General features: G+C 46.4%; 2 protein-coding genes across 2 annotated transcripts; one reads left to right on the top strand and one right to left on the bottom strand.

Annotated features, from left to right (window-relative positions):
• Nucleotides 1-15,060: 15,060 nt before the first annotated feature.
• On the bottom strand, nucleotides 15,061-95,832 carry TRIM71 (tripartite motif containing 71). The gene is made up of 4 exons (XM_023214891.3): nucleotides 94,813-95,832; nucleotides 38,715-38,882; nucleotides 27,349-27,483; nucleotides 15,061-22,534 (listed from the first exon to the last, which is right to left on the bottom strand). The coding sequence occupies exons 1-4, from the start codon at nucleotides 95,662-95,664 to the stop codon at nucleotides 21,083-21,085; spliced, it is 2,607 nt and encodes an 868-aa protein (XP_023070659.1). The 5' UTR covers nucleotides 95,665-95,832; the 3' UTR covers nucleotides 15,061-21,082.
• A 779-nt stretch (nucleotides 95,833-96,611) lies between these two features.
• Nucleotides 96,612-97,121, top strand: LOC111544362. Its single transcript, XM_023214890.2, has one exon. It carries the CDS (start codon nucleotides 96,612-96,614, stop codon nucleotides 97,119-97,121), a length of 510 nt encoding a protein of 169 aa, XP_023070658.2.
• The last annotated feature ends 5,161 nt before the right edge of the window (nucleotides 97,122-102,282 follow it).

Below are 102,282 nucleotides of genomic sequence, written 5' to 3'. Positions count from 1 at the left end.
CCCGTCTCTGCCTCCCAAAGTGCTGGGATTACAGGCTTGAGCCACCGCGCCCGGCCTAATTTTTGTATTTTTAGTAGAGACGGGGTTTCTCCGTGTTGGCCAGGGTGGTCTTGAACTCCTGACCTCAAGCAATCCACCTGCCTCAGCCTCCCAAAGTGCTGGGATTACAGGCATGAGCCACTGCACCTGGCCCGTCTTTAGCCTTTTATTTATTTTTAGCAAGAATAGCACTTACTACCAGGAACAGAAACTGGATATTGTATATTAAAGCCATTTCTTTTTTTTTTTTTTTTTTTTGAGACGGAGCTTTGCTCTTATTACCCAGGTTGGAGTACAGTGGCATAATCTCAGCTTGCTGCAACCTCTGCTTCCCTGGTTCAAGCAATTCTCCTGCCTCAGCCTCCTGAGTAGCCGGGATTACAGGCATTTGCCACCACGACTGGCTAATTTTGTATTTTTAGTAGAGACAGGATTTCTCCACGTTGGTCAGGCTGGTCTCAAACTCCTGACCTCAGGTGATCCATCCGCCGCGGCCTCCCAAAGTGCTGGGATTACAGGCGTGAGCCACCGTGCCCGGCCTCATTTTTTAAATTTAAAAATTGTTTTGGCCAGGCACGGTGGCTCACACCTGTAATCCCAGCACTTCAGGAGGCCGAGACAGGCGGATCATGAGGTCAGGAGTTTGAGACCAGCCTGGCCAGTATGGTGAAACCCTTTTCTACTAAAAGTACAAAAATTAGATGGGTGCGGTGGCGCATGCCTGTAGTCCCAGTTACTCGGGCAGCTGACACAGGAGAACTGTTTGAACCTGGGAGGCAGAGGTTGCAGTGATCCAAGATCGATTCACTGTACTCCAGACTGGGTGACAGAGCCAGATTCCATCTCAAAAAAAAAAAAAATTGCTTTTAAATTTTTTATAAGCAGGATCTCACTCTGTCACCCAGCTGGAGTACAGTGGCACTATCACAGCTCACTGTATCCTTGACTTCCTGGCACAGGCAATCTTCCCATCTCAGCTCCCTGAGTAGCTAGAATTAGAGGCTTGTTCCACCACACCCAGCTAATTTTTTCATTTATTTGAAGAGATGGGGTCTTGCTATGCTACCCATGCTGGTCTCAAAATCCTGGCCTCAAGCAATGCTCCCACCTTAGCCTCCCAAAGTGCTGAGATTATATGCATGAGCCACCACACCTTGCCTGAAACCCATTTTAAAACATACTGAGAATGCCTGACCATAAAAGTTGTCAAGATTAGCCTCCATCACTAAAATAAAAGTTGGCATCTTTTGAGAAAAACACCAGGAAATTACTCCACCCAAGAAAACAAAGTTGTTTTTGAGCCACCTGTTTTAGCAGGCCCCAAGGGGTTGGTTCAGCAGAAAATACATTCACATCACAAAACTCAACAGGCAAAAAGCATGTGACTACCCAGTCAAAGCATGTGTCTGTATGACTTTTGACTAAAAAGGTCATAGTCACATTTGTGAATATTGCAGAAAGTATCAGGTTCCAAACCCAGCCCCAAACTCCACTCCATGTCTTCTTCCTCCCTACAAAAGAGTTCCTTTTCCAACCTCCTTACTTCTTCCAGGAGAGCCTTCATTTCTGTCACTAGGCTAAGTATAGAGAATCAAGAATAAATATAAGCCATAACCCTGCTTTCAAAAAACAAAACTGCTGGACATGATGGCTCGTGCCTGTGATTTCAGCACTTTGGGAGGCTAAGGCAGGAGGATTACTTGAGGCCAGGAGTTCAAGACCAGCCTGGGCAAACATAGCAAGACCCTGTACCTAGAAAAATTTTAAAAAGAGTGCTTACCTTGGCAGCATATATACAAAAATTTAAAAAAGAAATTGTTTGGGCATAGTGGCACATGCCTGTAGTCCCAGCTACTTGGGAGGCTGAGGTCGGAGGATTGCTTGAGCTCAGGAGGCCAAGGCTGCAGTTGAGCCATGATTGTGCCACTGCACTCCAGCCTGGGCAACCGAGTAAGACCCCGTCTCAAAAAAAAAGAAAGAAAGAAAGAAAAGAAAAGAGAAAAGAAAAGAAAAAAGGCTGGGTGCGGTGGGTCACACTTGTAATCTTAGCACTTTGGGAGGCTGAGGTAGGAAAATTGCTTGAGGTCGAGAGGTTGAGACCAGCCTGGGCAACATAGCAAGACCGTGTTTCATCCTTTCTTTAAGGTATAAAAATGCTAAACAAACAAACAAACAAACAAACAAACAAAAAGTCTTGTTGAGAGAAAAATAAAGATACACTGGAAATGGTAAGTTAACTGAGAAGACAGTAATTTGCTTTAAATTGTCAGAAAGACGGCCGGGCGTGGTGGCTCAAGCCTGTAATCCCAGCACTTTGGGAGTTTGAGACGGGCGGATCACGAGGTCAGGAGATCGAGACCATCCTGACTAACATGGTGAAACCCCATCTCTACTAAAAATACAAAAAATTAGCCAGGCGTGGTGGTGGGCACCTGTAGTCCCAGCTATCAGGAGGCTGAGCAGGAGAATGGCATGAACCCGAGAGGTAGAGCTTGCAGTGAGCCAAGATTGTGCCCCTGCACTCCAGCATGGACAAGAGCAAGACTCCATACCAAAACTAAATAAATAAATAAAAAATACAAAATTAGCTGGGCATGGTGGCACACGCCTGTAACCCCAGCTACTCAGTAAGTTGAGGCAAGAGAATTGCTTGAATCCAGGAGGCAGAGGTTGCAGTGAGCCAAGATCACACCACTGCACTCCAGCCTGGGCAACAAGAGCGAAACTCCATCTCAAAAAACAAAAACAAACAAACAAAAAAAACACTTTATTTATTAGTATTTTATTTTTGTAGAGATGGGGTCTCACTTTGTTGTCCAGGCTGCTGGTGAACTCCTTACCTCAAGTGATCCTCCCACGTTGGCCTCCCAAAGTATTGGGATTACAGACAGGAGCCACCATGCTCGGCATTAAAACACTTTAAATGCATAATCGTGTCTCCAAATTTCTATTTCTCTTTTTTTTTTTTTCCGAGACAGAGTTTCGCTCTTGTTGCCCAGGCTGGAGTACAATGGCGCGATCTTGGCTCACTGGAACCTCCGTCTCTTGGGCTCAAGCAATTCTCCTGCTACAGCCTCCCGAGTAATTGGGATTATAGGCATGCACCACCACACCTGGCTAATCTTGTATTTTTAGTAAAGACAGTGTTTCACCATGTTGTTTGGGCTGGTCTTGAACTCCTGACTTCGTGATCTGCCCACCTCAGCCTCCCAAAGTGCTGCGATTACAGGCATGAGCCACCACGCCTGGCCTCCATTTGTCTTAAGTTTCATCTTATAGGATATAAGTGCCTTCATGGCTTAGGGAACATTAAGTTTACACACAAGACCGTTAAGGTTGCCTATAATGTAACATTCCACTTATTGATACTTGTAGAGCAAAACAAGGAATTTCACTGAAAAAAAATTTAAGCAGCTCCAAAAATGTTTCTAAAAAATAGGTAAGGCAGGATTCCCTTACTAAAAATGTATTTGGTAGAGCCACTTCAAAAATTTACACTAAATAAATGGTTGATGAAATTATTCCTTTAAGTTGCACAGGAAGGAAGTTCAGGAGCCACAGATAATCCTTAAACAGATGTTTTTCTTTTTTCTTTAATTTTATTTACTGATTGATTTTTTGAGACTCTATCACCCAGGCTGGAGAGCAGTGGCATGATCTTGGCTCACTGCAGCCTCAACCTCCTGGGCTCAGGTGATCCTCCCACCTCAGCTTCCCAAGTAGCTGGGACTTCAGGCACACACCACCATACCTGCTAATTTTTTTTTTTTTTTTTCTGAGATGAAGTTTTGCTCTTGTTGCCCAGGCTGGAGTGCACTGGCATGATCTCAGCTCACTGCAACCTTCACCTCCCAGGTTTAAGCGATTCTCCTGCCTCAGCCTCCTGAGTAGCTGGGATTACAGGCATGCGCCACCATGCCCGGCTAATTTTGTATTTTTAGTAGGGATGGAGTTTCTCCATGTTGGTCACGCTGGTCTTGAACTCCTGACCTCCAGTGATCCACCCACCTCAGCCTCCCAAAGTGCCGGGATTACAGGTGTGAGCCACCACGCCCGGCCATGTTAGCCACAGTCAATAGCCTATGCTCCTGGAATGGAGGGCTGGTGCTTGGTGCATGCAGAGGTCACGCTACCCGCACTGGATGTCCAGGAGCTCATATAGACCTCTCTTTGTTTCTTTTTCATGAACTTTAATTTTTTTCTCTACTTTTTTTCCCCCCAGTGGAAAAAGTGACAATCTTCTTAGTGAGAACAACTAAAAAAGCTGAAAAAATACTGAAAACATCCCACTGAAGGCCTCAGAGAGTTAACTAACTACTGAAGAATTATTAGAACTTAGAAAAAACAGGAATCCAGAAGTTTAACTCAGCTCTTTGGGAGCGTTGTCAATTATTCAAGAAGTAGCCAACAGGCTCTTTGCACTTTTGAGTAGCTGTAGGGCTAAAGGGACAAAAGTCCGAGTCCGGGGCCTCCAGAGGAAGGTATGCCTGGTAAACACCCTTAACTTCGAGTTTGCACTCTGAAGAGCTGCCCTGTAGCATTACAGCAGACCAGGCCTCATGGATCTGAAGCCAGCTCCAAATCATCTCAAGCCCCAAAACCTGGTGATTCCCAGTGTTAGTGCCCAAGGCGTCTGGTGAGACTTTCTGACTCTCTAGCCTAGTCTAGATAAAGATGACACTATTCTAGGATTCAAACAATACCCCCCAATAGGTTTTGAAATGCAGTATCTAACACAATCAAAGTGACCAAGCACACAATGAAATAGGGTCAGCACAGTGGCTCACACGTGTAATCCCAGCACTTTGGGAGGCCAAGGCAGGTGGATTACTTGAGGTCAGGAGTTCAAGATCAGCCTGGCCAACATGGAGAAATCCGGTCTCTACTAAAAATACAAAAATTAGCCAGGTGTGGTGGTGCACACCTGTAGTCCCAGCTACTTGGGAGGCTGAGGCACAAGAATGGCTTGAACCCAGGAGGTGGAGGTTGCAGTGAGCCAAGATCACGCCTCTGCACTCCAGCCTGGGTGACAGAGTGAAACTGTGCCTCAAAAAAAAAAAAAAAAGTGACCATGCACACAAAGAAGACAAGAAAGAGAACACCGTCAGCATCAACAATAATAACAATAACAATAACAATTATTGGGCCGGCACGATGGCTCAGTCCTGTAATCTCAGCAATTTGGGAGGCCAAGGTGGGCAGATCACAAGGTCAGAAGTTTGAGACCAGCCTGGCCAACATGGTGAAACCCCATCTCTACTAAAAATACAAAAATTAGCCGGTCGCAGTGGCAGATGCCTGTCGTCCCAGCTACTCTGGAGGCTGAGAGGCAGAAGAATCACTTGAACCCGGGAGGCAGACATTGCAGTGAGCCGAGATCGCACCAGCCTTGGTGACAGAGCAAGACTCCATCTCAAAAACAAAAACAAACAGACAACAAAATTATCAAACACTTTTACATAACTACACCTAATACATTTAAAGAGATCAGAGGTACAATTTAGAATTTCAGAGAACTTGAACCTGTAAGACGATATTACAGATTAAACTTCCTTATTTATTTATTTATTTTTATTCTTTTCTTTGCAACAAAAGCCACATTCAATAGACTAAACTTTCAATAACTGAAAAATATAAAAATCAAAATTAAAAACTGAATGGGGCTGGGCGCAGTGGCTCACACCTATAATCCCAGCACTTTGGGAGGCCGAGGCGGGCGGATCACGAGGTCAGGAGATTGAGACCATAATGGCTGACGCGGTGAAACCCCGTCTCTACTTAAAATACAAAAAATTAGCCGGGCGTGGTGGTGGGCACCTGTAGTCCCAGCTACTCAGGAGGCTGAGGCAGTAGTGAACCCGGGAGGTGGAGTCTGCAGTGAGCCGAGATTGTGCCACTGCACTCCAGCCTGGGCAGTAGAGGGAGACTCTGTACCAAAAAAAAAAAAAAAAAAAAAAAAAAAAAAACTGAATGGATGGGTTTAACAGCAGATTAGACACAAATGAAGAGAGATTTTTGTGAACTGGAACAGGTTTAAAAAATCCAAGAAGCCAGGTGTGGTGGCTCACCCTGTAATCCCAGCACTCTGGAAGGCCAAGGCAGGTAGATCACTTGAGGCCAAGAGTTTGAGACCAGCCTGGGCAACATGGCAAAACCTCTTCTCTACAAAAAAATACAGTAATTACCTGGGCGTTGTGGCACAAGCCTGTAGTCCCAGCTACTCGGGAGACTGAAAGGTGGGAGGATCACCTGAGACCGGCAGGTTGAGCAATGCTTGTGACCCTGCACTCCAGCCTGGGCAATAGAATGAGATCCTGTCTCAAAGAAAAAAAAATCCAAGAATAAAGCTCAGAAAAAATAAAAAATGTGGAAAATTCAAAAGTACATTTTGGGCTGGGAATGGTACCTCACGCCTGTAATTCCAGTACTTTGAGAAGCTTAGGTGGGAGGATCCCTTGAGCCCAGGAGTTCAACACCAACCTGGACAATACAGCAAGACCCCATCTCTAGCAACAAATTTAAAAATTAGTAGGGCATGGTGGCATGTGCATATAGTCCCCGCTATTCTGGAGAGGCTGAGGCAGGAGTATTGCTTGAGCTCAGAAGGTTGAGGCTGCAGTGAGCTATGATCATGTCCCTGCATTCCAGGCCAGATGATGGAGCAAGACTGACTCAAAAACGTAGATTTTGGAAAAGATGGAAAATTCAGTGAGACAAAAATGATTTATGAGAAAGTCCAGTATATATCTAATAGAAGTCCCAAAGATAGAAGTGAAAATAAGAGGCTGGGTGCGGTGGCTCACATCTGTAATCCCAGCACTTTGGAAGGCCGAGGTGGGCAGATCACCTGTGGTTAGGGGTTTGAAACCAGCCTGGCCAACATGATGAAACCCGTCGCTACTAAAAATACAAAAATTAGATGGGTGTGGTGGCGGGTGCCTGTAATCCCAGCTACTTGGGAGGCTGAGGCAGGAGAATCGTTTGAACCTGGGAGTTGGAGGTTGCAGTGAACCGAGATCAAGCCACTGCACTCCAGCCTGGATGACAGAGTGAGACTCCATCACAAAAAACAAAAAGAAAAAGAAAATAAGGTAGAAGAAACATTTGAAAAGAAACTGACCAAAACTTTCCAAAACTGATGAAATATGTCAAGTCAAATTAAACAATACTAAGAATCCAAAGCAGGATAAATAAAAATAAATCAACAAGTAAGCCCATCTGAAAACAGAGAAGATCAGAAGGCCGGGTGCGGAGGCTTGTGCCTGTAATCCCAGCACTTTGAGAGGCTGAGGTCGGAGGATCCTCTGAGTTCAGGAGTTCGAGACCAGCCTGGCCAGCCTGGCAAACATGGTGAAACCCCATCTCTAATAAAAATACAAAAAAAATTAGCCAGGTTTGGTGGCAGGTCCCTGTAATCCCAGCTACTCGGGAGGCCAAGGCAGGAGAATCGCTTGAACCTGGGAGGTGGAGGTTGCAGTGAGCTGAGATCGCGCCACTGTACTCCAGCCTGAGCAACAAGAGCAAAACTCTGTCTCCAAAACAAAAACAAAAACAAAGATCATAAAAGGGACAGACCCATTACAAAAAGACAAATTACACTCAAAGGGGCCATACTGAAGTTAACAACAGACTTCTCGACAGAAACAACAGAAGCCTGAAGAAAATCTATTTTCAAAATGCTGAAAGATTGTGGCGATGGTTGCACGACATTGCAAATCTGCTTAATGTCACTAAATTAATTGTACGTGTTAAAATGGCTAAAACGGTAAGTTTATTTTATATATATATTTATTTATTTATTTATAATTATTATTTTTGAGATGGAGTCTTGCTCTTGTTGCCCAGGCTGGAGTGCAGTGGCACCAACTCGGCTCACCACAACCTCCACCTCCCAGGTTCAGGCGATTCTCCTGCCTCAGCCTCACGAGTAGCTGGGATTACATGCGTGCGCCACCACGCCTGGCTAATTTTGTAGTTTTAGTAGAGATGGGGTTTCTTCATATTGGTCAGGCTGGTCTCCAACTCCTGACCTCAGGTGATCCGCCTGCCTCAGCCTCCCAAAGTGCTGAGATTAGAGGCGTGAGTCACCATGCCCAGCCTATTATGTATATTTTACCACAATAAAAATTCAATTTTTTTTTTGAGATGGAGTCTCACTCTGTTGCACAGGCTGGAGTACAGTGGTGCGATTTCAGCTCACTGCAACCTCTGCCTCCCTGGTTCAAGCGATTCTCCTGTCTCAGCTTCCTGAGTAGCTGGGATTACAGGAGCACACCACCACACCCGGCTAAGTTCTGTATTTTTAGTAGAGATGGAGTTTCGCCATGTTGGCCAGGCTGGTCTCAAACTCCTGACCTCAGGTGATCCATGAGCCTTGGCCTCCTAAAGCGTTGGGATTACCGGCATGAGCCACCAAGCCTGGCCGAAAATTTAATTTTAAAAAAGGCTGAAAGAAAATAAATTTCAACCTAGAATTATATTTCCAGCTAAAATGTCTACAAAATTAAAGGTGAAATACAGGCATTTTCAGACATGGAAAAATGAGAGAATTCATCATCAGTGGACCCTTGCTAAAGAAAATAACGAACAGTATTCTTCAGGCAGAGGGAAATGATCCCAAAAGGCAGCTCAAAGTTGCAGGAAGCCATGAAGAAAAAAGAATGAGGTAAATATGTGGGTTGATCTAAATGGATAGTGACTGTATAAAACAATTGTAATGTTCTGTGAGTTCTAAGAACATAGAGAATATTAAAATACAGTCAACAAAGATATCTAAGTCAAAGAAGGCTGATTAATGGTGTTAGTGTTTTAAGGAACTGGCACTGATGAGAAGGGTATGTAAGTAAGTACCATTTAGGGCCGGGCGTGGTGGCTCACATGTACAATCCCAGCACTTTGGGAGGCTGAGGCAGGCGGATCACCTGAGGTCAGTTTGAAACCAGCCTGGCCAACATGGTGAAACCCTGTCTCTACTAAAAAAAGAAATTAGAAAAACTAGCCAGGCATGGTGGCAGGTGCTAGGCAGGAAAATGGCTTCAACCCAGGAGGCAGAGGTTGCAGTGAGCGGAGATCACGCCACTACACTCCAGCCTGAGAAACAAGAGCAAAACTCTGTCTCCAAAAAAAAAAATCCATAAAAAATTTTTTAAAAAGTACCAGTTAGCATTAAACTTTCTTTGTAAAAAAGGTTTATTAGGCTGGGCTGGTGGCTCATACCTGTAATCCCAGCACTTTGGGAGGCCGAGGGCAGTGGATCACGAGGTCAGGAGTTTGAGACCAGCCTGGCCAACATGGTGAAACCCAGTCTCTACTAAATATACAAAAATTAGCTGGGCGTGGTGGTGGGCGCCTTTAATCCCAGCTACTTGGGAGGCTGAGGCAGGAGAATCACTTGAACCTGGGAGGTGGAGGTTGCAGTGAGCAGAGATCATGCCACTGCACTCCAGCCTGAGCAACAGAGCAAGACTCCGTCTCAAGAAAAAAAAAAAAAAAAAAAGATTGATTTTAAAATAATTTAAAAATTATAGATTTGCAGAAATAGTATAATTTCAATATTCCACTCATCCAGATTTACCAGTTTTTAACATTTTGCTATACTTGCTTTATCACTGTCTTCTTTTCTCTCTTCCTGTGCATCTATATACTCTTTCTTTCTTCCTGTGCATCTATATACTCTTCATTTGAGAGGATGCATTCATCATGCTCTTTTAAATCTTCATAAAAAGGTATCTTACATAACCATTAAATACATCAAATTTAGGAAATTTAATATCAACAGAACACATATCTAATCTACTGATCATTTTCCAGTTTGCAAATTATTCTTATAGCAAGATCATGTATAGTATTGCACTAGTTGCCATGTCTCTTTGGTCTTTTTTTTTCTCTTTCTTTCGCCCAGGTTGGAGTGCAGTGGCTGGATCTCAGCTCACTGCAAGCTCCGCCTCCCGGGTTTACGCCATTCTCCTGCCTCAGCCTCCAGAGTAGCTGGGACTACAGGCGCCCGACACCTCGCCCGGCTAGTTTTTTGTATTTTTTAGTAGAGACGGGGTTTCACCGTGTTAGCCAGGATGGTCTTGATCTCCTGACCTCGTGATCCGCCCGTCTCGGCCTCCCAAAGTGCTGGGATTACAGGCGTGAGCCACCGCGCCCGGCATTCTTTATCTTCTTAAATCTGGAACACTTTCTTTGTCTTATTGACAATGACAGTTGAACAATAAAGACCAATTATTTTATAAAAATGTTAACATTTTGACAGGTTAAGCATGTATTACAATCTCATGGATAATGACCATGAAACTAATGAGACATTCGTTTCTGTCTCTTTTAGGAAGCCAAGTTGGCTTTTCTGCCCTGGTGGTGCTTGCTGTGTTGGTTATGTGATTGTGTTTTTGTTAAAATTTACAGAACCGTGTTCTAAAATGTGTGAAATATATTGTATGTAAAGTAGACCTAAACCATAAAAATGCTAGTCTCTAAAAGTTGAATTCTGTCTGAATATTCTACCAAATTATATGCTCCAAGTGTTTTATTCTGGTGCTCATCAATTAAATTTTTAAAACTTGGATTGTCGCTTGGGAGACATGAAATTTTGTATTTTTTTGCGACGTTGTCTCACTCTGTCGCCTAGGCTGGAGTACGGTGGCATGATCTCAGCTCACTGCAACCTCCGCCTCCTGTACTCAAGGAATTCTCCTGCCTCGGCCTCCTGAATAGCTGGGATTACAGGCATGTGCCACCACACCCAGGTAATTTTTTGTATTTTTAGTAGAGACAGGGTTTCACCATGTGGGCCAAGCTGGTCTTGAACTCCTGACCTCCGGTGATCCACCCACCTCGGTCTCCCAAAGTGCTGGGATTACAGGTGTGAGCCACCGCGCCCGGCCAGATTCCCAGCCTGAAATGCATTTTTTAAGTCTATTGCTATATACTTAGGGACAAATATTGTTGTTGAAGGTAGAGAAAACAACATGTTTTGAAGAAAAGGAAGTATTGGTGGGGGTTAGGTGGGGGCAGTTGCTTGTCTGTCCTGGAAAGGCAATTTCTTACTGCTTCATACCCTGGTATATACCCATTTTATACCCATTCCATTCTTTCTAGAAACTCCGATTTCTGTCCTCATTGTTTTTATATTTCTGTCTCCTATTGTCATGTTTTATGAGCAAGTCGTAAAGGGAGGAAGAGGGAAAACAAAGTTCTGAGGCTTTCTTAATCTACTTGCTCAACCTCCATTTTTAGTAACCATAAAGAAACTGGTTCTTTTTTTTACAGCTTCCTCTTCTAGCAAGAAGTCCCCCCACACGCCATCCATCTAGCCGCTTAATGCTCGCCGAACAAGTCAAATCTATAGCAAATATGTAGTCTTGTTTTGTATTTTCAAACGTTATGTAAAAGGTATACTGTAAAATCTCACTAGAACTTCTTTCACTCAATACGATTTTTAGATGTTCCTACACACATGTAGCGACCCATTCACTTTAACTTGCACTGAATAAACATATCAAAGGTACTCTTCTATTTCCCCACTGATAAGATACTTGGCATTACCTATTCTAGACGACCAGGCAGCGACTGTTTTAAGTCTTCTTACGCTGTTGTTTGTGTTAGAATTTCTCCACAGAGTATTTTGTAGGTGAAATTACTGGATCCATGTGTATGTCTCCATCTTCAGCTTTACTACACATGGACAAATTCCCCTGCAAAGAGGTTGTACTCCTTTTCCCTCCCACCAGCTGTGCAGGACAGTTCCCATTTCTCACCAACAGTTGCTATAATTAGACTTTGGTATTTCTATCAAAAGGATGAGTATAACATTGTATCTTATTAGTGCTTTGGTTTGTATTTCCCTGAGTTCTAGGGCAGTTGAGCTCAGTAAAGAACGTAACCCCCTCCTTTGCCTCGTTGTTTGTAATTGGGGTATAACGTTTTCCTTATTGTAGTTCTTTAAATCTTCTGGATGGCAATCCTTTATTAGTTATACCTTTATATTCTCCCATTCTGAGGCTTATGCTTTGGCTTCTTTAATATTGTTCATTAGTTTTTCAAGTTTCATTTTTTGTAATTTAAAAATTGATATACAGTAGTTGGACATATTTTGGGGGTCCATGAGTTATGAAACTTGTAAAACGTGTGATTATTAAATCAGGGTACTTGGGGTATCCATCACCGCAAACATTTTTGTGCTAGGAACAATACAAATCTATTTTGAAATTTACGATACATTATTGATAATTTCCCTACTATACTTCATTGAACTGATTTTTAAAACATAAAACCACAACCAGAGTATGTATTTTTATTACATGTGCATTCCTGGTTGCCTGGCATGCTGCTGTGTCAGCCTCTCCCAGATCCAGGGTGATGACACTTCCTGCCACCAGAAAATACTAGAATACTGCCTGTGGTCATGGGAGGTGAAGAGAGATCTAACAGTTCACTTGGATGCAATGAAATACAGCCATCCCTCAGCACCATGGGAGATTGCTTTCAAGACCGCCCACAGCTACCAAAAACGGCGCGTGCTCCATTCGGCCACTCTGTGGAACCTGCATATACTCCATGCAGCCACTCTGTGGAACACAGGTATTCCATATGGTCTGCAGGACCCGTGGATACAAATTCAGCCCTCCACACAAGTCAGTTTCACATCCCACAAACGTTTTCCGTCCCTGTTTGTTTGCAGATGCGGAACCCATGTTGTTCAAGGGTCAACTGCACTGCTGCTCACACTAGCTGCATGGAGGTCAGAAAAGACAATCAAACCTCTTCACTTAACAGAAGTTTTTTGCTTTTTTTGTTTTTCCCCGAGACAGTCTTGCTCTGTTGCCCAGGTTGGGGTGCAGTGGCGTGATCTCGGCTCACTGCAACCTCCGCCTCCGGGTTGAAGCAATTCTCCTTCAAAACGGATTGCAGCTGGGATTACAGGTGCCCACCACCACGCCTGGCTCGTTTTTGTATTTTTAGTAGAGACAGGGTTTCACCATGTTGGCCAGGCTGGTCTTTCAACTCCTGACCTCGTGATCTGCCTGCCTTGGCCTCCCAAAGTGCCGGGGTTACAGGCGTAAGCCACCGCACCTGGTCGAACAGAAGTTTTTAATGCAGTCAGATATAAATTTGATTTGTTGCTGTGCCTTCTCATAATCTATATACCATAAAATGCACTTTACATTTAATATGTAAAGTTCAGTAATCTCCAGTATTTTCACCAGTTGTGAAACGACAACCACTATCCAATTCCAAAGCATTTTCATCACCCATGGCTGCCATGGAGTTTCACAAAGAAAACTGCCAATTCCTCCCAACCTCCAAGGCCCTGGCAACCACAAATCTATTTGTACCTATTTGCCTATTCTGGACATTTCACATATGTGAAATCAGTTATATGCCTGACTTCTTTCCCTTAGCACTTCAAGGTTCACCCACGTTATAACATGCATTAGTACCTCACGGCTGAATAATATTCCCCCTGAAAGGACATACTGCTGTTTGTCCAGTTTTCAGTTGAGGGAAATTTGGCTTGCTTACATTTTGGGCTATTACGAATCATGTCGCTATGAACATTCATGTACTAGTTTTTGTGTGGACATGCCATCAATCCTCTTGGATATGTGCTTAAGACTGACATTGCTGGGTTCTATGTCTAACACTATGATGAACAGTCAAGAAGTGTTCAACCAGTGTCTGTACCGTTTTACAATCCCACCAGCCATATACGAGGGCTCCAATTACTCCACATTCTTGCCAATACTCACTACTGTATTATTATTGGCTGTTAACCTTTAAGAAAGGCAGCCTAATGGCCTGCTACAAAAAGATATAGGCATTCTTAGAAAGTTTAAGCCCTTTCAAGGCTCATCTCACCCTGTCGAAGAGGCTGTGAAATCAGGGAGGCTGAAGATCCGGTGTTCTTTGTATACTTCCTTTCCCTGCACTTCCTTCAGAAATGGGTCCTGCTTCACTGTATTAGCTTCTCTTAGGTCTTTAACAGATTAAAGAGAAAAGACTCCTTATTTAAAAGACAAAGTGCATCCACCCAACTTTTATATTCAACAAAAAACACTTCCCTTGTGTCCAGCTCCCAGCTGGGGTATAGAAGATGGTATAATGGAGACAAGAATCCGAAGTCCATTAAGTTCCACTTCAGGGTCTTTTTGCAACTGCTCAGGATGTATTAATTTTGAAGCTGAAGGTATCAACACCAACATGGGAACGAGTGAAGGAAAGAGCAGCGGTTCCCAAGCCAGGTACTGAGGCTCTGCACTTTTAGGAGGGTGTTTCCTGTACTGTAGTGTAAGACCCAGCACCGTTAGAACCTGTGTAAACATCTCACAGCAAGAAAGGAACACAGGACAGGAAAAAAAAAAAACAAAAAAATCAAGAAAAGCTGAACCTAGGGTGCTGGTTTCTCTAGTTTGTCAGATACTGCATTCAAAAGTCAAGCCTGAGGCTGTATGACTCGAAAGAAAATAGGTGAGCAAAGTTGGGAAAATGAAGTCCAATGAAAAATTAAATCCCCAAATAAATTCTGAACACATTAAGCTCATCAGAACAGTCTTTACCCACCTAGCATCTACAGTATACCCCCAACTCAGGGAGAAGCCAGTTGGACGAGTTGCTCACATCTCCTGGGGCCACAGTTTAGACCCCAAATGGCTCTCTTGTACCCCTACTCAGGCAGAGGTGATAAGGCCAAGACCTTCCAGAAAAGGGGGGACAGGGCGCTGGCAGTTGGGAATCACGTACTTGCCTCTAGGGGGACATCTGCTCCTCAGCTCCTTGGGAGAAGATACACACTGGACTTCCAGGTCTGAAATTTCGTGACAATCCAGAACTTTTAGGTTCTTTAATAGTTCCTCTATTTTAAAATGCTCCCACCACCATTTTTTGAAGGCACTGCACCAATCTGGCCCAGCAGTCACAGTGCAGCCCCTGAACTGTCCACCTCAGAGACTCCCTTTCCATCCAGTACAGTGCATACACCCTTATTTACTATGGATTAAAGGACCACACAGACACACTGTAGCCATGGAAAAACCCTCTTGTTTATTTGATTAAACAAAAATAAAATAAGCTGCATAGGAACAATTTTAAAGTCCAAAGAGACACCAACTTTGTTTTAAGGCTGTAGTAGCTGATACAGCATCTCCTTGCTACTTTCTCCAGCCTTCTCTGTGGACCACAGCGATACATTCAGAAGCCTGTTAGCTCACACAGAAGTTTCTGAATACTTTTCCATTGGTTCTTCACCTGCTCATTGCCTGTCATGCCTGCGGCCTGCAACAGTAACATTTAAGATTTAAAATGTGAAAGCCAAGGGGGGGGGGGGAACCCAAAACCAACCAAAAACTTACTTTTGCCTAAAGATTTGGGGGGAAATCTTCATTTCCCCACCCATCTACTGAATTGATGGCATTCACATTACCACGGCAATGCCCATTTCAAAGCGGCAAACGGCAGTCAGCACCCCACCCCGGACAGGCTTGCAGTGTGGTTTCTGCAGCCAGGGGAGTTACTACGGTAGTGCATATTCCTTATATCATGTCTGCCTTGGACAAATACAAATTAAGAGGTTTAACTTAGTCATTCTAACATAGGGCTACATGCCCAGGCTAATTCCCCCAATTCTGTGTTTACTTAAAAAAAAAAAAAAAAAAAAAAGACAAAAAGACTCAACTGAGTCATATGTTCTATAGTTAAAAATTAAAGCATTTTGCTGACCCGGCATGAGAGCTAATGGACAGTATTAAGCAAGATTCAGTTTCACAACCCTCCCGCCCACCCAAGTATAACTAACATGCTAGTTAAAAAAACAACACCCCTTACCCACCCACCCTCACCTGCATCGATTTTAGGAGAAAGGGGGAAAAAAGAAAGGAATCTTACCACCCTAAAAGCAAGAAAATCCCAGAAATGTGAAAAATCTTCCTCTGAAGAAAGACAACTACACAGACGGCTAGAAACACAAAGAACTTACAGAGTTACAGAGCTGGTTATTTAAAGAAAGTAAACACTTTGCTACACACATCAACATTCAGTCAGTGTGCTCTGAGATAGAGTCTTAAGAAAAATACTACCTGAGCTTGTAAGTTAATACAATCATTAAAAGGAGGTCTACGACCATGTGGATACACAAAACTTTTAGAACCATTATTGGTTAAATGATGATGGAAAACATCCCACCAGGCTGGCTTGTTAACCCGTAAGATCAGTTTTAAAAATAGACATCATTGAGGTATTTCTTCACCATGACATTTATAAGCCCCTCATGATAATGACAGTGGTCTTAGGACCCTCCTCGCTTCCAACCAACCAAAAATTAGGGCAGAAGAGAGGTGGGAAGGTCAATACAGTATATCCTGGTAATGTGCTTCTCAACTTTATCAAGTATTTAATAAACAAGGAAAAAAAAAACCCGTCAACATGTTACCTTTGGTAGAAAAAAATCAAAACACAAAACAAAAGAGCAATACACACTTCAATAGTCACTGCTCAGCCAAAACAGTGACTGCTGCAACATCATGGTGATGAATGTCCTGCTGGGTCCAGAGAGCTACAAATACAATCATGAAGTCAAGAGGATTCTCATTCCCTTCAAATATTTGATGTTTCCAAGAACTAGACCTTTAGAATTGCTCCTAAAGTGTATTATTTGCAGACATTTGAAATACAGATAAAATATTTTTCTCTTGAAGAGAAAGAGACCTAAAGGTCTTTATTTGTAGTTAAGTCCTCCAATAGGCCAGATTAACCAGTAGTTTCATAATACTGAACAATAGTAACGGTATGCGTAATTCTTTTGGAGGGGGAAAAGCCAGATTGCGAAGAACTACTTGGATTTATGACTACATTTGCCTGACATTTCTCTTTCAAGGTAAATAGAACATTTCTCCTGGGAGAAATCAGTTGTAGATTTATGGAAACATTTCTTTTAGAGGTAGCTTCTCACTCCCACCCACTCCCCACTGGATTAATACTATTCTTTTTGAGACCTGTCAGATGCTAACATGAGGTAGATGACTTGCCACAAGTGAGGTAGAAACTCAGCAAAAGCAGTGTGGTCTGGAATGCTGTGTCCTATGCCCTTGGCCCTACAGAAAGCCAGAGAAAGCCGTAGAGCTCTGGAGGCCTGGCCCTGTGACACCATCACCTACAAGTACAAGAGTGTGACTTTTATACAGCCCCAGACTGTTGGAAACTCATTCAGAGTGATGTTTTAAATATACCTTAAATAGACCCTAAATACTTTTTGGCACCACTGGATTAAAAAATAAAATAAAACCAGAAAAACGAGCCTAAAACTTTGGCATATCTTTCACCACCTACCAGAACAGAGTAATCTTAGAATCTTCCAATGAGGAACGCAACATATATATAAACAGTATTTTGCTGCTTCAAGCCTAAGAGACTTTCCTCCTCAAATAATTAAGCTTTGGCTTAACTAGAATAAATCCGACTGAGCCGATCTCAAGCTATTCTCTTGCAACTCCATCACAAAGTGCCTCAATTCTGGCAACATTTTTGGCCCAACATGTAATGTGGATTCGGTTTATGGTACCCTTTGTTACGTGTTTTCCCAAGTAAGTTAGACTTAAAAGGGCATTGAGGAGTTAGTGCACTTGGGGCACAGCCCAGGTCACTGTGTTCTAGTCAACTTGAGTGCCACTTGCAGCCACAACAGGGCACACGTTCTGAGATAGCATTAGATCTCGGGACCAAAAATAGCACTTTTGAAATGTTAAGTGTCAAGCAAAAGTAGTTTTTACCTGTGGGTTAGATTTCCTTTAAACACCTCAATACCCAAACCTATATATCCAAACCCAATGGGCATCTCCAAACAGAAACTGAGCTTACCTCATACCCCACCCAACCCTTGCCACCTGACCAGATCAGACCTCCATGGGAACTACTGTCTAATTGTCACATTTACTCCCCAGAAACCTTTTTATTCTCCTAACACCCAGGACCTTATTTTTTCCATCAGGCTGAAGACTCCCTTCTTTGACCCAACTCCTGGCTACCCTGGCATTACCTCATCACGGGCAGGAGATTAAGTATTTAAACACGGGTACTTTTCACAGTTTCACACTAGGGACTGCCAAATGTTGGCTTCTATCACCTTCCTTTGATTTGGAACACTTCACATCATACAACGAACTCTCCAAAGTGCTTCGCACCACTCCCTATGGGTCAGGACTCAATCGTGGGCAGCCAAAAACGGCCAATGTTTTAAAAACAAAAGCTTTCCAAGTGTGACCATGTTTCTCAAATACCAGTCATGCACCCTTTTGGATACAGAAAGGTAAGGAGATATACCACCACTGAGGACAAAGGTAGTAGTATCTCTGACCTACACACATATTTCAGGGGATAGTTTCTAGTTGCTCTAAGCCTGCAAATTTTTAAGTCTGTAAATTAAGACCTGATCATTTCAGCCATGGAGCGAGAAAATCTTGGCTTTTGAATCACATTCATAGTAAAATGTCAAATAAGGAGCTCTAGTTACTGTTACGCACCAAGAACATTTCTCATTCAGGTCCCCAAATTTTCCTACATCTGGGGAAATTAGAAAGAAAAGGAGTGGAATGAAAATGACTATGAAAGGATTTTAATCAAGATCCATCTCCTCAATAAAAATTTTTTTCAAGCATTTAAAACCAGTTGTCTTTGGTATTTAAAGGGTGGTTTGTTGGGCGGCTGCGGTGAGGGAAGATCAGCACCAAGTTACTCCAAAATAGAAAACAGCAAAAATGCTTAATTATATTAACTCTTTACCAAAGAACCTAGAGCTTCATGGCCAAAAGGCAACTGAATAGGCAATGGGGAAGGATTTGCTATTAAATTCTACAGTAAAAGGAGCTTCTAACAAACAAGATTTCTTAACACCTTCCCACCCTGTAACAGCAGCTGGGAGCCAGCAGCAGTTTGAAGTTACTTTCTAACTTTTGAATCTTTTATTGCATGCAGTTCTCTTCTGTGAAATGAGGTTTCTTTTTTTTTCCCTTCCCATTTTGGTCACTCAGAAACCCTAGAATTAAAGCAATGGGAAGAGACAGCGTAGCTTGTAGTAGTAGTAAATCAAATGTCCAAAAGAGGTATACGGGAAAAGCAACTTGATTGACTTGTCACATTGTCCCCATTATCTCCTTTTCTATTGGGATAACAGAAACAAATTGCTCCATTTGTTAATCTGTTTTGTTCATTTAAAACTATACCCATTTTGCAATAGAAATTTCTCTTAGAGAACAGAAGTTGATCCCTAAGTATTTTTAAACAAGAGGTCTCCCTTGTAAGTCACTGGCGTTTGTTTGCGAGTCCCTCTTTTCCCTGAGGAGGGCTCCTCCAGAATTTGGTTCTTATTTCAGTATTTGGGGCAATGCAGGAACCCACTGGATTCTGACAAGCAGGGTATCAGCTACATCTGCTTTGCACTTGAGAGACAGACAATGCCCAGAAGCACAAGTTTTGTACCCAAGTCCAGCTTACAACCAACCAGTCCTGTAAAGTGACACAGATTCTACCCCACAGTTCTGCAGTGGGAGGCGTAAATTTTCATTCTTTGGTACCGAGTTACAGGTTTAAGAAAAGACATTACATCCGACATTGCAGGTTTGGACAATTTGGTTTCTAGATCCTTTATATTTAAAGGCCTTGAGGGGAGGGGGGCGGGGGGATTCATGTTAACCACGAGGTCCTAAAGCATGGCCTGGGTGCAAACAATCCTATAAAAAGTGACCCAAGCGGAGGGTGCGGGACTGGGCTGTTGGTATTATTTTGACTTTCAAACATTCTATTTCCCTGAACTTTCAAAGCAGGAAAAAAACTGTGCTTGTAAAATGAAAGTTCTTTCCTTTGCCTACTCTTCTTAGGAAAAGAAGCTCCAAGGACTACAGAACAACACGCGCTCTCGGGTCAGGACGCACCCTGCCCTTTCTGTGGAGTTCCTATAGTTTGGGGGTGCCTTGTTCTTTAATGTGCTCCCTGACTGGCTCAGCACACACATGTCCACCCACATTCATGTCCACATCAGCCCATGCCTGAAAACCCTCTCTCTGAGAATGCGGTTAATTTCCTTCTTTCTTCCATTTAACCCTTTATAACCTAACAGCAAAATAAGAAAGCTTAACTTCTGAGAATACGTTTCATCAAAAATCCTGAGCTACCATCTATATATTTTTTTAAGAAACCAAAGTGTGAAAAGGAGAGGTTCTTTGGGAGGCAGTGTGCCATTTTCAGCTACTTGGGTGCAAGATGGCTTTGAAACAAACACACACACACCCTCCCTTAAAAGAAACAAAGATTATATACCCTAAAACATGAAGGGTCTGCTTTTCTTGGCTAGCAAGCCACAGCCACAACATCTAAGATTAAGAAAAGATGCGGAAGAGGATGTTAAACACACTGAGGTATGAACGGAGAACAGAGGAAATTTCTCTGTTGCAGCATTTAAAAAAAGAGAAGATTTTCCAAAAAGATCAAAACGACACAACATAATCTAACCCCATATAAACACAGTATTCTCAAGAACACAGAAACTCTATAATTATGCATTTCAAATCCTATTTTTTCCATGTTTTATAGTTTTTTGTTTTTTTACTTAGTAGTTTTTTTTGTGTTTCCTTGGCTCAATCTACAGAATACACCCCACCACACACATCCAGTGCCCTCCCAGCCATACAGATGCCAGGCTTGTGCATATCATGCCCCACGCAGGGGAAGAGGGAAATGCAAACTCCACTGAGGAGGGAAGAGGGCCTGTTGCAGAAGGAAATGTAAAGATTTATGAGGTAGATAGAAATTATCACTTCACAGGCTCAATCCCTGCAGAAAAGATAAGTACATTCATCTGTAAAAAAATAAAGATGAGGTAGGACTTAAGCAATGTTGTACTTTTCTTGTTCTCTTTTAAAAAAAAAAGAAAAAAGAAATTTCCCTGAGACTGTTTCTTCTTTGAAATTCAAAAAGAGAGAGAAAGAGAGAGAGAGAGAGAGAAAGAGAGAGAGAGAGACCCACACACACCCCAAACACAGAAACCTAGGAAATGCAATTAGAAGACTAGGATTCGATTGTTGCCAAAGTCCACCACCACGATCATTCCATCGGGGGTGATGGCGATGCCAGAAGGGCGGTCCATCTGCCCAAAGCCGCTGCCTTGAGCGCCAAACTTGCACAGGAAGCTGCCGTTGGATTCAAACATCTGCACCCGATGGTTCCTGGAATCTGCCACAATGATGCGCCCTTCCTGGTCCACGGCTACGCCTTGTGGGCGCAAGAACTGCCCATTGCCCGTGCCCTCCGAGCCCAGAAAGCGTGCCGACTGGCAGTCAGGGTGAATAACCAGGAGCCGGTGGTTGTTGAAGTCGGTGACCACCAAGTGGCCCTCATGGTTGAAGGCCACACCCCGCGGGGAGTCAAAGTGCTTCCAGAGAGCCCCCTCGAAGCCATACTTATTTAGGAAGACACCATCAGGCCCAAACAGCTGGATCCGGTGGTTCCTCGTGTCTGAGACCAGGATCTTGCCCTCAGAATTCACCGCCACATCCCAAGGATAGTTGAACTGCCCGTTCTTGGTTCCTTTCTCACCAAACTTGAGGAGGAACTGGCCCTCGAAGGTGAAGATCTGGATGCGATGATTGTCCTTGTCAGCCACCACGATCCTGCGTGAGGCGTCACAGGCCACCCCGGCTGGTCGGTCGAACTGCCCAGGCCGGGAGCCCAGGGTGCCGAATTTGTGATGGAAGGCGCCACAGGGCTTGAATACCTGGATGCGGTTGTTGCTGCGGTCGGCCACAATGATGTAGCCCTCCTTGTCTACACTCACGCCCCAAGGGCGGCACAGCTTGCCATCGCTGTCACCCTCACTGCCGAAGCTCAGGCCCGGGAGCCCAATGCCCACGTAGCTGCGGCCTGACTTGACCACCACCTTGAAAGGGCTGTTCTCAATGTGCTGGTTGCACAGTGTCACAGATACCAGGTGCTCACCCTCCAGCTGGGGCCGGTAACTCACCACGTATGTCCCATTCTGCTGATCGCTCACCTCTGCACCAAACAGGTTGCCATCAGGGCCCAGGACCACAGCTGACATCAGGTCACCTCCTGAGAGACGGGGCTCACCATCGTGGTCATAACCAATGACTGTGAAGGAGGCCACCTTACCCTGGAGGGCGCGCTTGAGGCCGTCGCCCGTGGCCTTGGTGAGTGGTGCAAAGGCCCCGCTGCTAACAAAGCCAAAAGACTTGATGGCAAGGTACAGTGCCTGATCAGGGGGTGTGAACATGACTCGGTCATCTTCCTGGGGCTGCAGGAGGCTCCGCACGGTCTTCAGCTCCTGCACCTGGGCCAGCATCCGGTCTCGGGCCAGCAGGATGTCTAGCGCTCTACCCTCCTCCAGGACCTGCTGCACGGCACTGATGGTGCTCTCAAGCTTGTTGAGGTTTTGCCGCAGCTTCTCCACCTGCAGGTACAGAGACTTGGCTTTCACCTGGCGGATCTTTTCTACCTGGAGGGAAAAGCAAGAGTGGAGAAAGACACAGAGGCTTAGAGCCAAGCACAGAAAATACCACATAAGCCACAACTAATCACTAATCACAAGGAAGCATCAGACAAACACATATTGGGGGATGGTCTACAGAAGACACCGGGCTTTCTTCAAAGGCAGCAAAAGCAAAATGGACCAAAAAAAACCCTGAACTGTTCTGGGTTACAGAAGATAATTACTAGAAACAGAACAACTATGCAATCAGTGGCCCTGGACTAGCGGGAATGGCTGGGGCTGGGGGAGCACTGTTGGGACAATTGTGGAACCTTGATTATGGACTGATGAATAGATGCTAGTACTGTATCAAAATCAAATTTCCTGATTTCTTTTTTTTTTTTTTTTTTTTGAGACGGAGTCTCGCTCTGTCGCCCAGGCTGGAGTGCAGTGGCCGGATCTCAGCTCACTGCAAGCTCCGCCTCACGGGTTTACGCCATTCTCCTGCCTCAGCCTCCCGAGTAGCTGGGACTACAGGCGCCCGCCACCTCGCCCAGCTAGTTTTTTGTATTTTTTTTAGTAGAGACGGGGTTTCACCGTGTTAGCCAGGATAGTCTCGATCTCCTGACCTCGTGATCCGCCCGTCTCGGCCTCCCAAAGTGCTGGGATTACAGGCTTGAGCCACCGCGCCCGGCCAGATTTCCTGATTTCTGTAACTGCAATGTGATTAGGGGTAAAAGCGCTATGTGAAATTTCAATATGCCAACTCACTCTCAGATCACAAACATATATACATATACATACAGACACACACACAAGACGCACATGCACACGCACACCTCATGCCTGTAATCCCAGCACTTTGGGAGGACGAAGCAGGCAGGTCATCTGAGGTCAGGAGTTCGAGACCAGCCTGGCCAACACGGCAAAACCCTGTCTCTACTAAAAATAACAAAAGTTAGCTAATTATGGTGACGGGCACCTGTAATCCCAGCTACTTGGGAGGGTGATGTGGGGAGAATCCCTTGAACCTGGGAGGCGGAAGTTGCAGTGAGCAGAGATCACGCCATTGCACTCCAACCTGGGCAACAGGGCGAGACTCCATCTCAAAAAACAGTAATAATAATAATTGGAACAAAACATACATAATCAGTAAATCTGGATAAGGAATATATGGAGGTACTATAATTACTGCAACTTTTCTGTAAGCTAGAAATTAAAGAAAAATAAAAGTTAAAAACAGCCATCTACAGCTGGGCACAATGGGGTGCACCTGTAGTCCCAGCTACTTGGGAAGATGAGGTGGAAGAATCACTTGAACCTAGGAGGCTGAGTCTGTAGTGTGCCATGACTGTACTTGTAAATAACCACTGCACTCCAGCCTGGGCAATAAAGCAAGATCCCACCACCAAAACCAAAAACAGCCATCTGACAAAGGAGTTTACTGAGCACCTACACTTTGCTAGGCATTGGAGGTACTGCCGTAATCCACAGAAAACATAAAATATGGTCCCTGCTTGCACAGAGTTGTAGTTTAGAAAAGGAGTATTCGAAAGCAAACAAAGAAATAAGGGTCATGTCCAATAGTGATAGCCGTTAAAAAGCAGAAAAAGGGGCCGGGCGCAGTGGCTCACGTCTGTAATCCCAGCATTTTGGGAGGCTGAGGCGGGCGGATCATGAGGTCAGGAGTTCCAGACCATCCTGGCTAACATGGTGAAATCCCGTCTCTACTAAAAACACAAAAAATTAGCCGGGTGTGGCGGCGGGCGCCTGTACTCCCAGGTACTTGGGAGGCTGAGGCAGGAGAATGGCGGGAACCCGGGAGGCGGAGCTTGCAGTGTCACTGCACTCCAGCCGGGGAGACAGAGCTGGACTCCGTCTCAAAAAAAAAAAAAAAAAAAAAAAAGGTAGGAAAACGATGTGGAAGACAGTGTCTAGGGGCCCTGATACAGACAGAGTGCTGAGGGACAGTGCCTTTCACAAGTTCAGACCTAAAGGCTGAGAGACAAAAGGCCAAAGGGAGAGCTATCTCAGCAAAGGAAACAGCCAGCACAAAGGTCCTGGCGTGGGTACAGGCTCAGCATTTCAAAACCACAGCTTTCAGTAGGGGAATGACACAACAGATTCATATTCTTAAAGAATTAGTTTGGGGCCGGGCACCGTGGCTCATGCTTGTAATCCCAGCACTTTGGGAGGCCAAGGTGGGTGGATCACCTGAGGTCAGGAGTTCAAAACCAGCCTGGCCAACATCGTGAGACCCTGTCTCCACTACAAATACAAAATAAGCCGGGCGTGGTGGTGCCTGTAATCCCAGCTACTTGAGAGGCTGAGGCAGGAGAATCGCTTGAACCCAGGAGACGAAGGTTGCAGTGAGCTGAGATCATGCCATTATACTCCAGCCTGGGCAACAAGAGCGAAATTCCGTCTCAAAACAACAACAACAACAACAAAAAACCACAAAAGGATTAGTTTGGGAAATGTTTATTAAAGGGGAACAAATGAGGGAACAGAGACCAGAGATCACCCAGCTATGGGTTGGTGGTGGTTTAGCCAACAGAAGTAGCTGTGAAAGTGGAGAGAGTGACAGAGAGGCTACCAGAGGCAAAACCAGGCAGGACTTCACGGCTAGTCTTACCCCGCAAGAAGCCTGAAGCCTCTTATAGAACACACACACACGTGTGGGTGCGGTGGCTCACCACGCCTGTAATCCCAGCACTTTGAGAGGCCGAGGCAGGCGGATCACTTGAAGTCAAGAGACTGAGACCATCCTGGCTAACATGCTGAAACCCCGTCTCCACCAAAAATACGAAAATTAGCCAGGCTTAACCTGCCGAAATAATTCCTGCTTGAGGTTCTCAAACCATGCTATTTAGAAATACGGGATTTAGTTTTGCCAGTGAAACATTAGTTTCTCTATTCTTTAAAAGTTCTCTAATTCTAAGCAATTTTCCCCTGTGAAGGGAATGAACTTAGCCAAACAGTTTTCACAGAGGATCATGACTTGAGTTGTTCTACAGATCTGAAAGCCATAGAAGGCTATTTCAGAATAAGCGTCCACTGTTGAAAGAGCTGGATTTCAACCTGACCTTCCCTTTAGAGTGGGAGGTGTGATTATATGATTTTGACTCATTCCTGCTTTTTCATGTGCTCAGTGAACCAGGATACACGTGTACGGAGAGGCCCACGTGGGGACAGATTAAAGAAGCTTTGCCGATTGAGCCAAACCTCCACCTTCGGTTCTTACCCATGAACTATATATGCAGCTAACCCCATGAGGTAGCCAAGTCCACTGGAAATACATAAGGCCCAAGAACGAAGAGAGGCATCTGGATATTTACAACAGGGTTGTCTTAATCCTTGCACTTAAATATCTTAAAGTGAAGTAACCAGAGACGCAGGAAAACAAAACTTGTAACAAAGAGATGCCCAGACACAGACAGGCAAGGCAATCAGTAATTAGTCAGAGAGGGACCCCCACAGGATTCGCAGCAAGGTTCTATAGCGAAAGTGTCCAAACCAAGGAAGCTTCTTTTGGAATGCTCTGAGGATGAATTTTTGGGCACGCACTAACTGCTTACTACAATGAAGAAGGGACTGACTCTTCTTTCAACAGGCTTCTCCCAAGAGTAAAAACTTGCTACTTCTTCTGAAACAGAACTGCCTTTAGAGAGGACAGTGGGTCAGCCTCACAGGAGGGAGGGTAACTAAGGTGAAAGCTGCAGAAACCCCCACACACAAAGGCGTTTTTCATCAGGAAATCCAGAAGAGCGAGTTTGTGGCAGAGTTCACTACAAAGCTCTCAGATTCCAAGAAGTGGGCCCCTCCGTTATAATTAACATTCGTGGGTGGCATAACACTGGCAGACCCACGGGGACATCTGAGTGTCTGAAAACGATGTCATGCCCACAAAGGTGCTCAAAAAATGTGATGAATTAAAAACCCTGGACTAACACCTCCAAAGTCTCTTCTTGTCAGAAAGCAATTGAGCCATATTCCTTCAGAGGTCAGAAGAGGCAGAAAGCATCCCGTTGTGAAGTTAACTAAATGGAAAGTGCAATGCAAATCCAGGGATGCCTTGCAGAACAGTGTAGGGCACCGTAGTTAGCAAAGGTCACTTGCAGAAACTGAGGCCCGTCCCCACCATCATCATATTGTTTGGAGACGGAAACAGGCATGCTCCACAAGGATACCCTTATAAGTCAGCTCTAGTCTCTTTCATGTGTTCGGAGGACGTAATTACAGTTGAAGAACTGGCATGGAGTACCGGTCCTTTCACAGACATAACTCTCCTCCTTTCTGAGTGGGGACATAAAATCAGAAAAGGAACAGCTGGAATGCTGGCCTGGGTGGGGCGAGTAGTCCTTCCAGCTGATTTTTATCTAAACAGCACACTAGTGTGCTCGGCACTCCTTCCTGCTCCAACAGGAAGAAAGGAGACACATGCACTGCCTCCGAAGAGGAAAACTGGTTCTCCACAAGAGGTCAGGAAGTGCAACCAGCCAGGTCACCGAAAATAGGGATGTTTCCTACCAGCCTGCTTTTCTGAACAACAGTTTTGACTACGCTCCCTTCTTTAGCCTCCCTTTGAGTGAATGCAATATAAAACTGGAGACCGCTTCATCGCTTCCAGTCGTGGTTACCCACGTACTTCTGAAAAGCCTTCTTGTTGTTTTACCGCAAACAGCACCCACAATGTTCCAGGGACCCCCTGCATCTTTCTGCCAACTGACTTTCTGGAAAATTATCAAATGGCTCCCGGATCTGAAAAGAGTCCTGTAGAGCGCTGCTGGGGTTCATGGAAGCCGAGTGGGCACAGCGTGGGTGGGGGAGTGCTCTGTTACCTTCCACAGCAGCTCGCACTCGCGCTCCTCCAGGGCTTTCTTATGCCTCGCAGTCACCGCTTTGACCTCCGACTGCACAACCTTCGCCTTCATCTCCACCTGTTCCGCCACCGTCTGGGCCTGCTCGATGCTTAGCTGCAAAACCAAAAAGAAAAAACAACTTCAAGGCATTAGAAGGACTGTCATTCCTTATACAAAACATTTGAATCTGCTCTGTCAGACTTGAAAAGCTGACACCCTGGGTTCCCAGACCACTTGATTCACTCCCTTGGAAGGAAAACAGGCACTTACGGAGAGACTGGCATGTCTCTGACGTGTAACTAAAGGAGTTGCTGGCAAGAGCTGGATTTCTTTGCATGAGAAATGGCACCTACACAGTGAATGTCAGAACTATTAAGAGATACTCTAACACAGTGAAACCAGTGTAGCTGGGTGACAGCCGAAAACGGGGAATGAGGATCAGATGTAAAATGTGCAACTCCAGCCACATAAGTGGCTTCCCCAGACTTCCCTGCCTCACTTTCTGCCTGGGCAAAACCCCATAGGCCAGGCCCATCCCTCACGTGAGGGTGTGCGATGGGCTAGTGACTAATCCATCCTGTTTTTGTCAAGGGACTGGCAACACAGCTCATCCCAGCCAGAACGAACGCCAAGTGCACACTGGGAATATCCCCCGATCTACCTAAGAAGCTGTGCCCCGTGGTCAGAGACCATCTACACGTCACCACACACGTCACCCCGTACCAGTCCTAGTAAATCAGCCAGTTTAATCAGACGTATTATTGTTCATAAAAAATTAATCCAGACAGAAGGCATGGTGTTTTCATTAATATTACATGCTGTGTCTTGAAAAGCCACCAGGATTTCTTTGAGATACCGAGGTATTAAATCAGGGATTCCAAAGTGATTGCTCTTGGTGCAACAGGTTTCAGGGCAGGTGATCCAATCAGGAGGGTGTCAGGGAAGCACAAAGGGTTTGGAGCCTGGTATGGGCTTAGGAATCAGAGTGATCAATCACCCAGTTTGCTCTGGACTGGGGTTTCTAGGATGTGGAACTTTCAGTGCTAAAACTGGGACAGTCCTGGGCAAACCAGGCTAGTCAGTCATCCCTGGAGTCAGGGAACCCAGGTTCCCATCCTGGGTTAGTTTAGGGCCTCCTACTAGTTGCAAGGCCTCGGACAAGCTCCTGGTCCTCTGCAACCTTGGTAAAGGGTAGATGTGAGGGAAATGCAGAGCAATGCATGGGTTGAGCTGAGCTCAGCACCTGGCACAGAGTAAAACACTGTTATTAGTTCTCATCTGATAAACACCTGGGACAGGTGTTCAGCCATTGTGTCTCGTCAGGCCACTTAGCTCCTATCATAAGATTTACCATTAGTCACATTTAGTATGTGCAGTGTTGTGTAATCATCACCACTACCTAGCTTCAGAACATTTTCATCACCCAAAAAGCAAAGGCCATAACCATTAAGGAGTCATTTGCACTTTCCTCCTTCTCCCCCATGGCGATCACTAATCTACTGTGTCTCTACATATCTGTCTGTTCTGGGCATTTCTCCCTCCCTCCCCCCGCCCCTTCCTTCCTTTCTTTTTTAACAGAGATGGGGGAATCTTGTCATGTTACCTAGGCTGGTCTCGAACTCGTGGGCTCAAGTGATCTGCCCACCTAGGCCTCCCAATGTGCTGGCATTACAGGCACGAGCCACTGTGCCTGGCCTGTTCTGGGTATTTCATATAGATGGCATCATCATACAATACACAATCTACCTTATTTTTATGAGTATTCTTCCTGCCCAACAGTTTGACTCAGTCTGGATGAGAGCTGACACATTCATGGCATACAAGACACGCTCAAAGGTGCAGCCCCAAAAACACCCATGGTGGCTGGGCACAGTGGCTCACGCCTGTAAACCCAGCACTTTGGGAGGCCGAGGCAGGCGAATCACTTGAGCTCAGGAGTTTGAGATCAGCCTGGCCAACATGGTGAAACCTGGTCTCTATTTAAAACAAAACAAAACAAAAACAAAAAGTATACCACCCACGACTCCAGTGGTTAGTGGCCACACTGCATTCCCTGCCTAAGAGGATCCTGTGTTTCCTAAGGATCCACTGAACTGATTCACAGGGGAACGAGGTAGATCCAGGGGGCTCACAGGCTGTCCACAGCCTGGAATGCTTCACCCTAAATTTCCAAACCCAGTTCTGATGCCACTTCCCTTCTGAAGCTGGAAGGGAACAGCATATTTCTATAACCTTTCTGCTCCACCTTTACAATCCTGTCTCAAGTACCATTACATATCAATCAGAGGAGGAGCTAAGTACAAAGCCCATGATACTTAAGGCACCTGGGATTTAGCAGAACAATTAGCAGAACGATCTATAAATTTTATATTTGCACATCTCTAGCCATAATCGTTTACCAAAGCACTAGGTAGCTGCGTCGGGTTAAATATTGTCCCTCCAAACTTTGGGCTCAACTAAATGGGGGCCAGGATGTGACCTTATGTGGAAATAGGGTCTTTGTAGATATAATTAGCTAAGATGAGGTTATAGTAGATTAAGTTGAATCTTGCCGGGCGCGGTGGCTCAAGCCTGTAATCCCAGCACTTTGGGAGGCCGAGACGGGCGGATCACGAGGTCAGGAGATCGAGACCATCCTGGCTAACACGGTGAAACCCTGTCTCTACTAAAGAAATACAAAAAACTAGCCGGGCGAGGTGGCGGGCGCCTGTAGTCCCAGCTACTCGGGAGGCTGAGGCAGGAGAATGGCATGAACCCGAGAGGAGGAGCTTGCAGTGAGCTGAGATCCGGCCACTGCACTCCAGCCCGGGTGACAGAGCAAGACTCCATCTCAAAAAAAAAAAAAAAAAAAAAAAAAAAGTTGAATCTTAAATCCCAAAACTGATGTCCAGAGAGGGTCATGTGCAGGCACAGACACACAGAGAACAAAGCCATGTGAAGACCAAAGCAGAAATGGAAACTGATGCAGGTACAAGCCAAGGATGCTGGCAACTGCCAAAAGCCCGGATGAGGAAAGCAATGAGTCTTCCTGAGGGCCTTCAGAGGGAGCATGGTCCTGACACCTTGATCTTGGACTTCCGGCCTGCTGTTTTTAAGTAATCCAGTTTATGGTAAATTGTTACAACAGACCTGATAAACTAATACAGAAGCCAATAAAGTGAAGCAGACAGATACTACATCCACATTACCTAGAAGTTAAAAAATTAGAACGGCCAATCAAATGAGCATGCACATAAGCAGGTATCATAACAGCACTGATACATTTGTAGTATCTCAGGCTGTCAGGATTCATCCAGGGAAAAAGAGAGAAAGCGAGAGACAGCAAGAGAGCTCCCGGACATTTAAACAGAATTTAGCGTAGGGAAATGGTTAAACAGGTATGGGCGAATTGCTGGGACAAAGAGTACACGGAGGCAGACAGTACCTGCAGAAGCAGCATCTTCTGCTTTGTCTGAGAGAACAAAGGAAAGAAAACTGTGGTTAAAAGAACACAGAATAAGGTGGCGAGGTTACGTCCAGCTAATTCTGGTAGTGGCAAGATCTGAAATTGAAACCAACTTCTGCTGTTGGAGTGAAAAAGAAGTGCTATTAAGAATTGGGGCCGGGTACAGTGGCTCACACCTGTAATCCCAGCACTTTGGGAGGCAGAGGCAGGAGGATAGCTTAAGCCCAGGAGTTTGAGATCAGCCTGAGCGGCAGTGGGGGGCCGAGGGCCCCGACCCCTGCTCTGCTGCGCCGGGTTTTTTTTTTTTTCTTCCATTAGTCTCTACAAAAAAATAAATAAATAAATCAGCCAGGCATGGTGGTGCTTGCCTATAGTCCCATCTACTTGGGAGGCTGAGCTGGAAGGACTGCTTGCGTCCTGGGAGATCGAGGCTGCAGCAAGCTGTGACTGTACCAATGCACCCCAGCCTGGGTGACAGAGCAAGACTCTGTCTCTAAACAAATACATAATATGATAATAATATAATTAATATGAATTGGAAGAAAAAGGGAAGAAGTCCTTTTCCCATACATGTAGTTTAAAGAGTCACAGCCCTAGTATCACATGGCAAAAGTGTGACAGGGTTAGAGCCTGAAGAGTAGAACTTAGTAACTGGCACCCTCTATATTTTTAGATGCGTTGGTTATTAATTAGCACAACTGGTGTCCAAGCTAGTATTTGACCAAGGCAACCAAACCTATGTCTGTAACATTTCTTAATCATTCCTCAATAGAAAGCAGAGGTGGCAAACTGCTCTCTGTTAATATTAATGTCATACTACTTGCCAAACTGATTTTTTTTTTACATCTACCTTCTATCAGATGTTAAAAAAAAAAAAAAAAAAGGCCCAGCCTGGGCAACAAGAACAAAACTCTGTCTCACAAAACAAAAACAAAACCAAACAAACAAAAAACCACTCCCTCTGCACAGGAATGGGTGTACTACCCTCCTCACCTCTTCCTCTAGCCTCCTAGCCAGGCTTATCCCTCATGTTTGGAACTCACATTTTATGATAAAAACTGTTCCTTCCATTTTTCAAACAGGTTCAGGGGATTCAAAGCTTTTGTTGCAATTTTAATAATCAGCAAGCATGCAAAGATACTCCTTGGGCTGAGAGTCACAAAAGCCCTACCCAAGGCATAGTAGAAAAAGAGGTGTTTCCCTTCCAAACTATGCAGTACCCAGCCAAGCACCGCATTCCAAGATGTGCAGACCCGGACTTACTGAAATACTTCCCAACCTCTAACAGCAGGGCATTTGAAGGATGCATAAGGCAGATGGGTTGGGGGAAATGACAATGTAGAAAGGCTGGGTAAACTTCCAAAAACAGATAAATACACTTCACACTAAGGAAAGAGAAATCACCCAACAAGCATGATGCTTGAGAGAAAATTTAACCATCTTTGAGATGTTAACAGATCGAATCAAACATTTCAAATTTGAGGGTCTCCATTTGGACTGATGCATCAGTGCACTTGTGCACTTTCCAGTGCACTTCCTCACTCAGTATGGAGGAGACTCGAGCCAAATCTGGCTTTGAAGAGAAAGAATACAGATATCGATCAGTGATGCCAACTGTGGAGAACAGTGGTGGCATAATGACCGGTATTTAAAGAAACCAATGGTCAGAAGGTAAGAGAATGCAAACATCACCCATACACTTGCAGGTGACCATACCAGGTATGGGGAGCTACTGTGGTCCACTCTAAAATGTAATTCTTGGCCAGGCGCCGCGGCTCACACCTGTAATCCCAACACTTTGGGAGGCTGAGGCGGGTGGACTGCCTGAACTTAGGAGTTCAAGACTAGCCTGGCCAACATGGTGAAACCCCATCTCTACTAAAAACGCAAAAATTAGCCAGACGTGGTGGTACATGCCTGTAATCCCAGCTCCTCGCCTGAACCCGGGAGGCAGAGGTTGCAGTGAGCCAAGATCTGTCACTGCGTTCCAGCCTGGGCAACACAGCGAGACTGTCTCAAAAAATATAATAATAAAAAATATAATCACAAACTATAGCCATACCTCATTTTATTGTACTTCATAGATAGAAAAGAAAAACCCACATTTTCTTTTTTGAGACAGTATCGCTGTGTTGCCCAGTCTCGCTATGTTCTTTTTTGGGCTCTGTCGCCCAGGCTGGAGTGCAGTGGTGCAATCTTGGCTCACTGCAACCTCAACCTCCAGGCCTCAAGCAATCCTCCCGAGTAGCTGGGACTACAGACGCTCAACACCAGGCCCGGCTAACCTTCTTGATTTTTTGTAGAGACAAGGTCTCACTATGTTGCCCAGGCTGGACTAGAATTCCTGAGCTCAAGTGATCTTCCTGCCTCAGCTTCCCAAAGTGCTGATGTTACAGTTGTGAGCTACAATACCCAGTCAGTTATTTTTTTTTTTTTCAATTGAAGATTTGTGGCAATACTGCATCAACCAAATCTATTGGTGTCATTTTCCCAAAAGCCCGTACTGTCTGTGTCACACTTCGATAATTTTTGTATATTTCAAGTTTTTCTTTATTGCTTTATCTGGTGTGCTGATCGGTGACAAGTGATCTTTGGTGTTTATCAGGCCACTTAGTAATCCTACAACGGCCTCTAAGTATTCAAGTGAAAGAAAAGGTCCCACAATTCTAAAATGATTAAGCTTAGTAAAGAAAGTAAGTAGAAAGCTACAGGCAGGCTGAAAGCTAGGCCTCTCACACCAAACAGTTAAAGCTCTGATTGCAAAAGAAAGTTCTTGAAAGAAATTAGAAGTTCACTCCAGTGAACACTCAAACAGTAATAAGGCAAAACAGCCTTATTGCTGATATGAAGAAAGTTTAATGATCTGGAGAAAAGATCAAACCAGCCATAACATCTCCTTAAGCCAAAGTCTAATCCTTCCTGAGCAGGGCCCTAACTCTTCAATGCTATGAAGGGTGAGAGATGAGGAAGCTGCAGAAGTTTGAAGCTAAGAGGCTGGCTGATACGGTTTAAGAAAACAAGCTATCTCCAAAACATGTATGTGTAAGGGGACACACAGCAATTGCTGATATAGAAGCGGTAGCAAGTTACCCAGAAGAACAACCTAAGGTAATTGATGAAGACAGCTAAATAACAGACTTAAGACATTTTTTTTGGAAGGAGACTTTTATTGGAAGGACACAGCCTGATATTGGAAAGAGACGGTCTTATATTGGAAGAAGATGCCATTTAGGACTTCCACAGCTTCAGAAGTCAAAGCCTGGCTTCAAAGCTTCAATGGACGGGCTGACTCTCCTGGTAGGGACTAATGTAGCAGGTGACTAAGGGGAAGCCAACAGCCATTGTCCATCCGGACAATCCTAGGCCCCGTAAGCATTATGCTAAATCTACTGTGCCTGCGCTCTACAAATGGAACAACAAAGCCTGGATGACAGCATGTCTGTCTGCAGCATGGTTTATGGGATTTTTTAAATTTTTATTTATTTGTTTTTTTTTTGAGACGGGGTTTCACTCTTGTTGCCCAGGCTGGAGTGCAATGGTGCAAACTTGGCTCACTGCAACCTCTGCCTCCCGGGTTCAAGCAATTCTCCTGCTTCAGCCTCCCAAGTAGCTGGGATGACAGGCATGAGCCACCATGCCCGGCTAATTTTTTGTATTTAGCAGAGAAGGGGTTTCTCTATGTTAGTCAGGCTGGTCTCGAACTCCTGACCCCAGGTGATCTACCCGCCTTGGGCTCCCAAAGTGCTGGGTTTATAGGCTTGTACCACCGTGCCTGGCCGGTTTGTGGAATATTTTAAACCCACTGTTCAGACCTACCACTGAGAAAAAAAGATTCCTTTCGAAATATTACCACTGACTGACCATGCGCCTGGTCACCCAGAAGACTCCTCACCCAGGAGACTCTGCCAGAGATGCACAAGGACGTGAAAGTTGTTTTCACGTCTGGTAACACAACATCCACTCTACAGCCCACGGATCAAGAAGTAGTTTCAACTTTATTTGTTAAATAATAAGACTTGAAAGGCTATAGCTACTACAGATAGTGATTCTACAGATAGTGATACAGATAGTGATTCCTCTGATGGGTCTGGACAAACTCATTTGTAATCCTTCTGCAAAGAATTTACCATTCCAGGTGCCATTAAGAACATGCGTGGTGCTCACTTCGGCAGCACATAGACTAAAACTGGATATACTATAAAAGAGCGTTCGTGATTCATGGGTAGAGGTCAAAATATCAACATTAATAGAATGTTTGAAGAAGCTGATCCCAACCCTAATGGATGACGTTGAGTCTTGAACTTGGGATCAACTTCTTGTAGCAGAAAGAAGTAGTGGAGGAAGTCACTGCAAATGTGGTGAAAATACAAAGAGAACTAGAATTAGAAGTGGAGTCTGAAGATGTGACTGAATTGTTGCAATCTCATGAGAAAAATGAAGGGATGAAGACTTGTGTTACATTTTAAGAAATTGTCAGGCTGGGCAAGGTAGCTGAGGCCTTTAATCTCAGAGCCTTGGGAGGCCAAAGCGCAAGATCGCTTGAAGCCAGGAATTTGAGATCAGCCTAGACAACAAAGTGAGCCCCATCTTTACAAAAAATACAAAAATTAGCTGGGCATGGTGGAGCATACCTGTAGTCCTAGCTATGTGGGAGGCCAAAGAAAGAGGATCGATCGCCTAAAAGCCCAGGAGTTTGAGGCTGCAGTGAGCTATGATGGCACCACTGCACTCTAGCTGAGTGACAGAGAGAGATCTTGTCTCTTAATAAAAATAAAAATAATAATAATAATAATAATGGCCAGGCGCAGTGGTTCACACCTGATATCCCAACACTTTGGGAGGCCGAGGCAGGTGGATCACCTGAGGTCAGGAGTTCAAGACCAGCCTGGCCAACAACATGGTAAAACTCCGTCTCTTACTAAAAATACAAAAATTAGCCGGGAGTGGTGGCAGGTGAATCACCTGAAACTGGGAGGCGGAGGTTGCAGTGCGCTGAGATTGCACCATTGTACTCCAACCTGGGCGACAGAACAAGACTTAAGGATGCTAAACACACACAAGTTATGGTTAAACAAAAACCTTCTAGGAAATCACAATCTATGTAGTGTACCTGGCTGTGGCCTTATAGATTAACAGATCTAAAATGCCTCTACCCAAAATCCCCATGATCTAGAATTCAGATTAATGTTGGGCACACACTTTCAACTAACATGTAAATCATACCTCTAGGATTTATGCCTAGGTTCTCGCCACTTATACAGCTGACTCTATTTTCCCCACACTCTTTTCTCTCCACAGAAAGTCTGAATTTCCATTTCTCTGAGATTTCACCATGTTAACCACTCATGATTTGTTGGGTGCCCTCCTTAAGTCTCCAGCAAATTGTTACAAGTCATTTTTCTCCCCCACAGTGGCTTTTCCCACTAAGCACAGAGAGTACCAGCATTCTCTCAATAATTCTCCAAATGTTTTCGATCTCCTAAGACAGTAAGAGCATAATAAAATCACAACACAATCTAGGAGTTCAGACCTAGACACCAGTGGCTCTTTTTGTTTGCTGTTTGTTTGTTTTTTTGAGATGGAGTCTCATTCAGTCACCCAGGCTGGAGTGCAGTTGCACCATCTCGGCTCACTGCAACCTCTGCCTCCTGCGCTCAAGCAATTCTCCTCCCTCAGCCTCCTGAGTAGATGCCACTACAGGCGCCCGCCACCACGCCTGGCTAATTAGTGTATTTTTAGTACAGACAGGGTTTCACCATGTTGGCCAGGTTGGTCTCAAACTCCTTGACCTCAGATGATCCACTCACCTCGGCTTCCCAAAGTGCTGGGATTACAGGTATGAGCCACAGTGAAGGCTGGGCACCGGTGCTGAGGAGACACCAGCAGGGTAAGGCATTTGTTTGTCAAGGTCCTAACTGCCGTGGCATAAAATGAAAGACACAAACCACCTCATCCGCAGGGACAGATGCACTGATCCACAACAGAATGACGCACAGGTGAAGACACTGACAAAGGAGAAGAGCAACACAGAGACACTCAAGGCATTTTAAAGACGACGAACAATACTGGTGTAACAATGACAGGATGAGTCATTCCAGAAAGTCTCTCAAACTTCCAGTTTTATAATCTAAACATCATAAAATCTGACTCATCAGAAAAGACTGTTTCAGTATCATGCATGGGAATGTGATAGCGGCTGAGAAACTTATTAAATCAAATCCTCCCTCTTCTGTAAGACACATGATCTCAATTCTTTAGCACTTTCAAAACAGGGTTTTTTTCTTTTCTTTTCTTTTCTTTTTCGAGACAGGCTCTTAACTGTTGCCCAGGCTGGAGTGCACTGGCGTAATCTTGGCGCACTGCAACCTCCACCTTTGGGGCTCAAGCGACCCTTCCACCTCAGTCCCACAAGTAGCTGGGATTACAGGCGAGTGTCACACCACGCCCGGCTAATTTTTGTACTTTTTGTAGGGTTTCCCCATGTTGCCCAGGCTGGTCTCGAACTCTTGAGCTCAAGTGATCCACCCACTTCGGCCTCCCAAAGTGCTAGGATTATAGGCGTGAGCCACTGCACCTGGCCAGAATCTTACTTTTAAAACAATTCACTTATATAAATATTCTAAAATAGTTCCTATGTTATTTCTCCTAGAGGGTGAACAACTTTTCTTGACTTTCAAAGTATCCTACAACCTGAATCAGACAAGATTTAACAGCAATTCAGGCACACTATCACCTAACTATGTAAGAGAACCCTGCCAATTCTCAGTTACACATGCCCCTCCCTAGCTGTTGACAGGAATTCAACAGAAACAACAGTTTCAATTACGGGGGATTTACCATCCAGGAAAGGACCGTAGACACTGAACCTCACACAACATTCTCCTGCTCACTAATTTCTCACATACAGATAAGTAAATCTGTATCATAAAGGTCTCTGTCTAAAAAGCATTAGGCCGGGCATGGTGGCTCACGTCTGTAATCCCAGCACTTTGGGAGGCCGGGGCGGGTGGATCACCTGAGGTCAGGACGAGTTCAAGACCAACCTGGCCAGCATGGTGGAACCCCGACTCTACTAAAAATAGAAAAATTAACGGAAGTGGCAGCGGGCACCTGTAATCCCAGCTACCTGGGAGGCTGAGGCGGCAGAATCACTTGAACCTGAGAAGCAGAGGTTGCAGTGAGCTGATATCCCGCCACTACACTCCAGCCTGGGTGACAGAGTGAGACTCTGTTCCAAAATCAAAAATAAATAAAAGGCATTGGCTGGGCTCAGTAGCTCTCGGTACTTTGGAGGCCGAGGCAGGTGGATCACCTGAGGTCAGGAGTTCAAGACCAGCCTGGTCACTGTGGTGAAACCCAATTTCTACTAAAAATACAAAAATTAGCCAGATGCAGTGGTACATGCCTGTAATCCCAGCTACCCGAGAGGCTGAGGCAGGAGAATCACTTGAATCCGGGAGGTGGAGGTTGTGGTAAGCCGAGATTGTACAACTACGCTCCAGCCTGGGTGACAGAGCAAGACTCCATCTCAAAAAATATAACAATAATAATAATAATAATAATAAGCATTAAGCACCCAGCCTTTCCGCGGTCCTGGCTGGGAGTGCCAATGTCCACTCTGATTTCGGGAGGCAGCTGGGTGGCACACGTGCAGGTGGTATGCTAGGACCCAGGCTAGGTGCTTAGAAATCTGACCAGTAACTTTGGACATGTCCTTGACATCTTCACAAGACTGCCAGAACCCCTAAAGGGATCGCTGCTGCAGGGATGTCACCTGAGCTCATCTGGGTCACTATTCCACCCCCGACACTGGAATCTGCCCCAAATGTCTGTCCATGCCACCTGACAGAAAGGGAGACCCGATTCACATGGGAACTGCGGAAGCGTAGGGAAGGCTCACCTGGATTGCCTGTCGTCCCTGCTGGGCATCTGCCAGCAGCTGGATGGTGAGTGCCCGTGAGTCCTGCAGCGCCTCCTGGAGGTAGACGAAGCTGTGACCCCCGTGCCGGCCCATTGTGCACTCGCGACAGATGGGCACAGAGCAAGTGTCACAGTACAGGTGCAGCACCTGGTGACCAGAGAGAGGACAGGCATAAATAGAGATACAGGACGCGAGGAGGAGGGAAGACAGCAACTGGAGGGCCCTGGATCCCACAACCGAACCACCAGCTTCCAAATGAGCAAGCACACCCCATAGGGAGGGACAGCAGCGGAGTAACTGCAAACATAACTAAACTATCTGCTTCCCTTTTTCTCCCACTCTCTCTGCCCCAAATCAAGGGGGAATGGAGGGGGGAACACAACTGAATGCCACATCCCACTCTAGTCTCACTCAGAACTGTAACAGAGACACTTCAAAGGCAGAAACCAAACCAAACAAAAACCTCCCGGCACGAGAGTTTCCCCTGAATCTTAGCTTCATTATCCAGAAAAGTTGTTAAGTTGTGTTGGTGGCCTGGATGCAAGAATATACCAGAAGAGTTTCCTTTGCTGCTCTAGCCTGGATATGTAAAGCAAGGTTAAGAGCCAGTAACAACCATCCTCACACCGTAGCTTGTAATGCAAAGTGCAAAGTGCAAAGTATGGTTCTCCCAGGCACTCAAGCAAGCTCACAGGCTTAAGTTTCTGGAACGAAGGCAAAAAGCTAGTGGTAAGGTCAGCCAGCTCCTTGCCTTTCTTCTTCATGCCAAGTTATTCCAAGGAGTTGAACCTGGGAGGCAGCCAGTGCTGACAGAACTGCTTTATGTAATGTTCTACATTTCCCTGGGGCCCAGCACGCTGGGAGGGAGTGAGGGAGTGAGAGAGAGACAGAGAGAGAGAGAGAGAGAGACAGAGAAAGGGTTGGCACAACCTTTACCTGCTAAGAAACAAGGAGCTCTCAAGAGAGAAAACTCCTTGGCACAGAAACTGGGCCAGTCTCATTACTGTGTATCTCTCCACAGAGCAGGGCACTTAGCACCATTCTGTAAATGTTTGCTGGATTGCTTTCAAGAGCAGAGTTTAAATCTGCCTCTGGTACACCTGGGCATGAGGGGAAGCTAGCCAACATGCAACAGGCAGGGAAGCAGTATGCAGGGGGAATTCTTCCACAAATACACCACCACACTTCATCTCCAGGGGAAGACAAGAGTTGGGGGGGGCTCAAGGCCACAGTGTTAGCAAAGACATAGCAGGGAAGCCAACATGAGCCTGTGGCAAAGCTGGGTCCAACACAGGTGACACTGGCTCTCTCATCCCCAGTACAAAGCACCTTGCTAGGTATGGTGGAGATCCAGGATGCCAGATTCCAGGCGATTCCACGCAGACTGAATAGAAGCTCATTCTGGTGAGAAGCAGGGCAGAAGTGTTGTGGGAGACACAGATGGGGAGAAGGCTTGGAAGCAGCCCAGAAAGTTTTCTTAGGTGGAGAGCTCCAAACAGAGAGGGCTGGGGGCAAACAGAGGGAGACTGCTGCTTCTTTCCTTCTCCAAGATGCTTATTAATAACCAAAATCTTTGCATAAAATGTGTCCACTAGAAAAATGCTCCCCCTAACTGGTTCAGTCAAGCACACAGAGTTACTCCACTCAGGGCTAACTGATTTAGCATGGGTTAAACTGGTTCTCCAGAAACTTTACAATTCAGAAACAGGAAAAAGGAAAGATTTAGGATATTGTGTTTTTACTTTTGTAAAGAAACAGTTCTGCTATAACCATCAGGTTTTATGGATCCTATTTTATTTGTTTGTTTGTTTTGAGATGGAGTCTCACTCTGTTACCCAGGCTGGAGTGCAGTGGCGTGATCTCCGCTCACTGCAAGCTCCGCCTCCCGGGTTCACGCCATTCTCTTACCTCAGCCCCTCGAGTAGCTGGGAATACAGGCACCCACCACCAGGCCCGGCTAATTTTTTTGTATTTTCAGTAGAGACGGGGTTTCACTGTGTTAGCCAGGATGGTCTGCATCTCCTGACCTCGTGATCCACCCACCTCGGCTTCCCAAAGTGCTGGGATTACAGGCGTGAGCCACCACACCTGGCCCAGATCCTACTTTATACAAGGGAAATGTGGTACGGTTTGCAACTTTCCTGCCAGTTTTGATCACTGCAGTGCTTTGCCAGCAATAGTGGCAGACTGAAACCAAGCAACAGCAACTTGCCTCCTTTCAGTCAGTCGCTTTTTAAGCTGATTCATCCTTTAGAGATTATCTAATCCTAATAATCTTTTAAATCTAAAATTCTCAAGTATAAATACTAACCAAAAGATGCTGAGCTGGATAAATTCAGGAAAAATTCCTGGCCGATCCCTTTTTACGACATGGTGCTAAAGCAATTCTACCAGCTTGAACTACATTCCTTTCCTTTGCTCTCTCCATTTGTCAAGGGAATGAAGGGATCACTCCTATGCTGATGTGAAGTGTGAAAACCTTGCATCAGAAAAGTCTCTTTTACATGTGAATAAAACATGCCACTAAACCTCCGGGTGGCCTCCCTGCTTCTACCCGCGAAGCAACCTTGAGAACACATCCCTTGTCTTTCCCTCAAGACAGCTGTGTGGACTGAATGGCACTCTCCTGCTTCTTTCGGATAAGAGGCTCTTGCAAATTATAACTACCTACATTGCTCTCATCTCCATGGCTAGTGAGTAGAAAAGAACCTCAGGCTGTAAACTTGAGCCTGGCACAACCTGGCTATGGAACCCTCTGTCCAGTCATTTCTCTTGACCTGTCTGGGCTTCAGTCTCATCTGTGAAACAAAAGGGTCCTGACTAGGTATCTCCGGAGACCCCTTCCACCCCAGAAAGCCTATCTATAGAGGCTTGACAACAGAAATTAAAGAGCTTCAAAATTAAGTTCTAGTAGCTGGACATGGCAGCTCATGCCTGTAGTCCAAGCTCCTCGAGAAGCCGAGGCTAGAGGAGCGCTTGGCCCAAACTACAAAAATTAGCTGGGCGTGGTGGCTCATTCCTGTTCTCGGGAGGCTGAGGTGGGAGGATCCCTTGAGCCCAAGAAGTCGAGGCTGCCGTGAGCCGTGACCATGGCAACGAACTTAGCCTAGGCAACACGGGCTAAGAGTGCAAACAAACAGCAACAACAAAACAAAACAAGTTCTGAGCTGAGCCAGGGTGGCCACTCCAGACTCCAACTGTGCAACTATAAAGAATTAAGATGATTTTTCTTAGGTTTGGATCAACCTTAAAACACAGAACCTGGATGGTGCTGGACATTTGCAATGCCCCCATGAATGGTAGGTTTTAAAAGATTCTGCAGATGCAGTGTCCAGAAAAAAAAATCCTGGTCAGAACAGGTAGTGGGCAGTGATGGCAGCAAAAGGCAGGGTGCCCTTAGCCGACACCAGAGCCCTCCTATGACCAGCCTTGAGAGCCCAGGTATACAAATGAAAGGGGTCTCTGGATGCAATCCCTGCCTGGTATCATTTTATACAGGATCGATGCAGTTCTAAGTACCCAGAACACACTGTGCTTTCAGAAGAGCCAGTGCTTTCACAGCTCCAGGCTGCCTGCAACAGAGAAGGGGGCGGGGAGCACCCAAACAGTTGATAATAAAAAGCTACCAGTGAGTAAAAGAATGGCCTCAATGTGCTCGTAATTAATAAACAATGAATTTTTAAAAGAATGCATTGTCCAAAAACTATAAATGAAATCCACTTTTATAAACCTTCCAGCTAAAAGTTGGAGCAAAACTTTGGTAAGATTTCATGCTTCATTTAGAAGCTCCACGTTTCATCTAACCACAATTTCTGAGATTGAAAAACCACAATTTTCGAGCTGTTAAAACAATCGATAGGTAAGGATGTGCATGAGTGCAATTATCTCTGAAACAGGTGTAAAATTATTTTTAAGGGAATAAACTGGAACTGTGTGGAGGGTCCTATAGCCAGAAATGTGGGAGTAGCCATGAACAGTGGCTCCTGGGAAAGGGGGGAAGGGACTGGGAAGAACAGGTCGTCTAGCAGCAGGAATTCCAGGGCCTGTTTGGGGCTTCCCGGGCAGATGCACAGACACGCCCCCTCGGGCCTGGCGACAATCCGGCTGCCCCAGCTAAATGGAGGAGGCTTGACCTCTGACCCTGCAAGTGACCACCCTCTTCCCTGCCCCCAGCTTCCAGAACGTCCCACCCATTGCCTTCCTCTCCCAAAATTTCTAAAATACCAGGCAGAGACAAAGACCTAGGAATGTGAGCCCAGCAGGAAAGGAACGGGCGGGGGACTGGGAGGGGGGTGGGGGGGGATGGGGGAGGGAGGCTAAAGGAAAAATAAATAAAAATACAAAATACGCATGTTTGTATCTTAGGGGGTGTTTAAATAAAATGCTTTGTTAATGAACGTGTGTGCACGCACGTGTGCACATGCAAATGCACACGCACCCAGGCCTCTGGAATCTAGATTTTGCACTCACTCTCTGTGGCCCAACAAGAACACACACACCAAGGGACTTCTGTTGGAGTCCCGCACATCTCAAAGAATGAGCTTGAGGTTTAAAATACAACTACCCGTATCAGTGAAGAATGTAAGCTGAAAGGATAGAGGAAGGCCCAGATCGCCATTTAAGTTCATCAAAATGTCTACCTGCTGTACACTTTTTAAAGATTAGTTTAATATCCCTTAAAATGACTGAGGACATTTACTTGGCCTCCCACAAACCAAGGCTGAACCGTGACGCCTGGCTCGATCTCCACCCACCCCAGAGGGTTTCTGACTTTCCCACTACAGAAGTAAAGTGGAGGCAACAACCAGAAGCAAATGAGGCCCACAAGAAGCCTTACCTGTGTGTGTTACTCTGCAGGTTCTCAGGTGGGACAACAGAGGATTCGTTTTAAAAATGGTAAGCCAAGTTCAAGGGGGTAAAGTCTAGCCATGAAACAAGTCTATTAAGTAATATTAAAACGAAGCTTTACTTGACTTACACAGACTGAGTGCTTGTGCTCAAACCCTCAGTCCAAACCCTCGGCAGAAGCCCCTCCTGTAGCTCTGGCCACGTGCTGCCCCACAACAGTGGCCTGGACAAATAGGAGAAAGGAATAGGGACCCAGTTCATACACAGTGCTCACCAGTTAAAGACAAGAGAGCCCCCCGCTGCAGACAAATTAACCTTACTTTTAGTGGGGGTATGGGGAAGGAGTGTTTCCAAAACATTTTTTATTTGGCTAGGTAACAAGTATTTGTTCAAATGCAGAAAGTAATACAAGCAGTTTTTTAAAAAATATCCCTAATGTCTTGCTCAATTGTCTCCACTTTAACCATGAAAAAAAAAAGCTATATTCTAGACATGATTGAATTTTTTAAGACAAAAAAAAGTTTCTCTTAACTATATTAACCCGTTCTGAATGTTCTGGGTCACTCCATGCAGAGATGCCTGGCTTTCTGAATGGTTGCATGGTATGTTGCTATATGAATGTCAGCATATACTAATAAAATTTTAAAACTGTTTCCTGATTTTTGAAAAATCACAAGCAATGCCACAGTTAACATCCTTGTTCTTTACAGAAACCCTAGTTTTCAATTTGGTAATATATTCAATTGTTACATCATTTGATATAATGGTTATTGGGGGAAACCTACTTGCAAGCTTGGATAGTAAGAATTACTGAATTCTTTTCAGTTAGGTCAACCTTTACCCATGTGAAGGGCAAAATACCAGTTTCTGTTCTCAACACAACCAAACACAAAAGGCCAGCAGGGGATGCCAGGAGAGGCAGTCAGTATGGACACAGTTCACAGTTGGGACTGGAGTTAAGATCTGCTTCTGCTTGGGTAGAAGGCTTTGATGGGTGCCAACACTGAAAAGGGGCCTAGAAGAGGAGCAGTCCAAGGAAAAAGTATTGTGTTGTGTTCTGGCAGTCTCAGTAGCGTCTGTTAAATAGATTAAGCGGGGCTGCTTCATGGTATCTCTACAAATTGAAGGAATCTCAGGCAATAAAAAGGAAGAGGGGTGTTAGGAATTAACACACACACACCTCCGAGGCCCACAATCCCCTTTCTGCAACTCCAAAATCCAAAATGATGTTCTGGAATACAAAAGTTTTTCCATATACTATTTGGCAGCAAAACTCATGTACAACAAGGTACTATAGTTCTTATAGTATTTTTGACAATGGCTGAGTACATTTTTATGTATTCTCACCACAAAAAAATAAATGTGAGGCAATGCATGTTAATGAGCTCAACATACATACTCTACAATGCATACGGAGTTCAAAACATGTTGTACACAATAAATAGATAAGATTTTTGGCTGGGGATGCTGGTTTAGATCTACAATACCAGTACTTTGGGAGGCCAAGACAAGAGGGTCACTTGAGCACAGGAGATGAAGGCTACAGTGAGCCACGCTCGAACCACTGCACTCCAGCCTAGGCCACAGAGCCCGAGATCCTGCCTCAAAAATATTTATGTATATATACACACACACACACATACACACACAAAATTGTCAGTAAAACAATTTTAAAAACTGGAACTGCTGTGAAAAGGATTAATCATTTTTATCTATATCATTTAGTAAATTTTTATGTATTTCACTGCAAAAATAATATTATGTAAATGCACAGTATTAACTTTCTAAAATCTGAAATTTTGAAGGATGAGGCTCGACTGACCTCAAAGGTTAAGGTAAGAAATGCACACACGTAATACTGTCTGCCGGAACAAGATTCATTCCCAGACTAAATAAGCAATAGAACACGAGAAGATCTAAAGGGTGGGGGGTGGGGGGTGGGGGGAGTGGGAGGGTGAAAGTGGGAGTGTCTAAGAACAGCCTCAAGTGGGGTCAGAGGCATCTACTCATCACCAATTTAAATGTTTAGGCTCCATGGACAAGGCAATTTGAAAGGAAAACTTGAAATCAGAAAGGGATGCTGTTACCTCTGCATCTGAACTCACCGCAACTGCTGGTGCCCAGGGAGAAGCATAGTTTGACAATCATAAAATGTCATGTTAGCATTTGTTCACTTAAAAGTTTTTATGTGACTCCAAAGCCACACCATGCTCCCTTCCTCCCTAATTTTCTTCAAAAATTCTTCACTACCGACTGCTGCTCCCCCAACAGTTACCATTACTCCTCCCCAACAGCAACCAACCAACCACATCTAGCAAGCCCCTGCTCCCCCAATGCACTATTCTACAAGGCTTCCACAAACGCTGTGTAGTTCCTTCTCCTATCACCTGCTCCCCTGCTTGTGGGACCAGGCCCCAGAATCACACAGGCCCTTGGTGAAGTCCAAGGGTCCAGCTTCACCAGTCCCTGAACTATTTTCCATTAACATGGCCCTGTCCAAAGTCTCAGAGCTCAGAGCCTCAGCATACTCCAGCAGCACACCACCATGTCTGGCTGTTTCTCTGAGCACACAGCTCTTACTAGTAACATACACAAAACACAAAGCATTGACCAGGCGTGGTGGCTCACACCTGTAATCCCAGCACTTTGGGAGGTTGAGGCAGGCAGATCACTGGAGGTCAGGAGTTTGAGACCAGCCTGGCCAACATGGCAAAACTCATCTCCACTAAATATACAAAATAGCCAGGCGTGGTGACAAGCATCGGTCATCTTAGCTACTCAGGAGGCTGAGGCGGGAGAATTGCTTGAGCCCAGGAGTTGGAGGTTGCAGTTAGCTGAGATCACCCCACTGCACTCCAGCCTGGGTGACAGAACAAGTCAGACTCTGTCTTAAAAACAACAACAACAAAACCTAGCAAATTAAAAGGCCCAGCTAATAAAAGTGACTAAATTCTGTTTACAGAGTTGAACGCTGGAATTTGGCTGAGCTTACTTGCTGACTTGATAAAAAGAGAAACAGCCCCATTTGTGGCTCACAGGAACTATCAGAACTATTAAAAGTGTGAAAATGAGTTCATCCTGGAAGAAAATCATTTTCCCCCAGCAATGACTCTCTTAAGGAAGATGAAAACCCAGATAAGAACAATGCCCTGGGCAGCACAGCAAACGCCTTCCACCAGTTTTGGCAGAGTCAGACAAAGCAGTTTCATGAATGTGCCTCTTGCTGCCGCCTCACCCCGAGCGCACAGTGTGGCCTGAGAAAGGGTGGTGTAACTCGTGTTTGTCGTTTTCTGTGATTCTGACCTCTGCAGGCTGCTGCAGTGGGTTTTTTGTTTTTGTTTTTGTTTTTTTGTGACAGAATCACGCTCTGTCCCCTAGGCTGGAGTGCAGTGGGGTGATCTCAGCTAACTGCAACCTCCAACTCCTGGGTTCAAGCGATTCTCCTGCCCCAGCTTCCTAAGTAGCTAAGATTACTGATGCCTGTAACCATGCCTGGCTATTCTGTATATTTAGTGGAGATGAGTTTTGCCATGTTGGCCAGGCTGGTCTCAAATCCTGACCACCAGTGATCTGCCTGCCTCAGCCTCTCAAACTGCTGGGATTACAGGTGTGAGCCACCATGTACAACATGACTTATTGCTAAAACATGATGCTTCCAAGATTTTTTTTTTTTTTTTTTTTTTGAGTAGCTGGGACTACAGGCGCCTGCCACCACACTCAGCTAATTTTTTGTATTTTTAGTAGACACGGGGTTTCATCATGTTAGCCAGGATGGTTTCAATCTCCTGACCTCGTGATCTGCCTGCCTCGGCCTCCCAAAGTGCTGGGATTACAGGCCCGGCTGGCCCTGCTACGTTGAGTTTTACAAGGCAGGAGCAATCCTCCAGGTGAGTCATAAGGGGCAGAGGTCGAGGTAAAAGGAGATTCCGGCAGGGAAAATGACAGGCACCTCCCACGTTGAGCTAAAATTAGCACTTCTCCAGGCCTTTGTGAACACACACACACACACACACACACACACACACACACACGCACCACTTAATATTTAAAAGTATAATCATGATGTTGCAAAATACCAACTGTGGGACAATACATATGCCAAGTGGGGGAAGAGGGATGCGTGGTGGGGAATGTAGCTACGCCTGCCATTTCCTTTACCCAGACTTTCCATCCTACACCGGGCCTGAGCCTGGGCCTGAGCCCTGAGGGCAGGCGGCAGACACTCGTGCTCTGCCCCTGGGGGCACTGGGGTGTCAGGACCCTGTTGACATCCTGCATCCTGCCTTTCAAAGCAGGGGATCTCGAATAAACAACATGTTCTCCAAACTCTGCCTCTGGCGAACCCAGAGGGCACCAGCTCCCTAGGCCCTTTGGACTTATTTGCCTCCCAGATCAGAATCTGCTTTTTGGGCTGGCACCCACCCCACACAGCTTGAGGCAAACTCATGGCCCACCGCCTTCAGTCTCTCACACATTTCCTGAAGGCTCTGCAGCAAAAGGGCATCTTCTGAGGGTGGCGAGTGCCACACCTGTGCTTGGGCTATCCTCTAACAGATCCAAGTTACACTACACAATACTGAGTGACGGCTTAGAAAATGCCAGAGTTGTGTTTTGGATTACTGCTTCCCAAACACAGTTTTGAACAAATAAATATGTTGACTTAAATAAAACTTGCCAGCTACTCAGAAGGCTGAGGTGGGAGGATGGCTTGAGTCCAAGGAGCTCAAAGTTACAGCAAGTTATGATCATTCCACTGCACTCTAGCTTGGGTGACAGAAATCCTGTCTCAATCAGTCTTGGATGTTTAAAAGTAAAAACAAAACTTCCACATCCACATACACCGTGGGACATCCACACAATAGGATGTTCGTCGGTAATTACACCCAAGAAGTTTGGGCATGGTGGCTCAAGCTTGTAATCCCAGCACTTTGGGAGGCTGAGGTGGGTGGATCATTTGAAGTCAGGAGTTTGAGACCAGCCTGGCCAACATAGTGAAACCCCTTTAGTAGAGATATTTATATCTCTACTAAAAATATAAAACTTTAGCCAGGCCAGGTGGCGGGCAGCTGTGGTTCCAGCTTCTCAGGAAGCTGAGGCAGGAGAATTGCTTGAACCAGGGAGGCAGAGGCTGCAGTGAGCCAAGATCTCACCACTGCACTCCAGCCTGGGTGACAGAGTGAGACTCTGTCTCAAAAACCGAAACAAATAAACAAAAATAAATAAATAAATAAATAAATATATCTACAGACAAGAAGCTTAAAGGCACTAGACTGGTGAAAAAAAGCCAAAATCAAGAGAATACATTGCATAACTCCATTTATTAACATACGAAGATAAAACTAAACATCGAAGAAATCACAACAGTAGTTGCAGGTGAGAAGGGAGATGAACTGGAGGGACCCCAAGGGAATCCTTCTGGAGTGAGGGAAATAATCTATATCTTGATGGGGGAGGACTGATTACACAGGTATATATAAATCATCAAAACTCAAAATTTACACTTAGCCTGGCCAACAAAGACCCTGTCTCTACAAAAAAAATAAACATTAGCCAAGCACGGTGGCACATGCCTACAGTCACAGCTGAGGCAGAAGGATGGCTTGAGCCCGCCCGAGAGTTTGAGGTTGCTGTGAGCCATGCATGTATGCACCACTGCACTCAGTCTGGGAGACACACCAAGACCGGCTCAAAAAAAAGGCAGGGGGGATTCAATTCTACTCCTCCCTCCCAAAAGTGAGGGGAGAATCCTTCCACTGGCAACCTAAGTGTTGAGGGGGTGATGCTTGGAGCCTGGCCACAGCGCAGCGCTCTTCATAGCTAAGGACCTAATAAAATACTCATGGAGCCTATAAATGAGTTAACTCCAATGGCCCCACATAATTTACTTCTAATGGGTTGCTACCATTTTTTCCACAATGTTCCCATTAGGTATTATTTTTCCTTTGCCCTCTACTATAAATATTATCTTAAGTTCTATCTCGCAAGAGGCAACCTCCCCGGAGGTTTTGAAAAAATTAGAACCCTGAGTCCCGATTTACAGCACCACAGGCGGCCAGCGGTCATACAAAGCCGTATGAAATCATTAGTGTCCCAGCTGCTGCCCCGGCATGCATCTGACCTCTGATGTATTAATGAGTGGCCCATGCAGCTTCCAGCAGCAAATAAAAGAGATTTGTTCCAACACTGAGATCACTGCCCATGTAAATTATAAATTTTTAAACTGGACACGAAAAGACAGATTTGGACGTAGACACACAAGTTTTCTGGCTGCCTCCAAGGTTGCAAAAGCAAGGCACGGTTTTAATCTGTTGTGCTATGGACAAGAGTCAGTGGTGCTTTGGGGGTGACATTTAAAAAATGGTCAGACTCTGTAGGTGGCCATGTAACTCAGTCCTCGCCTCTGAAACAGCGGGCAACGGTGTACACCTGAAACCGTTTCAGTTCCTAAAGAAGCTAAGTAGGTTTCAATCGCCCATGTGGCTGAGATGGTGTAGAAAGGCAGATTTTTTTAAAGGAAGGGAAGGCACTCATCACCTGGGTAAAACTGTCCTGAGAAGAGAAGCAGAAATACAGACTCAGATGAGAATACACTAGTAATAAAAACTGTTAGTAAATATTACTAGTCATGCTTTCTACCTTTAACACAACGTAACATTTCACTCCTCTCTGCAAGTTCCGTCATCTTGTGTCCTTGTCCCCTGCGTTACTTAGTTGCCTTCTGTCTTGATTAGGGTTAGTGAATCAAGGTTACTGTCCTATCCATTGATAAGGCTTAGAGCCGCTTACCTTTCTAGGCAATGCCTACTCTCAGCCCAAAAAAAGCGGGGGGGGGCAGAAAAATATTACTATAGAAATTTTGTTTTAATACAGAGTTGTTCACAGGGAGTAACTGTTTTCAGTTGGTAAGTGACAAATCCTGGGAAGCAGTAGATAGCACATATGTGGCCTCTGTGAATTCTCTGAATGGCAAGAAGTGCCCGTGCTGCAGCGGGGATTGCTGAGGCTCAAGTGGAGTGTGGGGGTGTGGAGGAGTGGGTGCTGGGGCGTGTCTGTGAATTACGGGGATTTGTCTCAAGTACCAAGTCTGGGCTCTTCTATGGCATTCCCCAAAACTGCACCTGTCAAGGAGAGTATTAAAGAGAGAAGCCAGGCACACTCTCCCAGGACCTCATCTTCCCCCCGACATTCCAGCAATTACCAGAGCCTTTCTTGACATCTTTCTCTGTAAGTAAGAGGCAAAATGAGTGAGAGCAGAGCAAACATCTTCAGGGCAAAAGCAGGGGAACGGGGGGAAGCTTAGTCTTGTAAAGGAAATGATTTTTATTTTTTTGTAGAGACAGGGACTCACTTTGTTGCCCCGGCTGGTCTTGAACTCCGGAGCATTCCTCCCGCCTCGGCTTCCCAAAGTGTTTGGATTACAGGCGGAAGCCATCGCACCTCACGCCTGTAATCCCAGCACTTAGGGAGGCCGAGGTGGGTGGATCACCTGAGGCCAGGAATCAGAGACCAGCATGGCCAACGTGGTGAAACCCCAGTCTCTACTTTAAAAAAAAAAATTATTAGCCAGGCGTTGTGGTGGTGCATGCCTGTAATCCCAGCTACTTAGGAGGCTGAGGCAGGAGAATCGATTGAACCGGGAGGCAGAGGCTGCAGTGAGCCGAGATCAGCCACTGCACTCTAGCCTGGGGAACAGAGTGAGACTCCATCTCCCAAAAAAAAAAAGAAAAAAAAAAAAGATTATGTATTTATTTTATTTTATTGAGACAGTCTTGCTCTGGCTGGAGTGCAATGACACGATCTTAGAACTCACTGCAACCTCTGCCTCCAGGGTTCAAGCGATTCTCCTGCCTCAGCCTCCAGAGTAGCTGGGACTACAGGCATGTGCAACAACACCCGGCTAATTTTTGAATTTTTAGTAGAGATGCGGTTTCAGCATGTGGGCCAGGCAGGTCTAAAACTCCTGAGCTCAAGCGATCTGCCTGCCTTGGCCTCCCAAAATGCTGGGATTATAGGCATCAGCCACCACGCCCAGGCCCACGATTTATTTTTAAAAACACTTTTCAAGTTAGTATTTGTAGCCTCTACTCCGAAAGTAGGGCACCTGAAATGAGGCATAAAAGGCAAAATACCTCAAATTTCATGGCCTTTTTAAAGGAAGGTGTTGAGAGATCAGACGTGATGGCTCACTCCTGTAATCCCAGCACTTTGGGAGACCAAGGCGAGTGGATCACCTGAGGTCAGGAGTTCGAGACCAGCCTGATCACAGTGAAACCCCGTCTCTACTAAAAATACAAAATATAGCTGGGCGTGGTGGTGGGCACCTGTAATCCCAACTACTTGGGAGGCTAAGGCAGGAGAATCACTTCAACCCGTAAGTAGAGGTTGCAGTGAGCTGAGATCGGGCCATTACACTCCAGTCTGGGCAACAAGAGTGAAACTCCATTGAGGAGGGAAGGGGAGGGGAGGGGAGGGAAAAGGGGAGAAAGGAGGGGAGGGGAGGGGAGAGGGGAGGAGAGGAGAGGGCAGGGGAGGGGAGGAAGAGAAAGCGCAACAAAGGGTGGGCCAAAGGGCCTGGGCAAAGCAGAAGAAACTGGCCCAACAGGGAACAGAACTGGGTGGCAGGAAAGCTGGATTCTAAGTCTTAGGTAGTGTGTCCTGAGGAAGAAGGGCCCAGCCCATACAGGAATCAAATGGGGATCAACCCACCCACTGTTATCAGTTCAGCTGCCAAACCAGGAACCATGTTACTGGGCTCCACTAAGGCCAGAAATAAAGTCCCAGTCCCTTGGCTTCCCCGAAACCCTCTTCCCACCAGTGTATACAGTCCACTCCAAAGAAGCAGTCATTACAGCAGGATGTAAGCAAAGACCAAGTGAAATGACCCCTGGAAAGCCAGGGAACCCAGGCACCCACGCCAGCAGCATTCCAGGCAGGGAAATATCAACTAAATGGTAATGAGATACAATCAGAAGAAAGACCAACATTTGGGGACACTGTACGTAAAACCACTGGACTCAAACCCCTCTTCAGAACCCCAAAGTTGGCCAGGCACAGTGACTCATACCTGTAATCTCTACTCTTTGGGAGGCCTAGCCTCAGGAGTTCAAGACTAGCCTAGCCAACATGGTGAATACAAACGTCTTTACTACAAATACAAAATTAGCCAGGCATGTTGGTGTGTACCTGTATAATCCCAGCTTTTTGGGAGGCAGGAGAATCATTGAATCCAGAAGACAGAGGTTGCAGTGAGCCGATATACCACTGCACACCACCCAGGCAACAGAGTGAGACACTGTCCCCAAAAGAAAAAAGAAAACCTTAAAATTGCGGTACCACTCATCGTGTTTTTCCTCTTTTAGCAAATGATGGTAATGAAAAATAATTTCAAGTCTCAGATGTGAACGTTTCTCAGAAATCCTACTTCATTCCAACAAACGAAGCTTGCTGGATGCTGTTCAACAGAACTTGTGAAATAGGCACCGGCACCCACTGCCCAGAATCAGCAGGTCACAGAGCCAAGAGAACCCCCATACTTCTGCCCTATAAAGGTGATGAGGGGCAGAACCTGACCATGCACTCCGTCAGATAAGCAAGGGTAAACTTCACAAAGATGGGCGAAGCCAGACCTGCTATGATGGGAAAAAGAAATTTCACAAGCTCTTGCCTGGTGAAACAATCAGGTGATATCAGTTACATAATCGAAGTTTTCAGGAGGCTTTTCTAAGCCCCCAAATTAGTCTTTACTTGGGTCCTGAAATTCCTGTCTTGCTCCATCTGGCCCTAAAAAAGTCACCTTTACTTCTTTACTTTGTCTATCACCTAAAGTCAGGAAAAGGTGATACACAGGGCACAAGAAATCTAAATATTTGGCTCTGTCCTTCCCCCAAATTGTTCTGAGGCCCTCTGTGGCTTTTCCTTAGTCTTTCCACAATACTCATCCCACTGCATCTAAAACTCTTCCCCAAGAAGAGGTGGCCAGGGAGGCTCGGGCTGTTTAGCTGAGCCTCCTGGCTCTCCCAGAACTTCCTCCTGGGCCTCCAACTCCACCTGTTTTAGAGACAGCTCTTAAAGTTGGTCTGTACTAAGATTCAGAGGCTATGAGGCCACAGTATCCTGGCCTCATAGTCAAGTGTGCTGTGCTCACTGCTAGTTTTTAAACTATTTACATTGGATTTAAGACTGTGCTAAAAGCCTTGAAAGAAAAAACAACTTGAGAAGCTTCTAGTCTCTAGAGGTGTTGGTTGGTCAGTCTGGACAGGTTTGCTCACGATGTCTAGGCTTAATTTTTTTTTTTTTAAGGCTTAATTGTTAACAGCGCCCCCTTCACGCTCAGACATGGCGTGATTTGGAAAATATACCCCTGATAGAGAGGATCAGTAAGACAAATGAGGAATTACCAAAATACAGTTGACCCTTGAACAACATGGGTTTGAAACACAAGGGTCCACTTATACATGGATTTTCTTCTAGCTCTGCCACCCCTAAGAGAGTAAGACTAAACCCTCCTCTTTCTCTAACTCTTCAGCCTGTTCAATATGAAGCTAAGGAGGATGGAGACCTTTATAATGATCTACTTCCACTTAAATAGTAAATACACTTTCTTCTTCTTCTTGTGTCCTCCCTCCTCCCGGCCCCAAGACTAAGTCTCGCTCTGTCACCCAGGCTGGGGTGCAAGTGGCATGATCTCAGCTCGATGCAACCTCCACCCCCTGGTTTCAAGGGATTCTTGTGTCTCAGTCTCCAGAATAGCTGGGATCACAGGCGCCCACCACATCTGGCTAATTTTTGTGTTCTTAGTACAGACAGGGTTTCTCCACGTTGGCCAGGTTGGTCTTGAACTCCTGACCTCAAGCGATCTGCCTGCTTCGGCCTCCCAAAGTGCTGGAATTACAGGCACGAGCCACCGCACCTGGCCGTTATTAATTTTCTTAGTAACATTATTTTTGAGCTCACTTTATTGAAGAATACAGCAGCATATAATACATGTAACATACAAATAATACATACAATACATGTGCTGACTTTTTATTATCTGTAAGACTTCTAATCAACAGCATAAAGTTTTGGGGGAGTCTACATACAAATTTGACTGCACAGGGGGTCAGCGCCCCTAACCCCCTACATTGTTCAAGAGTGAATTGCACATGAGGCCAGTTAGAGAAAAATTGCTAAAAATGGCTAGAAATTTTGCACAAAATGACTCCATTCAACAAGAACTTCAACCACTGTCTAGGAGACACTGCAGTAGCATGCCCATGGGATAAGCAGGTAAATCAGAAATAGCTTTTTTTTTTTTTTTTTTTTTTTTGAGACGAGTCTTGCTCTGTCCCCGGGCTGGAGTGCGATGGCCCGATCTCAGCTCACTGCAAGCTCCGCCTCCCGGGTTTACGACATTCTCCTGCCTCAGCCTCCCAAGTAGCTGGGACTACAGGCGCCCGCCACCTCGCCCAGCTAGTTTTTTGTATTTTTAGTAGAGACGGGGTTTCACCGTGTTAGCCAGGGTCGCCCAGGCTGGAGTGCAGTGATCGGATCTCAGCTCACTGCAAGCTCCGCCTTCAGGGTTTACGCCATTCTCCTGCCTCAGCCTCCCGAGTAGCTCGGACTACAGGCGCCCGCCACCTCGCCCGGCTAGTTTTTTGTAGTTTTTAGTAGAGACGGTGTTTCACCATGTTAGCCAGGATGGTCTCGATCTCCTGACTTTGTGATCCGCCCGTCTCGGCCTCCCAAAGTTTTTTTGTATTTTTTTAGTAGAGACGGGGTTTCACTGTTGTTAGCCAGGATGGTCTCGATCTCCTGACCTCGTGATTCGCCCGTCTCAGCCTCCCAAAGTGCTGGGATTACAGGCTTGAGCCACCGTGCCCGGCCAGCTTCTCAAGGATAATGGGACAGACCCAGGAGGACTGAGGTGGTCGATTTATAAATCTGCCAGTTAAAAGAACAGCTTGAGCAAAGAAGCACGCTATTCCCGGCCGAAGTGTAGAATTAGTGTAGAATTCGAAGTAAAACAGAGGGAATAGGGGACCCAGTGAATGCTCCTGAAGAGAAGTGTGTACGTGATAGCTGGGTGACCTTGAGGGGCCAGCGGTTAGCGATCGTTCCAGCCACGTGGAAGGAGGCCAGGAAACAACTTTGGGCCACCTTGTGTTGAGGAGTCAGAAAACCTGGGTTCAAATGTTGAGTGGTCCTTCTCCAGCAATTTTGGATAAGTTGGCTCACTGAGCTCTGTTTTCACCCATAAATGGGGATACTACATTTCCTCTCAGGGTGGTGGTAGAGAATTCATCCGAGGACAGTACATGAAACCCAAAAACGTCCGTGGCAGTTCCAACAGAAAGAAAAGGCGTGGTTATGAGCCCAGAAGGGTTCCGGCCTGGGAAGTGGCAAGGCAAGTTAAATCATAGTGTTTGCAAAGCAGGACTGACAATGAGCCAAGAAGGCACTCCTGCGCCCCGGGTTCTCTGGGTTACTGTGCTCGTTGAAAAGAAGGTTGAGAGATTTCATAAATAAGAGTGGGAGAAAGCATGCTGAATGATGACCTCTGACCCTACGTGTCCCAAATTCCTCTGCAGGAGGCCAGTGACTCCACTCTTATTCATGTCCAGTCAAAACAGCCTTTCACCCCTTCCACCTTCCACCAACAGAGGTCCGTCCTATTTTTAACATCCAGTACATTTCGTTATTGCCTCATGCTTGGCACTACGATGTCCTTGCCCTCAAAGTGCTAACAGTCTAATAGAAGGGACAGCTGAATTAAGTCCAGCTGAGATGTAATCTCGTAGAACTTCCTGGAGGAGGAGAAGTCAAGTCTTAAAAGTGCAAGTAGGGATGGGGGGTGTGAGGGGGCGGTGGTAGTGAAAGTTCCAGGTAAAGAAAACTATTAGAGAAAGCAGGTACCTCACAGCCCTTTTCAATCCCTGAAAATGTTTATCTAGTCACTTGTACACCACCTGCTCATTAGAATTTAAGTGCAGTAGTTCCCTCTTATCCTTGGGGGATGCATCCAAGACCCCCAGTGGATGCCTGAAAGCACTGATAGTACCAAACTCTACATATACTATATTTTTCACTATACATTATGATAAAAGGTAAGAAGAGTAACAACAACCAATATTAAAAGAGAACAATTATAACAAGGTATTGTGTAACAATATACTGTGTTATATGAATGTGGTATCTCTCTCTCAAAATATCGTGTGCTACACTCACCTATTTTCCAACTGTTGCTGACTGTGGGTAAGGGAGATCACTGTACAACGAAGGCTGGAACTGACTTTTCCGTCTTGTTCACTGCTTCGTTCCAAGCATCTAAGCGTCTGGCACATGGATGCTCAACACACATTTGAACCAACAGAAAGAAGGAACTAACGGCTTATGCAATAGCTCTACTTAAGTGGGTGGTTAGCACTGTATCCCACCAGCATCCAACTGTGGCCAGAAAATGATCATCGTAACACCATTCTCATCTATTAAAGAACATAAAACAGCTTTGTGAGGAGTTGGGGCTGAGGGCTAGAAAGATTTAGCCAGATGATGCCTTGTTTCATCCTTGAGTAAGGCCTAGGGAATGAAGAGGATATTCAAACTAAGGTTCCTTCCTAGCTCTGCCCACAGCTCATTCCATCAAAATTTCATTCATGGATTCCATTCCAGAGCTTTGGTCAAGTGGGTAGCCACAAAGAGTCAGAGGAAAACTCAAGGTTTCCATGAGCTGGTCACAACCTCTCAGAGCCTAAACAGCCTAAGCAATGTCCAGAAGCATCTTCCCATGTATATGTCCACGAATGAGGTGCCTCTCCAGAAATAACCATCTTTGAGAACGTGCTAGAGAACAAAACTATTAAAATGGGAATGTAGGCCAGGCGCGCAGTGGCTTACGTGTGTAATCTCAGCACTTTGGGAAGCCGAGGTGAGCAGATCACTTGAGTCAAGGAGTTCGAGACCACCCTGGCCAACATAGTGAGACCTCTGAGTCTCTACAAAAACTAAAAAAATTAGCCAGGCATGGTGACACATGCCTGTCATTCCAGGTACTTGCAAGGCTCAGGCATGAGAATTACTTGAACCCAGGAGGCAGAGGTTGCTGTGAGCCAAGATGGCCCAAAGGGGCCAACACCAGGACTTTTCTTTTTTTTTTTTGAGACGGAGTCTCACTCTGTCACCCAGGCTGGAGTGCAGTGGTGTGGTCTGAACTCACTGCAACCTCCACCTATTGAGTTCAAATGATTCTCCTGCCTCAGCCTCCTGAGTAGCTGGGACTACAGACACACGCTTTGCCCAGGTAATTTTGGTATTTTTAGTCAAGATGGGGTTGGTCAGACTGGTCTTGAACTCCTGGCCTCAAGTGATCCACCTGCCTTGGCCTCCCAAAGTGCTGGGATTACAGACGTGAGCCACCGCACCTGGCCTCCCACAAACTTTTGACAAAACGAAACCCTAGACTTGACAAACTCACCAATGGCTCAACATTATCTCAGCACAAAGTTTTAACTTCCATTTCTCCTCAGGAAAAATGGTGTACCTTCTCTCGTAAGAACACTTACAAGTTACAAGACAACCTTTAGATGTTCACCCAGGCAGGAATGAAGCACTTCCTTAAAAATAAATGATTTATAGTACCACACGAGACTGGAAGGGAACTAAATGTCCATTAATGGAGTACTAGTTAATAATTGTTAAATAAATTGACTCCAGGGCAACCATTTTAAAAAATGAGATATTCTGGCCAGGTGCGGTGGCTCACGCCTGTAATCCCAGCACTTTGGGAGGCTGAGGCAGGCGAATCGCGAGGTCAGGAGATCGAGACCACCCTGGACAACATGGTGAAACCCCGTCTCTACTAAAAATACAAAAAAAATTAGCCGGGCGTGTTGGCGGGCGCCTGCAGTCCCAGCTCTCCGGAGGCTGAGGCAGGAGAATTGCTTGAACCCAGGAGGCGGAGCTTGCAGTGAGCTGAGATAGTGCCATTACAGTCCAGCCTGGGTGACAGAGTGAGACTCTGCCTCAAAATATAATAATAATCTCGACGCCGGGCGCGGTGGCTCAAGCCTGTAATCCCAGCACTTTGGGAGGCCGAGACGGGCGGATCACGAGGTCAGGAGATCGAGACCATCCTGGCTAACACGGTGAAACCCCGTCTCTACTAAAAATACAAAAAATTAGCCGGGCGTGTTGGCGGGCGCCTGTAGTCCCAGCTACTCGGGAGGCTGAGGCAGGAGAATGGCGTGAACCCGGGAGGCAGAGCTTGCAGTGAGCTGAGATCAGGCCACTGCACTCCAGCCTGGGCGACAGAGCAAGACTCCGTCTCAAAAAAATAAATAAATAAAATAATAATCTCTAAGATACGTTACTATGGAAAAAATACGAACAGAGTAATGTACACAGTATGTTACTATCTGTGAAAAGGAAGAAAAATAGGTAAAAGTATTCCTTGATAACCAAATCTATAGTGAGGGGGTACGATTCAGAGGGACAGCATACAGGACAGATGCCCCAAGATGTGGGTAGCTGGCATCTCCCACAGGCCCCATCTGAGCAGAGCCTGGATTGGAGTTCAGTGTTGGTGCTGACTTAGGCACACATTCTTTGTATGTCATAGAACAAAATTTCATACTTTTTTTTTTTTTTGAGACGAGTCTCGCTCTGTCGCCCAGGCTGGAGAGAAGTGGCCAGATCTCAGCTCACTGCAAGCTCCGCCTCCTGGGTTTACGCCATTCTCCTGCCTCAGCCTCCCGAGTAGCTGGGACTACAGGTGCCCGCCACCACGCCCAGCTAATTTTTTTGTATTTTTTTTTTTTTTAGTAGAGCCGGGGTTTCACCGTGTTAGCCAGGATGGTTGCGATCTCCTGACCTCGTGATCCGCCCGTCTTGGCCTCCCAAAGTGCTGGGATTACAGGCTTGAGCCACCGTGCCTGGCCCATACTTTTTATTCCCACCTAACTGGGGTATATTTCTGTAGCTACTTAGAATTTAATTGCAAAAGGCCGGGCACAGTGGCTCAAGCCTGTAATCCCAGCACTTTGGGAGGCCGAGACGGGCGGATCACAAGGTCAGGAGTTCGAGATCATCCTGGCTAACACGGTGAAACCCCGTCTCTACTAAAAAAATACAAAAAGCTAGCCAGGCAAGGCCGGGCGCGGTGGCTCAAGCCTGTAATCCCAGCACTTTGGGAGGCCGAGATGGGCGGATCATGAGGTCAGGAGATCAAGACCATCCTGGCTAACATGGTGAAACCCCGTCTCTACTAAAAAATACAAAAAACTAGCCGGGTGAGGTGGCGGGCACCTGTAGTCCCAGCTACTCGGGAGGCTGAGGCAGGAGAATGGCGTAAACCCAGGAGGCGGAGCTTGCAGTGAGCTGAGATCCGGCCACTGCACTCCAGCCTGGGTGACAGAGCGAGACTCCATCTCAAAAAGAAAAATAACTTAATTGCAAATACCTTTTGCTGTTCTCTTCATGTTCCTGAAATATTTGCCAAGACAAAGCTACAAAGCTACATGTTTCATTACTGCTTATACTAAATAAATACCAAAGGGGTTTTTTTGTTTTTGTTTTTTTTAAGACAGTATACGAATACAAACCTTCCTCTACCCAGTTAGGGTTCTGTAATCCTCAGGCAGAGGCAATTCTACCTGTGTGCCATCAACCACTGCTAAATTCAACTGCTTTCTTTTTTTCATTACTTCCAAACTCAAGAACCCTCAATGGCTCCCTATCCCTACAGGTCGAGAATAAATGCCTGTTGGGTTTAACAAGCCTGACTTTAATAGCACATCCCTATAGCTCCCTAAAATGAGCCTAGCACAAGGAGACCTCTCTGGCAAAATGCTCTTGTCTTGCTTTGGGTCGTCTGTAAGTTCTCACATCTGAGAGCCCCTCTCTCCTATCACTGCATTTGTTTGAACCACTGTTTTGCCTTCCAATACTTCAAATGTCTACACAACACCCTCAGGCATAAACCCAGTAGTGGACATATGGAGAAGCTGGAGAGACCTAATTATTCACCTCCCAACCCCCACCCTCCCTCTGGTCAGAGAGAAGGAACACAGCCCTCAATGTCCTTCTCCAGGATGTGCCTCCAGGGCTCCAGTTTAGGCCGTGACACTGTCCCTGTCCCCAATTTCATTCATAGCCCCACAATCCAAAAGGCTACCCCCAGGGAATCTGTAGCCACTTTGGTCCAAGGTCGAGGACCGGCCATAAAACAGCCTGGTCCAAGCTGCAGCAGGTCCAATACACAGCCTTTGTTCCCACAGGAACCCCTGGGCACGCTCCAGAGGGTTTCGGGTACGTGCAAGTGGGAAGTGAAGAGAAAATTCCTTTCCTGCCCACCCAGCAAAAGAAAGCTGCTGCTATGCCTAAGTGATAAAATCAGCTTTCCTTTCTCTCTTTTGCAATTTTGATACTCTTCAGACCTCTGTTTTGTCACCCTGAAATTTAAGTTTGAAATAATTAAGTTTCCCAAGTCACACAGAGTAGAACTGCCCCACCCCTTTCAAAGTTGCCAGTTACAGCAGGGCGTGGTGGCTCAAACCTATAAACCCAGCACTTTGGGAGGCCCAGGCAGGCAGACCACCTGAGATCAGGAGTTCGAGACCAGCCTGGCCAACATGGTGAAACCCCATCTCTACTAAAAATACAACAATTATCCAGGCATAGTGGTGGGTACCTGTAATCCCAGCTACTCGGGAGGCTGAAGCAGGAGAATTGCTTAAACCTGGGAGGTGAAAGCAGCAGTGAGCTGAGATCGCACCGCTGCACTCCAGCCTGGGCAACAGAGCAAGACTCTGTCTCAAAACAAAACAAAAACAAAAAAAGTTTCCAGTTTGCCAATTCTCTTTTATTAATCAAAGGTGAGCACAACACTAAGTCTTCAAATAACTTTATATTTAGCTGGGTGGATTCAGTTAAGGAGGGAAATACACGAAAATCAGTCAGTAAGTTCTGCATACCCTCCTTACTGGCTTGGCCATTTGTTCACTGTCTTCTACTCTATTACCAATTGTATTCAATTATTTTACTAATTGTAGCCTGAAATTCAAATTTCACCATCTACTTAGAAATTTACTGAAAAGTGAGAGTGAGGAAGAAATTGAGATGTAAAGCTTATCAAAAAGAACAAACTATTCCCCACAGCCTAAGATACACAAGGCTTTAACATGTGTAAGCTGAACCAGTAACATTTCCATAGTCACACTGAGAAAGTGGAGCTTTCTAAAAGGCTTGACAGAATCATAAGAAAACAAAACAGGAAAGTGGAGAGGCTTGTTTTGAAAAATAATAATTTGTTTTCATTTTGTGTATTGTGATAGAGAATACCTTTTCTATTTAAACCCCTCCCCCACCTGCACCTCAGGATGTCTAATTAGAATGAGGTGGGTGGTGGGGGTGGAGAATGACTTGAGATTTCGGGATCTGATCAATGCAACATGTTAGGGGCAGAGCACAAGGTCAAAAGGAAATGATTAATCCCACAAGAGAAACAGGCGGATGGGGCAGGGAATGGTCCCCCTACAAAACCCTCACTAACAAGCCAGTCAAGATACCTTGCTTAGCAGCGTTCTCTCCATCCTACAATCAGCATTTCAGCTTAAAATTCAAAGAACGTTCATCTACACAAGCTAGTCTTCCTTAAAGGTTATTTTTATTTGCTGATTATATTCCAGTGGTTGCAAAAGAAGGTCCAGAATTAAGCAGGAGAGAGAATGACTCTAGTCATTAGGATGACTAAGACATTCTATGACAATTTGACAATTTCCATTCCTGACCAGAGCCATGCCGATCATTAATGGAGGAGGGAGTATTTTGGGCCTATTTAAAAGCAGTTACCAGTCAAGACATACAATATCCCTTTGAAATACTATGACATCAACACTCTGAAAGTACATAAATAGGTCAAACATAAGAGGAGGGGGAAGGGAAATGCCTTTTGCGAAAATCCTTTGAGAAACAATTTCCTCTTAGCTTTTCACCCTCCCTAACACTTGCTTTTAGAGAACTGCACACAAAAAATCTGTATTCCCAATTAACGATGCAAACTTCACCCGCTAATCACCACATCCTCCTATAGAAAACCCTAGATTTGCCACAGGATTAGTATTTTAAACTCAGAAATGCTTCAACACCTTTCTGTCCCATTACCTGCCTTTGGAAAAGAGGCATGGAACGGAGGGAGACTGGAAGGAAGGCTTTACCACAACGAACCTCCATGCCACAGGGCCTAAATTCTGAAACCACCGGGATGTGTGGGGTTTTGTTTCATTTTTGGAAATACATAATAACAGATTACTATCCTGCTTTGAAAGACACTGAAGATACACCCCAAGAACACTCTGAGCCACACAAGCTTAGGAGCTAGATGGGAGGAGCTACCTTCAATTTGTGTGCACAACTGTGACAATCTCAGGGCCTGCTAACCCCTCAATTAATGTGCAATATTTTGAGTGTGCAGTTCCTTCTGGAGAGAAAGTACACAAGTCAGATTCTTAAAGGGTTTCTTGACCAAAAAGTTAAGAATCCATAACCAATGCACCCAACTCTTACCCCACACAGACCAAAAAAGTGGAAAGGGAAGGAGGCCTGTTTACCTAGTTAAACAGCCACAGCTTAATTAAGAAATAAAGATTAGAATTCCAGGCCCTCGGCCGGGCGCAGTGGCTCAAGCCTGTAATCCCAGCACTTTGGGAGGCCGAAACGGGCGGATCACGAGGTCAGGAGATCGAGACCATCCTGGCTAATACGGTGAAACCCTGTCTCTACTAAAAAATACAAAAAACTAGCCGGGCGAGGTGGCGGGCGCCTGTAGTCCCAGCTACTCGGGAGGCTGAGGCAGGAGAATGGCGTAAACCCGGGAGGCGGAGCTTGCAGTGAGCTGAGATCCGGCCACTGCACTCCAGCCTGGGCGACAGAGCGAGATTCCGTCTCAAAAAAAAAGAAAAAAAAGAATTCCAGGCCCTAGGCCAGGCTCACGCCTGTAATCCCACCATTGTGGGAGGCTGAGGTGGGCGGATCACTTGAGGCAAGGAGTTCGAGACCAGTCTGGCCAACACGGCAAAACCCATCTCTACTAAAAATGCAGAAATTAGCTAGATGTGGTGGCGCACGCCTATAATCCCAGCTACTGGGGAAGCTGAGGCAGGAGAATTGCTTGAAGCCGGGAAGTGGACGTTGCAGTGAGCTCAGACCGCACCATTACATTCCAGCCTGGGTAACAGAGCAAGGCTCTGTCTCAAAAGAAGAAAGAAAGAAAAAAAAAAAAACTCCAGGCCCTATGCAGGATCCTTCCTCTAACCACACTGTTTAAAAATCGGTCCTGGGGGAAACTGCAGTACTGGGGTTTCTCATCTAAGGCAGGTAAATGAACTCGCTCTGCCTTCACCATGAAATGATGTTTAACTACCAACAAGTAGTTTCACAAGACTGTGTTCCTTCTGTCCTTATCCATCCAAACTGAGGGGCTTATTTTCCAACATGCAGCTTTTTAAATTAAATTTTTATTATGCCCTTAAGTCCTCTGTCCACTTAGCACACCCAGCTTAAGGCTCCCCTGACTGCCCAGGGCCAAGATCCCATTTGTTTCCATTTCCTAAAATAAGAGTGTTTGAAAAAATTTAAGTATCATCTTAACCTCTCTCCAACCCTAGACTCCCAGAGTTTCAGGGAACTCACTGAATAGGGGTGAGGAACTGGGGTTTCGGGGCTTAGGGATGTGTCTGGCAGGGCTCTGAAATCCAGACGTTTCCACTCCATGACACCACCACATGAAAGCACAGCTTTCTGGTTTTCCTGTCACCTCAAGTCTCAGCTAACCAAGGTGATTCCCACCATCCCCAGACTCCACTGGGCCCATGGCCTGGCCACTGTCCCAGGTTTCATTTAGCTGGCCAGGGCTGGTGTTTAAGGGGCACAAATGAAGAGGCATCAGGCATTTTAAAACTGGGGCAAGGGAAAAATAACCTCAGGATCCTAATCATAGCTAAACCTAGGTATATTTTTGAACCTCATTTCCCAAAAAGAACCATTAAAAAAAAAAACAGTATTAAGAAATATGAGATAAAGAGATAGCAAAGAATTAGCAAAGACAATCCCCTTATTTCTTTGGAGGGAACCTTCCACAACAGTTTCATGCCCTGATGACTCAGGCCCCCACCCCTCCAGGGAAGAGGGGTGGTTATCAGGGAAAGAAGTGACAAGACCAGCTGACTTCTGCAGACAAGATAAGAGTTTATGGGCCAGACCTTGCAAAACTCCCTTGGCAGGATTCCTCTGACCTGTAGAACTAAGAGGGCAGAAAGAAATGCACACTACCCTGGGGTGCACAACTGTCGAAACTCACCATATACTCAGATCTGTGCATTTCGTCAGCGCACACTATACCATTAAGTGTCTACCTATCATCTCTATTTAACAAATTAAAAATCTAAGGCAAAGACATTAACTCACACGAGGTCACACAGTATTAAGTGGCTCTTTGCCACGCTTGTATAAGTACAGCAGTCTCTTGTTATCTGTGGAAGACTGGAGTGTCCAGGACCCCCTTGGATACCAAAATCCAAGGATGCTCAAGTTCCTTATATAAATGGTGTAGTATCTGCATATCACTCATGAACATCCTCCCATATACTTCAAATCATTTCTAGATTGGTTATGAATACCTACTACAATGTAAATACTATGTTAATAACTATACTGTATTTGAATTTTTATTGCCTTATTTCTAATATTTTCAATCTACAGTTGGTTGAGCCCATAAATATACAAAACATTACCAGTCCCAAAACAAAACAAAAAAACAGAGCGCCATATTGAGAGCCAGCTAAGCCAAGACTCAGAGGCAAATGTGGGAGGAAGCTGACTCCAGGCGAATCTCTGGTTGTCAGCACATTCATTTGTCACATATGGAAGGGGCTGCATTTAACTGAGCACAAAGCTAAGCTCAAAACAGAGAGTCAATGTGTAGTTGCCAAATGTAAGGATACATTAAGTCAGGCACTGGCACTGGCCTGGATGCTTCCCTGTATCAACTCATTTAAAATGCACAACCCTAAAGTTAGTATAGACGTTATGGAGAGGGGCAGGGAGGTTCCTCAAAAAGTTAAAAACAGAACTACCCTGGTCAGGTGCGGGGGCTCAGACCTGTAATCCCAGCACTTTGGGAGGCCAAGGTAGGCCGGTGTATTATGAGGTAAGGAAGGCTGGCCAATACGGTGAAACCCCGTCTCTAATAAAAATTCAAAAATTAGGCCGGATGCAGTGGCTCATGTCGGTAATCCCAGCACTTTGGGAGGCCGAGACGGGTGATCACCTGAAGTCAGGAGTTTGAGACCAGCCTGACCAACGTGGAGAAACCTCGTCTCTACTAAAAATACAAAATCAGCGAGGTGTGGTGGCGCATGCCTGTAATCCCAGCCACTTGGGAGGTGGAGGCAGGAGAATCACCTGAATCCAGGAGGCAGAGGTTGCGGTGACACTGCGCCATTGCACTCCAGCCTGGGCAACAAGAGCAAACCCCAGTCTCAAAAAAAAAAAAAAAAAATTAGCCGGGCCTGGTGGCGTGAGCCTGTAGTCCCAGCTGCTCCAGAGTATAAGGCAGGAGAATCGCTTGAACCAGGGAGGTGGAGGTTGCAGAGATCGTGTCACTGCACTCCAGCCTGGGTGACAGAGCGAGACTTTGTCTCAAACAAAACAAAACAAAATAAAACCAAAACTACCACATGATCCAGCAATCTCACTTCTGGGTATATACCCCAAACAACTGAAATCGGTATGTCAAAGAGCTATCTGTCCTCTCATATTCACTGCAGCACTGTTCACAAGACAGCAAAATGTGCCATATACGCATGGGTAAATACTATTCAGCCTTTAAAAGGAAGGAAATCCTGTCATTTGCAGTAAGTGGGATGAAACTGGAGGTTATTACACTAAGTGAAACAAGCCAGGCACAGAAAGACAGACACCACATGATGTCACTAAAAAAGCTGATCTCGGCCGGGCGCGGTGGCTAAAGCCTGTAATCCCAGCACTTTCAGAGGCAGAGGCGGGCGGATCACGAGGTCAGGAGATCGAGACCATCCTGGTTAACACGGTGAAACCCCGGCTCTACTAACAATACAAAAAACTAGCTGGGAGAGGTGGCGGGTGCCTGTAGTCCCAGCTACTCGGGAGGCTGAGGCAGGAGAATGGCGTAAACCCGGGAGGCGGAGCTTGCAGTGAGCTGAGATCCGGCCACTGCACTCCAGCCCGGGCGAAAGAGCGAGACTCCGGCTCAAAAAAAAAAAAAAAAAGCTGATCTCACAGAAGTAGAGAGTAGAGAACTAAAGGAGAAGTAGAGAGTAGAATACCAGAGGCTGGGAGCAGGGTGGGGACGGGGCTGGGTGCAGGGGAGGGGCAAGGGGAGATATGGTTAAAGGGTACAACTGAGACAGGAAGACTTAAGTGTTCAAGAGCTAAAGCACGGCATGGTGACCACAGTTGTTAATGATGTATTGAGAACAGATTTTAAACATTTTAAATATTATTATCACAAAAAACGTAAGTATCTGAGATAATTACCTTAAAATAATCATTCCACAATGTATGTATATACCAAATATCGCATTGTACTCTCTAAATATATATAATTATTATGCCAATTTTAAAATAAGAAGTGGCTTACCAAGTTAGTTTCCCACCCAAAAACACAATAAATAAATGCACAAGCTAGTGAGCCAGTCTCTAACTCCATTTTTAAAAAAATGATGCAAACTGCTGGGCGGATCACCTAAGGTCGGGAGTTCAAGATCAGCCTGGCCAACATGACGAAACCCTGTCTCTACTAAAAATACAAAAATTAGCCAGGCGTGGTGGCAGGTGCCTGTAATCCCAGCTACTCGGGAGGCTGAGACAGGAGAATCGCTTGAACCTGGGCGGTGGAGGCTGCAGTGAGCTGAGATCATACCACTGCACTCCAGCCTGGGTGACAGAGAGACTCTGTTTCAAAAAAAAGGGGGGGGGAATCCAAACCGAAACTGCGCCCAGGTGGCATGGCAATTTGACCCAGTAACCTCATGAAAGATCCCAAGGCCTTTTGTTCTCTCAGAGAATACTGTCATTAATACATACAACTGGCTTATAATATCATATGATCTCATTTACCTAGTGACCACCGAGTTTAACAAAGGTTTGTACCTGTGAGTAACCCCAAACTCAAGACTCCCTGCAAACCCGCTAGAGCGAAGGAGGGCTGCCAAGCGAGGTGGCAGCAAGACTGTTCATGGTGTGGTGGCAGGAGCTGCTTAGCCAGATGAAGGACACTGGGGACTCCTCAATATACTAAAAGCCTGCATTCCTTTTCATCCTTTTTGCCCTGGCTCCTGGGGATTCCTACATCTTTGCAAGCCTTCTGTGGGTCCGAGCCATGTGTCTCCCACGTTTTCACCCAATTAACCCTGGGAGTGAAATGGAAGCCCTGGCATGGTCTGGGAGACTCGGCCACAAACATTTCAGTTCTGTCTGAAAATTACTGTACTCCCCTCCACGGCACAGCACCAGCTGTTTACAATCCAGACAGGTACCTGGAAAGCCTCCAGGTGGCTCCCGTTCAGCTCCATTTAGAGAGAGAACAGAGATGCCAACTAGAGGTGAAACCAGAAGGGAAAAAACCTGGCAAGGCCCTCAGATGCACAGCCTCACTCCAAGAGCAGCTCCATAACCTAGTTCTAGCTGCCCTTGCTTGTGTTGAAGGCAGAGTCCCACATGAAACAACTTCGGGGAGTTTAGCTCAAATTTAGTCCAAAAACTCATTGTCTTCATTACCTTGTCTTAAATTGAATTTCCATCCCAATGTCATTAAAATTGGGGAAGTTTGGAAGTATGGAATGGCTTCTCAGAAATAGAATGTCCCCATTGGCTACCTTTTCAAGGTGGCTCAGGAGAGGAATGGCTAAAGGTTGATTCAATATTCTAGGAATTGTTAGTCTTGAAGTTGGTTAACCTACTTCATCAGCTAAGTTAAAGCTTCATTATTATCAAGGGCTGCTTAAACCCACCAGGGCATCTGATAATAATACAGGTCTACCAACTTACAATTCAGGAGACATCAGGTAAAATTAAATAGAAAAGTTATGATTGGCCAGGCATGGTGGATCACTGGTGAGACGCTAGGCATGGTGGAGAGTGCCTGTACTCCTAGCTATGCCAGAGGCTGAGGCGGGATTGCTTGAGCCTGAGAGGCTGAGGCTCCAGTGAGCTGTGATCGTGCCACTGCACTCCATCCTAAGTGACAAGCTGAGACCCAGTCTCAAGGAAAGGGAATAAAAGTAAAGTTATGACTGACAATTGGGTAAAAAGCCAATTCACCAAACAAAACAGTGTGCTGGGAACTCCGTTGTGACCTAAAGTCCCCTCCTTCCTTCTAGGGCAACATTTAAATCTGTTTCTCAAAGGGGCCACCAGTATTAGAATCCCCTGAGGTACTTGTTAAAGATGCAAATTTGAGCCCCACCCCGGTTTCAGAGAATCAGAATCTCCACGGGGTAGGGAGCCCCAGGGCTAACCAACTCCCAGGTCATTGTTAACCAGGGAAGGGCTGATTTACACAACCACACAACATAACCACGACACAGCCAGAAAGCATGGGTGAGCACAGAGTGGGCAGTCACCACACATACTTTCCCGTAAAATACTTCGGCTCTCATCGTTTTTAGCACACTTATTTTTTCTGTATTTCACATTAAGACATCTTGAGATTCTAAGCAGAAAAAAAGTGCATTATCTGGAGTTATTTGCATAACATTAAATCCAGCAGGATTTAGGAGCTCCTCCACAGAGGCAGGCTGGGCGGGCGGGGCCCGGATTAACCCTTCCCACACCCTAGCTGCTTTCTGGGCCGGCTCTGCACCTTCCCAAAGAGCAGCACGACAGGAAAGGAGCTCAGGGAGGTTCCCTCAGCTAATGGCCCTTGGGCGAAGACTCCTCCAGAATGTTACTTGTCCTTGGCTGGGCTGGAACAGAAAACCCAGCGGGTAACGGGATAAGCACGCAGGCGGGCATTAAGCCTGCTTCCCGGGGAAGATTAAACACAGTTAATTAAAACCCTGCAGAATGGGAGGCACGGGGATTAGTTGGCAGGGAAAGGGAGGGGGACCTGCTAGCAGGAGAGGTGATGCCTGCCCAGATTTCCTTCCCAGAGCTCTTTTGCCACTAATAAAGATTAAATGTGCTAAGCACAACGGGGCCATCCACTCGGTTTTCACAGATCCCGGTATCCCTTACTTGAAGGCCCCTGGGTAAGCCTGTCCCAAGAGCTGGGCAAACCAAGAAATAAGCTTACTGGGGAGTTACTGCTATGCCTTAAAACTCTGGTGGATGAAAAAAAGGATCCTGGGGAGTTGGGGGGAGTGTCCTGAGGTGAAATCCAGATCAACCCTCAATTATGATTACCTTCACATTTCTCCTACCCCCTGCTACCATGCAGGTCAGATCTTGGGGGGTGAAAGTAACAGGAAGCAGAGGGCTCCCTTGGAGGGTGAGGCCCTGCCCCTCTTGTATTTCTCAACAAAAGCATGACTTGACCAATTCAGTCAAACCTAGTCCCAGCACCCTGGAAGCCCTTGCCCGATCACAACGTTCCAGGCCCATACCCAGCTGGAGGGGCTGTGGCCGACACCCCGATAATCCTACAAACAGTCCCACCCCCACCCTCCAATTACAGAAGACCAAGGGAATCACCATCAAAAAGCATTTATTAAGCACCTAACTACCTAGAGTCCAAGCAAAGACTCATAGGGGCTTCGCCCTGCCCTGAGAGAGGGTCATTTATGACCATTAAGGCCAGAGTAAGGCAGGCTCCCAGAGGCCCATAAAACTCCCAGGGAAGGAAGTGGGGATTAACCACTTCCTCCCACCTCTCAAGAAGGGGTTTCAAGATGTACCAAATTGCAGAATAGAGCGTTCCTGGGTGGGGGCGGGGAGACGCGGATCAGAAGAGCCTACACCTGGCTAAGGCCTGTATAAGGGGACATGAATAACCCTGGGGTTTCTCAAATCACTTTGGTTTTTACAGAGGAGAGCTTTGTAGTCCTCACTGCCCAGGCTTCTCTGTGAGGCACAAGCTAGCAAGTCTCTGCACCCGCCCCCTGGCACGGGTCTGGACTCTATCCAGGAAGGGACAGAGCATACATGGGGATTACGTGCGTGTTTGACAAGTGCTATGCTGGTACAATGGCTTAATTCTTTTACCTACTCAGCAGTCTGATTTGTTGGATCAAAACCTGTCTATCCTGGACAATTCATAACCCCATCATCTTTCACTCAATTTTCACTGAAATTTATTTCAGGAACTCTCATCCAAATCTAAGAAAAGCAGCTTACAAAGAAGACAAACACAAGCAAGCTCGAGTCAAGACAGGAGAAGAGCAGCATGCGGATGGGACTTCCTGGATTGAGACCATGAGTTTGGCTCTGAGCTTCCTGGCAGTCAAAGCAAAATGAGCAACACTAAATAATTATGCCATTATCGAACTGTCAGTTTTCAATATGGACAATGTTTTCCCAGCAGTAAATCTAGACAGTGATGGAACTGCAAATTCCCCTTCTGAGCATATGAGGCCCAGCACTGACCGAAGGGAGAACTCCTCCCTTCTCTCCCTGCTGAGCTGTGGGGAAATCCCTGCTGAAATTACAGGGGCAATCTTTATTGTGCTAGAGCAAAGCAGGTAGAGACAGTTGCTCAGAAACGAGTGGAGTTGTTCCTAGGTATATGGCATGAGTTCAAGAACTGCACCCTGGCTGGGCACCATGGCACATGCCTACAATCCCAGCACTTTGGGAGGCTGAGGATCACCTGAGCACAGGAGTTTCAGACTAGCCTGGGCAACATGGCAAGACTCCTGTCTCTACAGAAATTTTCTAAATAAAAGTAAATATTAAAATAAATTATAAAGGAAGCTTCCTGGTAAGTCCTGGGAATCCAAGTTAGGTGAAGTCCCACAAACCTCTTGAAAAAGGAAACAATAAACCTTACAACGCTTCATCAGTAGAGAAGCCTCGTTAAGCCAAAGAACGGGTACAGCACTAAACGTATCAACCAATCCCCCCACTCTGGGGCTTTTTCTTTGGGGGGTAGGGGTTGGGGGTGGGCCTCACTCACTGCCCAGACTGGAGTACAATGAAGTACGGTGGCGTAATCTTGGTTCAGGGCACACACCACCACGCCCAGTTAACTTTTGTATTTTTTTGTAGAGACAGGGTTTTGCCATGTTGCCCAGGCTGCTCTCCTGAGCTCAAGTGATCCACCCACCTTGGCCTCCCAAAGTGCTGGAATTAGAGGTGTGAGCCACCTCACTCGATAAAGATACGTGGTATTCTTTACCCAGTTTCCCCTAATGGTAACAACTCCCCAAACAATAGTGTAATATCACACTCAGGGTACTATCGATAGAATCAAGGCACACATTTTCCCTGTGCCTGGCTCCCTGGCTTCTTTAAATGAGTAAGGGATAGAATCTTCAGTGTGTGGATAAGATAAAAGCTGGCTCACTTAGACTAGCCCAGCGGTGACTGAGAAGGGAGGCCACTACTCAGGGCCAAACGCATGCCTCCCTGCACCCCCAGCTGAGCCCTGAAAGCTCCCCAGCAGCAGAAACACAAGGCTTCACCAGCGTTAGCCACTTGGGCCAAGGTGATCAACATTCCAGGAGGCAGCCATTCCTGTTGAACAAAGAGCCCAGGGAGGAATTCCTCCTGCCCCAAGCATGTGGGTTGGGGGTGGTATCCAAACAAAACTGGACAGAAGAAAGCAGCCCCAGCAAGGGGCCCTAAGGAAGCCTACCCCCCCTGCACGCCCTATCAGAGGAACGGAGAAAACTCAAGGAAAAGGTTCCAGCACAGATTACAACTGGACCTTATAAACACAGAAGGCAATTTGGGGGCTTTGTCTCAAAACATAATGGAGTAAAGTTCAGGAGAGAGCAATCCGTATAGGAAACAGGCCAAAACCTCTGAATTTAATCATTAACTTTATCTCGAGGGGCTTTGTATTCATGCCATGTACTGGCTTTTACTGTAACCAGTGCAAACATTTTACTGTCCTTCAAAGCACAGAAAGCAGGGTTTGTTGGCCTATTTGAAAGACTGCCTGCATCAACATGAGATGATTCTAGAGAGATTCCAAGCAGAGATCCCCAGCAAAAAGGACCTCTGAAAGAGAAGAGGGGTGGGGAACACAGGAATTGGTGAAAGCAAACTTTTCTCCCTCCCTGTGCTGGTGCACTCCTCCACTGACAATACAGTGGGAACATCTTCAAATGAACAGGAGACGAACAACTTCTGTTTTGGAGGAGGCTTGCGGAGGCCTTGGGAAAGATATTTTGGGCCATACTTACAAAACAGCAAGGTTCTCTCTTGCTTTGAAGGGCAGAGGTGGCAAGTTTTTAAACTGCAGCCAGTTTGAATTAACTCTGTAAACATTGGTTGAACATTTGCTTTGTAGATACAGTTCTAATCGCCAGTCCTCAGCAAAGTGCTTCCCAATTTTCCAAACACCCAGCTCCTCAAAAGCACCCAGGTCTTTCTTCTGGGACCTGCAAGTGGCTCTTATACCCTCTGCCCCGGGCAGTACCCCCACCTTCAATGCCCCTACCCCATTCCGGCCCAGCAAACTCTGACTTGCCAGCAGATCCACGCATGAAGGAAGAATTAGATATGAGGAACCAATTCTGAACCCTGCTAGTGCCAAGTGATAAGGGACCTTGCCCCCACAAAAAAGCTCAATAATCAATTTGACTTTCTACAATGAAGACTCAACAATTATGCACGAGGAAACAGCCTAAAGCCTACTGTAAATTCTGGGGCTTGGGGGGATCAGATGTCCCTCCTTGGTAAGATCACGTCTTCCGGGTGCGGTGGCTCACCTCTGTAATCCCAGCACTTTGATCCAAGGCAGATGGATCACGAGGTCAGGAGTTCGAGACCAGCCTGACCAACATGGCGAAACCCCGTCTCTACTAAAAACACAAAAATTAGCCAGGCATGGTGGTGCACACCTGTAATCCCAGCTACTCAGGAGGCTGAGGCAAGAGAATCACTTGAACCCAGGGGGCGGCGGTTGCAGTCAGCCAAGATGGTGCCACCACACTCCAGTCTCAGTGACCAAATGAGACTCTTGTCTTGGAAAAAATTCATGTCACTTTCACACAGGACCTTATCATCCATGAAAGGCAGTTCTGAATGGCATGTATAATAGCTGGTCCATGACCAGAAACACCCTCCACTCACACCCCTGAAATGAAATGTCCTTGTAAGTTTAGATTTCTGATTAAGGAGGCTCTAGGCTGGGCATGGTGGCTCACGTCTGTAATCCCAGAGGCCAAGGTGGGCAGATCATCTGAGGTCAGGAGTTCGAGACCAGTCTGGCCAACATGCTGAAACCCCAACTCTATTAAAAATACAAAAATTAGCCAGGCATGGTGCCATGCGCCTGTCATCTCAGCTAGTCAGGAAGCTGAGGCAGGAGAATTGCTTGAACCCAGGAGGCAGAGGTTGCTGTGAACTGAGATCACGACACTACACTCCAACTTCGGTGACAGAGCAAGACCTCATCTCAAAAAAAAAGGAGCTCAGAACCCAAATTTTTCCTGAGAAGAAGAGTCTTCAGGAATGGAAACCACCCATCTGTCACATCCAATTGACCAGCAGGCTATGAACTTTCTCATAAGCATTCACTAGCCTCTACAAGCAACCTTCCTCCGAGGACAAAAGAGCTTTAGCTCCCCTATACCAAGCACCGCTAGGAGAATACATAGAAACTGGCATTCTGCGTCAGGACTTCACTTCTCCACTGCATGCCCCATAAGTGCTTGACTTAAAAAAAAAAAAAAAAAAAGCCAGGCGTGGTGGTGCCTGTAATCCCAGCACTTTGGGAGGCTGAGGCGGGTGATCACTTGAGGTCAGGAGTTCGAGACCAGCCTGATCAACATGGAGAAACCCCCTCTCTACTAAAAAATATAAAATTAGCCGGGCATGGTGGTGCATGCCTCTGATCCCAGCTACTTGGGAGGCTGAGACAGGAGAATCACTTGAACCTGAGAGGCGGAGGTTGCGGTGAGCTGGAGATCACGCCACTGTACCCCAGTCTGGGCAACAAGAGTGAAACTTGGATAGTACCTAATCCAAAATAATATAGTACTTCTACATGTACATCATTATCCACGGTACCCCAAATCCCCAGTAATTCTACTTCCCTTTATAGTGATGTAAGGGTCTCCAGAGGGCAAGCCCTGTTTATTGCTTTATGTCCTCCAACACCCGGAGAGAGCCAGGCACATGGCAGATGCTCAATGAAAACTGTGTTGATTGAGTGAAATTCACATCCACATGAAATTCACATCCACATTTTTCGAGCAATCCTTGAGGAATTTGCCTGCCAGCAGGCATCTGCTCAGAGGACAACAATGTGCCCTGGCTATTTGCATTGTGGCCCTTAAAACAGAAAAAGAGATAGAATCTGAGCCTTCTGAGAAGTTAAATGCCATAGAGGTAAAGAATTTAGGAGGTTTTTTTTTTTTTTTTTTTTTTTTGAGTCTGTCACCCAGGCTGGAGTGCAGTGGCGTTATCTCAGCTCACTGAAGCCTCCCCGCCTCCTGGGTTCAAGCAATTCTCCTGCCTCAGACTCCTGAGTAGCTGGGACTACACGTGCGTCCCACCATGCCCGGCTAATTTTTTGTATTTTTAGTAGGGACGGGGTTTCACCATGCTAGGATGGTCTCGATCTCCTGACCTCGTGATTCGCCCACCTTGGCCTCCCCAAAGTGCTGGGATTACAGGCGTGCGTGAGCCACCATGCCAGGTGACGTTAGTAAGTTTTACAACTATTATCAGATCAGTAGTAAGCCAGGACATCAGACATTGCAACTTTTCATCCTCAGAGACTTGACCATATCCACAGCCCCTAAAACTATATTTTCATAGATCTTTTTGAGACCCATGACCAGAGAAGCAGGCCAAATTCTCCACAGATTTGTACTAAAAGGCAACGTAGTAAAGGAACTTTCTGGGCTGGTGGAAATGTCCTATCTTGATTGTGGTGGTGGCAACACAGACTTATTAGACAGTACAAAATGCAATATATATTTCAAAACACCTTTATATCAATCAATGTGTACACAACTCAATTACAGACAGTCGTAAAGATGGCATTGCATACGCTTAGGAAATAAGAACAGTGATGTTATCCATGCTGTTAACAATGATTACATTTGGGGACTGAAACTGGTAAGGTTTGTTTTTTTTTTTAAATATACTTCATGTTTGCCTGTGTTACAGTGACTACTTATTTCTTTTGCAATTTAAAAATCCAATGAAGATACAAATTGAGGGGGGAAAAGGCACCTATAAGACAGCAATTCTGTATGTTTTTGAAAAAGCCCAGCCCGGGAATAGGTACATGCTGAAGGAATGGGTGGTTTATAACAAGACCTAGACCAATACAAGCACCATCACTCGTCTGCTGTGAATAAATGAACGTCTGCAGAGACTATTTCCTTAATAGCTACCAGTATATGGCCACGAAGCATGAACACTCAACTGACTGCAAGCCAGCTGGTATTCACAAGTTAAGGACCTTCATATACCTGCTCTTCATCCACAGCCAATAGCTATTTTCAGAATGGCTTCCCTAAAATCTAAGGTACGAAGAAAAAAAAGACAAGAAACTATTCACTAACAGAGACAGGACATTAGGCTCATCGTTTGTTCTAAATAAAATTAGATCCACCTCATATGATATACCAAGACTATATCCTAAAGTGGGACCTCAAGACACAAAATGTAGAGAAAGTCAATGTCTATCACACTAAAATTTAAAATGTATACCAAGTTAAACTAAATGGAGGCAAACCATGGCCTCAGAGAAATCCTTTGTAACACACAACTAGTAATCAGTATTTATCCGAAATGCCTACAAATTGAATTTTTTTTAAACCCAAGAAATCAGCCCAGGAACAGGAGCAGGGAACTCAGGAGGAAAACTCAAATGGCCAATAAACATACAAAAAGCTCATGCACACCTCATAGCAATTGCAGAAATGAAGAATAAAACAACAGGACGAACCCTTCTTTTCATTAGATTGATGGCAATAAGGGAGGGGTGGAGAGGGAGGAAATGTGGCTGGTGGGAGGCAAGCTCTCAGAGGCAAAGTGCTGGGATCTATTAGCATCTCAAACGTGCCTCTCCAGGGTTCCAGAGATCTCCTTGCTGGGGAAGCAGTCGGGGGAGGGGAGGATCTCCCTTCTATAAGAGAGGGTAACAGGGACACAAGGATGTGCATTGCTGGCAACAGCCAAATAGAAGAGGCAATCAGAAGCAGCGAAAGGCAAAATAAATTTCACACTATACAAGTTTAGAGCAAATAAAGACCAGCAAGTCAGTACAAGGTGGCATCTGCACATGTTTTTTAAGACTAAACTCTACATGCTTGTGTATGTAAATGGTTGCTTGAAAGGAACCCCACGAACCTGGAACACCACACACTTTAGAAAGAAGTGGGACAGGGTACATTTGAAAAATAAAATTTACAGATAATCCAAACAACAAATAGGTTTATATTACTTATGATTAGAGTTAACTAAAGTTACTTTCTAGGATAAATGGTATCCCTGAGAAAAATCTCAGTTTTCTATTCATACAGCAATTACGAGCTGACTAAGGATGGTGAAGGAAGGAGAAATGAAAAACATCAAATATTACACTCCCAGGCATAGACATACTCAGAAAAATTACAACCTAAAATGACAAGCATTGTGAATTCTAAACAAAACGTCATTTTCCCAAAACCATTAAACGTTGTTGTCTTTTAAACACACCTTTAAAACAAAATTGTTACCCCTTCTCTCCCTTTTTCACCCCTATCAAGTGTTAACATACTTTTGATTAAGCATTCATTCATCTGGGTTCCTCTTTTCTGTTCACAGTGAGCCAACCTGTCTGTTTTTACCATTTGGAGGGGAGAGGACCCTCGCACAGTGATAACATTTACAAATTGGTGTAAAGTCAAGGAATTGAAATGAAAATGTTTCTTAACCTGCTGAAGCTACAGAACTGTTACACCTTGGACATTCTGACCCCACTCCCCCCCATCATGTTACACATGCAAAAACTGTGATTTGTCCAGATGTCCTTAACATGCCAATAACGGGAACCCAACAGACCCTGAAACTCAACTTCTTCTCTCAAACCAGAGCTTAACATCGCTTCCTTCTCATCTTCATAGTTTCATCTTGCACATGGCTTTTAAATTTTATTCCATTCGATGCTTTACATACCTTTCATGATGGGGAAGACAACTGGTTTTACGTCTCAACAAGCAAACAAAAAAATCTGTATAAATTAAATTATATGGGGTTAGGACAAAAAGGCACAGATAGTTCATTCTGCCGGTTTGGGCAGACTGTCATTACATTCAGACAAATTCTGTGCTCAGATTCTGTAGTAGGCCATAGACAAAATGAAGGCTCAAAAGGCCATATGTGAACATCATTCCTCTTTTTTTTTTTTGAGATGGAGTCTCACTCTGTCACCAGGCTGGAGTGCAGCGGCGCAATCTCGGCGCAATCTCGGCTCACAGCAACCTCTGCCTCCCGCATTCAGGCTATTCTCCTGCCTCAGTCTCCAGGGTAGCTGGGACTACAGGCGCCCGCCACCGCGCCTAGCTAATTTTTGTATTTTTAGTAGAGACGAGGGTTTCACCATGTTGGCCAGGATGGTCTCGATATTGACCTTGTGATCCACCTGCCTCGGCCTCCCGGGAAGTGCTGTGATTACAGGTGTGAGCCACCACACACGGCCTCCCACCATCCCTCCTTTTATGAGAAAAGGAAATGCTCATTTTCCAACTTTAAAACTGGCTATACTAGAAGTAAAACTCCCCCGATCTAGGAAACCCTGATATATTTAATGCCTTTCATTGTATGTCTGTGTATGGTAACATTTGTGTATGTAATTAACACACAATCTACTTAAATAAACCAACAATAAAGCTGCAGATGAAGACAGGTAACAACTTCAGCTGTAGGATCTCAATCAAGGCAAGTCTGGATTTATTGCACAACAGGCTTAACATGAAATTTGTAGCTGCTTTGTCAAGTCCCAAACGTCACTAGACTTAATCACTATCTCCTGCTATGAGAGGATTTGCTATCCTTTCTTCAAATGGTTTCCATTTATCACTATAACAAACACAATCACTGTTTCACCTACCAAACTTCAGTTTAAAAGTGGAGACACTTAAAACCTTACTTCACTCATACACACGGAAGTAACTCTGAGCCCCACAGCTCCAAATAGTTTGGGTCAGTCCACAGCTGAACAGAGTTGCGTTTTTTCTTTGTATTTGCAGCACCTACGTGGTTTTCAAAATCAAATTAAATTGGAAAAACTAATTTTCCTCTTGGAATATATTCCTCTAAATCCCTGAAGGCTCTTTTCAAGCTAACGACAGAAATGAAGGAAGTAGGAACCTGTTGAAAATGAAGAAAATTAAAAACAAACAAAAATGCATTTTTTCCCCAAAGATCAAGGATGGGGGTGGGGCACGGTAGGTGCTTCCATTAGCCCTATGCAGCACTGTCCCCATATTAATTCTTTCACATTAAATTTCTACATAAATGTCTTCACTTATAAATAGGGCATATTGCAGAAAATACTTCATTTGATTCTCAAACAAAAAAGTCAGGTCGTTCTTCCCACTGCACTTTAGCCTGAGCAAAAAAAAAAAAAAAAAAAACGTGCTCAGTACTCTTGCAGCCTGTACTCAACCTCCCCATCTCACTCTTAAGATTATAACCATCTGCTGGGCGCGGTGGCTCAAGCCTGTAATCCCAGCACTTTGGGAGGCCGAGACGGGCGGATCACGAGGTCAGGAGATCGAGACCATCCTGGCTAACCCGGTGAAACCCCCGTCTCTACTAAAACATACAAAAAACTAGCCGGGTGAAGTGGCGGGCGCCTGTGGTCCCAGCTACTCGGGAGGCTGAGGCAGGAGAACGGCGTAAACCCGGGAGACGGAGCTTGCAGTGAGCTGAGATCTGGCCACTGCACTCCAGCCTAGGCGACAGAGGGAGACTCCGTCTCAAAAAATAAAAAAAAAAAAAGATTATAACCATCATGCACTGAATGTCTTACTTCACACCGGGGAGATGGCCAGGGGGTTCCAAACCAGCAATCCACAGATGCTCCCTCTGTGCAACAGCAGCAGCCTCCACTCCAGTCAGAAGCAGATTAAGGACACAGCAAAGGCAGGGAATCATCTTATTATCCCAAATGTGAAATCTACAGCAGGGATGTGGGACTGTTTTGCTCTCTGCTGTTTCCCCAGGGCTTACTTTATCAAATCAGTTTTCATAGAAATTCCAGTTTCCATAGAAATTACAATATTCTGCACCCCTATTTCATCTTTACTTGAGCTGAGTTAATTACAATAAGCAGGTTTGGGAACAACAGCCTTTTTTTTTTTTTTTAAAGACAGAGTTTCATTCTTGTCACCGAGGCTAGAGTGCAATGGTGAAGTGGTGCGATCTCAGCTCGCTGCAACCTCCACCTCCTGGGTTCAAGTGCTTCTCCTGTGATTCTCCTGCCTCAGCCTCCCAAGTAGCTGGGATGACAGGCACGTAACACCAAGCCTGGCTAGATTTTGTATTTTTAGTAGCGACTGGGTTTCACCATGTGTTGGCCAGGCTGGTCTCCAACTCCTGACCTCAGGTGATCCATCTGCCTTGGCCTCCAAAGTGCTAGGATTACAGGCGTGAGCCACTGCGCCCGGCCCAGTCAATAATTCTTTATATTATCTATTAATTAATGTGGCTCTGGCCCCTGATACACCAATTATTTCTTCAATGTATCAATCATCCACACCCTAGGAAGGGAGGAAGAAGAGGGGACCCTTATATCTTCCTTACGGATGTTGAAAGAAGTAGAAATAATTAGGTAAAAGGTATAATTTTTAAACTTGTATTATTTTTTATTGAGACAGAGTCTCACTTTGCAACCCAGGCTGGAATGCAGTGGTATGATCTCAGCTCACTGCAACCTCCACCTCCCAGGCTCAAGCAATCCTATCTCTTGAGTAACTGGGACCACATATGTGTGCCACCACACCTGGGTATTCCCCAACATTACTGTTCATTCAGCCTCAAACTCATCTCCCCATCTGAACTTATTTGGATTCCATCAACTTTAGCAGACAGGATCTCATTCCGTTGCTCAGGCTGAAGTGCAATGGCATGATCATAGCTCACTGCATCCTGGGCTCAAGTGATCCTCCCACCTCAGACCCTCCCCACTCCTCCAGTAGCTGGGACCACAGGGGCACAACTACGGTGCTCGGCTAATTTGCAGAGACAGGGTCTTGCTTTGTTGCCCAGGCTGGTCTTCAAATTCCCAGTTTCAAGCCATCCTCCTGTCTCGGCTTCCCAAAGTGCTGGGATTACAGGAATAAGCCAATGTGCATGGCCAACTTTAGTGGTTTTTTTTTTTTTTTTTTGAGGCGGAGTCTCGCTCTGTCGCCCAGACTGGAGTGCAGTGGCCGGTTCTCAGCTCACTGCAAGCTCCGCCTCCCGGGTTTACCCATTCTCCTGCCTCAGCCTCCCGAATAGCTGGGACTACAGGCGCCAGACACCTCGCCCGGCTAGTTTTTGTATTTTTAGTAGAGACGGGGGTTTCACTGTGTTAGCCAGGATGGTCTCGATCTCCTGACCTCGTGATCCACCCGTCTCGGCCTCCCAAAGTGCTGGGATTACAGGCTTGAGCCACAGTGCCCGGCCAACTTTAGCGTTTAAATCTCATCTAGTAATTTAAAAAAGTCCACATATAAAGTGGCCATATAGGGAAGTAGAGAATCCCCTCCCCGCAATTCACCTTTTCCTTTTCAGTTTTATATTCCCAGTAAACCACAAGACAAAAGCAAGGAACAGAATGTAGACTGCTCTTACACATCTTCAGCGAAGAGCACAATTCACACTGAGCAGAAACAGGCATTCAAATATTTTGATGGCAAATTTTAATACATCAAGTTCTGTCAGCAATGAGGAACTGCCCAAGTTATTTCATGGCATCAAATACTGCTTGGCCATCAACCAAAACATATCTTTTAAGGAAGATAACGGCCGGGTGCAAGGGCTCATGCCTGTAATCCCAAGCACTTTGGGAGGCCAAGGAGGGCAGATTACTTGAGGTCAAGAGTTCAAGACCTGCCTGGCCAACATGGTAAAACTCCATCTCTACTCGAAATACAAAAATTAGCCGGGTGTGGTTGCACGCGCCTGGCTACTCCAGAGGCTGAGGCAAGAGAATCACTTGAACCCGGGAGTCAGAGGTTGTAGTGAGCCGAGATCGCGCCATTGTACTCCAGCCTGGGCATCCCAGCAAGATTCTGTCTCCGAAAAAAAAAAAAAAGGGCCGGGCGCGGTGGCTCAAGCCTGTAATCCCAGCACTTTGGGAGGCCGAGACGGGCGGATCACGAGGTCAGGAGATCGAGACCATCCTGGCTAATACGGTGAAACCCCGTCTCTACTAAAAAATACAAAAAACTAGCCGGGCGAGGTGGCGAGCGCCTATAGTCCCAGCTACTTGGGAGGCTGAGGCAGGAGAATGGCGTAAACCCGGGAGGCAGAGCTTGCAGTGAGCTGAGATCCGGCCACTGCACTCCAGCCTGGGCGACAGAGGGAGACTCCTTCTCAAAAAAAAAAAAAAGGAAGTTAAGCAACATTGTTTAATTTCATGAAAAGAAACTTTAGCTGTTTGGCTGCAACTTGCAGGAAAAGTTGAAGCCAAATTTTTTCATGATATTTACAGTTATGGGCACATACATTACAACATAAAATTTTCTATCTCTTTCAAACCACCTTCATGTGAAAGAGCTCCCCATAAATAGGTCTGGAAGATGTAGCCACCCCTATCACTCCCATCTTAAGGGTCAGAAATCAAGTCAGTTAAGTGACTTGTCCAAGGTCACACAGGGCAACACTAGGACTTAAATCCAGTCGTTATTCTATGGCTCATGGTCTTACCTATACCAAGAAGCTGTGAGCATTTTTCAAGCTACTCTTCCCCTTTCATCTCCAAAATCCCCCAACGGTCCCCCACCCCCATCTATATAATGTGGTTGGAAAAGTCCATCAAAACTCAACATTTGCAGGCAGGCACAGTGGCTCACGCCTGTAATTCCAACACTTTGGGAGGCCGGGGTAGGTGGATCACCTGAGGTCAGGAGTTCGAGACCAGCCTGGCCAACATGGTGAAACCCAGTCTCTGCTAAAAAAAAATACCAAAATTACCCAGGCGTGGTGGCAGGCGCCTATAATCCCAGCTACTGGGGAAGCTGAGGCACCAGATCGCTTGAACCCAGGAGGTGGAGGTTGCAGTGAGCCTAGATCACGCCACTGCACTCCAGTTCCGGCAAAAAAACAAAACATACACACACAAAAAAAAAACCCTCAACATCTGGGGCAGGGGGAGGCATTCTATGGCCTGAAAACTAAGAAGTCTCCTTCGTTTCTGCAAAGGAATGAAGGCAGAGCTTGGGCATCTTCTGAGGGTCAAACCTAATTTGCATTAACTCATTGGAAGTTGACAATCAGGCAAAAGCTAGAATTGGTCCTTAAATCCACTGATATTGACAGAGGCCAGACTTAGTGTAAAAATCCCCACTCCATTAATGCCAAATTGCTCTGAGGTGTCGGGGCCAGGGTGAGAGGGCATGGGGACAGGAGCAGGAGGTGGGCTCCATTCCCGGCAATCTGGAATAGAATATGCCCAGAGGATGCACCTCACCCTGATACTATGAGATGTAGTTATCATTTCAAGAGATTAACAAAACTCAAAGCTTTCTCCCTCGCTAAATTATCATTCTGGTAATACTTATTAAATTAATTTTGGATGGCCGGGCGTGGTGGCTCAAGCCTGTAATCCCAGCACTTTGGGAGGCTGAGACGGGCGGATCACAAGGTCAGGAGATCGAGACCATCCTGGCTAACATGGTGAAACCCCGTCTCTACTAAAAAATGCAAAAAACTAGCCAGGTGAGGTGGCCGGCGCCTGTAGTCCCAGCTACTCGGGAGGCTGAGGCAGGAGAATGGCGTGAACCTGGGAGACGGAGCTTGCAGTGAGCCAGGATCCGGCCACTACACTCCAGCCTGGGTGACAGAGCAAGACTCCGTCTCAGGAAAAAAAAAAAAAAAAAAATTAATTTTGGAATGACAAGCAGTTTTTTGCAAGATGGTTATACTCAGTTTTTGGCTAAGAGACCAGAGCCCATTTAAGCTTTTTAATTTTCTCCTTAGACTCCTTAATGACTTAGGTCAAAGCAAGAAGATAAAATAAAAAAAAAAAAAAACCAAACAAACAAACAAAAAACACACGTAGAGGCTGGGCACAGTGGCTCACGCCTATAATCCCAGCATTTTGGGAGGCCAAGAGTTCAAGACCAGCCTGGCTAACATGGTGAAACCCCATCTCTACTAAAAATACAAAATTACCTGGGCATGGTGGCATGCACCTACAGTCCCACGTACCTGGGAGGCTGAGGCAAGAGAATGCTGGAACCCAGGAGGCAGAGGTTGCAGTGAGCCAAGATGGTGCCACTGCACTCTAGCCTGGGTGACAGAGCAAGACTCCATCTCAAAAAAAAAAAAAAAAATTCAGGCAGTAAATTTAGTATTAAGCAGATTTTTAAGGATTAATCTCAAAAAGCTACATTTGCCAGTAACACGTTATTGTCACATAAATAGTAATGTGGAAAGAGTGCTAGACTAGGAGTCAGGACAGTTTCTGATCAAGTCATTTCATACCCCAGGACTCAGCATTCCCATTTGTAATGAAGAAGTTTCTTCTATGAAGACTTAAGGCCTTTCTTGTGACAATTTGATTCTTCTTCAGATGCCTCCTCCAATGCATACACAGACACACACAAACACACACGGGCACAATACCATGACATTAATGCTTACTAAATATTCTAGTTGCAGAGATTAGACTGTTCCATTGAGCAAGCTGATTTGCTTCCTTGATATGCCACAGTTTCCCTTCCTCTCCCCAGCCCCCACACAATATCCTGGCTTTAAAGATTAATGATGGTGGCAGGGCGCCGTGGCTCATGCCTGTAATCCCAGCACTTTGGGAGGCCAGGCGGGTGGATCACAAGGTCAGAAGTTGGAGACCAGCCTGGTCAACACGGTGAAACCTCGTATCTACTAAAAATACAAAAATTAGCGAGGCATGGCCAGGCACAGTGGCTCACGCCTGTAATACCAGAACTTTGGGAGGCAGGTGGATCACCTGAGGTCAGGAGTTCGAGACCAGCCTCACCAACACAGAGAAACCCTGTCTCTGTGGTGGCTCATGCCTGCAATCCCAGCTACTCGGGATCACACCATTCCACTCCAGTCTGGGCAAGAGTGAAACTCCGTCCCAAAAAAAAAAAAAAATTAGCCAGGCATGGTGGTGCATGCCTGTAGTTCCAGCTACTCAGAAGGCTGAGGCAGAAGAATTGCTTGAACCCGGGAAGCGGAGGTTGCAGTAAGCCGAGATCACACCACTACACTCCAGCCTGAGTGACAGAGTGAGAGTCTGTGTCAAAAAAAAAAAAAATTAGTGTTTTCTAGTGGAGGGCAATGGCTCATGCTTGTAACCCCAGTACTCTAGGAGACTGAAGTAGGAGGATCACTATCACTTGAGGCCAAGAGTTCAAGACCAGCCTGGGCAACAAAGTGAGAACCCCCGCCTCCACAAAAAAATTAAAAAGAAAAATTAGCGGTTTTCAAACACATCATATAAAATGTAAACAGGGGCCAGGTGAGGTGGTTGATGCCTGTAATCCCAGCACTTTGGGAGGACAGGCAGGAGGGTGGCTTGAGCCCAGGAGTTGTAGACAAGCCTGGGCAACATGGTGCAATCCAGTCTCTACAAGAATTTTTTTTAATTAGCCAGGCTTCGTGGCATGCACCTTCTCGAGAGGTTAAGGTGGGAGGATCACTTGAGCCGGGAAGGTTGAGACAGCAGTAAGCTGTGATTGCACCACTGCACTCCAGCCTGGGTGACAAAGCAAGACTCCACCTCAAAAAAAAAAAAAGTTTCCAATTGCCTTCAATTGTAGGGCACTGTGCTGTAAGACTATATGTCACCTCTAATCCTTACGACACCGCAAAGAGTTGCCCTCATTTTACAGATGCAAAAACTGAGGCAAAGCAGAATCTAACCTAGAACCAGAGCACTCAAGCAAAGCCAAATAATTAAATGGACACTTGATTAAGACTGCCTATCAGGAATCTTACTTTTTTCCAACTATTACCCTAAACTTTCTACTCTCCTGCTCAATGCTTATCTACAACATTTCTGGAAGCATTTTCAGTACAAATCTATTGATAATCCTAAGTAACAGAAATGTCTCCCTTTGACATTGATCTCAGAGGGCACAGACCAAAATGTAGAGATGCACGATCTAAACTCCTGACTTCCTTTAAGTGTCCCACACATGGTAATAATGGCTGCTGATGCCACTCATTCACAATTCTCATTTTTAAAACACCAGTGCTTAAGTAGTCATCAAATCTATACTCAGCAGCAAAACTTAAGTGCAGATTTTTTTATATAACACCATTTTAGTAATTATCCCAATCAGTCTCAAAAGTGTATGAAACGACTTCCCCAAATCCACTGGCATTTCAAGAGAAACATTTTAACTGCAAAAGGTTAAGACAAGAACAAAATGGCTGGCCGAACTTTCCAGAAGTAACAGCTACAGGATGCAGCAGCCAACAGATGTTTACAAAGGCTCTCATTCTCAGGGGCGCCTGACCTGACTGACCACTCAGGCTCCAAAGTCCATTCAAGGGCCCGTGGAATTCACAGGGTGTCAGGGCCAGAAGTGTATGTCCTCAGTCTACACAACTGATCTGCATCCACTTTATTCTTTTTTGTGCCCACCGCTCTATTTAAAACCTATTAATGTTGACAAAATGTGCTATTCTGCAGAAGCTCATATAAATGATCACAATCAAGAATTATGCCCCCTTGCAAGGCGTGGTGGCTCACGCCTATAATCCCAGCACTTTGGGAGGCTGAGGCGGGCGATCATTGGAGACCAGCCTGGCCAATATGGCGAAACCCTGTCTCTATGACAAATACAAAATTAGCCAGGCATGGTGGTGCATGCCTGTGAACCCAGCTACTTATGAGACCAAGACAGGAGAATCACTTCAACCCAGGAGGCAGAAGGTGCAATGAGCCGAGATCAGACCATTACACTCCAGCCTGGGCAACAGAGTGAGACTCCACCTCAAAAAAAAAAAAAAAAAATTATCCCCCCACCCTTCATGACAAAGGACCTCATTCCCAATAATCACAACTTCAATATGCTAACATAATTACTGAAAACAGTATTTTTATTGCTAAAGACCACTACTTCTATGTGGAAAATTGTTTTTGAGTGAAATACAACTGGCTGCTAATTTTTTGTGCCAACTGATAATTTAACTACAGCTTCATTCAAAGCAAACTCACGGCCAGGTGCGGTGGCTCACACCTGTAATTTCAGCACCTTGGGAGGCCGAGGTGGGCGGATCACGAGGTCAAGAGATTGAGACCATCCTGACCAACATGGCTAACCATCCTGGCTAACTCGGTGAACCCCCCCCCCCCCCCCCCCGTCTCTACTAAAAAAAATTACAAAAAAATCAGCTGGGGATGGGCGCGGTGGCTCAAGCCTGTAATCCCAGCACTTTGGGAGGCCGAGACGGGTGGATCACGAGGCCAGGAGATCGAGACCATCCTGGCTAACACGGTGAAACCCCGTCTCTACTAAAAATACAAAAAACTAGCCGGGCAAGGTGGCGGGCGCCTGTAGTCCCAGCTACTCGGGAGGCTGAGGCAGGAGAATGGCGTAAACCCGGGAGGCGGAGCTTGCAGTGAGCTGAGATCCGGCCACTGCACTCCAGCCTGGGCAACAGAGAGAGACTCCGTCTCAAAAAAAAAAAAAAAGAAAAAAAAATCAGCTGGGCAGGCGCCTGTAGTCCCAGCTACTCAGGAGACTGAGGCAGGAGAATGGCGTAAACTCGGGAGGCGGAGCTTGCAGTGAGCTGAGCAGAGATGAGGCCACTGCGCTCCAGCCTGGCAACAGAGTGAGACTGTGTCTCAAAAAAACAAACAAACTCACCTGGCTGGGTGTGGTGGCTCACACCTGTAATCCCAGCACTTTGGGAGGCCAAGCTGGGGGGATCACGTGAAGTCAGGAGTTTGAGCCCAGCCTGACCAATGTGGTGCCACTACACTCCAGGCCGGGTGACAGAGCAAGACTCCCTCTCAACACAAAAAACCAGAACTCACCTGACGGGAATTAAAGTTCAGGTTAGGAACCATCTAAAGTTCAGATTAGAAAATCTACAGTAAGGATGACCAAAAAAACTATTAGCCTAAGTCTAATATGAGTAAGTCTAAAACTCAGGTTTGGATGGGAGTTTGTTTTTGTTTTTGAGACACAGCCTTGTTCTATCGCCCAGACTGGAGTGCAGTGGCACAATCCTGGCTCACTGCAACCTCCGCCTCTCAGATTCAAGTGACTTTCCTGCCTCAGCCTCACTAGCTGGGATTCGCCCGGTTAATTTTCGTAATTTTAGTAGCAAAGGGGTTTCACCATGTTAGTCAGGCTGGTCTCCCACTCCAGGCCTTATGTGATCTGCCCACGTCGGCCTCCCAAAGTGCTGGGATTACAGGCATAAGCCACCGCACCCCCCCGGATGGCAGTTGAGTGGGATCGTCCCCCATTTCATTTCATTCTACCTTCAAAGCCAGTTGTAAGTCAACTGCATTTATCTACACCATGAGGAAGGCAAGAAATGGCATGGGAGAGGCAAAGATTTACTTTGGAATATAGTTTAAGTCAAACAGTTTCAAATGTAAAGAGACACCACTAGGCCCCCTACTCCTCCCACTTTTTAGGTTGACAAGTCAGAGTCTTGTCAATCAAAACACTCAATCTGGTTTCAGCCAACTCAGTTTGTGAGTATAGACAAAACCTCAAAAGGAGGGGAATAATTTAGTATTGAACAAGGAGGAGGTCACATCAGCTTTAGAGGAAAGATGGACCAAGCTTACTCTTGCAAGCCACAATGCATGAAAGGTCAAGAAGAAAAGCGGTAACAGAGTAGGCTTCAATGGGTGGCATCTTGCTCCCTTAAGGCACTGTAATTCTTTTTTTTTTCTTTTTTGAGACGGAGTCTCTCTCTGTTGCCCAGGCTGGAGTGCAGTGGCCGGATCTCAGCTCACTGCAAGCTCCGCCTCCCGGGTTCACGCCATTCTCCTGCCTCAGCCTCCCGAGTAGCTGGGACTACAGGCGCCCGCCAACACGCCCGGCTAATTTTTTGTATTTTAGTAGAGGCAGGGTTTCACCGTGTTAGCCAGGATGGTCTCGATCTCCTGACCGTGTGATCCGCCCGTCTCGGCCTCCCAAAGTGCTGGGATTACAGGCTTGAGCCACCGCGCCCGGCGGCAACTGTAATTCTTTATCATTATCTTTCTCTTGCTCTCTTCCAAAATGGCAGAGATAGCAAAAACAGCCTTAGTGAGCCAGGCCTTTAACCTTGATTAGTTTTATGGGTGGGAGTGGGAGAAAGGGGGAAGCAGTATTTTGAAACTGCCTGCATAGTATAGAATTCATCTCACCCTTTTGCCTAAGTGTCAAAACTGACACTGAAATGGTCCTTTATTTGCTAAGAATGAATACAGACAAAATAAACCCTGCCCTGTGTGGAGAACCGGACGGAGAAATGGCAAACCATGTGACTTTTAGCAACAGAAATAACTCGGAGGGGGTTAAATTTTAGACCTACAGTATTAATGAAAATTCCTCTTGAACCAGAAAAACTTACAAACACGTTTTACCCTGGCAAACCACTTCAAAAAGCATTTTAGCCATTTCACCTCACTGACAGCTTCCACAAGAACTAACTCCCTTACTATACATGCATGATTATTAGTTATTTTTTTCAGTAAAAAGGCAAAAAGTCCAATTATGCTCATAATTTTACATGTGAGAAGAAAGTTACATCCATATTAAGTAGTACTTGAGAAACTACACATTTTAACCTCCTGAGATCCTTCTAGAAAATAACTAACGGCCAGGCACAGTGGCTCACACCTGAATCCCAGCACTTTGGTAGGTCGAGGCAGGCAGAGCACCTTGAGGTCAGGAGCTCAAGACCAGCCTAGCCAACATGGCGACCCCTCGGCTCACCGCAACCTCCGCCTCCTGGGTTTCCCAATTTCAAGTACACCTATTGCACTTTGAAAACAATGTTGGCCGGGCGCCATGGCTCCCGCCTGTAATCCCAGCACTTTGGGAGGCCAAGGCGGTCGGATCACGAGGTCAGGAGATGGAGACCATCCTGGCTAACATGGTGAAACCCCGTCTCTACTAAAAATACAAAAAAATTAGCCGTGCCTGGTGACGGGCGCCTGTACTCCCAGCTACTCGGGAGGCTGAGACTGTAGAATGGCGTAAACTCGGGAGGCGGAGCTTGCAGTGAGCCCAGATGGCGCCACTGCACTCCAGCCTGGGTGACAGAGTGAGACTCCATCTCAAAAAAAAAAAGAAAAAAGAAAACAATGTCAATGATAAAGAACAAATACTATTGTCAAATGAAGACCTGGCAGTCTAGAAAAAGTACCCGTTTTGTTCCCAAATATCTTGTTTTCCAAAATGTATATTCCTAGAATTGGAAATTAAAATCTTGTATCAAATCTATGCAATCCCCAAATCACTACAGTATATCTTTTCAAAGGAAGGAAACTGAACAAATAATCACAAAAGGTTTCCCAGACAGTGCTGATACCACAACAGCCTCCATATTACTAGCACAGTTCATGACACGTTGTGCCTTCAAGGCAACCTCATCAGTACAGGCTTGCCAAAGTAGCCATGGCCCCCACTTCCTGAAGGTCCATGTTGAAAAATCCATTCCCATGCACTTTAGTGGAAATAGCTTAAACCCACAAAGGCTAAACAATTAACATATCAATAATGAACATTTCCCTCCTATATGTTTTTATCAAGCATTTTCTGAATTCAATAGGCTTCCAAATGTCTACCTGCTGAACTGGATTCATAGCAGCAACCTCTGTAACTATTTCCAAGGCATGTAAAGTTTGGTTTTCTAGCCAGTAGGTGAGATGTCTGCACTCAGAAGACATATTCACCCAGTAGTGTAGAGCAGGTTGAAGGCAGGTAACAGAAATGCTAGAATACCCATTTCTGTTCACTTTCTCTCCTTGTCCTTACTTTAAAAAAAAAAAAAAAAAGCTGTTGAAATTAATATGAATCAATCAGATTCCAACTAAAATCCCAATTTCAGCTAGAAATTCTCAATGTTTATCATAAATTTCACCAACTTAGTTACATCTGATCACTTCTAAAGAAGGAAAAGATAGGACAGTGTAAGTGGGAAATTTGTATTATGCTTTTAAAAATATTTTGGTATGGATTTTATAATTTAAGCAAGAACATACATATAATTTAAAAATAAGCATGCATACACTGAGTATATGCAGGCTCGAAAAAACTTAAGACTTTGGGAACGGAGAATAATATACACTGGTGCTGAATACAGGTACAGTCCCATTTATGGTGACTTGCAATATATAAAACAGAAATTCACACAACCACCGATTATTTTAGGCAGCAAACCTTGTTCCAAGAGTCTGAAGCCACTTTAAGTTTCCTGCCAGGAGACAGTCCCAGGGAGTGCCCAATGTTCAGGGTCAAATCAGGTTGGAATTCTAGAACTTTTATCTTCAGGTGGCATTTTAAAACCCAACACAGGGACCGCATGGACACTACCAACACCTGCACCCCTTTTTCCAACCAGAGACTCCAGAAAATTCCACCCCCGGACCCGCCTAACTGGGAACAATATTGCCATCCTCGAGTGGGGTGGGCTACAATGTTTTCCAGGTGGCAACAATGTCACCCCCACTGCCCCTCACCACTAGTGACAGAGGCTTTCCTGGGTTCAAACCTTGCTCAGCTTCCCGCCATTCACAGAATCCTGAGGCTCAGCTTGGGCACAGAACACACCCAGGATTTCTGCTCCTGGTGTCGCCTCCAAGGCTGCAAAGGGCTCATGTCCTATGTGCCAAAAGCAAAACAATGCTAAAAGGCCACTTGTGAGCAGCTGGAGCAGTGCTCACAACTCCCTAGTGGTGAAACTCTTCCTCCAAAACTCAAGCGAAGACCCTTCTCCATGACCAGAGGGGCCGAGAACACCCCAGCGAGTGCCTGCGGGGAGGAGGAGCAGCCGCCGGCCAGGCCACGTCCCCAGAGCCGAGGCAGGCTCCTGGATGGCCGGGCGGCAGCACAGGCCCGTGGCGACTCTGCCTGCGCCCGCCTCTCCCGGGACCCGCGGCACGCAGGGGGCCCGAGGCCAGCTGTTCCGGGGACGGCGGCCTCGGATTCCCCGCCCGGATGCTGGCTGGGCCACGGAGCCTGCAGGTCTTTCGGACTCTGGAGGCACAGAACTAGTGAAAAGCCCCAACTATGCTGTTGAAATAAGCCAAAGAGAGTAGCAGCAAGCAAGGCTCATTATTTCGTTGAAAAACCTAAAGATTTCCAGGTTATCATCACTACGGCTTAAAGCCAATTGCTCAGACAAGACACCTCACTCACCAATCCTAAGGAGACATTTCCAAGGGGACGCTTATGGAAGAAAGTCTCCTTGGGCGAGAGACCCTGCAGGCTGGGGGCAGGGTGTTTGGGCCTCCTTCCCAAGGTCAGGTGGCCTTAGTCACTATAAAGAAAAGGTGCTGCTCTGAATTATTTAACGGAGCCTGTTTGACAAGGGAAGTAACTCAGTTAAGGAGCTCTTCTTAAAAATTGAGGTAGACAGTATACACACTAAATAAGTGGATTTAGGCATTCAGTATACCACAGTCAAGATATAGGCCTATCATCCTCCAAATGTAAATGTCCTAAAGCTCCTTCCCAGCCAGAGGGATGTCTTTTTAAAGGAACAATATTCTCAAACTGTTAACGTGATCACTTCCTTCAAAGAAAAGGAATTATTTAAGCTGTGGGTGGAACTATTTATGAACCTCACTACCTGGCAGTGCTTTCTCTCCTAAACACTTGTCTTCTACTCAGAACACTGGTTTGTCACCTTTAATCTCAAATTTCTGGCGTTCTAAATCTAGGAATGAATAAAAGGGCCAAACAATTAATTTCCAAAACGTTTTTAATGAAAAGCTAAAGAGAGCAAGTAGAATCTTGCTCAAAACTGTGCAAATTTTATGTTAAGTATTAGTTACTTCAACCTGACATTGCACATGCTAAAAAGTGAATCTGAAGAGCTTCGGAGTACCTCCCACCCAGGGTGAGCTGAGAGCTTCACTTCTCAATTCACACTCCCCTATGCAGTTTGAAGGGTTTTCGAATTGTAAAAGTGAATAAATCTTTTACAAGTCTGCCAACACTGAGCATCTACTGTTTCCGTCTAAATAAAAATATACGTGGATCTTTAACTGGAAATATAAACTGACGTTTAAACTAAAAGCACCTCTCAGGAGGGAAACTCCTGGATTCAACCCCATTCTGCCCGCCCTGCATTTGATCCCAATCTGCAAGTGAACTGGCTCCATTTTTCTGTTCCTGGGATTTGGATCGGTATTTTACCTCAATCATTCATTTTTCTAAAAGTGATTACAGAACATGAACCCATAATATGTTAAAACTAGGAGTCCATTCAAAGTTTAAAAATGAAAACTGCCCCCTAGCTTCTTACCTAGAAGGAACTCTTTAAAAGGAGATGCCCACAACAAGTAGATTAGAATTTCAACTTTTTCCCAACAGGAGAAGCCAGCTAAAGGCCATCAGGCAATGGCTCCGCCCTCCTCCCCAAATAACAGGTTAGGAGTGGAAAAGGTAGCAGCGCTGGGCTCACCTTTGCGGTGCTCCGTACCCACTCTCCAGCTCACACAGGCCATGACCCCCACTATGGTTTTTAAAGCCTCTGCAGTCTCCAGCTTACCCTATCAAGACTTTCACCCACACCCACTCTCACCGGTCTACAGGTAGATCGCCTAAGTTACTGACCCCCTCCGGCACAGCCCGCTTCTCAAGACTTTTGGCCTGACTTTATTGGGTTCGGGGGAGTAGAAGATACTCGCGTAATACCAAAGGAAAGGAGAAAGGGTTCACACGGTGTGAAAAATAAGCAAAAGTTTACTCGACGGCCCAAAGGGCGAAATCAAGCCCGAGAGTTGCGATGTAGCCCTAAGACGCGTCGCACTCCGGCGTTCCAGCAGCGTACGGCTGCCTTGGTCTTTTCCAAAGAAGTCGAGGCCCTAGGTTGAGCCGGGTGGATACCTCCTAACCAGGGAAACCGGTTCCTGTAGGGCTTGGAGTCCGGGCAGGCGGGCGCGGCCCAAGAGACTCAGGCGGGTGAAGGTAACGTTGTCCCCTTATTCTGCTTCTATCTCGGGGTGGAGCCGTGGGCCTACGAACGGCGATTTCACGCTAGGAGAGTTCAGGGGCCAGAACACGCATTTCAAACAATATAGAAAGCAGCCGCGGAGAGAGAAGGGCTTAAGACGGGGGGCCCTTGGCCCTCAAAGATCCACAGACTCTCCCACTCTTACCCAACATAAGGAAGCAAGGATTACCATGCTGTCCCAACAACAAAAAAACCAGTCTTCCCCTCACAAGTGCGCACGTGGAAACCAGGTCTACGGAGGCACACCAACTCCACGCACTCACCCACACAACCATCTCTTCCGGGCTCACGCCCTATTTTAAAGGCAACAACCTATGAGTTTTCCAAACAAAAATCTGAAAATAAAGAAGCGCCTCCTCATCACGTTGGGAGGCCTCTGGCGTGCCCGCGCCAGGAGGCCACGTCTACACAAACACACCTATCTCTTCCCAACTCATGCCTAACTTAAGACGATTGCCGCGTTTTGCCACACACAAACTAAAATCGGAAAAGGGAGGATCCCACGCTATGGGATATTTCGGGGCCCCTCGCGACACTTACACAGAATCCACTTCCACAGACTTCCCAGGTCATGATCTACTTCGGTAGCGAGGACTGCCACGTAGCTAAAGGAAATACAAAGCAAATCCGGAGAGGGCCTCCTCCCCTCGCTATGGGACCGGCCGGGAGATCCCTGTTGAGCACACTCGCAGTTATCTGGTGAACACAAACACACGCCCCACGCACTCACCTCGTCGTCGTGGTGCTGGCAGAAGCCGAGGCGCTCGGGAAACACTGAGAGGATGGAGAAGGGCGGGCCGGGAAAGGGCGGCCCGAGCCCCAGCTGCTGCGCCGCTGCCGCGGCACCGGGACCCGGCGGGCCGCGCTCGATGTAGTGGTCCTTGGTGAGGCGCACGCGCTGGTGCGCTCGGACGCAGTTGTCGCACAGGTGCTCCTGGCAATCGAGGCAGCGCGAGGAAGCTGCGTTGCCCTCATCGCACGAGCTGCAGCCGTGAGGCCGGCGCAGCAGCAACGCCGACGGGGAAGCGGCCGGGCCGCCGGGTGCCGAGCGGGAAGCCGCGGGCGGCTGCGGTGCCTGCGGGAGTGGCGGTGCGGGGGCGGACGCGCGCGGGTGCGCGTGGTGACCGTGGTGCCGGTGGTTGCTGTGGCCGCCGGCGCCCGCCGGAGCGCCGGCGCGCCCGTTCTTGGGCGGCGGCTCGTCGGCAGTGGCCACCACCGCGTCAAGCAGGTTGCTGAGCAGGAAGGCGGACGAAGGCAGCGCGTCCATGCCCGCCGCCTCTGTTAGCACTACTTTCTGGTCGCACACCGGACAGCGCAGCTTGAGCGGCTCTCCAGGCGCGCCGCCGCCCGCCGCCGGCAGCCGGTGCGCCTCGAGGCAGGGGCGGCAGAAGGCGTGCAGGCAGGGTAGGACGTGTAGGCGGCGCGCCGCCGCCCCAGGGCCCCCGCCGCCGCCCCCCGACGACGTGGACGTCTGCGAGGACGACGACGACGCGGACGAGTTGGAGGAGAGCGGCGCCGGCGAGCCGCACATCTCCTTGCACAGCAAGCAGATCTGGAAATCGGTCTCGGGGAACGAAGCCATTTGCAACCTAGCCCGGAGGAGGGAGGAGACCAGAGAGGAAGAGGAGGAGGAGGAGAGAGCGGACGAGGTGGGTGGGGGAGCCACCGACTCACTCAGAAAAATGCATCGATTAGGCCTGCAATTCGGTAGCCGGCACCAGAGCAGCGCTGCCCGCTTGGCTTCGCCACGTCCGGCCCGAGCGCTGCCACCCGCGACACTGCAGGCATTAAATGCCACTATCCAGAGGCAACACAGATTCCTCCGGATAACTTGGGGGCCGCGTGCCTTCCGAAGAGAGAAGACCGGAACAAGCCCCAACAGGCGAGGGGCGAGCGGGGGCAGGGAGGTCGGAAGACTCCCTGGAGCAGCTGGGGCTTCGCTTCGCGATAGCCGAAAGGAGTTCCCAAAAGGAGAGTTCGCTGTGCAGTCCCAGTCCTGGCGAGAGCAGAATTTGGTTCCACGAGTATTTGGTGCGTTGCTTTTCTTTAAACCAATCTAGTCTGTTCTTGGGAGGGGAAGGCGCCCCAAACTAGTAAAGGCGGGAGCGGCGCGTCGCCAAGCCGGTGTCTCCCCGCGCGACGCCGGCCGCCCCGCCGCATGACGCGGCGGCTAGGGGCTCCTGGGTGGCCCGGTGTGCTCCGCTTGGGGCTTGCGCACCGCCAGGCGCGGCCTCGTCTGCAGGGCGGTGGGCCCCGCAGCAGCTGCAGCTCGTGGTGGCCCAGCCGCGGCCGCACGCGTGCAGTACGCACGCGCGTCCCACGCGCCTCGAGTCTCCCGCGCGCCTGCCCAGCCGGGCCGCGGCTGCCCGCGCTTAACACGCACGCGCGCCCCACGCGGCCCGGAGCCCTCGTGCCCCCGCCTCGCCTGGCCTGGGCGCTTCCCGCAAGCTCCTTCCCCTTCGGCTTAGCGCGCGGGGCCGCAGGTCCCCGCGGGCCGCCCTGAATTATTCATCGGCAGGAAGATATTAGATGTACCCGCTCCGCGCGGGCCGTCGTGCAATGCTATCCGAGCTCCGCGCGCGCCCTGCGCCCCTCCTCCTCCTCCTCACGTCCGTCCTCTCTGAAACCTTGGCAGCGAAGGGGGATCACATTTCCTTTGTCATTGGGCCATTTCGCCCTCGCCTTGGTCCCCCCTCCGATCCCGAGCCTCGGGGATGGAGGCTTCTCTCAGGCGCGCTGGAATCAGTGGAACCGGCAACAGCCCCGCGCGGCGAGCTCGGGAGCCGCGTGGCCAACGCCGCCGGCTCGCGCCCGCGTCATCTTTCTGAAACGAATCGCCGATCCGGACGCGGGTGGCCTCGGCCGCGCTGCGCCTACCGGGCTTTGCTCCCGCCGCGCCCCGGCCTCCTGGGGCTTTGCACAACTCCCCCAATTCGGGTTGCGTGCGCGCGCGCGCGCCCCCTCTTTCTCTGCTTTGCCGCCTCTTCCTCCTCCTCCTCCTCCTCCTCTTCTCTTCAGTACGCCGGTTATTGGGACTGATCGGAATTCGGAATCCTTTTAATCTCCAAAGGAGCAAACTCACTTCCGCCCGAGTGCTGGGAGGGGGCTGGGGGAGGGGAGGCAGGGGAGGGGGCTCCAGGCAAACAGGAAACATTAGCCCTCTCAGCACGGCCCGCTTTTGTGTGCTCCCTCCCTCCTCCCTCCAACCTCCTCCCTTCTCCCGGCCGCTGGGGAGATGAACGCCCCCGGGCTTCAGTGTGACGACCTTTGAAACCTTCTGAGCGAGGAGCAGAGAACGACTCTTCCGTTTATTTAAAAAAGAAAAGATTTCATTCTGAATCCCTGGCTCAGCCGAGACTAATATCCACTGCCTTGGAGATCTCGGTTTTTACCCACCTTTTCTTTTTTTCTTTTTACGTTTTTTAAAGGACTCTGCGTATCTGTGATCACCAAAACATCACACGGTTGTGTGCAGTTGATTGCGTGGAATTAAGTGAATCTGAATTCTGATCGGCAGAGGGGCCAGAGTTCCCTTTTGAGTTTTAATGGGACTGGGGGGAAGCAGGGGGCAGCTGTTCTGGGGAGGCGACCTGGTGATGGCCCCGCAGCCATCTGGGTGGTGCCCGAGGCCGCCTGAGCGGTTCTGGGAGAGAAACTTGCATGGCCCTGGAGAGAGACTCACTTGGAAGGGCAAGGAGGGCCACTTACCAGGATTTAGGTAGTATCTGGCCTGGAGGCCAACGGGGTAAAAATTGTCCCCTTCTTAACACTATCTCGCTCTTAGTGATATCCTATTTAACCTGGTACAGGCGACAACCTGATGACTCTCAAAAACATCGTGTTGTGAGAAAGAACCCAAACACAAAAGAGTTCATACTGCGTGATTCCATTTCCAGGAAATTCTAGAACAGACAGAGCTAAGCTATGGGGAGAGGAAAAGTACCCTTGGGGATGAGGGGGTATTGACTGGGAAAGGGCATGAAGGAACCTTCTGGGGTAGTGAAATAAAAATAGATCGCCATGTATGTACATTTGTCAAAACTTATAAATGCCATTTAAGATCTGTGCACAATTTCACTGTTTATACTGCGATAAGCAATTTAAAAAAAATACCTCGGTGTCCAACCTTCATAACTATGCCTGGATCATAAAGAAGGAGACATTTTAAAATACACTACGTGGACCTCCCCAGCTCCTCTGGTTTTGCTCATTGGAATCCATGGGATGATCACCCTGGAAAGAGCCCTTAAATCAACCGAGCTAGACACATGTGCTGAAGGCCCTAGGAAGCTGCAGAAGTACCTCTCCAAAAGGATGAAGCCATCTCAGGGGCCAGGGTGCTGTCCTGTGATGGGAGCATTTCCCAGGCTGAGGAAGAGCCTGGCAGCCCCACCAGGAATGCCTAAGCCCTCAGCTGTCCCCAGAGCTCCCTCCTCAGCACCTGGAGCAAAGCGAAGATCAGTGAACATTTACTGAAATGTGTAAGGAGTGAAAAATTACTGATCAAATAAAACCAAAACAGAGCCCCTCCTTTGCCAAACGAAGAAGCAAACTTTGTATAATTTAAAAATTAAAGAGGAAGCTTCTCATGCCACCATCTATTGCCTAAGCAATGTATTTCTTCCATAATTTGAGACCTGTGTGGAAACATGGAATGCTCACATGAATCAATGCACTCCTATAATTTTTTAACCATAATTTTCTACCATACTGGCCTTGCCATAGAGATGTTTCATGTAATTTTGTTTTGTTTCGTTTCTTTTCCTTTCTTTGATTGTTTTTCCTTCTCTTTTAAAAAACAAAAACAAGAGGAAAACAGATGGGGGAAAAGAATTGCCAGAAGGAAGATGGCCCCAGAGGGTCAGAGGAGGGATGGCGCAGACCTGCTGTCTCCCTCTTAGCTTGGCCCCACCCACCACCAAAAAAAAGAAAGAAAGAAAAAGAAAAGAAAGATGACAAGGAAAAAAACCTCAATCGTCCTCCTGGTCCTGGTCCTAAGACTCAACATGTATTTTGAAAACGAGTAGCAGAGGTGGTGCGTCAGCTGAGCCATCACGGAGGAGCAGGAAGGCTGTAACTCCAGAAAGAGGAATCAAACTTGACAGCGGTTTGTGGGTTTGTTTCCTGGGGACCATTGCTCAGAGGAAAAAAAAAAAAAAAGGAAGAAAAGAGAGAGAAGTGGGGGTGAGGTTTGATTTCTCATCATGAAGTAGCTTGCTTGCTTTCTTTTCTTGAATTGACAGCACATTGCCAGGCAGCAGGCCTGTAGTGTAAATTGTTAAATTAGCACATTCCTAATTTTAACAATTTTTTAGCACCAGTAGGAAAGAGGGAAATCTTTAAATCAACTAATTTAACCCCACTTGTATAATACAGCTCATAGCTATGATTTTTTTTAATATGGCATAGTGACAGTGTTTGAATCTAATAAGGTTTTATACAGCTTATCCATGAGAAGCCAGAGCTGCACATCCAGATGAGGAGCCAAAGACACGGTCCACTGCTGTAAACTACATTGTATTAAATTTTTCATTGCATCCTAGCTAATAAACACCCTTTGTTAGCAAAGGAGGAGGAGTGCAGGCTTCCAGTTTTTCCTCCACTCGTTTACATTTGAAAGGGAGTCTATATGCCTTCAAGAATCCTTAAACCATCTTGTATTTTAATAATTAATCATTTTTTAAAAGAAACTAAAAATACAAAAAAATTAGCCGGGTGTGGAGGCAGGCGCCTGTAATCTCAGCTATTTGGGAGGCTGAGGCAGGCGAATTTCTTGAACCCGGGACCCAGAGCTTGCAGTGAGCTGAGATTGTGCCACTGCACTCCAACCTGGGTAACAGAGCAAGACTACGCCTCAGAAAAAAAAAGCCCTAAAATTATATAAGCAATACATTCTCACTCTTTCTTGAATTCGTCTGTAGCCATGTTTTGTATTCAAAGGTGACACTAGCTTCTGCCACTCTCAGACCTTGGGGTGGGGGGTTAGGCCACATTTCCATCTAAGCGACTTTGCATCTGCTTTCTTCATCTGATCCTTTAATTAAATATTTGATGCGCCCGCTTGTTTTGATGTCAAAATTGCACCTTTCACCATCATCCTCAGGGTGCATTTAGATAACTTTTAAGTCCATAAATCATCAGAGTATTTTTTTAAACATTAAACCAACATTACATCATAATTACTATTTTGAATGATGGCAGGGGGTGAGGAGGTGGGGGAGGTGACCAGCCTAACCTACTGAATCATTGCCTGCATCCTGCCAGTTAAGGGGGGATGGAGTTCTTACACACCAGGCCAACTCTTCACTCCAGCCTGACTCTGGCCTTGGAATCACTAACAGTATGTCAGCTGCTTTCAACAAACCTGAGTCCAGAACAGCAACGTGTCAGATGATATCATGGAAGCTCTAGTCACCTAGAACTTTATAAATTAGAATAGAGAAACCCAGGCCGGGTGCGGTGGCTCAAGCCTGTAATCCCAGCACTTTGGGAGGCCGAGACGGGCGGATCACGAGGTCAGCAGATCGAGACCATCCTGGCTAACACGGTGAAACCCCGTCTCTACTAAAAATACAAAAACTAGCTGGGCGAGGTGGCGGGCGCCTGTAGTCTCAGCTACTGGGGAGGCTGAGGCAGGAGAATGGCGTAAACCCGGGAGGCGGAGCTTGCAGTGAGCTGAGATCCGGCCACTGCACTCCAGTCCGGGCGACAGAGCAAGACTCCGCCTCAAAAAAAAAAAAAAAAAGAATAGAGAAACCCAAATTGCACATATAAAAGGTAAAAATAAATATCTAGCTTTGGTGGTTAACTACAGAACTCAGCTAAAGTAACACTTCATCTCTACTACTCTCTTTTTTTTTTTAGAGACAAGGTCTTACTGTGTTGCCCAGGCTGGTCTCAAACTGCTGGCCTCAAGCAATCCTCCTGCCTCAGACACCCAAAGTGCTGGGACTACAGACTTGAGAGCTCCACCATGCTTAACTGGAGCTTTGGACAAGTTACCTAACCCTTTGGTGCCTCAAATTTTTTTGTTTGTTTGTTTTTTGAGATGGAGTCTCGCTCTGTCACCCAGGCTGGAGTGCAGTGGCCAGATCTCAGCTCACTGCAAGCTCCGCCTCCCGGGTTCCCGCCATTCTCCTCCCTCAGCCTCCGGAGTAGCTGGGACTACAGGCGCCCGCCACCTTGCCCGGCTAGATTTTTGTATTTTTTAGTAGAGACGAGGTTTCACCGTGTTAGCCATGATGGTCTCGATCTCCTGACCTCGTGATCCGCCCGTCTCCGCCTCCCAAAGTGCTGAGATTACAGGCTTGAGCCACCTCGCCCGGCCTATGTTCACTGTTTTTTAATCATTGGTATTCACCGTGTGCAGTGGTTCACGCCTGTAATCCCCACTCTCATGGAGGCAGAAGCGGGAGGATAGCTTGAGCCCAGGAGTTCGAGACCTACTTGGGTAATATAGTGAGACCTCGTTCTCCACAAAAAGGGGGGAAAAAAAGAAAAAAAAAAGTATAATAATTGGTATTCAGCAGAGTGGTTTGCAAATTGCCTGCCGACCCTTAATTTTGTCATTGTCTAATCACTACCCTCCCCTGGACCTCAGCATCTCACACAATAAACCACATCCTCCTCCTCCATCAATGAAAGTTGCAGTCTTGCCAGGCGCGGTGGCTCAAGCCTGTAATCCCAGCACTTTGGGAGGCCGAGACGGGCGGATCACGAGGTCAGGAGATCGAGACCATCCTGGCTAACACAGTGAAACCCCGTCTCTACTAAAAAAATACAAAAAACTAGCCGGGCGAGGTGGCAGGCGCCTGTAGTCCCAGCTACTCGGGAGGCTGAGGCAGGAGAATGGTGTGAACCCGGCAGGCAGAGCTTGCAGTGAGCTGAGATCCGGCCACAGTACTGCAGCCCGGGCGACAGAGCGAGACTCCGCCTCAAAAAAAAAAAAAAAAAAGAAAGTTGCAGTCTTGCCTCCTGTCATTCCCAGCTCAAGACCCCAAAGTGGCTACCTGCTGCCAACCATTTTAAAGCTAAACTGTCATTCTGGATTTTTGAAAATGAAATTTGTGTCTTTCATAATAAGGTAAAAACAATGAAAGTTTTTTTTTAAATATAGGCTGGGGGCCGGGCGCGGTGGCTCAAGCCTGTAATCCCAGCACTTTGGGAGGCCGAGACGGGCGGATCACGAGGTCAGGAGATC

The sequence above is a fragment of the Piliocolobus tephrosceles genome, chromosome 2, assembly GCF_002776525.5.
Source record: "Piliocolobus tephrosceles isolate RC106 chromosome 2, ASM277652v3, whole genome shotgun sequence".
Classification (NCBI taxonomy): domain Eukaryota; kingdom Metazoa; phylum Chordata; class Mammalia; order Primates; family Cercopithecidae; genus Piliocolobus; species Piliocolobus tephrosceles.
Note: the sequence above shows the minus strand (reverse complement) of the source record. Positions and strands in the feature narration are given on the sequence as shown.

Bases quoted from the DNA above. Each gene is read 5' to 3' on its own strand.
- TRIM71 (XM_023214891.3), bottom strand. From the start codon at position 95,664: ATGGCTTCGTTCCCCGAGACCGATTTCCAGATCTGCTTGCTGTGCAAG. The intron at 38,883-94,812 runs GTGAGTGCGTGG...TCTGGTCACCAG, and splicing joins GCCAGCACCACGACGACGAG to GTGCTGCACCTGTACTGTGA. The intron at 22,535-27,348 runs GTAACAGAGCAC...TTTTCCCTCCAG, and splicing joins AGTGCGAGCTGCTGTGGAAG to GTAGAAAAGATCCGCCAGGT.
- LOC111544362 (XM_023214890.2), top strand. From the start codon at position 96,612: ATGTACCCGCTCCGCGCGGGCCGTCGTGCAATGCTATCCGAGCTCCGC.